Below are 107,306 nucleotides of genomic sequence, written 5' to 3' on the forward strand. Positions count from 1 at the left end.
CCAGCGAATGGGACCTCTCCCAGGAATTGCTATCAAATCGAACCCACCAAGGACTTTTCAGAAAATGTGGAAGCTATCCAGCGCTGCAGCTTTCTGCATTTTTTTAAGAGTGTCAGAGGAGTCAGAGTGTCAAAACAGACAACACTGGGTAATCGGACGACTTTGGGTGCAATAAAACCCCATTTCAAATGCAAAGTCAGCTTTTAGACTGTTCGTATTTTTCCCGTTTTTTTCTCTTCTCTCAACTTTCCCCACCTCTCTGGAAAAGCTGTGCCTGATGTAATTTTTAAAAAATACTATAACCCGTCTTCACTTATAGAAACATGCGGGTCAGCTTAAACCATCTTCATCTAAAAAGGGGGGCGATGGGTTAGCCTAATGGCCCGTCACACCGAAGACCCGGGTTCGATTCCCCACACGGGTACAATGTGTGAAGCCCATTTCTGGTGTCCCCGCCGTGATATTTGTGGAATATTGCTTAAAGAAGCTTAAAACCATAATCACTCGCTAACTCAAGCATCTAAAAAGAAATGTTTCTGAAGCGAAGCGACTCGTTCTACATCATAAATTTATTTCAAGACAATTATTAAATCACCAACAATTGTGTAAAATTAGTGACACAAATAGTGAAAAAAAAATCTGTTTATATACTTTTTTTCTCCCGCTTTTTTCGCTGCCTGAAGTTGGAGATGAGAAACACAAAAAACATGGATGGCCAAAGAAGGCCATACTCTGTCAGTGGTAGACGTGGAATGACTTAAGCAGGTTGGCCGGTCCACCAACAGTTACACCCTACAAGCACTAGTGTGATTAGAGAGTACAGTTTTTCATATTGCCTTGTGAGGGTAGGGTAGCCTAGTGGTTAAAGCGTTCGCTCGTCACACCGAAGACCCGGGTTCGAATCCCCACATGGGTACAAGTGTGAAGCCCATTTCTGGTGTTCCCCCGCCGTGATATTGCTGGAATATTGCTAAAAGCGGCGTAAAACTAAATTCACTCATTGACTCATATTGCCTTGTAACTTTTGGCCAAACCAGAAACTGACTTCACAAAGTCAAATACCTGTTTTCCTGAATTTGAAATATGCAACCACGTAAACTGATGTCTTTAATTTAAGTGACATTGTCAGACGAAAATTTGTTTCTAAAATGTCCATTTTTTTAAAATTTCAGGAACCACAAAAAAGATTTCTTCTCATGTAAAAATACAATGCCACAGAGGCTGATAAAAATCAAGTACGCGTTAAGTTCCGGTTGTCAACAACATCTCTCACAAGGCGATGACTGGTCTGGCCCATTCGTCACCACTCGCCCTTTTCCGTAATCTCAACGGAATAACACGAGTGGGTCACGATTGGAATGTGTCCAACAGGATCAGACTACCAATCATTCTCATGATACACTGACTTGAGCAGTCGCAAATTGAGGTATGGCAATTCAGTTCGCCTTGTTATAAATGTCAAGCCTCACTGGTTGGACCATTGATTTACCGTTACGTGTTTGGACAGAGATAATCCAATATGGTCTCTAGTTTAGATGACACTGCTGTTGACATATACGGGCGTTAACCACGAAAGCTGAGCGAGATAAGATTATAATGAAAATAATAGCACCTGGAAACAGGTTTGTCGGGCTTATCACAAAGGGAGTATTATTTGCGACGAAAATAACACATAAAAATTGTATTTATCTCGTGTATTTTTTTCACAAATGTCTTAGAACAACAAAAATTGTGGTCTACATTATATGTATATTTTTGAAAGCGTGTGAATTATAACAAATGACATGTTATAGATGGGCTAATGGCGTGTCTCTACACTGATCATGTCGTTTTTTCACCAATCAGGGATTAAATCAATGAAGTTCTGGTTAATTACATGTGTCTGAGAAATGTAAACACTAACATGTGCCAATTTAACATACCATAGTCCTTTCAAGTCAAATTATCATCTAAAATTAGCTTTAGTATAATTTATGCTTGTGGGAAAAGACCTAGATAAAACAATTAATGCTTGCAAATGTATCATACATTTAACCATTCAGTAAAAATTCAATATACATGTATCTGTGAATTTTCACAATGGTATAAATGCCCAATATGATGTTGGCTATGTCCCCAGCACATACAGTTTTTTATGGAGAAATGTCGCGTGACCTGCTTGCATATCAATTGGAAGAATGCATGTGCCAAAGTCCGGATATACCTGGCATGCCGCAAGTAAGGTGGGCTGTTTAAGCCATCATCACAGATAGTGACACAAAGCAGACTAATAACATTTCAGCCTGTGATATAAACAACAAACAAGATAATAGATAAATAAATGTATGATTCTGTATGTTGTTCCATGGATGTTGATAATATATAGTCTTAGAATAGATCGTTGTATAAATAATAATAATAATAATAATAATGAGGTCAAAGCCACCAATACTTTTGCTGTGCCAGTCCTCTCCTATTCCGTTGGAGTAGTTGACTGGACAAAACAAGACATCCAGAGTCTTGACCGTCTGACCAGAAGGATCATGTCTGATAACAGAGCCCACCACCCCCGTTCCTCTCTTAACCGTTTATACATGCCAATCAATTCTGGAGGTCGGGGTTTGATTAATGTGGAGGCTCTTCATGATAGAATTTTATTGTGTACTTTTGCACATATTTATTTATCGGATGATCCTCTAGTGATGCATGTGAAGACTCATGATGAAAGCAAGGAATTCCACAGCTATTTTAAGCGTGCCAAGGTTGTTGGACAGAATCTGAGATTTGAGGTTGATTTTGTTGATGGCGATGTACTGCTGGACGGTACAGTGATGTGAGTAAACCAGGTGAAGTCCTTTACCAAGTCTGCCCAGAGTCGGTCTGTTGTGGAGAAGCTTTCTGAGAAGCCATTACATCGTGTGTACATGCAGTGTGTTGAACAGAATAGCAATCCCACCGACTCCTTCGCCTGGATGAAGTCGGCTGGTCTTAAATGTGAAACTGAGGGCTTCCTTTTTGCTGCTCAGGACCAGTCACTTCCCACTCGCAATCGCCAAAATGTGATTCTTAAAGAAAATATCAATATGAAATGTCGACTTTGCAATGAATTCACGGAGACCGTCCAACACCTTGTCAGTGGATGCCCTTCCTTGGCACAAACAGCATATCTTAAACGACATGATGGCATGGCTCGTTGCTTTTACTACCGTCTCCGACATGCCTGTGGCTTTGACTCCGAGGTCCATCCATGGTACGACCCTGAACATGTCCAGGGCGTCATGGAAAATGATGCTTTCAAACTTCTGTGGAATAGGCCCATATACAGCCTCAGAAGATTTCCAGCCAACAAACCTGATCTTGTCCTTTTTGATAAAGCCAATGAATTTATTTATATCATAGAATTTTCTGTCCCTTTTGACACCAATGTGATTGGCAAGATTAAGGAAAAGCATGATAAATATGCGGACCTCGCCTTTGAAATGTCTCGCTTGCATCCCAAGTACACTGTCGTCAGGCTCCCCATTGTTCTCGGTGCCCTTGGTTTGGTACCTCCTGATCTCTTGGCGCAGATCAGGAGAGTGCCCGGGTTCTCCACCGGGAGTACAGCCCTTCTGACACTCTGGGTAATGCAGAAGGCTGCAGTGTTGGGGAGCCTTCATATTCTCCGGAAAGTTCTTGGTGGGTTCGACTAGGCAGCGTTTCCTGGGAGAAGTCCCATTCGCTGTCTGGGCTGCGTGTAGAGGGGGCAAGGGCCCTGAGCTGATGATGAGCCTTACCATCCTGACTGTGCCAGGATCACCCGAACCCTCTCTGCTGCATATTATCTTTAATCTGTAAAACATAATGATGAGAAGTCTTATAATGCGCTAATCTCCACGCAACAAAGCATGCTCAAAGCGCTAACACCCTTATTATTATTAATACCCCGGATAACCCAAGCTGCCTGTTAGGCGCTAGAAGGTTATAGTCACATGACTTTACCCAACCGGGTACCCATTTTCTGCTGGGTGAACAGAGGCAATTTTGAACAAACTCACTTGCCTAAGGTGAGACCACATGCATCACATGCGCTTCGTTGTGGGGCAGGACTGAAGTCCTAGAAACTCTCAGGAGTCAAGCTGCCAACACGGTCACCCATCCAAGGATTGTCCGAGCCCAACGTTGCTTAACTTCAACTGATTTGTGACCTGAGCGCTATGCACAGGACCACGTGCCATATTTCTTTAAACACATGTTATAACTTGGATACATTTTACACTGTCAGTGACAGAGAATAACACATATTTGATATTCAATAAAATTTGTTGCAATTATTGATATTATATGTCTTTAATGAGATGAATAGTATAACAGTATAACCAGGACATATGCCTTGCACTAGTCGTTGGCCATCGGAGATGACCATTGAGATTTTTTTGATGATTGGACAAAGCGCCGTACACGTCATTTACTATGAAAAGTCAAACTCATTAATATTGCGTGAATCCTCCCCTATTCTCAAGACAATCTCGGATTCTTCGAAATATAGTCCCAAGCAGTTGTCCAATGTCAACTTGGTCCGTGCAATCCCATTCTTCCTGTAGGGCATTGCCAAGTTCGTTGTGAGTGGTCGGTGGTTGTTGACGGTGACGGATGCGCCATCCAAGGATAGGAGAGACATGTTCGATGGGGACAAGTCTGGTCTGAGTGCTGGCTATGGATATGTGGTTATATTCCCCTGTTGGAGGTACTCAGTAACAATATGAGTCCTCTGGGCTCTTGCGTTGCCACCCGCAAACACAAAACGACGTTCACGTCGGCGGGCAAATGGAACCACGTGTACCGCCTCCAGGATGTAAGGTGAGGTGAGGTGAAATTGTGTTTTACGTCGTGCTTGAGAATATTTCGCTCATATGACCACGTGCATGCGTGTGTATGTGTATGTGCGGCTGCTTGTACTAGCCCAGACTTGAGCTGGTTTTATAGTGCTAGCCCACTGAGATACCATGCCGCAGTGAAGCATGAATACCCCACTCAGACACATTATACTGACTCCGAGCCGACCAGTCCTTGTTGTACCTTTTAATGCCGAGCGCCAGGCAGGGACCAACAAGTACCATATTTTAACGTCTTTTGGTATAACGCGGTCGGGAATCGAACCCGCGACCTTCCGCTCTCCGGGCGGACACTCTAACCACTACACCACGGAGGCGGTCCTCCAGGATGTTGTCACGGTTGTACTGACCAGTTTTCTCTGAGCTTCACGGCATTCCGTCCATGCCACACTCTGTTTCGCTTGTCAAGGGGGCCCAAAGCCCCGAAAACATAACGTCAAACCACGATTGGTCCAGCTCTGCCGCTCATGGACGCAATGTCGTCTTGCGGTAATGTGACGGCCCATCTTTCATGGGATAACTCGTAGACCTCGGGCATGCAGGTTCCATCCGTGTAGCTGATTTCGAATCGTCTTTTTCCACACCTGTTGCACTGCGAAGACCAGTTTTAGAGGCAATTCTGATGAATCGTTCTTGTTCACTTGTTATCGCCCTTGGTCCGTCTGTCATTTGTCAGTCGATATCCAGATTTGCACGATAGTGGTTGTAAAGCATTAACACCTCGAGCTACAATGTTCTGTCTTCGTCCTTAAAGACCCGTTAAGATCCGGGTTAGAACTGGTCTTCAGTAACCCATGCTTGTCGTAAGAGGCGACTAACGGGATCGGGTGGCCAGACTCACTGACTTGGTTGACACAAGTCATCGTATCCCAATTGCGTAGATCGATGCTCATGCTTGTGATCACTGTATGATCTGGCCCAGACTCGATTATTTACAGACCGCCGCCAAACCGCTGGCATATTGCGGCGTTACCAATCGAACATCCATCATGATAATTGCACGTAGCCGATCCCGACGGGACAGACACCGCATGTAAATAAAACCGTTTTACGGAGTTTAAAACAATATCAGAACAACTTTAAATTTGCTTTTTATCCCTGAAATGTACATCTACACACGTTTCACTGTAATTTTAACCGAGTATGTTCAAATGCACCACAGGACAAAAAGCCGGATAGTAAACCATTGAAATAAACGTAACTACAGTAGGAAATAAATGCCATGACCGGATTTACGTATGTTTCCAGAGATTTCCCAACTTCGGGCATATATTTCATATGAATCTATACCTTTGAAACATATGCTCATCGAACATTTTCGTATGCACATTTACCTCGTTCATGTATGCCATGACCGGATTGTCAAGTATTTCCCAACATGAATTGCAAAACAGATACCCCAGTAAATACATGATCATACAGTATTTCAGAGGCATTCCTTTGAATTTCAATTGGTGCTGAAATTTCCGATTTCGTTCTAAGTTTACTCAGGTTGGAAACATGTAAATTTACGTAGGTGGGGAAACACATGTACATTTTCAAATTTGCAAATGTTTACACACCTTAGATATTTATGTATCATACCGGATTTCAGGGGTATGTATATGAACGGTTCATACACCTTCATGTTACCTGTGCTCAAGCAAGATGATCATTTGTTTCCATCATGTGAATTACTTGATTCATGTCATTTCATTTTCATACATTTTAGTACGTTTGAAATCAACGTTCACGTGACCTCATTATTCTTATCATCAAAAGAGCCTGACTAAGAAAGCAATATTACGCAAGCTAACATGGCTTCTTAAGCTGCACTCGCTCTTGCTATCAGTATCAGTTACGCTTTGTCTTGTGTGGTGAACAAAAGGGCGATGAGCTGCCCCTTTGTCCTTGCAAGTGTCCCTAGCTGTCCCAACAGGATAGCACTTTTTCTCTCTTGGAGCCCGGCCAAATAGGCTACACGAATCAACTCGTAATTTCTTAAGTCTCTTCGGCTCGCGCATCAGTACTGTAAAATAGTTTTTGGAATATTATGGCACTGCATGTGACCTTTCTTATTACTCTCACAGTGCCTGAACCATGTTTTTTTCTCCTTCCGTTCAGCCTTTGCTGTAATAACGCCATACATGAACTTAACGTTGTCCACATTTGTTTCATTAACACAAACGTATATGATAACAAACATTGCCATATTAAATTATATATTCTGCGAGACATGCAATGAAAAATAGTTTTTATCGTGTAGCGATTATGACCGGATAGCACAGGCGGGTGCGTTCTCTGAGTAGACCATAGGAATGTTGGACCCCCGTGCCTTTTGTGAAATTCGTCTTGATTGTCCTGTTTAAATTGGCGATCCATAAACCCAAATTCCGAAAGCAAATGTCACACAAGTAAATGTGATGTTGCACTGCTGTAATTTTCCCTGTCGGAGAAGTCCTTTTCACAAGATATATATTCCGTTGTTTGGAGCAGGCCTATGACTATTACGCCTCAGTGTTGCTAAACATCTTGCAGACTTTTAGCCTGACATAGACGCAGACCTCGCATGTTCAAGTTTAGATCTGACAGGTGCCGAAAATATTGATTCGAACAAAAATGCAATATCTCAGTGGGTTATTGTTTTCCTAAGTAAGTGGAGTGCTTTCTACAACATTGGAGAGAATGGTATCGCTGTCCTTCTAATATTCCCCCCGAACGGAAGATCTACCCATTTAGGGTACAATGTGTATGTTACAGATTTGTAGGGGATAGTCTTAAGACTTTTCTACTTTGACCAGGATTCTTCGAACTCGCAACAGTCGTTTGAGAAGATCAAGAGAGAAAGGGGTAGTGTGCGATGTATCTGGCAGACGTATATGGATGTTGCTGTAGAAATACAATAATAGAAATACCGGTTATGTTTGAAACGTACCCTCAATCTGATAATCAGTGAGGTTATTGTGAAAGATCGCAATATGTATCATCATAAACGGGCCCAGATAAAAGTACATGTCATTCATTCCCACATTATATCCCCTTCATAGACACGGTACATGGTTGTTACAGGTAGGGCAAACACTTTCTTCTATAGACATCTGCCGGTTTCACGCTGCATACATGTATTCAGATTATTGAGAAAAGTAGCGACGCATGTTCTCCTCCATCACACATATAATTGTATAGATACCAAGTGATTAGGGATAGCACTGCAGCAACTTAATGAAATTTACGACATACACTATCATCTGCAGTAGTACTGCCATACCTAGCATCGTATTTATGACTCTCTTACATAAGGTGACATATCACAGGGTTGTCATGGTAACGATAATTTGGCATACCATTTATTGTCTAATTCTTTTATCTGCGATCAGAATTTAAATCAGTTTTGACGTGAGCATGTTAAGAGAAAAGAAGCTGTAAAACGAATATTAATGTGATCGAGCCTATAGGCCTTGTAAAACTGAGTTTCAAGCCACCTACATAAAAAACCTTCATGATAAATATCTGCTAATCCGTGGCACGATTCCAAGGCGTCCATGCCGCGTCAACAACACATGCAAACGCACGAGAATTGCAATACGGGCCCCTAAACCACTGATGCTCCGTGACCTGGAGACACATGTGATTGAGCGTATGTAGGGACGGGTAGAAGACAAAAGACAAAATGGATACTCGTGCTGTTATACTTTTGAATTATAAGTAAACATGCGTTCATATAAATGTATACTTTCCAGTTTCAAACAAATGTACATTGGAAGGATATCTAAATCTAGGTTAAGTTATGTGAATCATATTTACAATTAAAAGACCCAAACAATGGTCTGTTATCAAAATATTTTGTTTTCCTTATCTTGTCCCAATCTGTATCCAGAGACCATATAATAGTCTATTATGTGGTCTCTGCTGTATCATAGTCACAGAACGATATTATTTCCCACTTCCGGCCAGCCCTTACTATAATGCTTACGCCCTAAATGAAGCATATCTAGATATCCCCAGGTTCAGCGTTTGTTATAATCTGCAGGAAAAGTCACTGCAGGGTTCGGGTTACAGAGTAAACATACCAAACACCCATGGTTGGCGGGGACCAACATCTTCAGTAACATTTACATCTGCCAACGCTTAATTCCCAAGTGGTGAGGCAATACGCTAATGAGGCTAAGGGTCCTGTACCATGTTTGTGAAATATCTATGATGCCTTATATGAAGTCTATAACCTATGCAAGTCTAGCTATGTATGGCTTTAAGTCACTGCTTGAAGAAAGGCTCCTTTAGAATTTTGTTTGGTAAATATTAGCATTTCACTGACTTAATCATATTGGAAAACACATGGCAACCTATACTTCATTGTGACTATGATTAAGATCATTGTAAAACACAAGGGTTATTTCCTTTGAGTTAACTGACAGGCTTTCGGTATCAAATATTTGGAACTCCGGCCCGAGGTAATGTTATGCTGTCTGGAAATATAGCGTTTTTTTAATGCTTTGGTTGCACTTAATGATAAATGATTGTTAAATGTAAATATGATGTTTTTGAAGGATAATCTCAGTCGACTCAGAGACTTTAAATTTGCACGTGTTTTCACCCACTCTTTCCACACCCATCCTTCAGTTTTTATGTTTGTGACATGATCTGCACACTGATTATTTAAAACAGGTATATAAATAATAACTGTTTGCAATCTTTACCAAGTTTAGCAATTTTCAGTTTCCATTATTTTCTGGAAATTTTGTATGGAGGTGCAGTTTCACCAAATAACAGTAACGCATACAGATAATACGTTTCGGTAGTTTGATAGGTTAATAAGTTTACATTAAATTCCATGATACTGGGATGCCAAAATGATTGACATTATTATATAATGTATAACAAATCAGACAGCAAAAAGCAAAAATTAATAACGCATGAGCAACATAAATGATGTCAGGTAGTAAGCTTTCAATAATTACAGAAACTGCTTAGTTATCTAACTTTATGAATTAATTGCAGTCACTAGAGTTTTCTATAATCTACCCCAGAGATGGATTCAAAATAGGTGTACAGATTGTTTGTATCTGCTACATGAACAAAGGAGTTTGTCTAGAAGTGAAAGAGTGTGAACATGTTTCAAACTCTGTGAACTGTACAATACTTGTCTTCAAGTAATTGAAATATGTTTTAGTTGTTTGACACATAACACCATTTATTCACAACTATGAATGATGTATTAATTAGCTTTGTTAAGAAAGAGAACAAAGATAAGAAACAATTTAGACAGCAGACTTAAGAGGTTTTTTCAGTGATTCTGAATTCTGATATAAATTACATTGAATTGTTTGTGAAAGAATTGGTGTAGAAACACAACTTCCCAAAGGAAACTTCAGTTTCAAATTCATTTTCAGGCGTGTTGAACATGTTTGACTGAACCTTCTTCAACATGAAATGCTGAAATTTTATCAACTCAACAGCTTTTTAAGTGTGTGTGTGTGTGTGTGTGTGTGTGTGTGTGTGTGTGTGTGTGTGTGTGTGTGTGTGTGTGTGTGTGTGTGTGTGTGTGTGTGTGAGTGTGAATGTAACACAGGTTTTAATGAATTTATAACTATTTCAAGTCACGATATGGCTGAAATACTACCACTACTACCACTATGCCACTATGACTATAAACTTTAACTCACTCACTCACTCACTCACTCATGATATATCGTCTCGCCTCATTAAACTGGTATCAGGATATATCGTCTCCCCACTCAGGCTACGAAACACAGCTCTAATACCAAGTATGTGCATATTAACACATTTACAACTGTTACAGAAATTTACTTCGGGAATCAGTAATACATCGTAATCATCCTTTTTGAAAGTATAGATAGCTATGATCATGAGTATGATAACTCATACAAGTGTGCACTAAAATTAGGGACCTACCGGTTCATGTCTGTGTGAACACACCTGTCTGTGTTTTTTTGCAATAAGCAGTCTCTCCTTGTATGTCATATATAAGAAGTGTACCTAAGGTCAGTTCTTTAAACTATCATGTAATTTCCATTGCAAAAAGTATAAACGGTATTACCTACTGATCAGAAAGACTTATCAGTACCCCACCGGTACCACCCAACCCTATGCCTACCCTATCCCACACCCTCTCCCTTTCACACACATGCACACACGTGCACACACTCCCTAACATACATATCGTTCTGGCCCATAGACCCAATATTTGAACCTTTTAAACAGACATCACGTGTGTGTCAAGAAAGGCAGGCACGTTAATAGTGGTGCTCAGTCATGGGTATCACTTCGCCATGTGTTTCTAATGATCTCCGTGCATTATGGCGTAGTCCGACGCGCTAACGAACCCGATGTGACAGTTACATTACAGAACCATTGAAATACATGTTAAATTAGTGTTAATCTTGTAACACTATATTTACCAATTACCAACCATTTACGCGTGTACTAAATATATGACAAACCTAACCCTGGTCATACGAGATTTCAAGGGTATTAAAATGCATGTCCTACAATCACAGCATTTACATATGTTACACATGGTAGAAAACACATGAAAACAATGACCAGATTTACACATCTGTGAAATACATGTAAATACAGAGTTGTGTGTTCGTTTATTTTAACACCCCTTTAAACGTGTGTAAATCTGACAGCCAGATGATACGTAGATTTCAAACGTTTGTTCATATGAACGCCGGATGAAACGTATATTTCCTAACGTTAGTATATTTGGGTAATACAGACATTTTGTGTGGTGTGCACATTATTGAATATCGCTCTATGTTAAATAATATAAAGGACCAAACGTATATAATTTACACAACCTTTATTTCACACACAAGCAACAGCCCTAATGTCACGCTTATCGTAATTGTTCACCGCGCAGTTCAATATTATATTATGCAAACACAAATGTCGTCTCTACAAACAGTAGCGGTTGATGGGGACTTGTTCATTTCTGAGTACCATTTCTGACTTTTGGACATTGCGGACAAATGGCGCATATTAAAGACTAATGAGACAACTTTGTGTTTCCCTTTCAAAACTGAACACTGCAGTTTGGTCTAGAAGCCAGACCCCCCAAATGGTGAAAATGTGGTGCAGTTCTGGCGACTGAATGGAATGTGATTTTTCACAATCAGGAATGATTTGGCTTTGATTTAAAGCCGGTTGTCATCAGCTACCGTGCGTGACTATCGTACAGAGGCCCTTTTAAGGTGCAACATGTCATGTCAGTTATGGCAATATTTTAACCGATAACTGGATGGTTTAATTTAATAACTCTGGTTTGGTTTGAACGATTTTCATAACAAAAATAGTTTTTGAATGATCAGACCATGATTTAAAATTGTGGACAATAATGTTACATATATGCTTATCGCAAAAATATTTTTTTAAGGTCAAAGGTCAGTTTTAATAGAAAGGGCATTTGATGAGAAAATGTGAGTTGAACTTTACAAATTAAAGGTAGTTTTTCCAAAATTATGTGTTTCTGATTCAGCTATATCATTTGAAGATCATATAAACCTTTGGTTGGCATTGTATTCATGAAAAACCATTACAAGGAAATAAAGGTTGGTACTTTGTATTTAGATCAGCAAAACATAAGATAATTTCAGCTCCATGCTTTACAAAGTATCAACAATACTAAATATGTCGAAGATACTGTTGAACTATCATACAAATTTGCGTTTATTGACATTCTAGCAGAAACAACAATTCAGCTGATGTCAGAAGGAGATATGTTTTGATAAGTGTCAGTATTGCACTGACATGCCGTGAAACCCTTAAAGCTGATGGATAATAATATGACATCCTAATGGAAGGTTTACAATTGACATTATGGTGTTCCATTTTTTCTGTTTACAATGTGTAATATTACGACTTTGGTTTTCTTTTTTTATTTTACACCGGCAATCATTGATACATTGTAAAAGATATGACACACTCATCAGAAAGGCGTTTTGGTATCTTACCACCAAATATACACACAGTCATGTCATCATAACACAAGCAACATTACCTTCATATCAATTCGTATTTATTGTTCTTAATAGTCATAGTGTATTCCCAGTTGACTAGTCAATGTCAACATTGTCAAGATCACGGGAACATGTTTCATGTCCACATCCACATGCCGAAGCACACAACAGGTTCAACCTCTTGCAGCTACTCCTTCCTGTACATTGGCGTTTATATGCACAGATATGTTGAAGAAGGTCCACGGAAACGATTTAGTCTTAACTTATTTGCAACCTTATCACAGAGGAACAGAGGAATATTTGATGAAGATCTATTACGAAAGAAACGTAGTGCTTTAAATACAAAACATTAAGTGCCTAGTTTTGTGGACAAATCAAAAAGAAATTCCTAGACAATATTCATATAAACATCTTGCTTCTACTGTAACGTTCATAAAAATATGCATACCTTGGTTTTAGTAATATGTAATGATATACACAAAAGAGTTACACATAGCATGGTCATGACACTATGAGCATCGATCTTCACAAGTGGGATACGATGGCGTGCATCAAACAAGTAAGTGAGAACGACCACCCGATCACATTAGTTCGCTCTTACAACATGGGTTGCTGAAGATCAATTTTGACCCAATTAACATATTTGTGAACCTGCCAGAATGGTTAATGAATAAATGCATAGTCAGTCTCATGATATCTATTGTAGATCATTCCAAATGCTATTACTGACAACAGAATGTATGTCGCCAATATCTTTTCTGGTCTCTGCATAAGTCGTACCTCAGAGAGCCAATTGTCAAGCTGCATTTAATTAATATCATCTGTTCCGTACACGCACAGAAGTTGGTATATACGTTGACAGACGCTTTAGAATTATATTTTGCGCGGAAAACCTTGAATCGTCTATACATATTGACAGTAGTGAGTGACCTCGTCTAGATGGATACTAAAAGACCAACTGTCTTTCCCGATTTCCATATGTCGCATGACTACGTTGTCCTTCAAGCAGAGAGTGAATGAACTAACAATAGTTATCGTATCATGGAATTGGCTCACGTCAATCACTATCTTCATCAGCTGACGCACGTCGACAGTACAACGTCAGCTCTAACATATTGACAGACCTCACCCAGATGAACATTACCAAGCCGGCTGTAGTCAACTGCATTGTTCCAAGAGCTGTGATCAGCAGAGTGTGTTTCAAATGCTTGCCCAGATCTATATATTTAGTTTCCGAATGCTAATATTACTAGGATTAAGGTTTTTAAATGCGTTTCCCTCCTTGTAAGAACCACATTCGCTCTGTATCGCTGGGACCTTACATGCCAGTAGTCTGTCTCATACTCCAAACTTTCGGCCCAGCCCTTCTGTAATGCAATAGTCCAAAATGAAGCCAGTCTAGTTCTGAGTCTCCGAACTCACTGGGGCTAATTCAGTATATACGGAGTTATATATTGCTATCAACATTTCCTATTTTCAGAGGCTTCCGCTTGGTATAACGTGCCAGGATCCTGTAATTATGGACCCAAACATGCTCCGGGTATGCTTATTGTTTTTTCAAGACCATATCTATGTTTCTGAATTTCTCCCACATTAAACAAACTGTTGTTAGATCCAACATTAAACTTGCACGCTGTGTAGCCTTTTTATGGCATTGGGTTTTGTGCGTGCGTTTGTTTATTATTTTCTTTGTTGCATTTGTATGGGCTGGGGCTATTCAAGATGAAATCCACCTAAGCAGGATTAATTGATTATTTTCTCACTAACACAGTGAGTAGCGAATGAAGACACCTACTTTTTGTTTGTACCATAAGCTCCCAGTTTTTCCTGGTTACGTCAGTGTGTGTGTGTGTGTGTGTGTGTGTGTGTGTGTGTGTGTGTGTGTGTGTGTGTGTGTGTGTGTGTGTGTGTGTGTGTGTGTGTGTGTGTGTGTGTGTGTGTGTGTGTGTGTGTGTGTGTGTGTGTGTGTGTGTGTGTGTGTGTGTGTGTGTGTCCTGATTGGTGAAATGCCACACAACTACATCGTAATCACTATATTTATTCATGGGTAAATTTTCATAATGTTTGCACTGTAAACTGATCAACATGTGGATGCTTGATGGGCATTTAGAAGTTGGAAGATAACATAACAACGTATGGTATGGATTTACAACTTCTTTATTATTTACAACACAACGTTTCTAGGCTGCTTCTTAGTAGCCTAGAAACGTTGTGTATTTATGATAATGAATATTTGCTTGATATTGTATGGAATATGGAAAGGTTAATCCAAGTACATTGTATGTACAATTGCTTGTGCGATCTCTTAATCAGGATGATTATTTTCTTCAATTATCCATGGGGTAGTGGAGATAGAGGAAAGATGGGAGGTATATGTTCAAGGCGTTAATGCGTTGATACGTCCAGACATCCAGATAACCTGCAGCGTTGCTTGAAATACTAAATCAATACATTTGAAAAAAAGCTTACCTAAAAGAACTTTGAAAAGTAAAACAACACTGTGTGAAAGTACCTGTGAGTAATGCAGCTTTAAGCAGGTTTCGATCACAAGTATTTTTACAGATGTTTTGTTTTGATTGAATGCATGAATCATGAATCAAGAACAGCGCTGTATAATGCATGGATGCAAAATATGTTGCAAACTGTAATGTTGTCAGTGAACTCCCAATAAACCAGGAGAGAGTAATAACATATTGCATAGCCTAAACAACTATCAAACCTCAATGTGAATAACACAATGTGAACCCAGATTTTCTGTGACCATTTTGTTTTAGTACTGGTAACATGAGCATATATAATGTGTTCAAATACATACCCTTGATATCCGGAATGATGCACAAGGTTTTAAGCCATGAAAACATTTGAAAACTTGCAAATTTAAAAATGTTTTCCCACCTGAGGAAATATTCATATTTCGAACCCAAGTAAACTTAGAAAAGAGTCGGATATTACATCACCTTTATTACAATCAAAAGGAATGCATTGGGAATACTGTGTATTTCAGAGGTATATGACGGGTGTGTACATTTGGTGGTAACATACCATAACGCCTTTCTGATGAGTGTGTGATATATTTTGCTGGTGTAAAATAAATAAAGAAAACCAAAGTCGTAATATTTCACATTGTAAACAGAAAAATGGAACACCATAATGTCACTTGTAAACCATTCATTAGGATGTCATACTATTATCCATCAACTGTAAGGGTTTCACGGCATGTCATTGCAGCTGGAGCGTGAAGTGACACATATATAAACAATATTGACACTTATCAAAACATATCTCCTTCTGACATCAGTTGAATTGTTGAGTTTCATGCATGCAGTGCCAACCAAAGATATGTATGATCTTCAAATGATATAGCTGAATTATAAAAACATAATTTTGGTAAAATTACCTTAAATTTGTAAAATTGATAAAGTTGCAAATAATGGTTTCCGTGGACCTTCTTCAACTTCATAACTGTGCATGTAAAAGTCAATGTACAGGAAGGTGTCAAAGAGGTTGAACCTGTTGTGTACTTCGGCATGTGGATGTGGACTTGAAACATGTTCCCGTGATCTTGACATTGTTGACATTGGCTACCATGTCAACTAGGAATACACTATGACTATTAAGAACAATAGACACGAATTGATATGAAGGAAATGTTGCTTGAGTTATGATGACATGGCTAACTCATCATTCTTTGATGAGCAAAGAAAGAATAATAGCATCTGGAATAATAGAATTTTACATTTAAGAGTTTTCTGTTATGTTGTGTGATTTTAGAGATAGTCCGACAGTATCATCGACATATTTGGTATCGTTGACTATGTAAAGCATGGAGCTGTTACTGTTGAACAGACATTATATAATATTTTGCTGATCTAGATACAAAGTACCAACTTTTGTTTCCTTGTAATGGTTTTTTCATGCATACAGTGCAAACCAAAGGTATATATGATCTTCAAATGATATAGCTGAATTAGAAAAACATAATTTTGGAAACAAGTACCTTTGATTTGTAAAGTTCAACTCATATTTTCTCATCAAATGCCCTTTCTATTAAAATTGACCTTTGACCTTACCAAAATATTTTTGCGATAAGCATATATGTAATATTATTGTCCACAATTTTAAATCATGATCTGAGCATTCCAAAACTACTATTTTGATGAAAATCGGTCACTCCAAAACAAAGTTATTAAATTAAACCATCCAGTTATCGGTTAAAATATTGCCATAACTGACATGACATGTTGCACCTTAAAAGGGCCTCTGTACGATAGTCACGCACGGTAGCGGATGACAACCGGCTTTAAATCAAAGCTAAATCATTCCTGATTGTAAAAAATCACATCCCGTTTGGTCGCCAGAACTGCACCACATTTTCACCATTTGGGGGGTCTGGCTTCTAGACCAGTTTTCTGGGGAATGGTTTCTTTTGTATGTTTGCACAAATTTATTACAGTACCTGGTGTTGATTAATCAGAATGACGGAATAGTGTAACTGTAGTTGCTACGAGCGTTGTGCCAAAAAGACATTTTGAAATAAAACGATATGAGTGCTTACATCACCAACCCCGTAATTGTACCCTACTAATAATTTGATGGCGTTCATGGCTATATTGATGTTATGGTGATGGCGGTAAAGACTTTATTGGTGTTATGGTGATGACGACGTTGATGATGATGACGATGATGTTAAGTTGGTGGTGTTTAAAACACAGTAGATGTTAAGGAAATTTGTTGATGGTGTTTAAGACTCTAATGAAGATGCCATGTAATGTGGTTTAACAGACTGGTGATGTGATAAAACACTTGAGTTGTATTCTGTTATGGAGCAACTTTGACGGGGTTAAAGACTATCGATGTTAAGTTGATGGTGTTGAAGATGATGTTACGTGCTATGGAGTTTAGACTGATGAGGTTACTTGGTTTGTTAAAAACTCCTTTGATGTTGTTGTTGTTAAAGGCTCTAATAGAGTTAAAGTGGCGGTGCCAAAGACTCTAATGATGTGTTTGAACTCTAATAACATAAGGTAGATTAATGATATTAGGCATATTATTGAATCATGTTTGAGATGTTAAATTGATAATGAAGTGACACTTGGTGTACTGCAAGGAGAAATATTTAGAAAACCAGTCTCAGGAATACATTCAGAAAGGTAAACAGATTGTGTCTCTTCAGCAGTGAGTAAGGTGGTCAGGATTTGCCTCTGTTCACCCAGCAGTAAAGGAGTACCCGTAGGAATAAGATGGTCGTATGACGGTTAACCTTCCAGGGGCTCACGGGCAGCTTGGGATAACCGGGCTAAAATGGCTGTACGTAATTTGTTCTTAGCACCACTGAGCATCTTTGAGGTGGATTATTAAAACGTACTATGCATTAAAGCTGAATGATACTCAAACCGAAATGCTGATCATTTACATATAGAAAGTGATCATTTTACCACCGAACAGCTTTCAGTAACAAAACTGAACTCAATAGCATTTGATTAACGCAATACACACGCAAATATATATAAATATTTGATTTAATTTTTAAAACATATTAAAATTTAATTTTTTAAGAATGTAAAATATGTATAAGAAGTCTGATTCCGTATCGTAAATATCGAGCATTATACATGGTTCATATGACTGTAATATCTTAGCATTAACTCTTCTGAATAATTTAAGGGTTTTAATTTAGAAAAGATTCTAAACATGTTTCTGAAGTGGACGATGTAGTAAATAGTCGTTGTCACTAAAAAACTGTATATATACAATGTTTGAATGAAAGGTCCATCTATACTGCCGAATGATCTGCAGCAATGTAATGTTGCCGGAAACGCCTAAGGATTTTAAAGAGACGTTGCGTTGACGTACATGTATGAGACGTTGTTCCTGACGTGTGATATATTTGTACATTTATGTTTTGTATGTTTGTTAGTTTGTTGTTGAACGCCACACTCAGGAATCTTCCAGCTATATGGCGGCGATCTGTAAATTATCGAGTCTGCACCAGACAATCCAGTGAGGATCGATCTAAGCAATATTGGATACGATGACATGTGTCAACCAAGTCAGTGAGCCTGACCACCCGATCCCGTAAGTCGCCTCTTACGACAAACATGGGTTACTGAAGACCAATTTTTACTCGGATCTTCACGGGTCTGTACATTTATGAGATCCTGATACTTGATTTGCTAGATAACACGTTCTAGCACTAGCCATTACATGATAAAAAACATTTATAATCCCAAATGCATGAAATACATTAACAAAGAGCTCCCCTACACAACAAGTCAAGAGCTCTTCTGTCGCAGCAGTATATCGTGAATACACGATTAGTATGCAGCTTTTTGTTGGGTGGTAGTTGGGTGGTAGTGCTGGCTGCAGACTTTACTCATACACTATTGCATAACTTGCTCTTTAGAATACATTATATATCGCCTCTCCCTTTGTACTCGGTGTCAGTGGATCGCAGGTGTGTTTTTGTGGCCCCGCGCGCTTGTGTGTTGTCTTGGTCACCGGGTCAGGGGTCGTGGGTCAAGGCCGTGTCGTTCGTTCCGCATGATTTGCTGAGGTAGGACGAAAAATGTCAGTCTACGGGAGCGCTATACACTACTCGCAGCACCTCCACTATGGATCGCTATACCATTCAAACTCAGATGTGTCATCGTATCCGATTTCGGAGATCAGTTTTTTATGACGTCGGTGACTCAAAACTATTTACGGACATTCGTAGTGTAGCTGGAATATTGCTGAGTGCGACGTTACACAACACACGACACACTTCATCATCATCATCATCATCATCATCATCATCACCATCATGCAACTCGAGGCAGCAGAGAGATACTGGATGGCCCTGGCCCAGTCAGGCTGCTAAGGCTCATCTCCAGCTCAAGACAGCGAATGGGACTTCTCCCAGGAAACGCTGTCAAGTCGAACCCGCCGGGACAATTCCGGAAAATATGTTCTGCATTACCCAGAGTGTCAGAAAGGCTTTGCTATGACTTTCCTCAATCTTGTCAGTTATCTGACAAACATGACAGACAATTCAATGATATAAAAAAATTGCAAAAAATTGCCTATTTCAAAGAAGTTTATAGTTGTCATTTTCAACACGTACTAGGGAGTACCGTTAATGTATCTCGAAGTCATTATTTTTACTATTATTATGTTTCACAAAGGGATTGGCTTTATGTTTTACAGCTTTCAAAACGGGTTATGTTGTTATCATTATTATTATTATGTTTTACTGACTGAGATGAAAAATGCGGCAGAGAGTGTTCGGGTGATCCTGGCACAGTCAGGATGGTAGGCTCATCATCAGCTCAGCGCCCTTGTCCCCTCTACACGCAGCCCAGATAGCGAATGGGACTTCTCCCAGGAAACGCTTCCTAGTCGAACCCACTAAAAACGTTCCGGAGAATATGTCGACTCCCCAACTTTTAAGATATGCTGTTTGTGCCAAGGAAGGTCATCCACTGACAAGGTGTTGGACAGTCTCTGTAAATTCATTACATAATCGACATTTCATGTCAATATTTTCTTTTCTGGACAATGCCTGTCCTGTGCTGGCATAGTCGGGATTAACGAATGTCCATTATCTGACCATTGATAAGCTACACTGTCTTCACCAGTTGGCTATTGTTGTATATTTTCATTGGAAGAGCGTAGCCCAACACTGCCCCATTATATGTAATTTGAATGCATCTAGCTCCACTATCGTCAAGATCAAACAAAATCTGTTAGCGAACCCATACATGCACACCGAATAGAATATTTCGTGCGATCAGAACACGTCATGTGACCTACATACCCGCCAGGTGAGCTGAATCTTGCCGGACAGAAACAAACACGCCCTTACAGGTCGAACAATTTAGTGTCGCGCACATACAGGATAGTCCAGTTTCTGAAATGTGGCGCCTGACGAAAACTGTTATCCCTGTGCTTATCACTATTGTGATAGTTGGATGTGTCTATGTAACGATGCGGAAATCATGGAGAAGTGATACAATACGCCCTGTCCAGGCAAGTATGCATTCCGTACAGCCCTGAACAAGTGTTAATGAATCTTAGATCACCCTAGACGTCAAAATCTGATGCAAGTTATTTCATGCCTCATAACCGATTCATTGTCCGGTTTTTAGCATACGACAAAACAGTTATGTTTAATTGAACTTGTATTGTAACCCAGTTATCGTTTTTGTGAGTGTTATCGCTCACCTCTCCAATCACAAGACATCGGAATATGGTATCTTACCTGTAAATATCACCGCTGTTCTGCATTAATCGGTGCCAACAAATCTATCAATATATACATATATAAAGTCAGTCTCGATTATATATATATATATTCGAGACTGGTATTTTACTACTAGCACTCTAAAACCAGCTAACTATCAGCTTTTAAACCAACCGTCACAAGCATACACATCTGTAGTCACGTCGTCATACACATGCGAAATGAGTGGTTTCACGACTTTAAATATAGTTTTCCGATCATTAATCTTATGGTGGTAATTTACAGACCGCCGTCATATAGCTGGAATATTGCTGAGTGCGGCGTTTAACAACAAGCAAGCAAACAAAAAACAAAAGCAAAAATTGTTATTCCAGGAGGTTTTTTCGTGATATGATATGGTGGTAACATATTTATATGGCATTGCAACTTATGGCCTAGACTAAATGCACGTGACATTTTTCAGGTCTAGATTCTACATTTTGTTATCTTGCTTCTGTATCCCCAGTTAAAATGTCAATTAATATCTCATTAAATGTATCGTATTTTTACTGTGTTAAATATTACTGAACACGCTGTGAAGCCGTAAACCTATCAATGGTAGGGATTTCAATGTTGCCTAGATTGTAATATACAGCCTCTGAATTTGAAGTGTATTTATCAGCAGAAAGGAAAAGAGGTTAGATGTGAAATTAAATCTGCAGTTTCCATAGCTACAACGGAATGCGCCCACGTGTTACGCGGGACCCGTTGTGCACAGGCTTGTATCACGAACTCAAAATCTATGCATGCCGAATCCTGTAAACATGTAAGGTTTAAGTCCTGTAAATTGAAGTCACGTTATTGGTGTTAAAATCTCTCATGATGTTAAGCAGATTGTGTTAACAACTGATGATGTTATCTTAATAGTGTTAAAAAGTCTGTTAAGCTGATGCTGATTAAAACTCTAACGTCTTCATATTTGTTAAGTACATTTATGTTAAAACCTCTAATGATGTTAAGCTGACTTTGATTAAAACTCTAACGACGTAATATTTGTGAAGTACATGATGTTTAAACCTCTAATGATGTTAAGCTGACTGTGATTAAATCTCAATCGACGTAATATTTGTTACCTACATGATGCTAAAACCTCTAATGATGTTAAGTTGACCGTGATTAAATCTCAATCGACGTAATATTTGTTACCTACATGATGCTAAAACCTCTAATGATGTTAAGTTGACCGTGATTAAACTCTAACGACGTAATATTTGTTAAGTTCATAATGTTAAAACCTCTAATGATGTTAAGTACATGATGGTAAATGCACAACGATGTCAGGTTGACTCGGGCTGGTTATCACATGAATATTGCACATTAATATCACATGAATATTCTCAATTTCTTTCCTACATATAATTCGTTTTTACAAGAAATCGATATTACTATGTAAATACGGAATCTGTATTACTCCGTAAGTATCGTTCGTCTAAATATGTCTACTGCAAGGTAATTTACACACAGGTATCCATGGCAATCGTACTATCGACTTTGCTTATTAATTATGGATCTGAAAACTTAAGGAAAAACAAGGAATTTAACACAATTTGTAACACAGATGTTTAGGATATGACGTTACATTTAAATCAAGCATATATATATACCCTTTGACGTCTTATAGTGTGTATATCTTACATTTTCTAGTCTTGTTTCAAAGTACAAAAAATGTATCCATATTCAATATGGCTAGAACTAAATCATGTAAAGCGAAAAATGGTTACGTGTTCATGTCAATCATGCTCCGAAACCGTTAGCCACAGCGGGGAATTTCAATTTAAGATGATACTTTATGTATCTTTAAGGATATTTCTTTTTAGATAAAAAGAATATAATTGATACCAATGGCATGTCTAGAAATTTATTTGTCCTTCGTAATTTAATGCACACTTCTCGATATCTCTGCGTATTGGACGCGAAATTGTATATCCTTTAATTGAGGTTACTTTGGCCTTGAACACGCTTACGATGGAAGTTGATGGTGTTGAAACAGCTTACGATGTTAAGTTGATGGTGTTGAAATAGCTTACGATGGAAGTTGATGGTGTTGAAATAGCTTATGATGTTATGTTGACGGTGTTGAAATAGCTTACGATGTTAAGTTGACGGTGGAAGAACTGATGAAGTTGATGGTGTTGAAATAGCTTACGATGGAAGTTGATGGTGTTGAAATAGCTTATGATGTTATGTTGATGGTGTTGAAATAGCTTATGATGTTAAGTTGATGGTGTTGAAATAGCTTATGATGTTAAGTTGATGGTGTTGAAATAGCTTATGATGTTAAGTTGACGGTGGTAAAACTCATGAAGTTGATGATGTTAAAGACTGTTGTTTCTCTTTATGGGCAATATATACTACCCATCAAAAGTTTAGACTCACTAGTGTAAATGTAGCCACTTACTTGTCCACTGTTCTAAACTAGCTTTTTGCAAAATATTCCATACTGTTTAAAGGTACTGTTTAGTTATGAACTGGTGTATTGTAAAACATATTCGTAACATTGAAAAGATTATTGTCATGAGTTCAGTAAATGATTAAAATCTGTGAAAATTGGCGAATTCTTAACAAAACTTTACACCAAAACGAATCTGTTCACATGCACGACATTTGCTCATGCCTTTCGCAATTTGAAGCATCATCCTTGTGCAATTCATCTGCATAAGGTTTTCAGTTGGTTCCCCCAAGTTGGTGGAGAAATTCATCTTCGATGTAACCACATACATATACATAACATATAGTGAGTGCTTTAAGTGAGTCTAAACTTTTGATGGGTAGTATATGTGAACTGTATCATGAAATCGAAACAATATTGATACACTGTGAGACCGTCTTTATCTGGACAGTGATGATCAAAGTGAAACATCCAGATTAACTCCTTCTCGTTATGGAGAGGGTCTATGTATATTTAGACGTTACATGTAAGTAGTTTGGACGGTGAGGTCTGTATGAATGAGATCATGACTAAAGAGGTTACCGTACTATTGTATGAGTAAGTGAGCGAGTATGGAATTACCATATAACTTCGTCTGCACATACTATACTATACCTTTCTATACTAGAGGAGCTTGAATCGTTCGTCCATGAACAGAAATGAGTATCGCCTAATACTCTTGATTCATATATACAAACACAGAAAGGGGAAGTAGTAATGACTAATATTCGTCGATACATACATAAAAAGTTATTGCTATGTACTCTTGATTCGTCGACTTATAAACAGAAAGGGATATTGCAATGTAACCTTGATTACTCGACATATGAACAGAAAGGGACATTGCAATGTAACCTTGATTTGTCGACATATAAACAGAAAGAGATATTGCAATGTAACCTTGATTACTCGACATATAAACAGAAAGAGATATTGCAATGTATCCTTGATTCGTCAACATATAAACAGAAAGGGATATTGCAATGTGACCTTGGTTCGTTGACATATAAACAGAAAGGGGTATCATTATGTAACTTTGGTTACATACATATAAAGGCGTGTTAATTTTCAAACGCGATTCGTTTTTCACAAGCACAGAAAGAGGCATTACTGTATGTAACCTTTATTCATTGACAGATACACACATAAGTGGCATTACAACATGTAACCCTAGCCCTGATTCGTCCACACATTGTCGTAAAATGCCACTAACGGGATCGCCTGACTTGGTTGACACATCATCGTAATTGTGTAGATCGATACTCATGTTGTTGATCACCGGATTGTCTGGTCCAGACTCCATGTTTTACAGACCACCACCATATAGAAACAAACAAACAGACCACCAACAAACAAACAAACAAAACTAACAAACGCAGGTAATACAAGCTGACGCTTATGGGCTACTGACCGGCAAAGCGACATGACATTGGGATCGCTTTATCAAATATCATGTGAAGATTCACCGAGAGTAGTTAAGATTCCCGGATTACAATAATGGCGATTTCCCTGAACTCAACAAAGAAGCCAACGCAAATTAAAATCATATGTTTGAATTGTCAGTTAGGTAGTACCATATACATGTATAATAATCTGCATTAATGCAATAAAAGGAGATTTTATTCCATGGAAGGATTTGTCTTTTCCCTTCGGGAATAAGAATAATTGGCCATTTACATGTATATAGCTTTGAACTCCATGCCGTAGGGGCATGCTTTTTTGGTACTGTTCATTTTCTGCTGAGTGAACAGAGAGAATTTTGAATAGAAGCGACAAGATCTTTCTTCTCATCCATAATAGAAGCGACGAAGATCTTTCCACTCGAATTCTCTGCTAAAAGCAGAGTCGATTGTACAATTGTGGTTGTTTAACGCCGCACTCCGCAATATTCCAGCTATATGGCGGCGGTCTGTAAATAATCGAGTCTGGACCAGACAATCCAGTGATCAACGGCATGAGCATCGATCTGCGCAACTGGGATACGATGACATGTGTCAACCAAGCCAGCGAGCCTGACCCCCCGATACCGTTAGTCGCCTCTTACGACAAGTATGGGTTACTGAAGACCAATTCTAACCCGGATCTTCACGGGTATCACAATATTGGGAATATGATTCAAATTGTACACAGTTTATGCAAATCTATTTAATAACAACCAATTGGTATGCATTACCTTTGCACATAATGACTGTTCAACGTACTGGAATGACTTCAGAATATATATTTTTATAGTATTCCCATGCATAGGAAGAACCAAGTTGTGTTCAAATCGTTTTTGGTGTTTGAATTGCCCCTGTGCGTGTTTGTAAAGAAGTAGAAACAAATTGTAAGTAAAATATGTATTTCATGACAACATTGGGTACAGATATGACAACAATGGGTACAGATATAAAATCTTTTTCCGAATGGCAACACACTATGTAGGTATATGTCGATAATAAATTTTGATCTATTAACTTAATTATAGTAACAGTCATCACTATCGTCGTCATTATCATTATCATCATCATCATCATCATCATCATCAACAAGAACAATGAGAACATGAACTGGGTGTCATACCTTTTACGGTGTAGTTATGACTAAACTTTCTTTCATTTATTGAAACTTAGATGAGGTGGGGTGGGGTTATGTTTTAGCCTAGCGGTTAAAGAATTCAATTTCTTTTTCTTTGACAAAAGAATCTTGAAAAATATTATTTGACGTCGAACGAAATGTATTGTAAGTGACGGTCACTTTAAATTCAACAATGAACTGCTCTGTTCGTACTGTTGAGTCGGCGCGCAGTAGTCCAAAGTTTTCGAGGGGCGGTGAGGTAGCCCAGTTGTTAAAGCGTTCGCTCCTCACGCCAAACACCCGGGTTTGATTCCCCACATGGGTACAATATTAGAAGCCAATTTCTGGTGTCCCCCGCCGTGATATTGCTGGAATATTGCTAAAAGCGGTGTAAAACTGACTGATTCACTCGGTTCAAATTGTTTTCTGTTCATGTATGCGAATAGCAGCCGGATATACACATCAATGGTAAAAACTCATTACATCGTAGGGTCTCTGGGAGCAAGCACTGGTAGGTTGACAAGTTCACATAAATCACTTCACAGGGTCGCAACTTCAGAGAATCAGAGTTTGTGTTAATGATACACCTTGCAGCAGCCATAAATATTCAATTTGATTTATGCAAACACTTTTCAAAAAGTCCTGCAACGGTCTTAAGTTAACTTACCAACTACAATCACTTGACATCATTGCTTTTAACCATGTATAATTCGTGACTTGTACATTTTTATTAAACACAATCATTACAGCACTTCAGGAAACCATGTGGAATCTGTAAAACCTTTTGAACAATATCACTAGAAACATATCGCTTGATTATTCTAGCTTTGCATTTAGTGGCTAAGTCTACCCTGGGTCCCAATCCGCAAAGTCTTCGTAGCGTTACGACCTGTCGTAACTCTATAGTTTACCAAAGACTTAAGAATGTCGTAGCGCTACGAAATGGGATCGGCACCCTGAATTTTGAATTCGGTGATGTAATGCATAGTCCTGCGTATAGAGCCGAAGTCAGAAATCAGTTCAAGTGATGAACGTTGGTCGCGGACAATCCTTGACTTCTGAGTTTCTAGGACTTTTCAGTCCTGTTCCACAACGAAGCACACGTGACACATGTGGTCTCACCCTTGTCAAGTGAGTTTGTTCACCTCTGTTCACCCAACAATTAATGGGTACCCGGTGGGATGAGTCATATGACTGTTAACCTTCTAGCGCCTCACAGGCACCTTTGGTTATCCGGGGTGGTCTACTCCCATGTGTGAGAACTCCCAGTTGTGAGACTCCCAGTTATGAGACAGTGGAGTAGGTAATTAACAAAGAAAACACACCATTCTCCCCTGTCTGATAGAATAGATTAACCCTAGCTAATTACTGATTTGCTATGTAACTGAATCTTTTGGAGGTAACTTAATGAAACTTTATAAGATAAATTGATTAACATACTCCAGTAAATGTCCTTAAAAATTAAACACTTTGATAATGATAATAAAATATGTTTAAACCAAAATGACTTTCAAACTTCATAATAGTCAATAAAGATGTGTTCTCATAATTACATATTCTTCTGAATAAATAAAAGATTTAATGAACTATTTCTTCTTTGTAAATAAAATCTTTGATAATCTATTTCATTAATCAACTCATCAATGAACTATGCCTCCTGTGGGTACTCTTTAACAACTGGGCTGATCCCACTTTCATTGTGGGGATGTGGAAACACCACCTATGTGCACTGAAGCATTAATTAATGTGTCTCACAACTGGGAGTTCGCACAAATGGGAGGACACCTCCGGGGTAATAATGTGTTAGCCTCATGAGCATGCACAAGTGTGTTGAAACAGGCGCTTTATAATTAGCCATTACTATTAAAACCCACCGTGGCATTGTTTGTGGTAGGTATGCGTGTTTCTTGGGAAATGATAACGATTTAATGGTTTTTTCTCGTGTTGACGCATATTAGGGAGCCCGAATGCTTCACGACACCGGTGACAGAACCCATATTATTTGAGTGTGTTTTTCTTCTTTGCATGACATTGGTTCTGCACCCACTTTGTCTTGCCTTCAATGGTATATTTTTAACAGAACAATTTGCTTCGACAGTCCATAGAGAATTCAGTTTTCTTTCTTCAACAAAAGTTGATAATGTTGAATTTTCTTGAAAATTATTATTTGACGTAAAACGTCATATTGTAAAGACGGTCACTTTTAAAACACACACACACCCTTATATAACGCCTTCAATTTCAAGCAAAGCAAAGTTTGTGCTGTTGAGTCGTCGCGCCGTAGTCATAAGTTTTTGAATATATATTACCAGGACCCGGTTGTATCAAACTTTAATGAAGCATTAACGTGCCATTAAACGTTCATTAACTAATGTATCATTAAATTCTGTTGTACTAACGTTTTAAGGACGTCGTGTTGTCATTAGCGCGTCATTAACTTAATGAAGGTCCTGCGGTATCATTAGAGCGTCATTAACACAAACATGGCTGCCAACATATTATTTGAGCGCTTAGGACGCAAAAGGAAAGACCGTGTTTTCAGACAACGAACTCAGCACCTCGAATCAATGACCGAAGAGGAAGTTCGAGCACGCTATCGTTTTGGGAAGCCGAGCATCCGATATATCTGCGATCTCGTTAGAGATGAATTACAGCCACAATCTGCAAGATCTCACGCACTGAATGTTGAACTACAGGTGAATGTTTCATAATTATTACATCGTTATTAATATCTCAGAAACGTTAATTTGGTTCAAAACATCATACTGTTCATAGCGTCATATCCCAGCCTCCATGGACAACCTAGTTTTGCGTATAATTGCACACTACCGTGCGTGCTGGTACAGACACATCTGTTAACATATTACCCAGTTTATAAAGAAACTAACCTTGTGAATATAATTCACGACTGGAACTCTTGAAAAAGCATGGACCAGTTTCACTTCATACCAGAAAGGATACGCTTTCAGTCAGCCATGATGAATGTAATAAAGGGGAGTCACTCTAAAGACGTGAAGTAAATGAATCGTGCACACTGAAGTGAATACTTTTGCGTGTTCGATCCCAACCTTGAGACGTTGTTATTATTATTGAATCATACACGTAGCCATAATTACCACTTTACTTACTGAAACGCAGCGAAATAGATAATAACGTTGATATCAGCTTTCTAGAAATATATAATTTTTGGTGAAGCGTGTCATAAGCCTCTGTTTAACCATTTTATCAGGTTCTGGTGACTCTACGCTTCTTTGCAAGCGGAAGTTTCCTGCAAATCACTGGCGATACAATAGGGATAGACAAATCAACAGCTTCACGAGTTGTTAGGAAGGTTTCACTTGCCATTGCGTCTCTCATGCCAAGATTTGTTACCTGGCCGTCCGAGAGTGCTTCTGGAGACATAAGAAAGGAATTCTACAGTCTATCCAGATTTCCTGGAGTCATTGGATGCATCGACGGGACACATGTTCGGATACAGGCACCATCAGACAACGAACCTGCCTATGTCAATAGGAAGGGTTACCATTCTATCAATGTTCAAGCGGTGTGTGACAGCCAAGGTGCGTTAGTGTTAGGATAAATTATGAACAGATACCATCGTAAGCCCAGCGCATTTCATATAAATGTACATGTCTTTCCGGCCTTATAATAAAGAAAATGCGTTTCGAACATGACACCATTTACAATGATGATCGAAGTAAGCGTCTTAAAACAACATTATGATGATAAGCTTTCAGCATTTGCTTTTTGAGGCCGAGCTCAGCACTTTTCTAGCTATTTCGCAGTGGTTGCTATATGCACTTGGTGCAGTGATTCCACATAGTTATACTAAAATTGATCGTTTTGTGTATTTGTATAGGTAAATTTACTAACGTAGTGGCGAGATGGCCAGGCAGCACGCATGACAGCCACGTGTTCAAGATGAGCAATGTACGGCAACACCTTGAAACTCATCATACCACTCTACAGGATGGTGTTATTCTCGGTGACAGTGGATACGCATGTCGTCCGTATTTGATGACGCCGTATCTAAAGCCATCTACTCCCGAGCAAGAGCGCTTCAACTCTTCACATAAACGAACACGGTCAACTATAGAACGGGCATTTGGGTGGCTCAAGAGGCGTTTCCATGTTCTCCACGGAGAAATCAGGATGTGCCCAGAGAGAGCTTGCACCATCATTGGTTAGTATACTTACTACAGACAAAGTTTTAAAATAAAGTGAATTAAGAAATTAAATACTGATAAAATATTTGGTTTTAAAGCCTATTAACAGGCCTAGACAGCTAACACAGTGCAGCTTTAAGACGAATCTCATTATATTTGACAGGTGCTTGTGTCGTGTTGCACAATCTTGCGATAATTCTTCGTGAACCCATGCTGGATGTTGATGCAGAGGACGACAGTACCATAGAAGGGCAATACACAGGTCCTGAAGATGGTCGAAGCATCCGCGATTACATCACAAGACACTATTTCACTCACTGAAATGTTCAATCTGCCAAAACTGTAATATTACACTTGAGAATGGAGCGTGACTTTATGTTCTATCTGAATAGTATATTCAACTGTGATGGTGATAACATAGTTCGCAAGTGCCCACAAACTTACAATTAGAGAAAATGTTTGGACAAAATCTATTGTCTTCAAAGGAGTATCGTACTCCGAGCTTTGTTTACCCTTGTGTTATATTACAGTATAAATATATTTTCCTGTGTGTAGTGCCAATTTCACCTCAACGGTGTCAACTCATGGTTTTACGAGGCTTTTAGCAATATTCAAGCAATATCACAGCAGGTACTCCGGAAATGGGCTTCACACATTGTACCCATGTGGGGAATCAAACCCGGGTCTATGGCGTGACAAGAGGACAATTTAAACATTAGGCTATCCCACCGTCCCTCCATCCTTTAAGAACATCCGACAATCTATATTAGTAAAGTTCAACTGACAAGATACGATGTAGTTTTCTTACTGCAAAATAGAGAACACAGTGTAGCAAACTATGGAAATAACTGTTGAAGGAACTGTTTTAATATTTCAAACATGAACTTGTCTTTTTCAGTTATCGCTCATCATGTAATCCAGCTCCATTCTGAGCTTCTTGTTCATTAGTTCATAGTAGGTTGTCTGCTGCATAATTTTCTTCTTCTGCTCAACCAAGACCTCATACTGAAGTTGGGTGAGGTCATCCGCTCTGATCTTCCTTTTGCGGGGGGACATGCCTGGAAGTATCCGCGGTCGGGATCATAGGCCTGAAGTCAAAGAAAATTGCTTTGCATCATTGAATATAGGGGAACATACAAGTCCCCGTATGTATGCGCTGAGTCTCTCCGCTGTATATGGTTACGTTAAATGCCACTGTTGACAAATTAAACGGAATGTAAATGTAGAAAACTGTTGTAATTCATAAAATTTCCAATTACGACATACTCTTCCATGGTTTTTCTTTCGTCAGGTGTAGGTGTTTCCCTTAGCTGTGAGCTGGAACAGCTGGGCACAGCGGCTTCCTGACTAGGGACATCTTCAAGAGCATGTGCCAGGAGATTTAGGGTCGAAGGGGAGCCGATTATTTGTGCGACCGCAGTATCTGTATTTAAAGAAAGCTAATTGCTCACTTGACTACAGTACTTCCCATTGTGACGATAACTAGTACATACAATATGAAAATAGGCGAGAGGTATACACCAACCAACAGTTAAGGGACACAACTCTGTTCTGCTAAACTTACGGCATTTGTCATTCGGATTTTGTTCTTGCGAAAATTATATATAAAGAAAGGTAACAAATTTCATTGTGTTCGGAGTAACATAACATCACTATTTTCAAAGATTTAGTTTTCCCAAATCATGACAAGTGATGAAATCTTGTACGAAAAAACCCTCACCGAATCTTCCGTCCCAACAGGCCAAATATTTATGATTGTGCAAATGTGTTATGTTCTTTTGAGTTTGGTACCGGAGTTATTATAACTGGCCTCATAACAAAATGAAATTATTTAATTTATAAACTAATGATACGCTACTTGTGATAGCATGATAGAAAGTTGATGGCATGATTTTTTAAAATCTTAAACCAGGTGAGCAACAACACCATTGCTGTTGTGATACATTGTTTCTGGTTATTTTCGCTGTCTTCTTGAGGAACTCTCAAACAGATATGAAAGTGTTACAGAAAACTTTTATTTGAAGATGAAGAATGTTAATGATCTCAGGGGAGATTTGAACTTAGCGTAGATAGACACAACATGAACTGTATATTATGGTTTGGATTAGGGTAATGAGAGTTGCCCCCCTTTCCGTTTCACAATGGCTGCCGTTCGGAGAATGAATGAGTGATGACTTAAATTGTAACAGTGCAGTTTTATCACAAGAGGCAGTTTTACTGAATGAGGAGTAACAGAAGGTCGGTTGGTGTTTGTTGTTTGTTTTTTAACTTATCTTGATAAATGATCATCAAATACTTGCAGTATCCCATTGCCGATCGCCATGCTCAATTACATTTACAACTTACAAGATCATATATTTGCTGTATGATGAAAGGTAGTGTTAACACTTACAATATAATGATACTTTATTGAATTAATGCGACATACCCATTGGCGTGACTAAATCATAGGATTCGATCCCCGTGAGTCCAGTGAAACTGGGACAATCTTTATAAATATCCACTATCTTCTCACTCGTCGTTGATAGTGGGGCAATACAGGGTCCTCCTCCGGTCTTCCTCATGTCCAGCTGTCTTGAACTGTATTCTTTTTTGGCCGTCTGGTGCATATTTGTCCATTTTGTTTTGATTTCCTTTGTTGTTCTCTGGCAGACTCCGAGGGCGTTAATTTTTGCTGTGATGTCTGCCCAGATTGCTTTTTTCCTTTCGTGGGTAACTGTGCTGCATAGCTTGCTGTTTAATATTGAGATATGTTTCTCAACAAGCTCCGCCAGCAACTGAACTTCAGAGCTGTCGAAATTTTTGTTTCTGTTACGAAATTTAGTCGGTAACGATGCCATTTTGACAGACGACAGGAAGCAACGCGTACTTGTTTACGTTAGGGAATTGTGGGAAATATTTAGGGGAATCCCCGAAAGTAATGACAACATTAACATTAGGACGTCATTAGTTAATGATACACTAATAAGTGTTTGATACAACCGTTTTTAATGTTGCCATTAACTAATGATACATTAAGGATTTAATGTATCATTAGGGTTTAATGTTGACATTAGTTAATGAAGCAATGATACAACCGGATCCAGGTCTTCATTCTTCTTGTTATCATGTTTGTAATGTGACAACATACTTGCACTATTTTCAATTTTCTTGTCACATATTTGTTATGTACCAACATACTTGTAATGTTTTCAAATTCTTCGTTATCATGTATGTAATGTCACCATATGCTTGTTTCATTTTCATTTTTTGGGGTATCATGTTTGTAATGTAACAATATACTTGTGATTTCCCTGTTAACGCGTATGTAATGTTGCCATATACTTGTAATATTTTCATTTTCTTGTCACCATATTTGTTATGTGCCATTATACTTGTAATGTTTTCAGTTTTTCTGCTATCATGTATGTGATGTCACCATATGCTTGTTTCATTTTTCATGTGATTATGTTTTATAGCTTCTAATATTATTGATCTATATTGATGTTATTGATAATTACTCATCTATTTCTTCGCTACAAGTGACTTCCAATCATCCGTACCTGCCAACTGTATATAGTTGTAACTTGAGCTCAGGAAGCGCTTTGAGCATATCCCTGTGACGTGGAAAGGCGCTATATAAATGGCCTATTATTATTATAATTACTTGTTCACGTCACGATATGGCTGAAACATTGCCGATGTGACGATGAATATGAACTCACTCACACTCACCCATGTTTGAGCATATTGATGAGAACGTACGGATGTACATATTTCGAGTGAAGCATCATTCCATTTATGTAGTCATACAATACAATGACATCATACAATAAGATAACAATACATTAATACAATGAACAAAAATAGCCCTTGTTAGAATTGCATTTATTGTGTAAAGAGGCACACCCTATTTGCTGACGTTCGTGACAATTAGTTAAGTGAAAATCAGAAGCAAACGTTTATTGCTAAGCAATCAGTTATACACTTGAAGAAATATATCTCCAACAATGTCCAACTACGCGTGTTACACGTGGAAGCCAATTTTGTACATGTATTAAGTGATAAAATATAGCATTAATCTGAAACAATGATATCTCACTCGAAAACGATAACTCTTCTGTCTGCCTGGTTGATACTATGGCTTGAAGAATAACATCGTGAAGCTTTGTGTTTTCTATCAGAGTGGATAGTGAAAGTTGACATTCGGATCTTGGCCGTTCATGAAACTACCAAAATTGTCAGAGAACGAGATAAGCAAAGCATTTGACCTGAAAAGTCAAATATTCTGTGCATATAAACTGGTGTAATTTATCACCCCAGGAGATCGTGTTCATGCCGGTTACAGTCAGCAGGGATTGTCAACGAGGCCACGTGCTACCTACTAAATCAGAGATACGCAAGCTTGACATCCGGCAAATGGCCCAGCTTTATCACAGGTTAGTGAGAGTGAGTGAGTGAGTTTAGTTTTACGCCGCTTTTAGCAATATTCCAGCAATATCACGGCCGGGGACACCAGAAATCCCATGAAAGTAGATCAGTCAACTGGTTATATTTTTCACAGATAAGGTCAGTAAAATGGTCAATTTTTATCACAGATAAGGTCAGACAAATGGCTATTCTTCATCACAGATAAGGTCAGACAAATGGTTCATCTTTATCACAGATAAGGTCAGACAAATGCTAATCTTCATCACAAATACGGTCAGACAAAAGGCCAATCATCATCACAGATAAGGTCAGACAAATGGCCAATCTTCATCACAGATAAGGTCAGACAAATGCCTAATCTTCATCGCAGATAAGGACGACAGATTATTATTGTATCAAGTCACTTTTCATGTATTTCTCAAAAAGATCATTCACATCTCAGATGTTGATACATAAAGTCTCTGTTATGAATGAGTCCACTTCCTTGATCTAATGCTGGAGCATCTGCTTGGAGAGTAGAAGTTCATTGGCTCAATCATACCAGAAGATGGTATTTGGTGAAAAGTTTCTGTACATAAATACTGTTTATCTCAATTTGCACGATGTCGTTTATGCTGTCAAAATATTTGGCGACATTAAGACATATTGCTTGACAATTTATATGAACATTTATATAGTAACACACAACTGAACCAAGCTTTGTACACAGTTGATACAATACAATCTCATCCAAAGGTACTTTGGCAAGGTTCTTGATTATGTTTACTTTTCTAGTTCTTCACATTTCTGGAATATGTTGATATAAGGGAAAGGTGTATGTTTAATTGAAACAAAAATGGATCTAGATCATTGAAAGATTCACATTTAAACAGATAGTTCAATTCATTGGCTCAAGCAGATGGCATACACAGTTTACATGTCCTGAATTCTCTATGTATTCAAAGACAAAACCAACAGGGGTATCGTTTAAATATACATCATAATACCTTTTTGTATATACATCTCCAATACTGATTGAACTTTGAATCTTTGAGAGTCTTTTTCTACCTAAGCGGTTAGCCACTGGCTTGAAACACTATGTAGGTCATGAAATATATATAAATGTTTCAAGAAGATTAAAGACTCACAAAGCGAGGATTACCCACGACTTATTCAATGATCCTGGGACACGGTTACCACTGTTCTCAGGTTAACAAGAAAAATATCGATCTTTATCCAATTCTGATCTGGTCATTTTGATTCTGTACGTTGGGACGATGCCGTCTTTGGTAGCCCTATAGGACTGTCTCGAGCACTTCCAGTGAGCACCCTGACCCCCTCCAAACTAAATGCTAAACCTTAGTGCTAAACAAATACTGCCTATCAGCATGTTGACCCAGCTTGCAAAGGTTATCAACCATAATCTCTGCGTGGTGATAGGCAAGCGATAAGGTCAGGAAATATGATTTTACCCCGCTGTAGGCAATATTCAAGCAATATCACCAGGAAAACGCCAGGAATGTGCTACACACACTGTGCTCATGTATTGAATTGAACCCGGGTCTTCGTCGTGATGAGCGAACGCTTTAACCACTAGGCTAAACACAGACACACACAGACACACACAGACAGACACACACACACACACACACACACACACACACACACACACACACACACACACACACACAAACACACACGTCTCCTTACAGGAGAATTGAGTGTGTGGCAGGTGCAACACACGTGTATACGTTTTTCTTCTTTTAAATAATGACGACTTCAACATATGATATATAACAGGTTTATGTAATGCATAAATGTAATCTGTTCAATCTGTAAAACCATAAATGTCTCTCTATTTCTGGTGAAAACGTTATCACTACAGTGGAAGCTGTCAAAACCGGCAGCTTTCCAATCCGGCAAGTTGTCAACACCGGCATAAAATCTCAGTCCCGTCCATGGCTAGTGCATTTATCATCATTTAAAGGTTCTGCAATCCGGCAGCTGTCAATTCCGGATCTCGGCATGAAATGAGCCGCCCCGATATGTGTTTATACAGTAATCAGCGCTGTCTAATCCGGCACGTGACGAGGAGTTGGCCAAGTGTGTATTGTCACTAATTAATCCTGCGTTACAACTACCTGGTTGCCGACAAAGATAATCTAATCTTAGTTCAGTATGGGTGTACTTTGACATGTTCTATTGTCAGTGTGTGCAGTAGTTTAGAGAACCACGTGATACAAAATGTATATCAGAGTGACAAAGCTGCTCCAGTTCTAGTTGTAGGTAACTGTGTCAGCTCTACAATCTTGCATGCTGTCTAAACCGGATTATGGGCTTCACACATTGTACCCATGTGTGGATTCGAATCCGGGTCTTCAGCGTGACGAGCGAACGCTTTAACCACTAGGCTACTCCACCGCCCCCTAAACATCAGTTATACATAGGGACAGTGGGAATATGTTAAACCATTCATTCGCGTCACTAATTAGATGACAAGGCATTTGGCTACCTTAAGAGAGTCATAGTTACTATAGCCCGTATAGTTACAGGTTTAATTAAATATACTATCTAAATTTTGAAATGAGTTCGAACACACCTTCAGAATAAACAAAGCATTGTTTGTTGCTGTTCTTGTTAAACAAAATAACAACCATATATTCCATATTATTTGATTGGACGTTCCCAAATATTGTTGATGAAGAACCATGTAGAAGGTAAGCAATGCAGGAAATATACCAATATCATTCGGCAGAACACTTTTATTTGCTGTAAAAGAACGGCATGATTATCCCCTATTAGTTAGAGAAGCCTGCAACCTGAACTTTAAAAGTGAAGCCACACATAAAGCTTAGATGTTCCATCTGTCCGAACCGAAAATATCAACAGTTTCCGATCTAGTCTCAAACCCATCTTCTTCAAACGAGCATTCGACTAAGTGCACGTAAGCAGCACTCTGGATATGTAGCACTATACAAATGTGATTTTGATTTTGATGTGCGCTATCATATTTTCCCGTGGATTTTAAGAAATGCAATTTATTGCTATCAAACTTACGCTGCTCATGCTGTCAGTTAAATGTTGACTTAGTTGGCGTAACAGCACCCATTTATTATGATAAATTGACCCTTGAAGATCCGGGTTCGGTGTGACTTTCAGTAACCGATGCATGTATTTATAACACGGGATAACACTGGTTTAGGTGAATCACGGGATCGGGTGGTAAGACTTGCTCACTTGGTTGATGCATGTCATCGTTTCCGATTGCGTAGATGGATGCTCACGACGCCAATGCTAGATTGTCTGATCATTGTTTAAAGTGTGATGTCTTATACCTGAAACAGCGCGACGTTCATAGCTGGTGTCAGGTATCTTGGGAAAATGTATGTTGTTCTAACCATTACACAGGGTTCTAAATACTGAACGTCAGAGCAAAAACATCCCCAGTCCTCACTATCATCATAAACAATTTTTGATGTAAAAATAGCTGTGACAATTATATGAATGGGTCACTGAAAATAAGTGATGACACCCGGTGTTTGCGAAAAGGGTAAGCACATCCTGCTCTACCGGTCATACTATTTTACAAATACCATATATACTTAGTAATCGAGATGTAACTGTAAAATGTTAAACTCAAATACTTGATCACGTAATATTTGGATTTAATCATTTCGCATGTGGGCATAACTCTGTGGTGGTGTGTGGTCCCGTGCATAGTGCTCAGGTCACAAATCAGATGAAGTTAAGCAACGTTGGGCACGGAGAGTCCTTGGATGGGTGACCGTGTTTGGCAGCTTGACTCCTGTGAGTTTCTAGGGCATCAGCCCTGCCCCACAACGAAGCACATGTGACTCATGTGGTCTCACCTTGAGGCAAGTGAGTTTGTTCAAAATTGCCTCTGTTCACCTAGCAGAAAATGGGTACCCGTTGGGATAGGTCATGTGACTATTAACTTTCTAGCACCTCGCAGCTTATGCGGGGTAATAATATGCTGTTCTTTGATTGTTAGCCCTATGAGCATACCTGGTGTGGAGTTTGGCGCTGTATAAATGGACAAGTTATTTATTATTATCATAACTTATCATTCAGCCAGCCATTGTTTAAGGAACCACTGATGTAGGGGAAGTACTGAGGAAACAGGAAGACGCGGGAGTTTAGCGTTATCTTAAGTCCACAACCTAAGGCATGGTGATAAATAGCCAGGCGTTCTACGTGGCAGCAATGAGATATCTCCGATAATGTAGCCATGGTGATATTCATGTTACCAGTATCCCTGAACCGCTTGTGTAAATATACTATTCCAAAAAGAAATGCATAACCCAGAAATCTGTTGCGAAAATGTATTTTCAAACATGTATAACTCATCCACAATAGACTTTAGTGCATGGATTTTTACATCAGTTTAGAAGAAGGTAATGTCTATACAACCAAGTGGATAATTTTAGATAACGGAGACGTTGAGCGCGACTTTTACCGTACGTTCCTTTGCTGTTTTCAGCTGAACAATTGACAAGCCTTTGCATGTGTTTATGACCACTGCCACCTGACAGGCAGAATGTTCTCACACCTGAACACCTTATAGTATCACAATTTCATAGTAATTCATAAACACATGCTCATGATATAGTCAGAATATTACAATCGACTCTGCTGTTAGAAGAGATTTAATGATATGGAAAGGGTTTTGTCGCTTTTATATTGAATCATATGAACATATCCAACCCCTTGCACATCAGTAAGGCATACTGATTCTTTAAACTTTAAGTTTCCAACGGGACAAAGATGCCTTTACCATATGCTGTAGTTTGCAATATCACGCAAGTCATACATGTGAGTTACTATTCCAGGTCATTCGGATAAGTAGACCACCAATACACAGGTAATACCGATAGGACAATGCTTCATCACTCATTGTGTTGTCATTGTCATCACAGTGATTCGTTTCTGCTTCTTGTTTTAGACGGGTGGTGGGGTAGCCTAGTGGTTAAAGCGTTAGCTTGTCACGCCGCAGACCCGGGTTCGATCCCCCATATGGGTACAATGTGTGAAGTAAAACCACACTAACTCACTCAGCCTCTCTTGTTTTAGAATTGCAGCGCACTCCGCTGTATGATGTCAGTCTGTAACGACCGAGTCTGGATCAGATGATCAAGTGATCAGGAGTATAAATTCTCCCAGCTGTGGAGATGATCTATTGTCTTATACGACCTAATGAAAGTATCCTAGTGGCCAAATGGAACGTATTACATATTTTATGATTGGTTGGTTTGTTGTTTAATGATAACGTATAGAATGACCTTGACCTACATGTTGTTGATGATTGAAGAGCGTAGACACTAAGCATCACACGATGACACGTGGAGAACGTCGGGATGACGTGTTGGAATGTAATGTATTTGACTTTGACCTTGCTATGTCATGGACATCTTTGGATATTCTGCATCATACATGACCTTAAACTTGTTACACGGAGAACGTCCAGGTGGCGTATGGCGGCAACCCGAAGCACCCATGACATTGACCTTGTTTCTTGAAGTGTGGGGATTCCAAATCATATAGCGAACATCCAGCCCTGACGGTTAACGTATTACATATGTCCTTGACCTTACCGGGCTAGTTACACGGTAGAGACATTAACACACAATGCACTATTAGAAAGTTGTCAAATGTTAGAAGTGTTAAATCTGTGATTACACTTTCTAAGTGTGCTGGCCATTTGATGCTTACTATGAGAGTTTGGGTTCGAATCCCGGATACTCAATTAAGAAAGTCTACTCCCAAACACTTGTAACGTCATGAACCTCTTGAACGTACTTATGGCGAGATACTGTTTTCACACGTGACCTTGACCTTGCAGTTACGTGGAAAACATCCAGGTGGCGTGTGGGGACATGAGAAGAATGGGATATCAGCAAGATGGCGGCTGGGAGATCTGTAACGACCCCCTCGTCAAACCAAAGAAATCGTGCCTGGTCTATTCCTTCGGGTGAGAAAACGACCACAGAACTGGTCCAAGCTGAATATGTCACAATACGTTTGTGCTGTCTTGGCCACATCTCTAAACAGAGGCAGCTTTCCATCTTCAGTGGCTCTTCAGACAGCAGATCGTCAGGAACTTCATTTTGTCTGTAATGCAATTGTGTTGTTGTTTTTGTGAACTTGTTTGGTTTATTTATTTACTAACAGACTAATGTACTTTGTCAATTGTACCTTTCTATGTAGGTGCATGTAGTCCGCTTACGGTTTTTACATGTTGTATAATATTCTTCTGTTATGAAGGTACATGCTTTTGTTTTCTCATCAGTTACCTTCACATTTGCTTTGGTAGTTTGTAAAGTACCGGAGTTTGTGAAATAGTTTGAAAAGTGTCATAACGATTCATATAATTGATTAGTGTCAAGGTTAGTCTTATAACTTGCAAAGTATTCGGCATTTATACGTGATACACATAAAGGCATAAATTTTATGGACTTCAGTTTCTAAATTTTTATGAAAACGACGTTTCCTTACTCTTTCATCAAGTAAATGAAACGTCGTGTTCCTCAAAATAAAGAAGCTGACATTCAAAACGCTCTTGCCTTTGTTAGGGTTACTTGGACACATTGCTTAACTTCGATTGATTTCGATAATTTAATTGACTGAAACTATGAAGATATGTTTTAGAAACCGTTCTTCGCGTTTTTCAGCACACTTTTGTAACATTTGATTTCCAGCATCAACAATGACTTCAGTTTTGATGACGAAATGGCCAAAGAATATAAGTGTGAAATTCACTCGTTTGATCCAAGGCAAGTACACAGAACATTCATGATATGAACCACTTGTTCTCTAAATTACCTGTTGATGCACGGATGTCTTTACAATTATCAATGATAGGATGTGATGCATGTCTTGATATAAGGGTACGTGCATGTGTCTTAAAAGTGGCTATAATGGTAAGATAAACATGCACATTTCTAAATTAAATGACAATTTATTTCTATATACAAGGAAAGTTGTATTTTTCTTACGTTGGTGGGCGATCAATCCAAGTATGAGATATGCACTTTAATGAGGGTTGGAAAAAATTGGCTATATATATTTATTTAATTGTACATTTGTAAATTGTAGGACAATATCCTTCTGTATTCAAGGATAAAATGTATTTTTTCTAACGTTGATGGGCGATCTAGTTTATCTTAGTACGAGATGTGTACTTCTTATGATTTTGGGAAAAAGTGGTTATAATTCTAAGATAAAATTGTACATTTGTAAATGGAATGACAATGTACTTCTATATCCAAGGTAAAGATGTATCTTTCTAACTTTGGTGGACGATCTATGAAGGTGTGAAAAAAGTCGCTAAAAATAAGATAAAATTGTACATTTACATAAGGGTGATTCACTTATTTCCGTAATTTCTTACATGGCAATGCAGGTCTATCAATTACTGAAAATCAGAATCGTCTCAAATATCTACATATCTATATCTCTCAAACAAAACGTTTTCTCAGTATATATCCTATTATTGGGAGAGGGCTTTTCTAAGTTGGATAACTTGTGCCCAATCATTTTCTTGGATGAACAAAATATGCTTCAATCAATAAACACAATCAAACCTCTCAGTGACAAACCTGTTTTTATATTATATATAGTAAGTGATAGTAAAAACAGTTTTGAGAAAAGACGGATTATCATTTAATCACAACAAAGTTCTATTTACACACAATCAAACTTCTCAGTAACGAACCTATTTCAGGCTCACCCTACTAACCAGACAGTGGACTGTTCCATTATTCCCGTAGATGTTACCCTAATTAACCTTCTAGTTCGGTGTCTGTCAATCGACTGTCTGTCAAACGGGTGTCTGTCTATTTTAAGGTAAACTATATTTATGGAGATAAGGGTTTGATTATATGATCAAGATGAAAGGTTGGGATAATTATTCTGAATATAAGTGGTGTATTACATGTTTAGATTAAAGAGCGAAGATTATTATTCTAGATATATAATCGTTAGATTATATTTCTGGCTGAAAGGTTGGAGGTATATTCCGGTATATAAAGATACTTTGTATTTGTCGATATAAGGTCGGAATTAGTTTAGGATGTGTATTTATGAATGTACGTTTCAGGGTCGTATTTGACATAGTGGCAAACCAAAATGTGGCTTCGTGTAATGGAATGACACACGACTTCATTGTACCGCTACATTCTGCTTATGGGGTAACCTAGTGGTTAAAGCGTTCGCTCGTCACGCCGAAGACCAGGGTTCGATTCCCCTCATGGGTACAATGTGTGAAGCCCATTTCTGGTGTCCCCCGCCGTGATATAGCTGGAATATGGTTAAAAGCGGCGTAAAACTGAACTCACTCACTCACTCATTCTGCTTATAGTATGGGTCGACCAGACCATCATCACGGGGACCATGTCACGTTCCACTCTCTAGGACTGGCTGATTATAACGGTAAATCTCCCAAGAATTGGCCAGTGAAGACTCTCGCAGATATACGTCAGTCCCTCCATCACCAACAGGTAAATCCGGAACGTAATTCTCTTCCGTGGCTAACGTGTGGTGCAACTTCTTATTCCGTTAAACTCTAAGCTTATGACTTGATACTGGGGCGGTGGGGAAGCCGAATGGTTAAAGCGTTCGCTCGTCACGCCGAAGGCCCGTGTTCGATTCCCACATGGGTACAATGTGTGAAACCCACTTCTGGTGTCCCCCGTCGTGATATTGCTGGGATATTGCTAAAAGCGGCGTAAAAACCATACTCATTCACGAAAAGCGGTTTAAAAACATACTCGCTCGCTCACTATGATTTGATATCGGTTGTCAGGACGGATTCCTGTTGATGCGAAAGGTCACCATTATCAAGTTCCTATTTTACAAAAACATTAACACGAGAGTATATGACAATTCTACACTTCATATTCCGATCATATATATATATTTAATATTTATTGCCTAATATATAAGACAAATTCTTTCAATGTGGACTAAGAAACAAGGATACTTTTTATTGTTGCGTTTTATGAACATTGCTATAATACATAATGCCTCTGTTTCTTTCAGACCACAATCGATGTTTTGAAAGTGGATATTGAAGAAATGGAGTGGCAGGTGTTTCCGGAAATAATAAGAAACAACGCTTTACACAATGTGACTCAATTTGTGTTTGAGGTGCATATAACACTGAAAAAAGTCGATCCCCCACAAGCAAAGTATTTCACGGCTCTGAACATATTCCGGGACTTATATGATTTGGGATACCGGATATTCTACACTCATAGAAACAAATGGTGTCATTACAAGTCCAAGTTAGCTGGAAAACAGAGGACTTCATGCCACGAAATATTCATGATGAAAGTTTGCTGACAAGGCGCCTTTGATGAGGAATTCATGATGAAATGCGTTGTGACTGATGTTGGACGCCGATGAAGAACACTTCAGCTTTTAGAGAATGTACATCCGTTAGCATTAGCATATTTTTGCAATTATTTATTGAGGTTTAAACATCTTTTGAAGTAGCAGGCAAAAGCATTGGGGATGGACATGAAAGAAGGTTGTTTGTTCAAATGACAATAAATGCATATGGCAATATACAGATGGCGATAGTGAATCACGGTAAACGAATAGTGCTTGATATATGACGATGTCCTGGAGGAAAAAACAAGTTCTATGGATAGTCAACTTCTTTATCGCAATGGATGTGACGTTTCGGTGAAGACACTAACGTCGTTATCAAACAAGTGATAACGGTGTTAGTGTCTACACTTAAGCGTCGCTCCAATTGCAATAAAGAAGTTGACTATCCATAGAACTTGATTTTCCTTCATCTTTACAACTTCTACTAATCTCTCTCAAGGAAGACAATGTCAGACAATGGTTGAATATATTTTTCCAAATTAAAAGCAATGTACGAATTACTTCAAAAGAGAGAAAGAGTGCTTTTAAAACTCAAATTTAAACATTATTTTCGTTATTTCACAGAAAGATTTTATTTCACACAAAGGTCTGATAACCCTCAGTGCGGGTATGTGGCTGCCAGCTCAAAGGTAATAATCAATTGAGGTTTTGGACTCTTTGGATTTTTGCTGATAAGGGAGGTAACTCTTCACAACGAATTGCATAACTGATCGCAGACCTGTGTGTATTCCTATTTTAACGGATAGGCAATGAAGACAGAGTACAATATTTTGTTTGCATGTAATTGAAAATTGTGATAAGTGGATTTGTTTTCTTATTTGATTATCTTTATTCAGCCATTACTCATTCCTGCGACAGTTTATAAAAAGTAATATGTGACCATGTTATTTTCTTCTAAAATAAACAAGTGATCCAGCGAGCTTAAGGTACGGGGATCGAGCACACCTATGACCGGGTTTAAAACGCCTTGTAGTCTACTTTATATGCAGGCTCTTTCAGTGCTGTCACAACCCCTAGTGTACAGTACACAACCCTGTGCGCTAAAAGAACCTACGAATCCGTTGATAAATGACCAGACGGCGGCCACCTGAATACGTGCAAACACCTATTGGCGGGTACAGCAACGTGAAGTAAACTTGGACAAAGTACTTGTAACAATGTGTCCCAGTCCACCCAGCTTGGAATGGGTACCTCGTAATGGTGGGAAAGTCACATTAACTCGGTGCGCCTAGTGGCTGCAAGAGTCACATGATCCCTAGGAAGTTGAGCTTGAAATTACGATGTGCTGTTGAGATTGACATCCAGTGATCGAGGGAAACCAAAGCGCCTTTGAGCAGCTGGGTGAAGTTAAATGTTGTAGCTCTAATGCCGCTGATAGCAGATTGGTTGTAAATAAAGTTTAGTTCAGTCCTATTGGACTATAACTGGACTAAAACGGGGCTCTCTTTTATGCCAAATTCTCTCTACACCTTTCATAAACACTTTGCTGACGCTCTTGAAACATGCCGAAGAGAGAGGTACAATTATTCCTTTATGTATGCGAATTGTTCCTAGTAATGTTTGCGGATTAGTGGAGCTCTTTTTCGGACAAAAATACATGTATTGTTAATACTTATTGCTCATCATGGAGGTTAGAAATTATCCTATAATATTAACTGTTTTTCATCAAGGTAGAACACAATATAGACCAATATACAATCATTTACCACCAGACATGTCATACAAGTTGTAAGAAGAGAGAGACGATTTTACTTGTTTGTTGTTTAACGCCGCACTCAGAAATATTCCACTAAATACTAATATTCCGTAAACAATCGAGCCTGGACCAGACAATCCAGTGATCAACAGCATGAACATCGATCTACGTATTTGGGTCATCATGACATGTATCAACCAAGTCGTCGACAACCCGAACGATCAAGTTCCTCGCCTTTTCGACAAGCATGGGTTGCTGAAGACCAATTCTAACCCGGATCTTCACGGGTAGAGACAAGCATGGGTTGCTGAAGACCAATTCTAACCCGGATCTTCACGGGTCTGCCCAAAAAGTAACCATGAACTTTAAGCCGTCGTGAATTTTAGCATGAACGCTTTTTTGCACATGATGAACCATGCCATTAAAATATGTCAAATCCCTCATGATTATCCCCACAGACTATACATTGAAAGAAAAGTTTAACATTTTAGGAATTGCAATGCAGAAACTTAAAGATTATTCCAAGCTCGTTTGTGTTTCATGATTTTCATTTAATGTCAAAATACCACGCCACAGTGACCCATGGATACATCATAGTCGCTCCATGTCGATCAACCCTTGTTATCCCAGTTCCAAGCCTCGGGGCAGGTAACAAGTATAATATTTAACGTCTTTTGGAGCAAAAGCGTAGGGATTCGAACCACATGTCTTCCCTTCTCCGGGCAGACGCTGTTTCCACTCGACCATGAAGGGTGTTTTCACAGGCAGTGCATATAATGACTACTCAGAATGACAGTGATTGAGTTGGGTTTTATGCCGCTAGCGAGTAGTAATATTACAGTATTATCACAGCGGGGACATTAAAAATTGGTCCTTTACATTTTACCCATGTGGGGCATCGAACCCTGGTATTCGGTGTGACGAGAGAATATACACCAGGCTGCCCCGATGCTCCTTACAATTATAAAGTGCCCTATCTCAACGACGGATATAGCATTGTAGAACTATATATTATAATGATACCAAGGGTAGAGAGTACATTATAGTGACAAATTAAACCAGCTCCAGAAGTTTCAGAGTTTATTGCTAAATGAATGTCTTGAGATATACTTAATGTGGAAGGATCTTTAACCCGATGAGAAAAGACGAGTACAGTTTGTGTGAACAGTTTTCACATGCCAGGTGTAGCCATGGTGATGTAGGAACGCGGGTCAAGACAATATCACCCTGAAACGGCACGGCAGATTTGGAGGTGGATTGGTTATGATGTGAGTCGCATGACCGAGCGAACCCGACTCCAGATTGTGCAAGGAAGGGTCACTGAACAGTCACTGTCCATCGGCACAACATAATTACATGCTTTGTGTGAGTCGTCATTTTGTCTTTGAGGACGACAACGCCGTCACGGATGGCCAATGGTCATCCCTAGTAGCACATCAACATCAGCAGCAGCACCACGCCAAAGCCGGCAATAAGCCCAGACCTTTCCTCCCTTCAATACGTCTGTGACTGACAACTTCTTTGGCTGAACTTGGCAAGGCGCTGCAAGAAGAGCGAATGAATGAATGTTCAATCAAGACGGTACTACGCACTACTGATCCCCAAAATGTCGTCTCTGAAAATTCCCATTTTAACCCCATCATCCTTGAAGTTCGTAGGCGGTCATAACTTCTTCTTTTAAACTTGCTATCGGTTATAAGGTGATCCCAATTCATAACTTATTATTGTACAACCATCACTAGAAACTAACATCCCTTAAGTTTTTGAAAATTAAAAGCTCTTTCCAAGTATCCACTATTATCTTTAAGAGTATATTTGATAAAAGGACCTGGGTCTGTTCACAGCATGTCGTAAAACTGGTTACTGATAACGACAAAGCCGTACAGTGGCTCGGTTTCGGGAAGCATGTCGGTACTTGAAGAGGCTTTATCTTACTCTCAACCTTTGTGGTAGATTATAGCAACCTTTGACCATTGGTTGTGACCGTCATTGACACCCACATCTGCATTCGAACCACAGATACAGAAATATGTCTAGAGGGTCAAAGTGTAAGTTACTGCACGACATAGAGAGGCTCTCAGTCTGATAACATTTGTCTCAAAAGTCGACTAAAATGTGGAACGGAATGTCGCTGCACCACGTGACCTGACTTACTGCATGTCTTCTACTATCTCATGCAGACTCACAAACAAACTCGCATTCATACAGTTTACAGCAAATCACGTTGAGGTTCGTATGTCTGAAGGGTGGGTACACTGGTGAGTGATACACCGGGTAGGTCGGGTACAAGATACAGAGGTGTTATACCGTGTATCGTTTCACAGAGTGGTAAACTGGGTATATCGGGTGGAGGGTACGGAGTGCTACGCCGGGTATATCGGGTACAGGGTACATATATTTTATGGAGTATACAGTGTTCAGAGTGGTAGATCGGCTTCAGGGTACAGAGTGGTAAACTGGGTACATCCGATACAGGGTACAGAGTGATAAACCGGGTAGATCGGCTATAGGGTACAGAGTGGTACACCGGGTTGATCAGGTACAGGGTACATATATTTTATAGCGTGTATAGTGTACAGAGTGGTACACCGGGTAGGTCTGTACAGGGTACAGAGAGGTTAATATTAGTTACACGGTGTTTTGAAAGGATGTACGGGACTGTAAGATCCTTGTATATTCCGTATTTCCTGAGGCGCAGTCCCTACACCCTTTCAAAACACTATGACGCATTTATTACCCTTAAGACCTCTTTATGTAGCTTATCAATAAAAACCGAAATTCAATCTTCGGCAGAATGAGACGCAACCAGTTTCGCCATGAATTTTCCTGTACAATCATAAAGGGAGATAACTCGGGGTGGCTTAGTTTATGATAATAATGATCGAATTTTTAGGTTTTGTTAAACTACAAGTGAAACACAGAAATATATATATATATATATATTTATTGACACAAACAAATAAGAAATTATGGCAACGATTTTATTACTCTGTTTATTCTCAGAATTGTATACGCCAACTCTAAAATTTCGAAGCGATCAGCCCAATGACGTCCTATTCATTAAATTCGGGGATTCCCCTAAATATTTCCCATAGTTCCCTGACGTAAACAAGTATGCGTTACTTCCGGTCGCCTGTCAAAATGGCATGGTTACCCGATTAAATACGGGATGGCCTAAAAGTCGGGCCAAGAAAAGTCGGGCCGGGCCCGGGCCACCGGGTAATACTTAAAATGGATTGCAGAATATTAAAACGAAACCTGCACATTTGGGTCGATACACTTCCTGCCTTCACAAATGCATAATTTGATTGAAAATGTATAGTTAATGGTGAAAAAGCCCACACAACAACAATGACTACATACCAAGATTCCCGTAGAAAAGACACCGTCTTGTTGTTATGTGTTTTCCTTGATATGTCTATGGGGGAAGGCTGCTTACTTCTCTTAGCGTGTGACATCCGGGGGTCCTGGGCAGGAAGTGACAGTGTTTTGACGCTTTTCTTTCCTTAATTAAGATATTGGGGTTCCCTAATTAACCTTTGTTGTCTCAGGCTGAATCAGCACAGGATGTTTATGTTAAAGAGACGTGGATATCGGCGAGTGTCAATGGGCAAATATGACATGATTATGGGTATTAAAAGAAATATTTGAAATCACAAAAAATTGTTATATGTTATAAAGGATCAAACAAAGTATGCATTCACAAACACAAAATTTCTTATGTGTTTTCATTGTAAACAATACCAGCCCAAATCAGATAGCCAGCGCGTATGCATATGCTTATATTTACTAATACACAAGAAACAAAAAATGGTATTATATCTACCTAAATACCACTTCATAAAGTAAAGTAAAAGTGAAGCCCCCTTTCTCTCTCCATTCCCAACGATTTAGGAAAATAAAGTCCTCGGAAAACAAAATCCGCAATCAAAAGTGTTTAGTCTCTGTTCGGCCCGACTTGGCCCGTGCTGTCAAAAACAACTTAAACCTCACACGTGTATCTTGAAATGTGTTTATATACATAGATTAGTAATATATCTACCTACATATCACTTCACAGAGTCTCAAAGCGTAGTATTTGAAACAAAAACGTTGCTGAAAGTGAACCTATCTTTTCTACATATTCTCAACAAACAGTATCACAAGCGTTCGGTACGCCTTGGCCCCGGGCTCTCAAAAACAACTTAAACCCCACGCATCTGTTTAAATGTGAATCTTTCAATGATCCAGATCCATTTTTGTTTCAATTAAACATACACCTTTCCCTGATATCAACATATTCCAGAAATGTGAAGAACTAGAAAAGTAAACATAATCAAGAACCTTGCCAAAGTACCTTTGGGTGTGATTGTATTGTATTAACTGTGTACAAAGCTTGTTCAGTTGTGTGTTACTATATAACTGTTCATATAAATTGTCAAGCAATATGTCTTAATGTCGTTAAATATTTTGACAGCATAAACGACATCGTGCAAATTGAAATAAACAGCATTTATGTACAGAATCTTTTCACCAAATACCATCTTCTGGTATGATTGAGCCAATGACCTTCTACTCTCCAAGCAGATGCTCCAGCATTAGATCAAGGAAGTGGACTCATTCATAACAGAGACTTTATGTATCAACATCTGAGATGTGAATGATCTTTTTGAGAAATACATGAAAAGTGACTTGATACAATAATAATCTATCGTCCTTATCTGCGATGAAGATTAGGCATTTGTCTGACCTTATCTGTGATGAAGATTGGCCATGTGTCTGACCATATCTGTGATGAATATTAGCATTTGTCTGACTTATCTGTGATGAAGATTAGCATTTGTCTGACCTTATCTGTGATGAAAATTAGCATTTGTCTGACCTTATCTGTGATGAAGAATAGCCATTTGTCTGACCTTATCTGTGATGAAGAATAGCCATTTGTCTGACGTCCTTGCCTGTGATACACATTGACCATTTTGCTGACCCACTTATCTGTGAAAATATTAGCCATTTGACTGATCTACTTACATGGGATTTCTGTTGTCCCCGGCCGTGATATTGCTGGAACATTGCTAAAAGCGGCGTAAAACTAAACTCACTCACTCACTCTCACTAACCTGCGATAAAGCTGGGCCATTTGCCGGATGTCAAGCTTGCGTATCTCTGATTTAGTAGGTAGCACGTGGCCTCGTTGACAATCCCCGCTGACTGTGACCGGCATGAACACGATATCCTGGGGTAATAAATTACACCAGTTTATATGCACAGAATACTAGACTTTTCAGGTCAAATGCTTTGCTTATCTCGTTCTCTGACAATTTTGGTAGTTTCATGAAAGGCCAAGATCCGAATGTCAACTTTCACTATCCACTCTGATAGAAAACACAAAGCTTCACGATGTTATTCTTCAAGCAATAGTATCAACCAGGCAGACAGAAGCGTTATCGTTTTCGAGTGAGATATTGTTTCACATTAATGCTATATTTTATCACTAAATACATGTCCAAAATTGGCTTCCACGTGTAACACGCGTAGTAGGACATTGTTGGAGATATATTTCTTTAAGTGTATAACTGATTGCTTAGCAATAAACGTTTGCTTCTGATTTTCACTTAACTAATTGTCACGAACGTCAGCAAATAGGGTGTTCCTCTTTTACACAATAAATGCAATTCTAACAAGGGCTATTTTTGTTCATTGTATTGATGTATTGTTATCTTATTGTATGATGTCATTGTATTGTATGACTACATATATGGAATGATGCTTCACTCGAAATATGTACATCCGTACGTTCTCATCAATATGCTCAAACATGGGTGAGTGTGAGTGAGTTCATATTCATCGTCACATCGGCAATTTTTCAGCCATATCGTGACGTGAACACGTTATTATCAGTAATATCAATATAGATCAATACTATTACAAGCTATAAAACTGTTTACGATGAACAGTAAAACTACTAGCGTATCACAGATATAGATATAGAACTAGCATGTAACTAAAAAACTTATACTATAATGTAGGACAATGCAATATATAAATGGGCAATAGATCATCAGCAACTGAAGGTAGATCACCATGCTGAAGACCATTGGGATTTATAGTACTTTGGCTACCTGCATGGACCTCAAACATGGGCAGACAATATATGAGTATACAATGGTGTGAAATTAGAATAGTATGTTCAGATATTGTTCCTATGTTGGGAATCAAACACAGACTGTCGTCATGAACGCTTTAACCACTTGGTTACCCCATCGTTCCTAAATGGGGTACGCATAATTTGAGAAATGGGCAAAACCTCTTTGAACTGAAACTTCGGATATATTCATATGGATGAGAATTAACATTTGTATATTTCAGTTGCATGTCTGAACTGATAACACTTAATGTGAAGGTAAGGCAATAGAGGTTTTCGAAAACGTTTTTCAAATATTTGAGCACAAACAAAATCAATCAGATGTTCTTAAGAATGACAACGTTACAATTATATGGTAACATGATGTAACAAAATGAAAGCACTACAAGGATTCGGTTTCATTACAAACATAATAACAAGAAAAATGAAAATATTACAAATGTATGGCAACATTAGATACATGATAACAAAACCTGACAACATTACAAGTACATGATATCATTAATGAAAAAACAAGAAAATCATTACAAGTATTTGGCTACATTGCAAACATGATAACAAGAAAATGAAAACATTACAAGTATGTTGGTACATTACAAACATAATGACAAGAAAAATGAAACAAGCATATGGTGACACTAAATACATGATAACAGAAAAATTGAAAACATTACAAGTATGATGGTACATAACAAATATGGTGACAAGAAAAATGAAAATATTACAAACATGATAACAAGAAGAATGAAAATAATAAATTATTATGGTGTATGGTTACATCACAAAAATGATATTAACAAGAAACATGATAACAACATTTAACTTTGGCCACCATATTTCTCATATGTATATTTTGTCACAGATTTCGGAAAAATGGGGGTGTTTCTCACTTATTTAAGTCACATGTATAGTCATGATTTTAATCATTTTTGAAACGACAAACTAAGAAAATGTCAAATAAAAGTCTGCTTGTCATTTGAACATGTGTGAGCATTGTCACACCAATGTTTTAGGATCTTATAGAAGCACATTTCCAATTGAATCTTCGGCATGACAAGAGAAGGCTTTAAGCACCTGGTTACCTCACTGCGCCTGCTTCATTGGGAAGGTGAAATAAATGACCAGGTCATTATATCGGTATCACAGGCATGAATCAGCATTGCTCACTCTCTATATACGAGACCCTTGAAGGTCCGGTTAGACTTAGACTTCAGCAACCCATGCTTGTTGTATGGGGCGACTATCATGATCGTGTGGTCAGGCTCGCTGACTTGGTTAGGACAATAGTCATGTAATTGTATTCCAATTACGTAGATCGATGCTCATTCTCCACACTCGATTATTTACAGAAACCGCCGCCATATATAGCTGGAATATTACTGAGGTTGGCGTTAAGCAACACACAACAAATGAAAAACAAACAAACGAACGAACTGATTATATTTTCAAAAACTTATGACTACGGCGCGACGACTCAACAGCACAAACAGAGCAGTTCATTCTTGAAATTGAAGGCGTTATAAGGGCGTGTGGGGTGTGTGTGTGTGTGTGTGTGTGTGTGTGTGTGTGTGTGTGTTTAAAAGTGACCGTCTTTTACAATATGACGTTTTACGTCAAATAATAATTTTCAAGAAACTTCAACATTATCAACTTTTGTTGAAGAAAGAAAACTGAATTCTCTATGGACTGTCGAAGCAAATTGTTCTGTTTTAAATACTACGCTTTGAGACTCTGAGAAGTGATATGTAGGTAGATATAACACTAATCTATGGATATAAACACATTTCAAGATACATGTGTGAGGTTTAGGGTGTTTTTGACAGCCCGGACGAAGTCGGGCTGAACAGAGACTAAACACTTTTGATTGAGGCTATGTTGAAAAATGAGAGACAAGGGCTTCACTTTAACGGAGCAGTTTTCTTTACATGTGGCATTTTATAATATTACAAAGCGATATTTAGGTAGATATAATACCAGTCTATGGAATTAAACACAATTCAAGATACGTGTGTTACGTTTAAGTTGCTCTTGACGGTTCGAGCCAAGCCGGGCGGAAAATTGTGGCCGAGATAATGTTGAGAGTGTTGGGAAGAGATCGTATCATTTAAATGTTGGCATGTTTTAAATACGATGAATAGTGAATTTATGGGGTGGTATGTGATTGGATATAGATGTAAAAACATTTTCGGGCCAACGGAAATGTGTATCGGAATTGGCTGAAGTATTTATACGTTTTAAATCCCGTTTCGTTTAACGATTCCACTTTTAGACGTAACCTCGGTCAGCCAGTTCACAGGATTCTCGTCTTCCGGGATTTTAGCCGATTTACTCGTAATAAAGTTATTATGGTACGCGTTTGTGGCTTCCGATTGATCATTATTATCATGAGTGTATGTTGCATTGATTAATTGTAGGCATGATTTTCGTTAATGGGTTTATTAGCCAATAATAGATTTGGCCCGCCTTGGCCCGGCCCGGCCCGACTTTTAGGCCATCCCGTATCCGCCAAAACGTTGAAACAGAAACAAAAGTTTCGACAGCTGCGAAGTTCAATTGCTAGTGGAGCGAGTTGAGAAACACATCTCAATGCTAAAGAGCAAGCTATGCAGCACAGTTACCCACGAAAGAAAAAGCAGATATCACATAAACTGCGAACAGAAGATATCAATTTGCAAACAAAATGGATAAAAATACAGTTCAAGGCAGCTCGACATGAGAAAGACCGGGGGAGATCCGTGTATTGCCCCATTGTCAACGACGAGTGAGAACAGAGTGAACATTTACAAGGATTGTCCCATTTTCACTTTACTCACTTGCATGAAATCAGAGGATCTAGTGACGCCAAGAGGTTAATCAATAATAGCGGTATTTCGTGGTTCTCAATTGGCGAGCCTATTGTTAAAATCGTGCCAGCTGTGTGAATATATCTATTTTGCCTGCCGGCTGTTACTCACCCGCGGCATATGTGTCCCAAGGGCATTGGTCTATATTGTTGTTAGTCGATACACGCAGTTTGAGAAGACGGTTTAATTACTTCCCGAAGTGTTATCTCCTGTAACAGAATCAAGTTGGAGTATAGATTTCCTATATATAGTAGGCTCGAACACTAAAGGTTACGTTGTAGATGAAGTCGTGTGTGGCTTGCTGTGGTTGTTTGTTGTCTAACGACAGTATGATAATCGAGTCCGGACCAGACAATCCACTGATCAACGGCATGAGCATCTACCTACACAGTTAGGATAGGACGACATGTGTCAACTAAATCAGCGAGCCTGACCATCCGATCCCGTTAGTCGCCTCTAACGACAAGCATGGGTTACTGAAGACCAATTCTAACCCGTCCATGTACATAAACATTATTCATTAAATATACAAAAAACAGTCTGGTACATTGTGGTTGTTTCCCTTTCCGCACACAGGACCTTGAGTTTTAATTGTGTTTCAGATATTTCAGCGTTTTCAGAAAGCAGGGGATATTTTTAACTTTCGGCTGGGATTTATGATGCATAAAAATAAATTGTTCGCTTGATTTGTTAGATGTATAAATAATTTTTCAGCTCAATATGTTAAAGATGATTATGAGTAGTATGAATCACTGAACATAATCGCATTACCTGACATTACCACAAGAAGCACACACACATCTATGAAGAAAGCTTGATGGATGGATGTAGACAGGCTGACGAAATGCATGGATTTCCTGTATAGAAATCAATACATATCTTTGTACTCATCTACGCTTACCTATCAACTACAAATAGACCGCAGCGGCCATGCAACTACAACAAAACTCTTTCCACCATTGTAAGAAATTTTGATCGTGAAAACAAGCAGAGCGGAACGGGACTGTTCGCGATCCTTGTGCTTGAACAAGCGCCATCTTGTTAATCATCAGCTCTTCCGCAGGAGGGAAAAGTCTCATTTGCTTTGTCCTCCTCGTGTGGTTTGACATGCACGTCCGGGTCGGCTTGGCAACACAAGCTGACCGTATAGCGTTGAGTAACAGAGACACAGATCAATTTAGGGCATTGTGTTCACGGTGCACACTGTCCAAAATGAAGCGCTCGGTTGTTGGATTTGCGATCGGCTCGTTCATGTTAGTTGGAATTATCGTATTTCATACAGAAATTGGAGACTTTTTTCTGGTGAGTAACATCGTGAACATCAGACTGATAAGTTTTTGTGGTAACATTCATGTTTCTATAGATAGATGGCGTGTTGTTGGAAAGATAACTAGGTGCACATGGCGGTTGGATAGTAGAATACATGCATACCGAGTGAAATCACACGTGTGTGTGTGTGTGTGTGTGTGTGTGTGTGTGTGTGTGTGTGTGTGTGTGTGTGTGTGTGTGTGTGTGTGTGTGTGTGTGTGTGTGTTGCTGTTATCCCGTCAGCTTCTACTCAAAACGTGCACGTGAAGGTGAGGTCAATCGATAAAAAACCTCATTTTGGACCTCCTGAAATGCTGGAAACCATTCAGCCGTACGAAGTAAAAATCACTCCATGATTGAACTGTCGATTAGGAGCACCATTTGCCGGGGGCATCTTACACGTACACCACGCCAAACGATTGACCATGGGAAAATGCAGACAACAGGGCAAGGACACTGTATATATTATATAGCTATAGTAGTCCCTTATCACATCCTGTTCCCAGTCCCCTAGACTAACAACTAGTCACTGAAATGAACGTAATTCCTTCTGAACATAATTTACTGAAAAAAAGTTCATAGTAAAAAAAATTAAATATATATAATGAAAAGGTGCCCTTAGACTTTATTCACCTGAAGCTGAGGAAATCTAGACTTGCCACATTTTCTAGACTTGCGTGGGCTTTCTTGGATATATTTACTTCAGGGTCTGTACGACAGACTACCAGTCCCTAAATACATTCCCATCCCATTGAGAGATCGGGCTTCTTGTGTAAGAGGCTCAGTCATGGGTCACGTGACGACTAGCCTTTTGATTATTTCAGGAAGCACTCTTTCCTGACCTGCTGGCAATGCGAACCCCAACAACGTAAAACGTTCAATTATTCATTATCCACTAATTATCCACTGATCCATGTGTATTTGGGAAATGTGTGGGTGGATGGTGTTGGGGTAGGTTTGGGGGTGGGGGTTGTTGTTGTCAAATCACAGGGTATTTGCTAGTACATAGAGTCTACACAGTTAGAGGAAGAATAAAGCTGTTTTTGGGTGTACAAAAACATCTATTATAGCATCTATGGTGGCTGTATCTGTTAACATGGGCTGGAAAGTTACTGCTTTCGATTTATTTTACGCCACATTTACTTCGAGAGACCGTGTCCCATACTAAATATATGCCATTGATCATTTATACTATTCTTTTTTAATACATCCGAGAAATAGATAGAGCTGTTTCCGATTTAACAGCTGTTTCCATGTTCATACAATTTTTCACCACTAATTTGCCAGTATCTCTGATGAAATGTGTTTAGGCGGACAGTTTGGAGTGATTATTTACGGTCTCAACGTTATATATTTGCAGTAATTGTACATATAATGTTGTTGTTTATATTTGTATATGCTTTTAAAGGCACTATATCCCAACACATTTCTCTATAATCAATAATGCATTTCTCTCAATGATACTAACTATCCGCCCTCAGAGAAGCTACCATATAATTTATTCCAAAACAAAATACGTATTTGGATTACAATAATTGCACCGTGCATAATCGACTCTGCCCTCTTGTTCATTATTTCAAGCGAACCCCATAGAGTTTTTAAAGGCTCTTTACGAATATCCTACAAACACATGTGATTGAAACCATTTCGGCAAACACCGACAACACCGCGTGCGACAGGTTTTGATGTACGGAGCAATTGTTTACATTCCATATATTACAAGTGTCCTCTGTTTGAAAACTGTTCGCCTCGAAGTTTCAGTTATCGATTTCAAGCAAGTCGTAAGGGACAATAAGTCTTTTATTGCATCAATAGGAAGCTAAAGTGAGTGCATATGCCCCAATATATATAATATAGGCCATAATATTGTCGAAAGTGTGTGACATTGTGCCTTTAACGTTACTGTTCTTTGCTGTTTGAACCGTGAAGTTTCGGGTTAGTATTGGTCTTCAGCAACCCATGCTTGTCGTAAGAGTCGACTTGGATGAAAACATGTCATCGTATCCCATTTGCGTACATCGATGCTCATGCTATTGATCACTGGATTGTCTGGCCGCCGCCATATAGCGTACGGCGTTACACAAACAAACAAATATATACAGACATTATGGGTGTTTCCCTCTGCTTGCTGTAAGCTCCAGTGCCATGTGCTTTGTGGTATGTTTGGTTAACATACCAAGGGATTACAACCCTGAAATTGTTGGAGCGGCAGCCCAGTGGTTAAAGCGTTCGCTCGTCACGCCGAAGACCCCGGGTTCGATTCACCACATGGGTACAGTGAGTGAAGCCCATTTCTGGTGTCCCCCGCCGTGATATTGCTGGAATATTTCTAAAAGCGGCGTAAAACTAAACTCACTCACTGAAATTGTCATAAAAATATGTCGTTTGCTTGGTTATTTAAAGATGGTGCTCAGGACAATATATGGTTGGCTGCTTTCTCTTAGGATTGGATTAATGAGAATATGGCGAAACCCGTTTTCCATACATATTGTGTTCTTGAGAATATAGGGAGGCTGTTTTCCATAAATATTCGTGAGAATATGTGGAAAAGTACCGGTGATGGGGAAAGCTATTTTCCCAAAAATATTGTGTTCGTGGCGATTGAGGATAGCTGTTTTCCATAAATATTATATTCGTGAGAATACATTAATATCATGTTCATGAGAATATACGGAAAGCTGTTTTACATAAATATTGTATTCGTGAGAATATGGGAAAGCTGTTTTCCATAAATATTGCATTCGTGAGCATATGCATGGGGAAAGCTATTTTCCAAAAAACATTGTGTTCGTGACGATTGAGAATAGCTGTTTTCCATAAACATCATGTTCATGATAAAATGGAGAAAGCTGTTTTACATATTATAAATATTATGTTCATGTGAATATGTGGAAAGCTGTTTTCCATAAATATTATATTCGTGAGAATACAGGAGAAGCTGTTTTACATTAATATCATGTTCATGAGAATATGTTTTACTTAAATATTGCATTTCTTGAGGATATGGGGAAAGCTATTTTCCAAAAATATTGTGTTCGTGACGATTGGGGGAAAGCTCCTTTCCATAAACATCATGTTCGTGAGAATATGGGGAAAGGTGTTTTCTAGAACTATTGTATTCGTGAGAATATCGAAAAAGCTGTTTTCTATAAATATTGTGTCCGTGAGCTTATGGGGGGAAAGCTGTTTTCCATACATGAAACGTTTTCATAAATGATAACCGCTGACCTGTCTTGTTCCAGCGCAACTCGCCTGTGCCAGTCATCTACGAGGAGAATTGTCAAAGTCACAAGTATGAAAAGGTATGCTTCGTTGACAGTGGGTGTTGATCTTACCTTTTCAGTTTACACAAGTTTGACTCATGAAGATCGATTCGTGTTAAAATTGGTCTTCAGCAACCCATGCTGCATGACGAAGCAGTATTTGACAAAAGGCAACTAACAGGATCTGGTGGTCAGGCTCGTAGACTAGCTTGTCATGATGACAATCACCGGATTGTCTGGTCCAGATTCGATTATTTACAGACCGCCGCCATATAGCTGGGATATTGCTGAGTGCGGCGTTAAACAAGAAAAAAAGAAAGAAACATACACGTGTGTATCTTATTGCGTGAATAAGCGAATTCAGTATATGCCGTTGTAAACTGTGTTCAAGATAGAGCATTAGTTTGTATGCTTGTTTGTTATGAAGCCATATTACAGCTACAAGACAGCGGCCTTGACATAATAGAGACAGGTATCATGAGCATCGACAGCTACTTTTAAGAACACTGTTTAATACTTCTTACGTAATAGGGGCGGTGGGGTAGCCTAGTGGTTAAAGCGTTGGCTCGTCACTCCGAAGGCCCGGGTTCGAATCCCCACATGGGTACATTGTGTGAAGCCCGTTTCTGGTGTCTCCCGCCGTGATGTTGCTGGAATATTGCTAAAAGCGGCGCAAAACCAAACTCAGTCAGTCAGTCTTACGTAATAATAAACCAATATTGTTTAAATTCTAATGTCTTCGTGGAAAACAATAATTATTTTATCCTACTGCTTTGTAAATGGTGCTATTTTAACTATGAAGGATGCATCACTGAGGAAATGGACCTTTCTTTTCTTCCGACTGGGGGCGGTGAGGTAGCCTAGTGGTTAAAGCGTTCATTCGTCACGCCGAAGACTCGGGTTCGATTCCCCACATGGGTACAATGTATGAAGCCCTATTTTTATGTCCCTTGTGATATTGCTGGAATATTGATAAAAAACGTCGTAATACTAAACTCAATCACTCATTTCCGAGGAAATCTCTGATCTTAAGGGATCAAGTTCAATGCGTTATGATTTAGTTAAGAATTAGGATCTAATACTCATTGATTATTGTTCCAGGATAATGCTTACACAGATACACCAATCATCCCTGTGGCAGAGTGTCGCAGAGGTCATGTGCCCCCTACACGATCTGAGATACGAACACTTGAACCTGGTCAATTGACTGAAATATACCACAGGTAAAATGTTAAAACGTTAAAACAGAGTGAGACTTGTCGCGGATCGCTTTATCTGCTAATTAGTCAGGGTCTCAACTGACTGTTTGGTTGATTGATTGCTTCGTTGAGTGAGTGAGTGAGTGAGTGAGTGAGTGCGTGAGTGAGTGCGTGCGTGAGTGCGTGAGTGCGTGAGTGCGTGAGTGCGTGCGTGAATGAGTGAGTGAGTGAGCTAGAACAGCATCCCTGTCCATCCCTGAGCAACGGTTTTTATTATGCATGGTTGTCTCCCTTAGAGGTAAATGTTCCAGTTTTCATGTCTTTATTAAAACAACGACTACAAGATAAATTCATTACGTATTGGTGCCAGGAGATGATGAAATCTACTACTTATATGTTATTCAAACAATTTAAGGTAAAATTTGGCTTTGAAATGTATTTAGTTAATGTTTTAAATTGTAACCACAGGTCTGCATTATACAAATTAAGATTATCATCTCATACATTATTAATTGAAACTGGTAGACATGGTAGTAATAAAATCCCACGGGATGAAAAAATTTGTACTAACTGTAATCTTAATGACATAGAAGACGAATTTCACTTTTTACTCAAGTGTCCATGTAAAAGATCTATTCATTTAAAGAAATGTTATTGTAAAAGATCTATTCATTTAAAGAAATATTATTGTAAAAGGTCTATTCATTTAAAGAAATGTTATTGTAAAAGATCTATTCATTTAAAGAAATATTATTGTAAAAATTATTCAGTTTATAAATGTATACAGTTATTATCATCAGAAAATATTAATACTCAACGCTCTCTAGGCAGATATGTGTATGAAGCATTCCGTGTAAGAAACAACTTTTAACTTATTAATAATGTCATCCTCACCATCCAACATAAATATTATCTATATTGTATTGTATGTATGGCCAGAGGCCCATGTGGCTTGCGTCAATAAAATCTGTCTGTCTGTCTTAATGCGGAAGGAACATGCCGAGTGGGATCATACAAACTCATATATACTGTTTCGTCCTTGATATAACCTTGACCTTGACCTCTATCCTTTCTGATCTGAATCATTTTGGTGGAAATATTAGGATTGAGACTTTGGATATGACTTTGAACTTGTAGTTACGCGGAGAACATGAGAGTGGCTTGTGACGACAACCAACGTGCAAGTCGTATGATCTTGACAATGGAGAGCATCAGGTTGTGTTGTGGGACGCGTTGTGTTAAATGACCTTGACCTTGATGTAGCAACGTCATTACGTCTTTTTTGTAGTTACGTGGAAAACATCCAGGTGGCGTGTGGAGACATGAAGAGAATGGGGCTTCAGCAAGATGGCGGCTGGGAGATCTGTAACGACCCCCTCGTCAAACCAAAGAAACCGTGTCTGGTCTATTCCTTCGGGTGAGGACACGATTTAATGTTGTTATCTGGTAGCACAGTCATTACAAGAAAACAAAGTTCTTGAACCAGAAATATTTTATTGGATAATACACACGCTGGTATGTTAAGTCAGTACTTTACATCACTGAAGACCGTGAAGATTCGGGTTGGAATTGGTCTTCAGTAACCCATGCTTGTTGTAAAACGCGACTAACGGGATCGGGTGGTCAAGCTATCTGACTTGGTTGACACATCTCATCGTATCCCAATTGCGTAGATCGATGCTTATGCTGTTGATCACTGGATTGTCTGGTCCAGAGTCGATTATTTACAGATCGCCGCCATATAACTGGAATATTGCTGAGTGCGGCGTAAAACAATACACACTCACTACATCACTGATGGTATTTACAGAGGCGACCCGCGACAACAAAACTGTACAATTAACTGTGAAGAGTCGCCCCTCCCAGTCGCGAATACACAGTTTCCTGGAATGGCCACTTTGCCCCCCACAATATATAATTGTAGCCTACTTAAAATATATATCATACAATACAAGGGGCGGTGGGGTAGCCTACTGGTCAAAGCGTCCGCTCGTCAAGCCATAGACCCGGGTTCGATTCTCCACATGGGTACAAGTGTGAAGCCCATTTCTGGTGTCCCCGCCGTGATATTGCTGGAATATTGCTAAAGGCGGCGAAACACCATACTCACTCACACACTGTTAACATAACGCGGGTGGCGTGGGGCTGGTATTATTAGTTGATGAGGGGCTGCACCACGTAAGACTGAAACCCGAATAAATCCAATGCGCTCACAGTAGTGGTGTGGTAATTGATCGCAGTTCACGATACAATCCATCGATTTACAACCCCTGTATCGCAATACATACGATACATTAAACGTTATATTGCGCTGAGGTGAAGTGAAGTTAGGTTTAACGTCGTGCTTGAGAATATTTCGCTCATATGACGACGTGCGTGCGTGTTTATGTGTATGTGCGGCTGCTTGTACTAGCCCAGACTGAAGCTGGTTTTATAGTGCTAGCCCACTGAGATACCATGCCGCAGTGAAGCATGAATACCCCACTCAGACACATTATACTGACTCCGAGCCGACCAGTACCCATTAATGCCGAGCGCCAGGCAGGGACCAACAAGTACCATATTTTAACGTTTTTTGGTTGACGCGGTCGGGGATCGAACCCGCGACCTTCAGCTTATATTGATGCAAACATGTGAATAGTAACATAAACTGTCCAAGAACCAGATTATGCCGCTTCACCATCATTTCCTGGTTGGTTGTAAATAGCAGAATGTTCCTCCATTATAATATCCTATCTTTATTGTCTGACAAATGATTCGGGGACGTGATTCACATGCGAAAAAGGAGAGTTTGTGATATCATTAAATATCGGAACATATATCATATCACACCCATATTATCTGAATATATAGCGTATCACGTCCACATCATGTCGGCACACCGCCAGCTGACAGTATATACACTTTGCAAGAAATTCTGCATTAGCATTGGTAAATACGAATATATAAACTATAAACAATTTGAATAGCATATATATATATTATATTTCCAGCATCAACAACGACTTCAGTTTCGACGACGCGACGGAACTGGAATACGGATGTCAAATTCATTCTTTTGATCCGAGGTAAGAACTGTAGATGACAATGTTGAATTTGTATCTTTCCTTTAGGGAACATGCGTCTTACGGTTTCCTGTTGTGTTTCACGAACCGTCGGTTCACATGTCACATAACATCATGAATCCTCATAATTTATTTCCGTATGAAATACCAGTTCATAAAACCCCATGCTGCATTTATTTCCTAACGAAACAGAAAATGAAGGACGAAGGATGTACTCGAGTTTGCATATTTATGAAGGAACCCATTTTCATTTGATGTTTAAATCATCACTCATTCCTGCTACACTCTTGTATAAAGTAACCTTTAGCTCTGTAACTGTTCTGTTAATTAAAAGAATGGTTCAGTGAAACTTGAGATGAGAAATGATTGTGCTTCCACATGACCTACATGGCCTTGCTATCAAACCATGAAAGATTAATCGGGGTGAACGGGGATACACGCCTCATAGGTTTCTGTCTGGCGTGCTTAGGGAAGCAATTGTGTACAACTAATTTTGCGGATCCTCAACATAGAGTAATAAGGTTGCAGTCGACCTTTCTCTCTCTCTCTCTCTCTCTCTCAGTCTCTCTCTCTCTCTCTCAGCCAAGTCGAATTCATACGTTTAACGTCACCTCTTTCTCTCTCCCATTCTTTCTTCCCCCCCCCCTCTCTCTCTCTCTCCTCCTCAGCTAAGTCGAATTCATACGTTAGAATTTGCAGGTACTGTATAATTTCGATAATATTTCATCATATGTACTAGTGTACACTGTTTAACGTCACCTCTTTCTCTCCATTTCTTTCTTTTACTCACGGTCGCTCGTCTCTCTATTTCTCTCTCTCTCTCTCTCTCTCTCTCTCTCTCTCTCTCTCTCTCTCTCTCTCTCTCTCTCTCTCTCTCTCTCTCTCTCTCTCTCTCTCTCTCTCTCTCTCTCTCTCTCTCTCTCTCTCTCTCTCTCTCTCTCTCTCTCCCAGCTTGACTTTACTCTGGTAAGTCGGATTCATAGTTAGAATTTTCAGTAAAACAGATTCCACACTACACGACGTGAAACATCAAGGACATGATTTCGGATTTGTCCGCAGCTAAGGTTATTATTCAAATACGAAATTTTATTCTCAGTATGGGTAAAGACGACCATCAGCGCAGCAAAGGCATAATGTTTCATTCTTTGGGAATTTCGGACTACAACGGCAGATCAGAGAGAAAATGGCCGATGAAAACCCTCAACTGTATACGCGAGTCTCTTCGCCACACGCAGGTATCTGTCTTATGATCCTTGTTTTACCGGGGTTTTTTTTATTTATTTTTTTTATAGCGTCTCATACCATTATTCTAGCTGGTTGTCTGTAAATAATCAATTTCAAATATGGACCCGGTTACTGAATACCTGAGTCGGTCATCGCAATTGGGATGTGACAACATGCAGTAAAGAATTCAGTAACCATGACAACCGATCCCGTTAGGCGCAAACAGAAGTTAATTAGTCTCAACTCAGATTCTCACGGGTGCGTGGCACGGTAGCGGGTGGGGGTAAGTAACGGTAGTGAGTGAGCGACGGAAATAGGGACAGGTTTTTCCATCGCGTTTTGCAATGTTCTCCAACATGACGAAGACGGACATCACGTACCTTAGCTAAGATACATAGCGTTCACTGACATGTCAGTGAACGCCATGTATCTTAGCTCACGTACCTTTGTCGGAAATGATATATCCCACACGTTCGCTATGACAGACTTGCGTCTCGTGGGGCTAGGGACCTATTAGCTTGAGTTCGAATCCCGGCCCGCCCAAATTTTGTATTATAAGTTGTTCAGTGGTCTCGAGGCGGACATGAGCTGATGTACCCTCGATGTTTGTTTATGTTTGGGACATGAAGGAACATCGAGGGTACATCAACCCATGGACCACGAGGGACCAGTGAACAACGTATTTATCTTACCAAACACCTCAATGGTAATTTTGAACTGTTTGAAGCACGGGTATCGGATCATAGTATAGAGGACAGGACGACAAGAAAAACAAATTTAGAGTTATCTCCCTTTCATCGATTTGCATTCGCGAAACATCGGTAATTTCCGTACACCATACCTGATTCAATGTTATTCGAGATAAAGAATTACTACTACGAAGTACCAAATGAGTTCGGCATTCCCAGCGGGGTACATAGAAAATGTTACTCGCTTGTAAGCGGGGTCCATTGAAAAATATAGAAGAGCGCTCAGCCAATCAGAAAATGACGTTTTTGTTAGCACCATATCTTTGCAATATCCTGTGTTTCACCAACGTGGTGAGACCAGCATCACTTTAGGATTTCCTCCCAAATTAAGCTGAACATGACGTAACTCGAATACCGTTTAAACCCAAATTCACCCATTTCGTCGTGACGAGAGACCCCCTTAACTCCGGTACCAAAATATCTTTAAACTTTACCAAAACGATACATCATTAATCCTTTTTCTTTTCATCTTTCAGACTACAATTGATATTTTGAAAATTGATATTGAAGATATGGAGTGGAAGGTGATCCCGGAAATGATGAGAAACAACGCGTTACACAACGTGACACAGTTTGTATTTGAGGTGCATATTTCACTGCAACATACAGACGCTCCTCCAGACAAGTACATAACGGCACTGGAAATATTCCGGGATCTATATGATCTCGGTTATCGGATTTTCCTCACACATAGAAACCAGTATTGCCATTACAAGTCGATGTCAGGAAAGCAGAGGACTTCTTGCCATGAAATTTTTATGATGAAAGTTTGCTGAGTGGGATTAGCGACAGTTTTGTTTCTGACCTTTTATTTGTGGTTTTGTTTGTGGTGCTAGCCGATCTCACGCATATCATGGTATTTCTGAAAGATTGCTCACAATTGAGTTTGTACGGTGGACGTTTCACGAAAAATGACAGGGGTCACGTGATATGTTCTCAATCCATGTACCATTTGATTCCAACTAGTGACTGCGGATCTTGGCACGACTATGGGACGCTACTCTGTAGTGTTTGCAAGATCAGTCATACCCCCATTTGTGGAGTAATCATTCACCGTCCATGTTGTGTTTTTCTCACTTCAAAACAAAACAATTATCTGAAGACGATTGCAATCTTCAAATGTCTGAAGACAACTGGACTCACGTATGTGCAACAAACTGAAGCCAGTATGCAAATGTCCAAAGACTGCAAATATCTAAAGACTGTTAGACCCACGGATTTCGAAATGTTTCAAGACTATTGGACCCGCGTGACAGCACTCAATAGCAATAACAGGATTGGAAGGTTTGCCTAGTCCACCAGTGGGCACAGCGGGTTGATGAATACACCACAGATCTTGAACTCCACCCTAGTCCCCTGTCCTGTGGAAATGGATTCTTCCGATGTGCGTGGAAAACCTACTGTTGACGGTTGATTGTTTTATCTTCATCAGCAAGATATTTTAAGTTTTTGGAATGTTGTCTTCCACATCACTTCCGGTCATTTTATTGGTTTTATTCATATATTATATTCATTTCAGTTTAATTTTATGATAATTCTTTTCTCAGTATTAAATCATGTACTTCCTTTACGAAAAACTAATGCTTATGGAAATACTGTCAGGCGGGTTTGCGTTTATGATTTTATATTATTTCTATATATGAATAGTTACATTTGATAACTATTATGTATCGTTCCAAATTTGAATTCATTGGTCATGATATTTAGATAAATTTCAATTTATTTAATGTGCAATTGGAACACTATACACTACCGCATTGGATATATTTTGGGCAATTGCAGCTCCTTACATAGAACCGGCATCGTTTAATGTATATTCATGCCAATAATGGTTGTCACCCCTTCAATTTTTTCATTGAGAGGGAGTGTGGGGTGGGGGTATGAGGTGTGGGGGTTTGGGAGGAAGGGGCGACAACCATTATTGGCATGAGTATATATTGCCATCGAACTTGGATGCACGGGATGCTTTGAGCTTAAATGTGGCCAAACCGACGTCAGATGCATATATATAATATGCTTCACACGCTTCATTGTGATTCTGGTGAATAGATTGTGGCCACAGTTTCATTGCAAATTGTGGTAAATTATGGTAAATATGTGAGTTGAATTGGTTGAAGGTTTATGCATCAGGGTACGGTAGAAGTTACCAATTCACTGAGGGAAAAGCGTAAACTGATGAAGGTGCAATCACTCCAACCACGTCCAACCTCCTACAACTAACTCTTTTTACCATCCCGTACACCACTAAATATGGTCAGGCTTCCAATTCTTGAACAGGTGGAATTCTTGAACCATATACCAGTCTGCATAGATACACGTATATTAGACTTGGAACTTCAAGATATTTATTACTGAGCGTACTCCTAAGCTTAGGGACATTTACTTTATTGTTTTGTCACTTTTGAAAAGAAAAAAGGATAAAACATGTTGAAATATACGCCAAATATTGAAATAAACGCCTCTTACGACAAACATGGGTCACTGAAGATCAACAAATATTGAAATATACGCCTCTTACGACAAACATGGGTTACTGAAGATCAATTCTAACCCTGATCTTCACGGGTCCCGAAATAGAGCAGTATGTTTCCCTGATCTCTTCACCCCAGCAGCATACACTGGGTGATATTATATTTTATCTCTCTCATGCATTGACTTTACTCAGTATTTTAATAAAATTTCCTTTTTGTGGAAAAATTGGTTTTTAAGAATTATTTGTTCAGTGTGTGTGCGTGAGTGCGTGAGTTCAAACGCCAAGATCTGTTCAGGCACATAAAGCACTTGGATTGACATCTTGAGAATTAAGTGAGTGTGTGATTATCGTTCAGCTCCGTCTCTGAACACAATTTCCCCTGTATTCACACATTGTACCCATGTGGGGATTCGAACCCGGGTCTTCGGCGTGACGAACCAACGCTTTAACCACAAGGCTACCCTACCGCCCCGGGTGGAAAATAGAAGAGTTTGGTTTTACGCCGCTTTTAGCAATATTCCAACAACATCACCGCGGGGGACACCAGAAATGGGTTTCACATATTGTACCCATGTGGGGAATCGAAACCTGGTTTTTGGCGTGACGAGCGAACTCTTTAACCACTAGGCTACCCTACCGCCCCGGGTGGAAAATTAGAAGTGATACAGGTGTTGGACGTTTACCATTTTAGTGGAACTCACATGGGTATGGTGTTGGATCCATAGCATGCCGAAACAGATTTTCAGAACCGCAATTCTAGGATTCTGGTGCGCCCAAGGGAAACTCCCAATAACCTCACCCTTGCCGTTACTTAGAAATGATCTGCTAATTATTATTATGAATTATCACTTTTATCTCAGACAGTGTCTCTCCGAGAGAGCGATAGGTAGGTGGACCGATCATTGAGCCACCTAATGCCAAGAAAGAGGCAAAATGTTTCTTCATGTTACCCTGCCTGGAGCTCGATATTAAGGGGTTGATACGAAGAGTGGACAATGACCTGTCTGGGTGAGATGTCCATGTTAAACTGCTGTATAAGAGCAGTAATCACGAACACGACGATGAACCCCTCGTCACGCCATCTCAACACTATATCCAAATATATGAGGGGCGGTGGGGTAGCCTAGTGGTTAAAGCGTTCGCTTGTCACGCCGAAGAGCCGGGTTCGATTCCCCACATGGGTACAATGTGTGAAACCCATTTCTGTTGTCCCCGCGGCAGTATTGCTGGAATATTGCTAAAAGCGGCGTAAAACCATACTCACTCACTCACTCACTCAACAAATATATGAATCAGACCCTGACAAACCAGTGGCTGGTATGCTGGCTGGAAATCAACCACGTTATGAAAACCAGACGCTGGTTATCTGAAGGCTGATCCAACCAACATGGGCAATGTGGAATGGGAACACAATGTATGCCCCGACTGGAACATCTTGGAGATGGTGTCATATGTTGATGCTGGCGATTTTAAGAGCGCTTCTGATGAATCGAAACCTTATCTACCGCCGCACTTGCAAATAATGGGGATGATACTATGTTCTCCACTCTCACACCCCTTAAACACGGATCTAAAATATGATTGGTATTTTGCGGCTCCGGACATGGATTTTCCTTATGGCTTTGAGTAAATTATTCTGAGAAGAAGAGTTTATGCGTAGCAAGGGGATGATAAGCATTGGAAGGATCTGTTGCTTTAGATGAGAGTGAGTGAGTTTAGTTTTACGCCGCGCTCAGCAATATTCAAGTGATATGGCGGCGGTCTGTAAATAATGAGTCTTGACCAGACAATCCAGTGATCAACAGCCTGAGCATTGATCTACTTAACTGGGATACGATGACGTGTCAACCTTATCAGCGAGCTTGACCACCCGATCCCGTTAGTCGCCTCTTACGACAAGCATGGGTTACTGAAGACCAATTCTAACCCGGATCTTCACGGTGTGCTTGAATAGGATCCCGTGGTCACAAGCTGCGGAGATGCCCTTAAACACATTCAGTATGTGAAGGAAGTAATCGTGAGTGCTAGCGTGTCATTATGTATGTTTACGTGTGTATGCGTTAGTTTCTTGGTGTTTTGTTGTATGCTGTTGATTTACTATGATGTGTGCGCGCGTACACGCGTCCATGTGCGTGTGCGCATGTGCGTCTTTATTGTGACTGGTATGTTCGAAGTACGTCAAACATTTTATTCTTTGAATATTCGCAGATGGGTTAATAGCGGAGAGTCAAGGTCTGACTCACACACACGCCAACACACACACACACACACACACACACACACACCAAAATAAAATTAGAACTGAGGTTTATAACCTCGTCTGAAGTTGCTCCCGTTGCACGAAGCATCCGTAGATCGATCACTGTTGGATCTGTCAAAGGTTGCAAAGGCGCGGGTGGAATCCACAACTCAACATCCTGTTAAAATAGAAAGATTAAGGATTCTTCTGCCGGTTTTAACATCATTTTGGGGAGTGAAATTTTAGATCGATTAACATAATGTCCACCTCCAAAACAAGGAATGTCGCTCACAAATTTTAAAACTGAAGTTCAGTTCTAAAGCAGTTTCACGTCTCAGTCACTGTGAGATTTCAGAATAAACAAATCCAATGTACACATGTGTTAGATGCGATACTCTTCCTGCGAAATAGCTAACTAATGTAACAGTTATAGAATATTATGTTTTATTGAACAAATAATTCGTACATGTCTATGTATATGTATGTGTGTATAGAATATGTTATTTCGAAAGATATGAAGCAAATATTTCATAATTTGTCAGGTCAAACCATGATATATGTACTGGTGAGTATTAAGTCCCCCCGCCACGAATTGATTCATAATCAGAGTTACCTCCCTCCATCCCAACCCTGCACCTCATATCCCCCCTCTCCCCCTCAGCCCTTCCTTCTTCGACACCACTACGAAAAGAAACTTATAAAAGTCACTTCTCAATGAGTTCCTTGACGTCACCATACGTTGGCATTCATGAAGTTGAACAAATGTCACTTGTTAAATGAATTGAAAATGGGGTTACTAGTTGACGAAAATCATCTGGTTTCTAGACACCAAAAGGAAATGGAATGCTATGTGGAATGAGAAGGCCCATTTTAAAATCACACGGGTCACACCTGTCACGCGACCTGGTACTTGAGTGGCAGGCCCATGTTACAAATTCGTTGTTGAACAAAATAACTCGCTTACCCGTAACCGACCCTCGAAATCCGTCGCTAGTACATTCAACAACTGTCACAGTTAATTTTTCTCTGTCTTATCTGAGTTTTTCAAAAACTTAGTAATTTGTACACATAATACTTGCTAATTGTTACACGAAACATAAATACAAGTACGAGCTCGTACACATAATTGATCAAAACACAATGAAGAACTCACATTTCAATGTCAATGTTTAGATTCGTTTGGATATAGACATTGAACTAGGAACGCAGCAGCAAATGTCCGCATTAGACTTTCTCCAAGACTTTCAGTTCTCGAAGTTTTTGTTGACGAAAGCAACTTGATAGTTTTCCGCTTTCTTCTGTCGTCGCTGGACAAACATCATCACTGCGACACCAATGATGACACCAACTGCCAACATGGCTAAAGCGACGCCTGCGATTGTCCCTGGATGAAAGAAGACGTCAAACGATGATTGGAAAAGAAATGTACCATAGGCCAGAATCCATACCCTTTCTTGTATACCCTTTAAAAAAGTAGGAGAACCTGAACTTTCAATTTGGATAGGAAGTATAAGCGTTAACAAACTTTTTAAAAGACAGACATCTTATGAACGCACCACCATTTCTCTTTATCACCACCCCTAAACACAACGCACTGGATGCACGTGCGCAAAGCAGTTGCCCCATACACGTGCATGGGGTGTCATTTCTGATTTTGACGGTTTTCAATAAATGACTGTAATTTTGACAATAATCTTGCATCACATAGTTGTAAGTGTTTGTTTCTAGCCGGTTTTTTGTGTGTGTTACAAATCGAAAATCGTACCAATTTCACGTCATACACCATCTTTCAAAAACGATTAATGTACAAACAACTATGGTCATAAGGAAGTGCAAATGGTGATGCACTCTCAAAACATTCATTATTGTCATATCAACATTGATTGAATTAAAATGAAGTGCTCCTACATTTCTTAAGAGTATTTGTGGTTCTGTGTGATTCATGTGGCCCTGTGTGTGATGTGATCCTATATCATGTGATTCTGTCTGTGTGATGTAGACCTGTATCATGTGGATGGGCGTGGTGTCATAGTCTGTGATGTGATCCTATGTCATGTGATCCTGTGTGATGTAGACCTGTGTCATATAGTCATGTGGATGGGCGTGGATGTTTGAAGCACGGGTATCGGATCATGGTATCGAGGACAAGATGACAAGATGTAAGGATGAATGCTGCGATCATATGTAATGATATGATCCTTTGCGATCTGTCATGTGTGATCCTGTGTGAAATTCAATTGTGATGTGATCTGTGTGACGTCATCGCGTGTGATGTGATCCTGTGTGATATGTCATTTGTGATCCGATCCTATCTGATGTGTCATGTGACACAATATGCTACCATATGATCCATTGATGCGTCATGTGATGTGATCTTATGAAATATAACTTGTGATCCAAAGTAGATAAAACAAGCCGGTAAGCTATTTCTTTCAAGCATTTTACATTTTATAAAACTTTCACAAATACTGGATGTCGTTGTTGTAGGCGTTTTACCTCCGCTGCTCGACGACTTCTGTGGGGTTCCGACGTCGCCACAATTGACTGGTGCCTTCGTCGGGTTGTTTCCTGGGGTTTTTTAAGATAAAGAGACACAGCAGCTAGTTACAAACACAACATCTCGACTGACACTGGACATTCTGACATACGGCATACACTACCTGGATGTTCTGATGAACGCGGGAACAGTGGAGGCCAAGCCACTCACTTCCTCTGATTATTGTTTTATTTGTTGTCTCCACTTTGTTGGACACATTTTCTCGGCTTATGGGCTATCTTGAGACACTGATTATGTCGACTTACTTGGCTAGAATTTACATTATTTTTGACAGCTGGAATAGTGCGTCAATAAAGAGCAAATTTCCAAAAGACTATCTGGAAAAATTGTCGCCACCCTAAATATTTCGACACACTGGTTATCTGACGATATAATACGATTAAAGAAGTTTTGGAGGCGCTTGGGTTGGTGGCGAGTCGACTTTGATGAAGAGGATGTTATGTCGTGCCTTCTTCCAATAGTCATCTTTAAACTCTACATATATTACTTAAGGACCAACATAATTAATTGTATGGAACATGCATATATGATGTGTAAGGATAATTACATACCATCCTGAACCGGCAAATGCTATGTTTACCTGTTCCTGGTCTTGGAGTCTGTTGTCCAGGAATTGGCTTGGACGTCTGTTGCCCAGGATTTGGTTTGGGCGTCTGTTGTCCAGGGTTTGGCTTGGGCGTCTGTTGTCCAGGATTTGGCTTGGGCGTCTGTTGTCCAGGATTTGATGTCGGCTGGCCAGGATTTGGGTTTTGCGTCGCTCCTACAACACCAGAACTGAGTGAGTGTGGTTTTATGTAGCTTTTAGCAATATTCCAGGAATATCACGGCATGGGACACCAGAAATGAGCTTCACACATTGTACAGGGGAATTGTACATCGTATGTGGGGAATCGAACCCGGGTCTTCGGCGTGATGAGGGAACGCTTCACCACTAGGCTACCAGACCGCCCCAGAACACCAGAAGGATGGCTCAATGTGAGAGTTCAGAGTGACAATACATAAGACGTTTTCAATGCTCACTGTTGGCAACAGTCCATCATCATTTGTGGCAATGTAATGTCACAAGCCAATAACACACATAGTAGCAAATCCATTTTAGTCCTGTTGTCTTATGTGTAACAAGGCTTTAGCCTTCCAGAGTATGCAACTGAGTGAAGATATGTCTGAACATGAACGTTCAACACAATGGATTCGTATAGGATTTCATATCTCAAGAGAATCAGTTCCCCGCTGCAATGACCACCCAGCTGTAAGGAGATAATTACTACCCTTCAATACCCACCTTCTTCAAGAAGATAATTACTACCCTTCAATACCCACCTTCTTCAAGAAGATAATTACTAACCTTCAATACCCACCTTCTTCAAGAAGATAAGTACTACCCTTCAATACCCACCTTCTTCAAGGAGATAAGTACTACCCTTCAATACCCACCTTCTTCAAGAAGATAATTACTACACTTCAATACCCACCTTCTTCAAGAAGATAATTACTACACTTCAATACCCACCTTCTTCAAGAACATAATTACTACCCTTCAATACCCACCTTCTTCAAGAAATTAATTACTACCCTTCAATACCCACCTTCTTCAAGAACATAATTAATACCCTTCAATACCCACCTTCTTCAAGGAGATAAGTACTACCCTTTAATACCCACCTTCTTCAAGGAGATAAGTACTACCCTTCAATACCCACCTTCTTCAAGAAGATAATTACTACTCTTCAATACCCACCTTCTTCAAGGAGATAAGTACTACCCTTCAATACCCACCTTCTTCAAGAAGATAATTACTACCCTTCAATACCCACCTTCTTCAAGAAGATAATTACTACCCTTCAATACCCACCTTCTTCAAGAATATAATTACTACCCTTCAATACCCACCTTCTTCATGGGAGAAATTAATTACTACTACCCTTCAATACCCACCTTCTTCAAGAATATAATTACTGCCCTTCAATACCCACCTTCTTCAAGAACATAATTACTACCCTTCAATACCCACCTTCTTCAAGAACATAATTACTACCCTTCAATACCCACCTTCTTCAACTGATTCATATTAAGAGTATGTTTAGTTTTACACAGCTTTTAACAATATACCTGCAATATCAGGGCGGAGGACACCAGAAATGGGCTTCACACATTGCGCCCATGTGAGGAATCGAGCCCGGGTCTTCGGAGTGACGAGCGGACGCTTTAACCACTAGGCTACCTCACCGCCCAGATATATATTAATAGTACTATCGATAATATAATGGTGATACTGCACAACGATACACGCCTGACTCGGTATCCTAACAGCGTGATATGTGTATGATATACTATTCATACCTTGCTAAGGATCAAATCATGGATTCAACAGAAAACTATTATGTTGGGTCAAATTTGGATTAAACACCTAGGCTTATTGTAAGCATGGATCCTAGGTTTTAGTATGTCATTGCATCTTGTGGATCCCATACCTGCTATTGACATGTGTTGTTTATTTGTCAATTATGTGCAAAATGTTTCTTTGGTGCCATGAAAACCATTTTTATGGTTACTCATGTATCAAGTGCATAATGTTAGATTAAAGTGGTTGTTTGCATAAAGAGGGGGTTACCATATTATTATTTATAAAGTTTGAAATGGATACAATTTCAAATTATAAATCCACGTTTAAGTAAAGTTGTGAATTTGTGTGATCCTTAGCAAAGTTCGAGTAGTATATACTGATACATTTGGGACTCCATCAATAACATATTGTTGAAATTTCACAATGATTCGCGCTTACCACGCCATTAATAACATAATATTGATAACTCACAATCATTCACTTGACACATCTTCAATAACATCATGTTACACAATGAAAAACAAAAGAGTAATTCAGAACAATGAGATGAACTTTACATACTATCAATAACATAATTAGAATACAACAGAATGAGATATCTTTGCAAACTATCAATAACATAACTGGAATACTACAGAATGAGTGAGTGAGTGAGTTTAGTTTTACGCCGCGCTAAGCAATATTCCAGCTAAATGGCGACGGTCTGTAAATAATTGAGTCTGGACCAGACAATCCAGTGATCAACAGCATGAACATCGAGATAAGCAATTGGGATACGATGACATGTGTCAACCAAGTCAGCGAGCCTGACCACCCCGATCCCGTTCGTCGCCTCCTACGACAAACATGGGTCACTGAAGTACTACAGAATGAGATATGTACACCTGTATGTTATCAATAACATAATCAGAACACCCCAGAATGAGATATACTTCACATACTATCAATAACATTTTTATTCTTATTTGTAAATTTTTCTCAAAGTACAGGTCATATGTCACATGATGTAATCAACAAGTTAGAATAACAATTGCATGTTCTTAACACCTTCAAGAGAATATGTATTTATGTAAAGATGCTAATATCTGAGTCTATACAGCTATAGACATACATGTATATTGGTCTACAGTCTTTGCTTATGTTCAATGTTAAATGTGGACTTTATCCAAAGCAGGTAGTACATTATTAGGCAAATAAAGTATGTAGCGATGACCAAAATTTTGTAAATCTATCACATGAACAGGTTGTAAGAGCTATACATCTTGAGACATAATAGTATTTGCAGCAGACTCTAAAAATATTCTTTTGATCTGGTATTATTCCATACTTTCGGTTGTGAAAAATTGTCTGTTTAATTAGAAGCAAAATTATATTCAAAGGATCATTTCGAATTTCCTTTAATCCAAATACTTGGATTTGTGGAGTAAGTTTAATCCTTATTCCAGCATCAGACATGAGCCACTCTTCAATTTTCTTCCAAAGTCTACTTATCAAATTACAATCCCCCAAAAGGTGGAAAATAGTTTCATTAGAAGTATTACAATAGCTACACAGTGATGAGTCACTGACTTATATTTTATGCAAATAATAATTTGTGCCTAAAATATTGTTAATAATTTTCATTTGGAACCATCTTAATTCCGTACTCTCTGTACATCTAAATGGCATATATTATCAGTTCTCCAATCTGATTCATCAATGTTAGATTCAAGTATGGTTTCTCATTTTAAATTTGAGGCTGATTTCTTGAATATTGACGGAAGAAAAGTGATACAAAACAACCTCCTAACCTTATCAGAATCTAACAGTTAATGAATATAGTAAGGAACTATAGGCAATTCTAATGATAAGTGGTCTGAGTTAAGGGTAACAAGATTATTAATTTTTGTAGCTGTTTTACACTACTGATCAGACGTTGATAAGATAAGAAATTGGCATTGCCATGAAATTTAGCTACACATTCATTAAAATCTAAATATTTTCCATCATTGTCCAGTGGATCTTTAACCGACCTTACTCCTTTCTTGTACCAATCTGAGTAAAAAAGAGTTTCATTACCAATAATAAGTTTGTTGTTGAACCACAAGGAAATGTCAGAAATTTCCCTACACATGGTGATAGTTCCCATAAGGTTTCAATGTAATCTGCCCAAGCCATAAGTACATCGCTTCAAAAAGGATTATTCATGTTGTCGGCATATTTGACTTGGGCCAATTTCAAAGAAACTTCCTGGTAACGGAGGTAGATTTACGAAAAAAAGATTTTGGAGGTTTGAGTCTTTTGTCAAGATTATTTTTATCCAAGACAGTTTTTGTGACTTGTTTTAAAGATATGTGGTACTTTAATTCCTCCATCTTTGTGTGTACAGTGCATTTTCTCTCTCTTTATTTTGTCAGTCTTTCCAACCCAAATAAATTGAAAACAGTTCCAATATTCTGAGTTGGATTAGGTAACATTGAGAAGAGATGGTACAATTTAGGCAAGACAAGTGATTTCAGCATTGTATTGCTTCCCAATGGAGTTAATGTCCGGAATGACCAGATTTTCATTAAATTTAACATGTTTTGTAGTTTATCATTATAATTTATTTTCTACCATTACATCCACGTCTACATCCAAGTCTATTCCAAGCAAATTAAAGCTCTTTACCCATTCAAGATTCCATTTGTTACATAGTTTATGTTTTGATCTCATTTTAGATCCAATCCATATAATTTTACTTTTTTCAATGTTCAATTTAAGTCCTGAAAACCTAGCGAAGAAAGTTAGTTAATAAATTGTTGTATATAAAGATTTCTCAGTTCCATCGAGAATAATAGTACTGTCATCAGCAAATTGTGAGAGAATATATTCAATATGTCCAATTTTTACACCCTAAATATTTTTGTTATTTCTCAGCATAATGGCAAGGATTTCTACACACAGTAAAAAAAATGTATGGTGATAATGGGTCGCCTTGACGACTGCCACGTGATATTGGAAAGAAAGGAGTATCAAATCCATTCACAGGGATACACGATTTTAAATCTTTGTAGAGTACATTTATCCATTTTATTTCTGGGCCAAAATTGAAAATACTTTATCAATATATTTCCAATCAACTGTATCAAAGGCTTTTTCAAAATCTACTTGAAGAAGCAAGCCTGGAATCTGATAGTTTTCAGTGTAATGCATGATGTCATAGATAAGCTGGGTGGCTTCGCCAATAAAACGGCCTGTCATGAATCCTTCATTGATCAAATGTGGCAAGACATATTTTATTCTTTGAGCAATAACAGCTGAAGCTAACTTATTGAAAACATTAAGGAGTGAGATTGGTCTCCAATTTTTCATAAATTGTTTAGGTCTATTTCCTTAGGGATACAAATTATAAGTCCTTGTTTTTCAGTAATACATGTAGATAATTCACCTGTGTCAAAATAATAATTAATATCATTTTAAAGATATTTGTTGAGATCCTTCCAGAAAAATTGTAAAATTCAGAAATAAAACCATCAGGCCCAGGGCTTTTCTCATTTTCTGTTCTTTTTAGGGCTTCTAGCAATTTTGACGTAGAGATTTGACTTTCTAATAATGATGCTGTGTCATCATTTAAGGTTGGTACAGTGACATCTTGAAAAACTTGGTTTAAGTCAACATCTGAAAAGTCCTGCTGTTGATAAAGTCTATTATAGAACATTCTCACCTCTTCTTCAATTAATTGATCTCTTGTCATGTTTCCAGAGATGTCTGCAGTCTCGTCCATTTTTTCTTGAACAGATTCTATTTCTGATAGCAAGTCCTTCTCTGGTGTTTCTCTCTTTCTGTTTTCCATGATGAATATTGTATAGTTTCACTCCGTATTTCCAAAGAAGAGTTTCCCAAAGGAGGCTGCCATGATCATTAACTGTATAGTGTATAATCCTCCTGGTTATTTGTATCTGTTAATCTATATTGTTCTAATGTTTGAGGGGCGGTGGGGTAGCCTAGTGGTTAAAGCGTTGGCTCGTCACGCCGAAGACCCAGGTTCGAATCCCACATGGGTGCAATGTGTCAAGTCCATTTGTGGTGTCCCCCCGCCGTGATGTTGCTGGAATATTGCTAAAAGCGGCGTGAAACCAAACTCAGTCAATAACATAATGATGATGATAATTTTATGATTCAGTACAAAAGTGAAATCCTGAAGCTCCTTATTGACAAGTGTATGTTGTATAATACAAAGAATTCTCACCCGGTGTCGTTGCACTGTAACTCAGCATTCGTATGCTTGTGGCCGTAAACGTCTCTTTCTGAAAGTTTGAAGACAGAACTCGGTACTCCCTTCAAGGAACATAAATAGGGAGGAGACTTTAAAGTAAGTATTAAAACAATCATAAGGACAAGCAAGCCCATGGTTTGAGGCCATTGTATGGAGTGAGTGAATCAGTTTAGTTTTACGCCGCACTCGACAATATTCCAGCTATGTGACGGCGGTCTGTAAATATTTGAGTCTGGACCAGACAATCCAGTGATTGACATCATGAACATCGATGTTGTGATAATTGTGATACGATGACATGCATCAATTAAGTCAGAGATTCTGATCACCCGGTCCCGTTAGTGGTCTCTGACGACAAACATGGGTTTCTGAAGACCAATTCTAACCAGGACCTCCACGGATGAGTGAATTTCTGAAAATTAGTGATGTTCTCCAAACGTTTAAGCATATCCTGCTTGACTGATCGCAAGAAGTGTTTGACGCGGAATAAGTTGCTACGAAAACGGCGCCCTGCAAACAAGTGGTCGATGGACCAGATAATCAGGTGACACGACTGAACATTTCGAATGAGCTTAAGTACACGTGTACTCACGATGCCAACAGATGGTAGCGCCACTGGTACATCAAACGTCCCTCTAGTGACTGCGGCAGCTATGAGGTTGTACGCCATAGCTAAAGGTGTCTCATGGTCCACTGTTCCCGTCAACACACCTGGACACAAACACAATAATCATATATTGAAACATATTCATAAATTTACAAATTAAGATAAAAAAATGCAGCAGAGAGGTTTGGGCCGACCCTGGCACAGTCAGGCTGGTAAGGCTCAACATCAGCTCAGGGACTTCTCCTAATAAGCGCTGCCTGGTCGAACCCACCAAGAACTTTCCGGAGAATATGTAGACTCCCCAACACTGCAGCGTTCTGCATTACCCAGAGTGTCAGAAGGGCTGTACTCCCGGTGGAGAACACTGGCACTCTCCTGATCTGCGTCAAAAGATCAGGAGGTACCAAACCAAGGGCACCGAGAACAATGGTGAGTCTGACGACAGTGTACTTTGGATGCAGACGAGACATTTCATTATCATAATTTATTTATTTCAATGATGTGATAATTACTAGTATGTATGATAATTTGTCAAATTGACGTTTAAGCAGGGTGGCCGCCTGAATACGATATTATATCTACGGATATTTTATTTTGTTGCACAAAACGATTAAAAACATAACATTCCCGCTGTGATTGCCATATTTTTGGATTTTACCATTCTTTCACGACCATCCATGAAAAGATAAACTGCCGAAATATTTCATGTTTCCTAATGAAATGTCCAGAACCTTAACATTGGTTTGTTGATTTGTTGTTTAATGCTCAGCAATATTCCAGCACTTGCTTGATAACGGTGTTATAGAATTTCTTTGAGAGACATTTTAGAAGTTGTGAAGATGAAGAAAAACTGATTTGTATGGATAGTCAACTTCTTTATTGCAATGAGTGCGACGTTTCGGTGTAGGTACTAACACCGTTATCAAGCAAGTGATACAACAACTGAAGCAAGGAGAATATATACATAGCTGTATAGTGAGTATATACAATTAACAAGGTTGATGTACATTGGATATTTGATAAGTGATTACAGCAGAGGAGGTTGATGTACAGAGCGATTGATTGTGATTAGAGTTGAGTTTATACAATTGATGAGATGACGTACAATAGTTGTGATTACAAGCACAAAGGAGGGAGCATCTTTGTCCATCTGGCTTCCATGCTCCCTCCTTTGTGCTTGTAATCACACTATTGTACGTCATCTCATCTCTCACTTATCAAATATCCAATGTACATCAACCGATGACACGACACAGAACACAGAAAACGTCTGGCACCAAATTCTTAACTTGGCGATAAATCCTGCAAAGATTGACTTGTTGGCTGAAAGAAGACATCTCAAAGGTTGATATATAGTGAGAGAGTATATGTTGTTTAAAGCCGCGTCAATAATATGACAACTATTCGGAATAGAAACACAAATGATACAATATATTCAGAGCTTGGGCGAATGAGTAGGGCTTTTATGCCGCTTACAGCAATATTACAGCAATTATGTTTTTATCGCGAAAACAGTTTCTGTTATCTGAGCTTCGGCCATTATGCATATTCCGTTGGAACTCACGTGACCTTTCCGCTCGTGACGTCATATGTGACAAGCGTCCGCCATTTTGCCAAAGGACAAGCGCTACAGCAATACAAATCGTGTTGTTTCTGTCGTTTTTGTAAATAGTACGATGGTGTATTCCGTTGCCTGGGGGTGCACGGAATCGTCGAACTATTTACAGAGCCACAATTTCTTCCGTTTTCCAAGTAAAGAGACAGATTTAGGCAGGAGAAATGCTCCGATCATTCCGATTCGGGCGCATATGAAAGAGACATGCACACATGGGGTATGAAAATCCAAAACCTAGGCTGAAGGGAGAAGTACCCACGAGATTCCATCATTCCCTGTTACAACTTACTGTCAGTGGTATTTTTGACATAAATTACATTAAAGTCCGATTGCCAGTCGAATTGCCCCAACTACAAATTGCCCCAGCAAATTTGGTCAAATTGCACCGGAGTTTTGTTCAAATTGCCCAAGACAGGTAGTCAAAATGCCCAAATTTATTTAAATTGATTAAATATAGGCCATAAATGCAAAGTTTTGTCAACATTGATATTATGTTCTTCATGTAAAAGTATATACATAGTTATGATTTTACTAATGGAACATTTATCAGAAATATTACTTCCTAATAAAGTTTATATGAAGAACCTAATATCAAAGTTGACAAAAACTATGCATTTACGGCATATATTTAATCATTTTAAATAAATTGACCAAATTGGAATGAGTTACCAAATTTGCTGGGGCATTTTGTAGCTGTCAGTTTGACTGGTACCCATGAATTATCAATCAGTGAGAGATTTCACATAAGCTTGAATTAAAATGTTTCGCTATAACGTTCTTTTCGGTTTGGAGCCCTAAATGCTGCAGTCCATCCGAAACATTGCCAAATACGATGACAAATCATGAAGTACTTGTTGCTTTCATTGTTTTCCATTTTGTCCAATTACGTCGGCATCAGACTCACTATTTGTCAGTAGTGTGTGCCGTGAAAGTTGTTCTGTATTCTCATTGGCTGACAAAATGTCATTCTAAGGCTATGACCGAGTACCATAACTATTTCCATAACCAAAAAACTAGGGAAACATACATTGTCATGACTAGTATTTTATAATTCACCAGTTTTCAGGGAATAACTTATCTGCGTCGCGTGTATTATCTCTGCTCGAACAGGCTGGGATCTTGGAATGAGACTTGATACGTTATTAATGAGAACTAGGATCCTAATTTTGTTCAACAAAATACTTCCAGTGTAATCTTTGTAGCAGATAATTTCTAATTTCCCCCGTCTGAAGCATAATTAATATGTTTTAAAATCCCAGACACTCTACAGTCACCCATTTGACACAAAAGGAACTGCAGTCACATTTCAAAACAAATTATTCTTAGGGACTGGTCATATATTTATAGGGGTGGGTTTGCTGGTTGGAACTGTATCACATTTTGCTGACAAATAGTATTGATATGGTCTATTTTATAATTTATTTTGACCTTAAGCGGTGCCTTCGTTTCGCTTGATTCTTCTTCTTCATCTTCACTGGAAGACTGTCTTGGAAGATGTAAAATCGGATCGTATTGATACGGTCTAACATCCACTTCAGAAATGACATCAGGAACATCTTTTAGTGCTTCAGAATCCATGGACACTGTTAAGTTGTGAGGTAAAATCAAAGAGGAAGCCATCAGTAACAGGCACATGTGACGTCATGTCACGTGATACCCCCTCTGCTCATTAACTGTCGGATGTTTCCGTAATATGCAAAATACGAGTACGTTTGCTATTTTACAAACTTTTTGTTTAATTTTAATCACGGAAGGTGACGTTTAGAATATCCTTTACAATCTATCAAAAATTTTGTTCGTATGTTTCGTTCGTATTGTCCTTTAAGTAATGTTGGTCACGGCGAGTTCTTGGATGGGTGACCGTGTCTGGCAGGTTGACTCCTGAGAGTTTTTAGGACTGTCCTGTCCCACAACGATGGTCCATTATTCATATTGTCCTTTATGTTATGTGCTTATAACCTGTCTATGCGGCGTGGATTTCAACACTATATAAGTGGCCTTGTTATGACTTTGTCGGGAATCGAAATCGGGCCTTCGGAGTGCTAACACGACCCTTTAACCACTAGGAAACCCCGAATATGAATGTCTGTCTCTTGGTCTCAATCCCTGTTCATACAAACAGGCTGGAATAAACTTGATCTTTATTAACACGTGGTGGCCTTAAAAAATTAATTTTAGATAATGTTTCTTTTTACATGTCAAAATATATTTTCACTTACGCGAATAGTGATCACAGGTGTCGCTGCTTTGAAGAACCGTTCCATCAGAGGTGTAATTCAAACTCAAATCGCATGTCTGTTGTCCTGGGCAGATGTCGAAGCTGTTGCAAGTTACTTGCTGCTTTTCACAGACGGCAGAACAACTGACGGCGTCCTTGATGTTTTGTACAGTGGCGTCGTCTTTGAAGTGCGCCACCAGATTTGGCCAACGCCGGTACCTGGCTAAACAGACAACACCATGTATTAGGAACTTCCACTGCCAACTTCTAGAATGCCGATCAAGCAGCAATCATGTGTAAGGAATTGTTGCCAAACATGGTTTGGAAGATTAAGTGTTATTGAGATTATTGATCTATTAAAGGAGTGAGTGAGTTTGGTTTTACGTCGCACTCAGCAATATTCCAGCTATATGGCGGCGGTCTGTAAATAATCGAGTCTCGACCAGACAATCCAGTGATCAACTGATCTATTAAAGGATAGTTCAAGTCGTCACAATGAGAATTCTAAATTTTTTCCCCTTAAAAGTGTCAGGATCTGGTGTTTCAGCTTTGTGATAATAGCCTGCAAAATATGAGAGTTTTGAGATTCTTTACGCTATATTTATGATCCGTGGCATCACTGCCATCAGATCAGAGTACAAAACTGTATATTTTTTGGTACCAATCGTGTTCTTGTGCCTAAACATTCCCAAAGGATTGGTCTTCATTCACCTATGCTTGTCCCAAGAGGCGACTAACGGGATCGTGCGTTCAGGCTCGCTGTCATGTTTCATGCATGGCATCGGTTCATGTATTGCGTAGATCGATGCTCATGATGCCAATCACTGGATTGTTCTGTTATTTACTACCAGCCGCCATATGACTGGATTACTGTTGTTTTCATTGTTAAACGACAGCCACAAATTGTGCCCCTACAGCCACTTAATCCACACCTTCGCGAAGCCTCCGATATTCCGATATCATCAACGAAATAAAGCTCAAGCAGCATGCCAGTACCCTTGTTGAGCTCACCAGATCCCAGCGTCGTGCCCAGTGTGCAGAATAGCCAATGGACCGCTAGCCTGTGGCTAGTAAACATCCAGCCGGGCCAGTAAATCTCCACAATCACAGACCCGACTGGCTAGTGAATTTTCATGGTGTCACTTTCTAAATATATTACTCGTACTTGTAAAAATATAATACGCGTTTATATCATGCAATATTATGACCTGATAAATGATGGTATTTTACCTTTTGGACAGGGAAAGAAACCTTTCAAAAATTCCCACTAGACCACAGGACCAATCAGTGGACAATAATTAGCGGTCCTGTCTGTACTTCACTGGTCCAAAATAACATTCGTATATTTACTAACTATCAATCCAAAATTCATTGACAACCAGGACCACTGCAAACGAATCATTTAGTGGTCCTGATGAATTCTCACTAGCCAGGGCACACAGGACCAGCGTAAATTTCGCACACTGCTTTTGTAATCTATTTCTTAGTTTCTACATTCACATTTCGGGCTAGTGAATTATTCTGTGGGCGAGTAACTTTCAGGCATAGCTAGCCCGACTGGCTAGCAAAATTTGGAAACTTTTCGCACACTTGTGCTATATGGCAAATACGGTACACATTAACCAAACTAAACCAAAGCACTAGTTATATCCAATACACCATTATAGAATAGCAAGGAGCCCTGGGTCCATATTAATAAAGCGATTTAGTGCTGCGACTAGCGTAACACCTGCACTTAAACACTTACTTAAAGCTTACATGCAACGCGAAACTTTGCAGATTCTTATACCTTTCGGTATGGAGTTCCTTTCGAAAAAGGAGTTCAAACGATTCACTAAATTCACCCCAGCTGGGGTGAAAAGTGGTTTCAACAGCTGTGCTGCGCTGCGCTTATAGCGCATGCGCAGTTAATAGATTCGCGCAACTTGAAACCGTATACCCGAGTTATAAGGTCGTGAGCAGGAGAAGTCTAATCTTTATTGTGTACACAAAGAAAATAGTAAATAATCTACTCGTTACATTTGAGAACCTTGTTAAGGATCTAGATCTACTCAGCTATGTGTCAGCCAGTGAGGCGTTCGACATTTCAAGACGGAAAACCTTCGCTGACGGTGAGTACTCGGAGTAGGCTTTGACGTGAGCTACTTTTTTTATTGTTTTGACTTTTGTTGATATTTCACAGGCGAGCTTTTTATATGTTATGACAGTAGATTACCGATTTAACTGTTTATATAATTTCATTTGACTATTTCACCACACGTTCTTCTTACCGAGTCACTTTCTCAGTTCGATACTTAAAAGCAACGTCATTATTTAGCATTGTCAGAATTTCTAACTGTGATATAGATATGCCTCTGTCACATACAAAACTCAAAGTCAGTTTTATTGATACCTATGTGTCTGCCTGCCTGTCTGCTAATCACAATATGCAGTACACAACTTCGATTACTGGCCAAATTCAATTTGAACTTAACACCTATCAGGCAAAACACCCATAAACAAAACGCATTGATATATGGCTCGTGCACCTGAGTTCTGTCTCTGTCACATGATGTAATTACACAGACAGGCAGGTGTGATACTTGTACACATGACATGTTATGGTGTCTGTTATACACAAAATATGAGCATGTATTTACAAAACCCAACATCTCTATACACACACAAAGAGTCCTTAGTGTATCGGCAAATGAACCAGCCAATGAAAGTTTTCGTTACACTAAAGTGCACGCCCACCCGCTCTGACTGGGTTCGGTATCCCGGCTGCTTCGTTTCGAGGGAAGTAAACCCAAGTACAAAATATTGCATTTTTGATTTGCGATTGTACGCTTATAATTTTGTTTCTTTGTTTTTTCGTAATCAGCAATGTATATTATATGTTATGAATAAGTGATAATTGTGTTTGAATTATGTTTCTTTTTTTTGGTTGCATCTGAGCTTTAAGACAGCCATAGCACAACGACCGCTTTGGAAAGAGGACCAGGTTCACAGAGCGGCCTTGGCTCTTCGAGTCAATGTTAAAGTTCCACAGAGATCGTCTTAACATAAAGATCGTTTTATAAAACCGATCCTATGATGTTACCCAGGTCAGGGGCCTTATCAAGAATGGTTCCGACGAGGTAGGCGTTCTTCGTGTCCCAGTGCGATGATAGGCGTTGTATTCGGATAGGTGACAGACCTGCTGTCTTTGCGAGAACCACCAACGCAAGTTCTTCCAGAATGGTCTGATAGTTCAGTAGGAAATCGTTATAGTTACCTGTGGATAAAGAAAACGATAATAAACAAACTTCTCATGTCAAGCTGAATACGATATTTCACAACTGTAAGCAAAATATCATCATTGAAGGTCTTCTCTTTTGCTAAGTTATTCTCATTGGGTCAGTCCACTTCAGTGCAAGGTACACTATTGGTTATCAATCAATGCATTCTTGACTAACTTGTTTTCAAATCATCATTGGATGACGTCGAGTGAGTGAGTGAGTTTGATTTTACGCCGCTTTTAGCAATATTCCAGCAATATCACGGCGGGGACACCAGAAATGGGCTTCACACATTGTACCCATGAGGTGAATCGAACCCGGGTCTTCGGTGTGACTATCGAACGCATAAACCACTAGGCTACCCCAATGTCCCAGATGACGTCGATGTAAGATATTCATTTTCTGGTGCATGTAAAATATTGCTTTAAAAATCTATAAAAGAAAGTCATAACAATTTCTGTTTTATTCATTTCTGCCACCAGGCAACTAGGGTGTATATCTTTCACTGTCAGTAGAATATCATATACTGTATATTACAATTCCAAGTTCAATCTTTAATCATGACACATCCATGACTTACTATTGTTCATGATACTCGCCACCTCAGTTAAAGAAAATAATCAATGCATCTTTAACCTGGTATCGGTCAAATCTTAGAAATGAAAAATAAAACAATTTGTCAACCTAATTATGTTTACATTTTAAAGTTTAAAAGCACTTGGGACCATCTTTAAATTAATGCATGACGTAGGCGAGTCACTTAAATTCGGGAGTTATAACTGAACAAAAATGAAGACATTTCGAACTGACGTGGGTGTTTATGAGTATATAATGGCAGATTTTCTTTTTTACATCACAGCATAATTTTCAACAAGGACGTGAAAACTGAGGAAAAGATAGGAATTTAAGGTAGATGGGAAATGGGAAACACAGAAATAGACTCGGATCACAACCTTTGTAAAAACAGGAGTTTTATAGGGATATTGCAAAACTCAGTTGTACGTTGTCAACAGTGCACTCCACGGGGAAAGGTAGATGTCTGTATTCACACACACAAATAAAGAACATTCACCTTTCACAAAAACGCAGAACAAAGGGGTTGTATTTGCAAAAACAAGGATATATCGTTCCTGGAAATGTTTCTAAATGCAAATACTTAAAATACTTACCGGGGAAAGTTATCTCGAAGTTGATCTTATTTTGGTCTGTGTAGCATTTTGAAATATCAAAGCGCCTCAACACTGGGTTTTCTTGATCAAAATTGTAGAAATCATACGACAAAAAGTATCCACTCTAAAAAAACAAGATAAAATGCAATATTTGAATGTTGCATATGTATGGTTCCTTCGTCTCAAATGTCAAAACTTGTGATAAGATTTCAAATACTTTGATTTCAATTTCATAGCCAGAGAGTTTGGCTTAACGCATCTTCAAACAATACCTCCCGTAAGTAGGTTACGGAACTTCGCGAGACCTTAGCACTTCCGGCGACAAACAACGTTTCATACCTTTTCGAATGGTCTCAAGGTTGTCAGTTGACAGTAAGGAACCGATTCCTAGCAGGAATAAGAAGTTTCCGATCTTACCATCCCCAAATTAGCCAACTATTACGACTGTCAACAGCTGTGACAGCCAAGCATGGTTATGCACTTGGTCCGGTCTAGTAAAGTTACATTTGGCGGTCACGCAATTTAGAACCAGAACTGGTTCTTGAATATACGCTTGTCACGGGAAATCTGGTACCGGAAGTAAGCTTGGCCCCGTCTTGCATATCGCAAGTTGCCGTGCGCAAAGGGAACCGGGAACCAGCTTAGTATCGAAAGTAGCGCCTCGCGAGACTTACAGGCCCTAAAGGTCTGTTATAACACAGTGTGTTAGCTTGATAAATGGTGAAAGCCCAACAGGGACGAGAGCTGAGAAAACATAGCTTGGCTTAATGCCGAGTTGAAGATGGATGCACTTAAATAGCGACGTCATGCACATCTTTGCTTGTGGCTACTTCTACGAGTGCTGACCCTCTGAGACACATTGCCCTTATTTAACATGAATATTCCTCAGAACCGTATCGACTCGGATGCGGCCAAAGCTAGGTTCATCCCCAAATTGCCGATAGCAAGGAAAGGTAACAACAAGTTCCATCTTTCAACTTTTTATGTTTTTTGTTTGTAATGGTAATGAGAGATAATGCCTGACAGGGGGAAAAGATTTAGATGTCATCGCGTTGCTAAAGACCCTATAGCACCGGCATGACGATTAAAAAAACACCTGGACACACTACCTTGCGGCCTGTTCTAAGGGACGCAACTCTAATTGACGCCTTCTACACGACTTGCTCACTGATGTTGTCATAACCTTATGACAATTTGTCATATTATTACTGCATCAGTAAAACGAATACAAAGGTCGTGTTTTGAACTATCTCAACATATTTTGCAATATATAAAATGAGTGCCAAATTCTCACAAACTAACGAATAAAGACAAAGTTACCCCCACCGCCGAGATTTCAAGTCGAACCGGAGTGTCCACGCTGTCTTCGTTGTTGCCCACGTCATTGTCGCTCATCCAGTCATTCTGGGGATATTGCAACGACATATGTACCATTGGTTATCAAATACATGTAGTTAGTTATGACATCTTGTCAGTTAGTATTCCTCTTGTGAGTATTATTAGAATATGTACAACGACTTCAGACTGTTAACGGTTTAAGAATCTTAACACGTCGTTATAAGATCAGAACTTTGAGATTTTCTTATATTTGATACCGTGCCATTCTTGGCATTCCAAGGTTAATCTTAGCATCGAATCCTAGAATGGCACGGTGCTCATGATATTAACCACTGGATCGTCTGGTCCAGACTCGATTATTTACAGACCGCCGTCAAATAGCTGGAATACCACTGAGTGCGCCGTTAACAAACAAACAAATCCAACTGTCCCTCGCATTAAATCTACTTACCGACATGAAATATACATCGAAGGTCACTGGCATTCCCATAAGTCCGCTGTCTGGAAAGTCCGTGCGTACATTGGTGAAGACGTCGCAAGTGATTCCACGAACAGTCCGCTGGTAGATATCACACAAGGTTATCAATATCACAAATATGTAAACTATTTACATGAAATAACCACACCATGAACAAAACATTACTGACAAAGCGCCTTGCAAACGGGAGAAAATAGGTTGTCAGTATGTCACCTATATGGAGACCAACGACCCGTCCTTGCACAAAATGCAGTGGGTTCGTCCAAGCATCGTGTTGGCTCCCCCTACCCAAACCTATCTTGAGATTGGCGAGATGTTCATTTCTGTGCTTCACACGCTCACGCCTTTAATTTGGATTTTAATTTTCATTGACACGCTCACGCCTTTCAAGGAGGTTCAAAGTGAATTGGTTCGAATCAGAAAGCATGATACGCGACGTTTCGACGTTGCCGACAACAATGGCGTCTCTCAGTGGTCATTGGCAATAAGCTGTATGAAGGCGATTTCTAAATAAGTGATTTCTTTGGTTGCAAAATCAATAAATATTCTATACTAGATAGAATCCAGGCACTTAAAAGTTTCTTTATAAACACAAGATCTTTCGTCGTTCATCGGCTCTTCATCTGTAGATTATTTTACATTTGTTTATGTTATATTTGTTATAGGTACACAGTATTTGCATTAGCCTTACAGTAATATTAAATCTGTGTCACAATTTACCAGCATGCTTTTACACCAGTGATGCATGTTTATTTAAGGTAAGCCAATTTCGTTTTCTGACGAAAGTAAACAAACACGTACTAACAAAACTCCCAATTCTGAGCATCACGGGAAACAATGAAGGTCTTCCGCGCAGACTGGTTTATAGATAGCTTTGCTTTGCGCCTCATTTATGATATAAGATAGCACGGATTACTCTTGCTCTTCCAAGACATGGGCGGTGGGGTTGGCTAAAGCATTCGCTCGTCACGCCGAAGGCCCGGGTTCGAGTCCCCACATGGGTACAATATGTGAAGCTCATTTCTGGTATCCCCCGCCTTGATATTGCTGAAATATTGCTTGAGCGGCCTAAAACTAAACTCACTCACTCTTTCAAGAAATATTTAAGATTTCACTTAAAACTCGATATATAATTAATGCCCAGAGAAGACAACATCTTGCTGTTTGTTCATACACAATAACACCAGACGTTAAAAGAATATGTGATTAATGAATGGAAGCATCTGATTTGGCAGTGTATATAACGCTCACTATTACTAACACGTAATACTAATGTCCTCTCACTGTACATAAACGTACTTAATTGAAAAACTAAAATATACTTCATGCATATATTCGTCCTGTCCATACTGTGTATCAAATTGCTTAAAAACGATGTTAACATCTACACCGTAACGTCTTGAAGCTGTCTATCCATAAACTAAACTAATACTCTTCACCATACAAGCTTGTAAATCCCACTCAAAGACGCCATACCTGCCCAGAGTAGGCAAATGTTGGGTTCAAGTCAAAGAGCTGTTCTGGGCTCTTCATCCCAAGGGCTTGATGTGAACGGGAGACATTCATGCTAGCGTCCCACGTTCCATTCTCAATTGGAACTATGGTACAGTTGAGGAAGGACTTGTCAATAATGTAGGCAACCCCTGAAACAATTTAAACAAATTAACTGCTTACTTAAAAAACCAATTTACAAATGTTATGAATTAAAAAATATTTATTGCTAATACACTCTTCAAAACAAAGAAGAAACGCATTGATGATTTTGAGAATATTGGACTCATGCAACTGCGGCAAAAAAAACAAACAATACAAATATTATATTTCTTCCAAACAAAATGTCATCTTTGTGTGATTGTAAACAGCTTCAGCGCCAAAACGTGGCAAGTTTAACCTTTTCCTTGGTTTTAGACGGGTTTGAAGAAATATTCGCCAAAGCGTCACCAAGAGTGTAGTCTGTAAATAATCGATAAAATTGCATGAAATAATCCATCTGAAACAAAAGCAATAAATTCTTCTAAAAATGACCTATGCGTCTCTTGTTTTGAAGAGTGTATAAAATGCAAGTCAAGAAACAGTTGTTGATCTCACAAAACCGAAACGACTTATAATGAAAATGCAATATTATTTATCAATGTTATGTCTATTTCATTTCGACCTCGGTGCCCTATTTCTTCTTTTCCTGTTTGCATAGAAAGTGTGTCCCTTGATAGGGTCATGTTCCCTGTTATATTCCTCAACCAGACTCTTTTCTGCACTTGTAGATTGTACCACTGTACCTGTGTTATAGTCGTGTATCTCGGTGACAGCGTCGTAGCTGTAGTACGGGTATGCTAGTGCCGTGGGACGGGTGTCGAAACGGAGGAGTTTGTAGTTGTAGTCGTACCACACCTGAGATGTAAATGACGTCAAGGCAAGGAATAAAACTTTAATTATGAATAAGCAACATTTGTTCATTTGTCAAAAAGACCCTTGATGTTCCGGGTTAGAATGAACCTTCAGTAACCCATGCTTGTCGTAAGAGGCGACTAACAGGATCGGGTGGTCAGGCTCGCTGGCATGGTTGACACATGTCATCGGTTCCCAATTGCGCAGATCGATGGAATATTGCTGAGTGCGGCGTAAAACTAAACTCATCCACTCACTCATTTGTCCAAGGCGAAACGAATCGTCTTACAGAGTTACCTGCCTTAGGCGTGTCCGACACCTATGACCGTGAGCTCGTAACCCTCCTTGCTCTGTTTGTGTTTCTGGATTCGTCAGCGTGAAGATGTGAGTATGGATTTACGCCGCTTTCAGCATTGATTAATTGTTGTTTAACGCCACACACAGCAATATTCCAACTATATAGCGGCGGTCTGTAAATAATTGAGTCTGTACCAGATAATACAGTGATCAACAACATGAGCATCGATCTAAGCAATTGGGATACGATGGCATGTGTCAACCAAGTCAGTGAGCCTGACCACACGATCCCGTTAGTCGCTTCGCACTTCAAGCATGAGTTGCTGAAGACCAATTCTAACCCGGATCTTCACGGGTCTGTTTATGGAGTTATATATTATAGGGTTCGGTTACCATTGTATTGCACATGTATGGACATTGTCCTTATGGATATTTACTCACATCGGCATTGACGACCATGTTCAAATCCTGATCTGTTATCTCCTCCCTATACTGATAATGTTGTTTTAACTGCGGCATCGCTCGGGTATGCTTCCGTCCCGGACATGCCACACCTTTTTGGGTCTAGATAAAATTATGATGATGACTTAACTCTCAAAGAACAAGAACATATATATAACATACTCTGAAATAGGGCCTGTGCAGATTTTAATATATGAATAGTTGTTGTATAGAATACAATGTATCCTAGGTCAGCATTTTGTTCCCCGCCGACTTCCGCTTCGGCCGTACGTCATTTTTAGATTCTTCTATGGTGTTTTACAGGAATATATGCACACAAAGCAGTAACGCTAAGTGCAAGCGGCGAACAGCGGACGCCATGGTAATGGAAAGCAACGCCCTCTGGTGCTAACGCCACCAAGGGAAGTAACTCTAATGAACGCAAGACACTTAAAGTGTCCAACAGCTAAAGGGGTGCAACTCTTGTTCCCTTACCGTCAAGAAATAATTTAATTATATAATAATACTAAAAAACAATACACAAGAACAATACAAAAGTACTGCTACCATTCATCTGCTACTACCACTGCTGCTTCTACAGCTACTACCACTACTACCATCATTCATCTGCTACCACCACTACTACCACCATTCATCTGCCGCTACCAATTCCACCGCCACGATTTGGGTATTGTGATTTGGCAATACAGTTTTACCAAACCATTTCAACAAAAAACATCGAAGTATGTACATACATATATAAAGTAAGAAGTTATGAATATACAATGATAGTGTCATATTTGTTTCATTTTTGTATGCCATACTATAAACAATCTGAGGAAAGTTCTTGGTGGGTTCGATTTGACAGTACTTCCTGGGAGAAGTCCCATTCGCTGTCTAGACTGCGTGTAGAGGGGGCAAGGGCCCTGAGCTGATGATGAGCCTTACCAGCCTGACTGTGCCAGGGTCGCCCCAAACCGCACCAAACCTATTACTACTACTGCTGCTACTACTACTACTACTACTACTACTACTACTACTACTACTACTACTACTACTACTACTACTACCACTACTACTACTACCACTACTTCTACTACCACTAATATTACTGCTACCACTACTACTGATACCACTACGACTACTACTACTGCTACCACTGCGACTACTACTAATGCTACCACGACTGCTTCTGCTGCTACTACTGCTGCTGCTTCTACTACTACTATAACTACTACTGCTGCTACTACTACTACTACTGCTACAACAACTGCTACTGCTACCACTACTACTAATACTGCTACCACTGCTGCTGCTACTATTACCACTACTATTACTACTACTACTGCTACTGCTACCATTACTACTTCTACAACAACTACTACTGCTACCACTGCTGCTGCTACTACTGCCACCACCACCAATACTGCTATTCCTAAATCTACTACTACCACTAGTACTTGTACCACTTCTTTGGTAGTTGGTAATTAAAGCGTGCGCAAATGACGACAAAGGCCCTGGTTCTGTCACCATATAGGTACAACACATCAAGACCATTGTCTCCACCGTTAAACCACATTTGTAATCATGAAGGCAATGGTTATAGAACTGAATCATCATTTACACATTTTAAAAAAAATAATTTGTAAATGGAATGTTTTTATGTTTACCTCCAGATTCGTTGGGTCCACAATGTAACTTTTAAAGCCAATATAATCGTATATATGATGGAAGCTTGACATTGGACCCGGACCAACCAGGGAATTGTATCCTTGAACTTCAGCTCTCACAGGAACTTGTACGGTGCCGTCCGCACTTGTCCATGAGAGGGCTATAGCACAATCATGAAATAGTTACAAAATATTGTTCTACATGTGTGTGTGTGTGTATGTATGTATGTGTGTGTGTGTGCATGCATGTGTGTATGTGCATGTATGTGTGTGTGTGTGTGTGTGTGTGTGTGTGTGTGTGTGTGTGTGTGTGTGTGTGTGTGTGTGTGTGTGTGTGTGTGTATGCATATGTGTGTGTATGTATGTATGTAATGTATGTATGTATATGTAGAAAAATGTACCTGGATGCACAGTTCTCAAGAAATGCGAATATTCAGAAGTCCTGTATATAATGAATACACAATGCCAGTTAGAAAGTGGTCAAATGTAACATATGTTATATTTGATATTACACTTTCTTAGTAAAGCACAAATTCGCCAGCACATAAATTCAGCCGTCTATCCTGCTGAAAAGTACTAGAATTTGTTCTTTTACTAAGAAAGTGTAATCCCAAACATAGCACATGTTACTATATAGAATGACCTGTTTTGGTGTGTTTTCTTTTTGATGTTTTTGTGTTTTAACTACTTACTGTCAATTGTACCATTGAATAATTATAGATTCCTGCTTCGTGTGTCAATAATTTTTATTGACAAATGTTTTTTTAATACTTCTGTTGATGGTGCGTTTCTTGAGTTTTAAAAATTATGCCATTGTGTTTATTTAAAAATGTAATTTTGTTTGATTTCAAATTAATAAAATCCGTCTTTTGGTCAATCGGTACGGTCAAGTGAACGTGTTCTTTCCTTCATTACTTCATTGTTAACTTGACTCATACGTTCATTCACTCCTACTATATTCGCGCCGTGATATTGCTGGAATATTGCTAAAGCTGCGTAAAACTAAACTCACTCACTCACTCACAGTTTTTAAGGTGTAATACCCAGAGTTTGGTTCCGTTTTGTTGTCAACTGGAAGTTTTACACGTACATGTGTATGGACATTGGGTACAGTAATTCTTCGGGAAGTGGAGTTTCTGACAAAAAGTTTATCGAGGTTGTACACGTCGTAAATACCTGAAAAGTAGTAGTCGAGGGTGAAGTTGACGCCGAGAGAACTCCAGTACATGCAGGACTGCCAGTGATCGCACAGGACACCCCGAATCGTAGACTGCCCAATGTAAACCTTCAGAAAACAAATTAACATAGCATAACGTTCCCCTTCTTGGTGTCTCCCAATTGCGTAGATCGATGCTCATGCTGTTGATCACTGGATTGCCAGGACCAGACTCGATTATATACTGACAGACGCCATATAGCTGTAACAATCTGTGCGGCGTTAAACAACCAGCCAATCGACAACCAATAATTGTAATCAACATTAAATTTAGAAACAAAACATTGAACATTCGTGGTTAAAGCGGTTAAAGCGTTGGCTCGTCACGCCGAAGACCCGGGTTCGATTCCCCACTTGGGCACAATGTGAAGCCCATTTCTGGTGTTCCCCGCCGTGATATTGCTGGACTATTGCTAAAACTAAAGTCAGTCAGTCAATCTGACATAATATAAGATTTTGTTTATTGGTTGTTTTACGCCGGACTCAGCACCTCTGGCGGTGGTGTGTAAATAATCGAGTCTCGGCCAGACAATCCAGTAATCAACATCATGAGCGTCTATACATTCAGGGTATGATGACATTTGTCAAAATAGTCAGCGAGCCTGATTACCCGATCACGTTAATCGACTCTAACCAAAAGCATACGTTGCTGAAGACCAATTCTAACCCGGATCACGGGTGACAAAAGGTTAGATGTTGTCTTGATTTATTTCTTAATGAATACAAACATAGACAAAGACAAAGCCAGATATATGGCTCGAATAATATGTAAACAAGCTTTACAACCAGTGAACCTCTGAAGGATTTCACAATTGAAACGTTCATGAAAACAGTTTCACGATTGCTAGCATTGCACAACCAAGAAAACTCGGTGCTCATGATATTGATCACTGTCTGATTAAGACTCGATTACCACACCTCCGTGATAGCTGAAAAAGTGCCGAGTGCGGAATTATACAACAAACAAACAAATAAACAAAATATAGGCATAACGTGTGAGCCAAAATAAGGTCTTTGTTCATACCTCCCCGTACTTTTGAGCAAACTTCAGTACAGAACTTGTTGAGTAGGTGTGAGTCATTTTGCTGTTCGACATACGCCCGCCGATGAAGGCATCATCACTATCCAAAGCTTGGTTCTTGACGGTGCAGTTGTTGTCTGGTAAAACAGAAGAGAAACATCTACAGAACAAACCAATTTTCATTCAGAAAGCTTAGGACCGATCAAAAATAGACGCTACTTTATTCTTCATAATTCATGCTACACGATGTTTCAACAACATCATCCAATGCAATCAAAAGCAGAAATAACCTCTGGTTAATTAATGTGTTCAAAGTAGTGGTCACAACATCGAGAGATAATTCCCAAGAAAACAGTTGATACCATGTACGTTTAAGTTCGAATTACTTCTTAATAAATGGGGCGGTGGGGTAGCCTAATGGTTAAAGCGTTGGCTCGTCACGCCGAAGACCCGGGTTCAATTCCCCTCATGGGCACAATGTGTGAAGCCCATTTCTGGTGTCCCCCGCCGTGATGTTGCTGGAATATTGCTAAAAGCGGCGTAAAACCAAACTCAGTCAGTCAGTCAGTCTTAATAAATCATAAATGGCGTTCCACTGTTAGTTTATGTACACATGGGCTCTTCTTGTAGTTAGTTGGGGCGGTGGGGTAGCCTTGTAGTTGTAGCGTTCACTCGTCACGCCGAAGGCCCGGTTTCCCCATTAGGGTACATTGTTTGAAGCCCGCCGTGATAATGCTTGAATATTGCTAAAGGCGGCGTAAAACCCATCTCACTCATTCAGTTATAGTTAGTTAATGTTGTTCTACGCCACATTTAATATATTCATGTCATGTCCAGTAAACCTGATATCGCAAACCAATGATTGAAAGAATGAGCATATATACACCCATGCTGTCAACCAGCATCTGATCCTCATTTTAATACCATCCTACAAATGTCTAGGATGTTGTGAGTGAGTGAGTGAGTTTAGTTTCACGTCGCTTTCAGCAATATTCCAGCAATTTCAAGACAGGGCACGGGCTTCACACATTGTACCCATGTGGGAAATCGAACCTGGGTATTCTTCGTGACAAGCGAACGTTTCAACAACTAGGCTACCCCATCTCCTAGGATACTGGGACCCATCCATTGATCCTCAAAGGTGCTGCTGATGATAATCAGGTCAAAGTTTCCACCTAATAGCTATTCTCATTTGATTATATTGCAAAGATACCTTTAACAGAGAATCATAATTAACGGTCAGATATTCATTTTAAAATAAATGGCACAACATATATCAACGACAAAAATGGTTCTAATTTGTTTATTTTTCCCTTCAAAAGTAAATTGTCTTCAGTTTTTCTATTCATTCTTATAACCCATGGGGAATATCAGGGTTTGAATTGGTCTTCAGTAACCCATGTTTGTCGTAGGAGGCGACTAACGGGATCGGGTGGTCAGGCTTCCTGACTTGTTTGTCCTATTTGACATATGTCATCGTATCCCAATAGATCGATGCTCTTGCTGTCGATCACTGGATTGCCTGGTCCAGACTTAATTATTATGTATTTCATAGTGATTCATAAACACATGCTCTGTCATCGTATCGCATGGTGACAATCACTGGATTGTCTGGTTCAGACCCAATTTGTTTACAAACAACATTATACAGCTGTAATACTGCTGAAACAAACATCTGCTCATGATATAGTCACAACTGTATAATCGACTCTGCTTTTAGTAGAGATTTCTTATGAAAGTGGAAAGGGTTTTGTCGCTTCTATTTGCAGACCACGCCATATATCTCGAATAGTACTGAGTGCGGCGTTAAACAACAAACAAACAAAACCCATAGAATTTGATAGTTCCATATTTAGTGCTTACTGGTAATATGGTAGCTCTCATTGGTATTCATGTTTATATACAGGTACTCGATCTGTCCGTTCTGCGTGATCTTCATGGCAGATCGCTGTGAATCTAGGTCGAAATATTCCTCCGCCACCACGCTACAGTTCCTGTCAATGAGAGCGCCCTCTATGGTGACTTGGAAGGATGGAGGTAGCGCGTGTGGAAGTCGGGGATCTGGAAGAAGTTACAGAAACGGTTAAAGAAAGAAGTGCATGAAATTGGGCTATTTAAGCCACTGTGGGACACAACCTGGAGGGCTGTGGGACACAACCTGGAAGGCTGTGGTTCTTTGGGCTATCCCATTCATCTTGCATTGCATTCTTACGTTAAAACATCAAGGGAAACAGTTTGGAGCAAATCCCGAGGGGTAAAACAACAAATGGTTGAAATTTATTATATTCTTGTAATGTCATGAAAGTACCGTTTTGTTAAGTTGTAAGGTTGTGGTGCCATGTCATACCACTTGCGCGAAGAAGTTTTTTTGTGTTTGTTAGTTACTTTATTACTTTCTTCACTCAACAATTTTCAACTGATGCCATGTCTTTGTCTCGTTGTGTTATGTTAAAGTATCGCGGCGTGGAACTGGAGCGATGTCATGTGGTTTTGATGAAGCATGTTGCAATTTCATAATGTTGTGTTGTAGCGCTTTGATGTCATATCATTTTGTGAAATCATGTTGTAGAAGGGGCGGTGGGGTAGTCTAGTGGTTAAACCGTTCGCTCGTCACGCCGAAGACCCGGGTTCGATTCACCATTAGGGTACATTGTGTGAAGCCCATTTCTGGTGTCCCCGCCATGCTGTTGTTGTCATGTTGCTAAAAGCGGTTTCAAATCATACGCACTCACTCACTCATGTTGTAGAGATTTTATATAATCAAGGTGTGTGATGTCAAGTTGAAAAAATGCGATCTCATGTTGCGTTGCGATGTCAATAAGCGCCGCGGTATCATAATATACTCGATGTCTGTGTAATCTCATATCGAAATGTTCTGGTGTAACTGTGTGATGCCATGTTACAGTGTCGTATGTCATGTTGTAAGGTTGCGACGTCATGTTGTAATTCCGTGATGTCATGTAGTTTCGTGATGTCATGTTGAAGTGTTGTAATGTCATGTTGAAGTGTACCGATGTCTTGCCTTACGGTTGTAATGTCATCTTGTAATTGCGTGATGTCATGTTGGAGTGTCGTGATGTCATGTTAATGTGTCGTGTGCCATGTAAGTTTGCAACGGTTTTGATGTCATGTTGTAATTGCGTGATGTCATGCAGTTTAGTGATGTCATGTTCAAGTTTCGCGATGTCATGTTATGAGGTTATGTTGTACTTGGTAGATTCGGAATTCCTCATCATCTGTCTCATTGTCGTAACCCCGCCATAATCATGACCATCCACCAATATAATACAATTAATCTTTCATAAATTGCCATACCTACTCGTGACCGGATAAGAAAACACATACATGAAGCCTGCTTAGATTTCCAAACCACACGCCGCGAAACCAGGTTTTGCAATTTATCCAATATATGTGAGTGCGTTTATCCCCGCTTTGAACAGTATCATACTATTATATACGACATCCTGTTTGTGGGGGAAAACTCAAATTTGGTGTAGGACACATACGTTTACCACTCTGGTGAAACTCACAAGCACGGGTACAATGCTGAACACCCAGAAATATAATCGGAGCGAACCGGGAATCGAACCAAAGAGGATAAGTATCTGAGTGCAAAGGGACATAACTCTGCGCAGCGAATTGCGGCGCCTTAGGCCACAGGGCCACCCGTCATTGAAAACGCAATCCCGCCTATCCCCACTTTATGTTACCCCTATCTCTAACACATATACGATAGTTTGTAAATATTTTTGTAATAATTATCGTCAACGTATTTGCTCTGTTCTCGTCCACCTCGTTATTGGAGCTTTTAAGATATACTCCAGTCATTCGAGATAACAGAACTACATAGTGTTATCTTATCGAGACTGAATTGACCCGCATCATCAAGTAATCAGGCTATCATATCCCAACAAGGGATATACGAGGGGCGTCCCAAAAGTAGTCGGCCTCACCTAGAAAATTATACAAAAGCAGCTGTTTTATGTTTTTACATATTATCTGTCAACCTCAAGCAAATTGCTTTTGCCATGTTCCAGCCTCACGATCCCCATTTTGTTTGACTCTTTATCTTGGTACCCCCCCAAAACGCAAAATCTGCAATTAATGCATCACTAACTTCAGGAAGCAAAATATGCAAGAAATATTTTGTGTTTGAGATAGGCAGAAGTCCTCTAGTGCATAAAAAATGCAATTTGAAAGTACAATCCCCCAAAGTGACTCCCCCATGATGTTTACTGAAAGAGCTTGTTTTGGAGACAGTACCCAACCCCTTTCAGATGACGTAATCATAAGGACATAATTTATGCTAATGTTTTCACTTATTCATACATGATGCCAAGGGGTCAAACTAAATGCTGAATGTGTCAGCACTCAATATATTGTAAACAGTGCCAGCTTGAATATCTGGACACAGTGTTTTTGAAAGATTAAAATGGGGGTGTCCTTCAAAAACAGCCTCGTCTAAATATAAATCAAGCAATCCAAATCTTTGAATGTTGATTTTGACGGGAAGTCATCCAATACTATACTGAACATACATGTATTTTATATGATATTATCTGAGGGCACACCATTATCCAAGATGTACAAAATGACATCGTTTTTCACTTTCTGCAATTTTTAAAGATATATTATACCCCAATGTGTTGTGATGACTAATATCTCGTTAACCACATTACCCACATGTGTGAAATTTTGGATATGGCTTTGGTAATGATTCTTCCAAAATAAAATGGAAGCTTTTCTAACATTGGACATCGAGAATATAGTAAGGCTGACTACTTTTGGGACGCCCTCAGTATTATTTGTGGGAAGCTCACCGTTAGGGCCCACTGTTGAGGCTGCAGAGAATTTGCACACCTGGGCAGTGCCGGTTTGCGCCGACACCAGCCATAGCCCGAGAAGTAATAATACCTGCAAATAACAAAATGAATGAACTGATATTCAAATAAATACAACCGACAACTTTTCCTTAATAATAAGAAATTAGTCCATATTAGACTACATCATAAGCCTGTGCAACCATACTATGTGATATCACACCCTACCTACCTGTAGATGGACAGGCTCGCTGACTTGGTTGACACATGCCATTGTATCCCAAATGCGGATGCTCATGGTGTTGATCACATGATTGTCTGGTCCAGACTCGATTGTTTACAATCTCCGCCATATAGCTGGAATACTGCTGAGTGCGGCGTAAAAATAAACTCACTCACCTCCCTGTAGCACCCACTACGAACACGTAGGTAAAGGTAAGCCAATTGTTCAGCTGACAATTCACATGGTCAAAATTGAAACTATATCATACATTTCTAGGGCTGCGCAATATAACCGGTTTACCGGTATTTACAGGTTCAGACATGAAAACGATACGTTTTGCGATACGCTGATCGAAAACCGGTACTTTGAGTTGCATTCGGAAAACTTCGTAACACTCGGAAATCTTCGGATATTCCTTTTTTCATTTGTGCCAAATATTATTCACATTCTTATTTTGTCATGTTAAAATAAAAGTTGATATTAAAGCGTAATCAAGCATGGTGATTTTGTTGTGGTTTTGCTCTATAAATCAAGCATTAACTCGATTATAAATATTTTTTGTTTAAAAATACCTCATGCAATATATTGCAATACGTACCGCAATACATGCTTTTGCATCGCAATATATCGCAATATGAAAATTCCCTACAATACCCACCCCTATACATTTCCATGTAGGAAATACAGATGTACACATTGTGTGTGGCTCGGATGACAGAATGAAGTTGGAGTCGAAAAAACGATTTAATCTCTGTAATCATACTGTCCCTATAACGAAATTGACCCTTGTAGACTAGGGGTTAATCATCACAAACCTACGTAAAAGGCGTAAGGTTGGCCCGCTGACCTACATGACACAAATCATCGTATCGATATTGCACAGGTCGATGCTCATTAAGAGTCATTATGTCAATCACCAGATTCGATTATTTTGCGACCGGCATCATATAGTTGGAAAGTTGCTGAATGAACCGTTCGGAAAACAAACAAACAAATAAAACCCACCAATAATACCAACGTAAATAAGCATTACTAGAAGGACTAACACCCCCACCCCACCTATCACCCCCCTCCAATAAAAATTAAAAACCCCCAAAAAGAAAAATTAGACAAAACAATTTGTTTATAAAATAAATCATACAAAATAACAGAAACTAGAACAAAATTTAATGAATAAAATGAATACAATAACTAAATAGATAAAATAAATAAAATACTATTAAATGAATGAATGAATAAATGAATGAATGAATGAATGAATGAATGAATATTCATACACTAGAGAGGCGGTAGGGTAGCCTAGTGGTTAAAGCGTTGGCTCGTCACGCCGAAGACCCGGGTTCGATTCCCCACATGGGCACAATGTGTTAAGCCCATTTCTGTTGTCCCCCGCCGTGATATTGCTGGAATATTGCTAAAAGGAGCGTAAAACTAAACTCAGTCAGTCAGTCAGTCAGTCAGTCAGTCAGTCATACACTAGAAGCGAGTGAGTTGCATTATTACGTGGTGACAACAGAAATCGGCTTCCCACACGAGTTCAGGGACAACATTCTCGGTCAGTGCAAAGGTCCCTTGTCAACATGATAAGGTCATATCAAAGGTTGTGTTTAATTGTCCACTAGTGATGCACTAGTGATACCTGTCCCTTTTGGGGCGGCGATTAGCCTAGTGGCTGAAGTGTTTGCTCGTCACGTCGAAGGCCAGGGTTCGATTTCCCAGTGGGTAAAATGTACGAAGGCCATTTCCGGTGTCACCCACAGTAATATAGCTGGAATATCGCTGGGCTTCAGCTTTATATGGTTTTACTGATATGTACAACGCTCTGGGTTGTTTTTTTTGTTGTTGTTTTTAAAAACATGGACCCGTAAAGCGTATCAACATCCTGTGTGTATGAATGCATAGATCGGAATCCACACCCATCAAAAATATGTTAACAGCTATACTTCAACATCGCTACACACATACATACATATATGCATACACACACACACACACACAAACACACACACACAAACAAACACACGCACGCGCACACGCACGAACACCCACACACATATATACATACATGCATACAAATTATTGAGAAAATCTGTTTCCTAATACTGATAACAGAATTGTAAAATATGTGTTACATTGTAGTAATGTACTCATTATGGGCGGCAATTCTTGTAGGTTTAAAAATGAACCTTAAAATATCAAGAGTTATCCTCCCTGGTGTAGCAGACGACTTCCTTTGTTGACATGGCAGATTTGACAGCAGAATAGAAAAGAAAGCTGGTTCTAGATGATTTTGAAAGGGGTAATGTAAAAGAGTTAGCTGATAGACATTACATTCCTCTGTCTACAGTATACAGAACTTTGAAGACTATCCAGTCAGCATAAGGGCAGGGAGGCCAATGGAGTTCAGTACTGCGGATCGCTGGCATCTTGGTAAGATTGTGAGTAGGGGAAAATTGAAAAGCGTTCAGAATATCAGAAAGGAGATGATTATTAGAGGAAGTCCTCATGCATGTAATGAAATCCTTAAACAAGAATGACACAGACTTAACTGGATGAAAAAGCGCGGAATTCCCTCACCATTGATGAAAGCAAGAACAACTTTTAAACTGGTATAGGGCCCACGAAAATCAAGATTGGGAAACTGATAAAACTTTTGTCTGGCTTTTTCCCAACTGTGTGATAATGTGGACAAAAGATAATGTGAAACCTACCAACGCCAAAACATAGCGCGAAATTTCATCACGTGGTGACGCCGTTGTGTATTTTTACTGGAAATTTGACGAAGGAACGATATGTTGACATCTTAAATGATCACCTCCTTCCAACGGTACGAACACTTTATGAAGATACATGTAATTGGATTTTCCAGTATAATAACGACCCAAAACACAAAACTGTGCGGGTTACACAAAACTGGTTGTCGGAAGAAACTGTTCAATTTTTCGACTGGCCCAGCGACAGATCTTAACCCTATGGGGAATGTGTGGGACTAATGAAGGACAGAATAAACCAAAAAGGACTTTGAAATATTGAGGATATGAAGAAGGAAGTGATCGAATATTGGGATACTGTGCCATACGATTTCCTACAAACATTGATCGGTAGTGTACCTTGGCGAATTCAGGCGTGTATTGCAGGGCAAGGAGGTCACACAAAGTAGTGAAAAGACACTTAGACTGTAAGAGAATCATATCTCAACAGACACACTCATACTTCTCAAGTTTAGAAGAAAATATTTGAAAATATTTATATACATGTTTACACAAAAGTTTTTGGAAACAGTATTTCAACCACCGTTCTTGAGTTTTGGGGGGGGCGAAATGATGATATGATGGGTAGGCATGAACTAAATAACTGCGTATATATGTAACAACTTTTCAAAGATATTTATAAATATTACATCAGTCCCCAATCAGGTGAGATATAGTGTCACGATATATAAAGAAGCAATGGTCAAATGTGTACGAAATATTCCGATTAAAGCGCAGTTCGAAATGCTACGATGAAGACACTATTAACATATATTTCTTTTACATATTTATGTTCATTCAACTGTGAGAATACAGTGCAACGGTTTACCTACCTTCATCTTGAAGCTACACTGACCTCTTTGTTATCTGGTGATATCGGACATGGCGGAATGCTGATAATGTAGATACGTGTATCACGTTGTCCTTGATGGTTGCAACGTGTACACTCCTATACTGTTTCGATATATACTCTCAACCTTACACATAGTAACATCACACTGTTGAGGTGTGTGATCATTTGGGTATACTTTTGTAGTCAATTTAATGCCAATAATGTACATCTCTAAAAAACAAATTGAATCATTTGCATGATAATGTATGTCCATTTCCACTATCCTAATTTGTACTACATCAGCATGTGTTTATGAATTGTAGTGTTGGTACAAATTGTTTGCAAAAGATGACCCTGTCCAACCTTGGCATCAGTCACAAACACATGCAAAGGCAGGGCAATCAAACATTAGGTACATTTCTCAATAGGTTTTCAACATATTGGTAATCAGCAAGATTATTTTTCTGGTGTACTGTTGTTGTCGAATATTATTTTGCTGGGATGGAGTAGTTTGTGGTTGCCGAGGACAACCAGGTGACGCTGGAACTGAGTGAGTGAGTGAGTATGGTTTTACGCCGCTTTTAGTAAATTTCCAGCAATATCACGGCGGGGACACCAGGGATGGGCTTCACACATTGTACCCATGTGGGGAATCGAGCCCGGGTCTTCAGCGTGACGAGCGGCTAGGTTACCCTACCAACGCTGGAACTGAACGGTGGACAGTGACCTTGACTTTTACCGACAGTGAATGAGATGAAATGTGATCAAGGAGGACATTGATGTAAGGATGCTTCCATATTTTGACGAAAGCAGGGTTAGAGAGGAATTGTTCCTTTTCCCCTGGTGCATCGGCCAATCAAGGAGGGCACTGGCGTAACGATGCTTCCATATTTGACGAAACCGGATCCGTGAAGAATTATTCCTCTTCCCCATTTTTCGTTGCCAAGGTTGTGTGGCCCATTCAGTATGTCAAACACAAACTTGAAACAGTGAGTATTAATTGGCATCATTATTCATACGTTTTCAGTGAAGTAGTTTTCGGTGAACTGAAGTAAATTCTTATGGCAAGCCCAGAAAGTGTGGTTGATGTCGGGTATAAAAGTGTAAGATAAATTCATCCCAGAAGAAAACTTTCATATAAATCGAAAGACACTTCCGAGGCAATGTTTATCAACAATGAATCTTAGGAAACGGGCGTAAAATACCTCTTCCTGGCGTACATGTGCTTGAAAAAGAGATTCTAAAGAGAAAGGTTATCTATCAACGCCTCAGTAGACTGGTCCGTTCACTTGGCTACTGTAACGTTGCAAACACAGTTTACTGAAAGATAAAGAGCACATTTGTCGTTTGATTTTACGTCACACCGCAAATTTTCTAATGTACTTATTCTCATGTTACTTCTTTGTTTGTTTTTTGTTGCTGTTGTGGTTGCTGCTCCTGTTGCTGTTGTTCAAACCGACAGTCACCAATGTTAATTTCTATTTGACGGCGGTATGCAAATAATCGAATCTGTGTCAGACAATCCAGTGATTGACACGGGAAGCATTGAACTACGCAGATGGATCTTTAGTGGCCTACACGAACTAAGTCAGCGTGTCTGACCACCCGATCCCGTTAGTCA

The 107,306-nt window shown here is 39.3% G+C and overlaps 3 protein-coding genes across 4 annotated transcripts; 2 read left to right on the forward strand and 1 right to left on the reverse strand.

Moving 5' to 3' along the window:
- The first annotated feature begins 1,346 nt into the window (after positions 1-1,346).
- LOC124253712 (probable methyltransferase-like protein 24) lies at positions 1,347-44,973 on the forward strand. Its single transcript, XM_046687523.1, has 6 exons — positions 1,347-1,426; positions 34,527-34,642; positions 40,474-40,602; positions 41,330-41,404; positions 42,991-43,129; positions 43,671-44,973. The coding sequence occupies exons 2-6, from the start codon at positions 34,539-34,541 to the stop codon at positions 43,971-43,973; spliced, it is 750 nt and encodes a 249-aa protein (XP_046543479.1). The 5' UTR covers positions 1,347-1,426; positions 34,527-34,538; the 3' UTR covers positions 43,974-44,973.
- A 10,600-nt stretch (positions 44,974-55,573) lies between these two features.
- Positions 55,574-67,307, forward strand: LOC124253729 (probable methyltransferase-like protein 24). The gene is made up of 7 exons (XM_046687549.1): positions 55,574-55,989; positions 59,238-59,297; positions 60,360-60,481; positions 61,746-61,874; positions 63,451-63,525; positions 64,619-64,757; positions 65,972-67,307. Exons 1-7 carry the CDS (start codon positions 55,795-55,797, stop codon positions 66,269-66,271), a joined length of 1,020 nt encoding a protein of 339 aa, XP_046543505.1. The 5' UTR covers positions 55,574-55,794; the 3' UTR covers positions 66,272-67,307.
- Positions 67,308-71,359: 4,052 nt separating this feature from the next.
- LOC124253738 lies at positions 71,360-105,729 on the reverse strand. 2 transcript variants are annotated; one of them, XM_046687562.1, is made up of 20 exons: positions 105,687-105,729; positions 101,881-101,974; positions 98,924-99,121; positions 97,064-97,197; positions 96,000-96,108; positions 94,824-94,984; positions 93,154-93,276; positions 92,307-92,418; positions 91,507-91,673; positions 90,004-90,111; positions 89,541-89,618; positions 88,215-88,338; positions 86,868-87,041; positions 83,787-84,008; positions 79,938-80,056; positions 79,319-79,376; positions 73,507-73,524; positions 73,345-73,458; positions 72,704-72,775; positions 71,360-71,591 (listed from the first exon to the last, which is right to left on the reverse strand). In XM_046687562.1, the coding sequence occupies exons 1-20, from the start codon at positions 105,690-105,692 to the stop codon at positions 71,452-71,454; spliced, it is 2,331 nt and encodes a 776-aa protein (XP_046543518.1). In that variant the 5' UTR covers positions 105,693-105,729; the 3' UTR covers positions 71,360-71,451. The 2 variants fall into 2 exon arrangements, with proteins under 2 accessions (XP_046543518.1, XP_046543517.1); XM_046687561.1 differs by having other exon boundaries at positions 89,535-89,618.
- Positions 105,730-107,306: the final 1,577 nt, after the last annotated feature.

This window comes from Haliotis rubra, unplaced genomic scaffold, assembly GCF_003918875.1.
Source record: "Haliotis rubra isolate DU_JTF1 unplaced genomic scaffold, ASM391887v1 Scf55, whole genome shotgun sequence".
NCBI classification, from domain to species: Eukaryota; Metazoa; Mollusca; class Gastropoda; order Lepetellida; family Haliotidae; genus Haliotis; species Haliotis rubra.

Coding starts and splice junctions, on each gene's coding strand:
- LOC124253738 (XM_046687561.1), bottom strand. Junction 93,277..94,823: donor TGGACCCAACGAATCTGGAG/GTAAACATAAAA, acceptor AATTTTATCTAG/ACCCAAAAAGGTGTGGCATG. Junction 90,112..91,506: donor CATTTGCCTACTCTGGGCAG/GTATGGCGTCTT, acceptor GATATCTACCAG/CGGACTGTTCGTGGAATCAC.
- LOC124253729 (XM_046687549.1), top strand. CDS start 55,795: ATGCACGTCCGGGTCGGCTTGGCAACACAAGCTGACCGTATAGCGTTG. Junction 60,482..61,745: donor TTGACTGAAATATACCACAG/GTAAAATGTTAA, acceptor TCTTTTTTGTAG/TTACGTGGAAAACATCCAGG. Junction 61,875..63,450: donor TGTCTGGTCTATTCCTTCGG/GTGAGGACACGA, acceptor TTATATTTCCAG/CATCAACAACGACTTCAGTT.
- LOC124253712 (XM_046687523.1), top strand. CDS start 34,539: ATGCCGGTTACAGTCAGCAGGGATTGTCAACGAGGCCACGTGCTACCT. Junction 40,603..41,329: donor TGCCTGGTCTATTCCTTCGG/GTGAGAAAACGA, acceptor TTTGATTTCCAG/CATCAACAATGACTTCAGTT. Junction 43,130..43,670: donor AGTCCCTCCATCACCAACAG/GTAAATCCGGAA, acceptor TGTTTCTTTCAG/ACCACAATCGATGTTTTGAA.